Raw genomic sequence first — 144,179 nt, forward strand, 5'->3', positions numbered from 1 at the left:
TATGACTTATGCCAAAGGTCAGGAGTTAATGAAACTAAATATACAAACCACTGAAAAAGATACAATTGTTAGTGTTTTAAAATGTACATGTTAGTAATTTATATACCCATGTGGTCAAACGTTTCAGCTATTAGTCATTATATAGACATATAGATAAAGGGTTTAATGGTGCAAAGCAACGTAATATCCATTTTTGGGCTTTATGGTCATCATAATTAAAGTTATAAAGATTAAGCTTTATAGTGGAGATATGGCTGCAAATCATTTTCTTTTTAATAGTATTTTAAAACTAGGGAAAATTTTAGTAAAAATATTTTAAAATTATAGGGGAAATTCAAGAAAAAAAAATTGAAAATGACATGACGGTTAATGTGGTTTAACAGAAGCGTAGCAATATTAAATGTTATGTTTCAACTTTTAGTAATTTATAAATAGATATAGATATAGATAGGAGAAATTCAGGGAAAAAAAAATAGAAATGACATGGCGACTAATGTAGTTTAACAGAAGTGTAGCAACATTAAATGATATGCTTTAACTTTTAGTAACATATAGAATATAGATAAGTGTGCTCATTTAGCATTGGTCTGTTTTCCTCTATTAACTTAAGACCACCTACTCTTAATACTATGATAAATTACTAGTTATTTCAAAAGTTTAAACTAGTAAGAAATGTTATGTATTTAATCACTTAACCATTAATCTAATACCCTTCATGTGTGGGCTCAAACTCCCTCATAATAAGTGACCCTAACATGCGGGATTTTTTAATTTTTAAATAGGAGGTAAAAAATAGAGACATGACTTGAACTCAGGACCACCTTCTTTGGTACCATGATAAATTATCAATTATCTCAAAAGTTTAAGTTGTTAGGAAATGGTGAATTTTATAATTTAATCATTATTCTAACAATATGCACACTTAATAACTAGAGATGCATCATTTACTCAATGTTGGTTAGTCTGATAGATGGGGAGGCAGAGTTGGAATGTCAGATTTCATAGAATTTTAGTGCTTAGGAATTGGAGTCAATAAACTCCTTCTGAATTCATCTTTACCCCCTTAGAGAGAGGGTTGTGATAGAATGAATTGGAGATCAAACAGGAGTGGTAAATTTGACTCTTGCTCACATTAAGTTGCCTTATGTGGTACCAATCTTTCCCTTCAAAGAGTATTTGTTAAGGTTCAAAGGAGAATTTCATTCTTTGTAGGGATAGAAGCTTGATGGAAGATCCTTACTTGTGATAATCTTATTAAGAGAGGGTTTATTATAGTAGGATTGTGTTCTATGTGCAGATGCAGCGTGGAATCAATGATTCATTTATTTGTATAAATGCACGATTGCATATGAAATGTGGAGTTTGTCTTCAAATATTTTTGGGATTAAGTGGCTGCTATTGGAATAGGTCATTGATCTCTTATTTGGTTGGATGAATTGGTTTTGAAAACATTACTCAGATAATTGGAATCTAGTTCCTTTATGTTTGATGTGGACTTTGTGGAGAAAGCAAAATTGTCATACTTTTGAAAATGCAGAAAATTTGGTGACTCAAAATCTTTGTTTCTTTGATTGTTGTTTGATTGGTCTCACAAGTGGGGTTTTATCAATAGCAATTTCATTGTTGATTTCAGTGAGTCACTATACTTTTGTACTTTAACTTATTCTTTGTGATTTGTTAGGCTTGTTTGTGTTCGTTATATATGTACATGTTATTTTTCTTCAATAAAACATCACTACTTATCAAAAAATAAAAAGAAAGACTTTGCCTCCAATAATCTGCTATATTGGCATTTAGCAGGCCTGGTCTTTTGCTCGTATTTTTGTTGAATAGATGAGATTAAGAAAAATAGTTAATGTCTTCATCTCCCAATCTTGAATAGCTCTCATAAAAGTGATATCCTGCATATTAGTCGCATTCCAATTCAAATAATCCGCCATAAAAGAGCCTCCTTATTTTGAGCAATTTTGCACAAATATGAAAATGCATCCTTCAAAGCCCCATCACCGCACCATCAGTCTTGTCAAAACCCATTTATCATTTCCACTACCAACTTCAAAATTTATAAGCTTGGAAAATTGATCCCAACCCATTCTAATATATTTCCACAGGTATAACCATAACAGCCCCTACCTGCCTTCGAACACCGGTCATCCTATTCATTACAGATTTTCTCTCCACTGCTTTTCTCTGTGACAAAACCAGTCACTTTCCTAATAAAGATTGGTTGAAAGACATCAAACCTCTTATTCCAAAGCCCCCTGCTGGATTGGTTCACAAACCTTCTTCATCATCTTTATTAGTACTTTTTATTGTCATTATCGAACCCATAATGTTGCCTTTTTCAATTCAATAGTTGGCCCTTCAGTGCCTTCACCTTATTTATTGGACAAAATCTAATTGCCTCAAGAGTTTAGCATCGGTCACAGCATGAAAGCTGGTTCTTTTTTTAAATGTTTTCTGTTCATATCACAAATTTTCAGCTATGGCCAAGGCAAAATGACATATCAGATTAATTATTCCAGTTAGGATTTTCTGTAAATTTCAAATTAGGGAACTATTTACAGAGAAAGCATCTCAACAAACATCTGTCCTTGGACGAGAAATTCCTGGACAATGAATTGTGTGCCTTCTGTTTCCTTTCATGGTTTATTATTCCTTGGCCTTTGGTTGATTTGTTATTTACTCATTTGGCTTTGTATACTGAAATCTACAGACACTATTCATCTTACATGTTTGAGTTTTTAAGCTTAAGGAGAAAAAGAAACCCCCTCCCCTTAAAAAAAATTAAAAATAAAAACCTCCAAAAAGAGTTGTAGTTAATGAAACAAAGAAGACTCACAACTCACATATTTCAATTGGTTGATATATATACACACACACACATATATTTGAGGTTCAATATGATCTCCTGCTATTCTCTACACCCCTACCTCTAGTTTCACTAAGTGGTCATTTGTACCTCTAGTGTCACTAGGTGGTCATTTTGGAGCCTTAGCTGGTGATTTGGCTATTTCCCACTGGGAAGCACAGTTCAATATGAGTAAATATTTTATCCTTGGTAAAGCTTTGATAATAATGTTATGGCATTTGTAAATTTGAGTTGATTTTAGCCAAATAGAACAAGCTCCAACAGGTGATGTAATTTTCTAATTTTTAGTTCATAACTAGTTTATTGCCAGGCATAGGCCTATGTGGTCTTCGTCCATATTTATGTTGCACACTTTTTTTTTTTTGGGTATACTGATATGTCATTTTCTCCTCAGGAATGCAATGATGGATCCTCTTTACTTGACACATACCCAGAAAGTTTAGCCATGTATAGGCATCTGTTTTTCAGTGGAGTGGATTTTGATATGATTCGTCACTCGCATACTTACCCAGGTTAATTGTTTTTCAAATTCTTCTCTTAGAGACTTCTTTCAGTTTCAGGTAGTTTATTTTCATAACCCATATTTTGCATCTTATGGAAATATTCTTTATATTTAAAACCATATGGTCAGTATGGTATGTTGCTCATCATCATAAATTGGGTGCATTAGATTTGGATCGTGGACTCAAGCTCTCTGATGAAGATCTAGAAGATCTAGAATTGGGAACAAATCTCATTTGTAGTTCGTTGTCAAGTGCTTTGACCTTCGAAATGGACCAAAGAATGGAGATAAGAGACAAAGATGTGTGTGGCATGCAAGAGGTTTGCTCCCAATTTATTAGATTGCAATTTGGGCAAGTTGAAACTCACCTCCATATCAAGATCTATTGTGCAAGCTTTTGTTGTAAAATTTTGGGGTTGACTATTTTGTGACCCAAACAAACTCCGATATAGTGATACTAACTGATACGTTGAACAGTTTGCAAATTCTAGAGTATTTCTTAGAAGATGATTTAAATAGCTCCGAATATTTACCTTCTGTATTAAGAGTTCTCTTCTTGAATTGATTGAACCAACTCAGTTGATAACAAAATTGCGAAATGAGATTATTAAACACAGTATAGAACTTCAAAACACATTGAATGGATTTAGGGTGGTATTTTAAGACTCCTTGTTACCTCATGATCGTTATGGCTTTGCCAATAACATTTATACCATTTATAATTTTGAATAAATTGATGATCAGATTTGCAAGGCAATATCTCTCTCTTACGAAGCTTTATCAACCTTGCTTCAAGATCAGACCTTTTTCTTTGGAGAAAGGTAAATAATGTCACTACAAATGTATTTTTAAAATTCCTCTCAGTTTCCACCAGATACTGCCTTTTCTTTTCGTACTATTCTTATTATCTTTTGTTCTGCACAGGCCAACCAGCTTAGATGCTTTGTTCATTGGCCATGCCCTTTTCGTTGTGCATGTTGTGAGAGTAAGTAATTTAACCTTTTAGCTTGTATCATATACATAAATTTTTTTTTCCTTGTCAAGTCTTTGCAAGATAGCATGCAATTGATAACCTGCATATATGTTTAAATTCCTACATGGATAAAATCATTTAAAAAAAAAAGAAAAAAAAAGACATTGGCAACAAAAATCACCCAAACATATTTGATGGATACAAAAACAAATGATAAAAGATTGAAACCACACAATTGGGTTGTCCTTCACTCTTCCTTGCCATAGAGTTAACCCTAGAGCCATTCACAAGAAGCAATCAATGGAAACAATTGACATCACTATTTATTTGTTTTTGCCGTTAATTGGGAACAAAAGTTGCATGTAAGACCCACAAAAAGTTTATTATTACCTTCTTAACGTTTGCTTATTTTCTTGGTTTTTTTTCTTGGAGAAACTTTCATAAAGTGGAACCACGTGTTGCCCACTTATTTGTAGAAATATGTCAAGGCTATTTCCTTTAAGAACAGACATCTTGTGATCATTCTTTCTTGAACTTTTCAACTCAAAGGAAAGAATGTTAATATATTCTTAGACAGACATGTATGATGTAAAAGAGCTCTCAATTAGCATACACATTTTGTGTCTTGAACTTGTACTTTGATTGGTCATACCCTGAAAATCCCAAATACATGGAAGCGTAGGTGGATGATACCTCTAGGCTCTTAACTTCCATTAGAATACCACCCAGTTGAATCCTTGTTGCTAATTACAAAATTTTGAACGAAACAACTACTGCAGCTAACTTTACATCAGAGAGATACATGGGTGTATAAACCCAACTGAAACAGAATTGTGTACTTGTGGCTGTCACCTTCAACTGCATATACTATTTGAATTCATTGTTCCAATCAAGTTTCAGTAATAATTTTCTATTAAAAGATGATACTCTACTTATCCTAAAGCTTGATCCATAATAGTGTTTGTTTGGTCAAGATGCTTTTAGTAATGTGATGCAATGCTATGCATTAAATTCCCCATGCTATAGACATTACAATTTTCACAATTAATTTCAAAACTGCTAGGTTTTTATTTTTAATCCAATAGTTACAATGGGAGAGGGGGATTTGAATCTTGGATGTTATGGAAACACCATGAGGTGCCAAATAGTTTTGTTTTAAGGCACAAATATGCAGGCTATAAAGATGCTATTTTCTTCTATTCCATCTATTTGTCACTTGTGCATTAAGTTCAAAGAAGATCTCTGTCACAACTACTAAGTTGGTAGGTTATTATTGAGTCTTATATGAGCCCACCATTGATACTATTTTATTATACACCATTAATAACTTGCCACCTCAAATGGTTGTAAAATTTTATGGGAACTTATTGTTCTACTTCCATCCATACTTGTGTGCTATATGCACCACAATCATTCTAAAAAGTTGTAAAATTTTGATTCACTCACCATTGTAAACTTCGTTTGTTTGACAGGAAGAATCAGTTCTTAAAAGTTGTAAAATTTTGATTCACTCACCATTGTAAACTTTGTTTGTCTGACAGGAAGAATCAGTTCTACATGAGAAGCTATTTGAATATCCCAATCTTGTCAACCATGCCACAGTTCACGGTCATGAGGTCATGGCTGTAAGACCACAATCTATGTCAGAGATTTTATCCCGGAGTAAGTATTTATATTTCAAAAACAATAATAAACATCAAATCTATGATTTATCTTAAAATTTAATTAGGAAATGAAAAAAAAAATCAGCAGCACTAAGAATTTAAAAACATAGCATTAAACAAAACACAGAGGTCAGACCTTTAGAGAGATGGCATGTGCCCTCTGACCAAAAAATGTGTTGTAGGTTTAAGTATTTGTCAGCATCTCCAAAATTTGGGAATAAAGCTGCCTATAACTACCAATCCTGGATTCTGCAAATGCCTTGTGCATAGTGTATGATAGTTTAGTATCAAACAAAATACTTGTTTATACATACAAAAACTATGCAAAAAACACTCGATGAACAACAGCTTCCGATATATTCCTTTGAGAGAAATGTTGTGGTAACAGCTCATACTATATATTGACGAAATGTAGTGGTAACAGTTCACACTATATAATGAGAGATTGCAGATCTTTAATGACAAAACTTCTGCACATTCAACTTTTTTTTTTTTTTAAGATAATATGACTTTTATTGAAAAAATTGAAAATCAAGTTCACGATGGTGAACACTCTGAGCAAGAACAGACGTGAACACTCTGAGCAAGAACAGATACAATATAATCAAATACTAAAGGAAATAGAGACTAAAAAATCAGATAAAGAAATACAATTCGGAAATCCCCAAATACCAGCCCAAAGAAACATAGTACCAAAGATGAGAGATTTTAGATGATCTAATGTTCTCTGTCTTCAAAAGTGCAGGTATTGCATTCATGCCAAACTAACCACATTAAACATGCCAGGACCATATTCCAAATGGTTGAAAGATACTTTCCAAACCAGTTTCTCCACACAAAGAAAAAAGAGTTGACTAACCTTGGCATTACCCATTGGATCTCAAACACTGCAAAAGCTTCGCACCATAAGGCGTGAGAAAACTTACAGTGAAGAAAAAGGTGATTTACTGATTCCCCATCATAGTAGCATAAACAACACCTGTTAACCAGAAACCAACATCTCTTGACAAAATTGTCAATGGTGATATCACATCATTAGCTGATGTCCATAAGAAGAAAAACACCCATTTAGGCACCTTTGCACACCAAATGCCCTCCCAAGGAAATTCATCGGTGTTAGGACTAGATAACAACTTATAAAAAGAGCGCACATCAAATACCCCAATCGTAGTCAATCTCCAAACTAGGTGATCATCCCCCTCACCCCTCGGCATAGAGGAATAAATAAGCTCAAAAAAGGAATAAACAGTGTTTGCCTCCCAATCCTAAGGACCATGACAGAAAAGTAAATTTCAACTCCTACCTCCTTCAGAAGTAGATATTACCAAGTCAGAGACCCATGCTTCTTTAGATAGAGAGCAAGCAAACATAGCAGGAAAAAGTTCCTTCAAAGGAATAGGCCCACACCAAGGATCATGCCAAAAACTAACACGACAACCCTACCCCAAATTATACAAAATTTAACTAAAGAACTTCTTTGTTCCTTCCTAGATACTCCTCCACATCCCACACCCATGAGAACCTCTTACCCCACTAGTGCACCAGCCTCCTCTCCCCTCACTATATTTGGCTGCTATAACCTGACGCCATAATTTGTTACTTTCTTTCCCAAAACGCCACAACTACTTCCCAAGTAAAGGCCTTGTTAAAAAACCCAATCCTCCGGATTCCCAAACCACCGCTCTTAACAAGCAAACAAACCTTATTCCAAGCAACTAAAGGATATTTAAAAACATCCTCTGATCCCCCCCAAAGGAAATTCCTTTGAATCCTTTCTATTCTAGTTGCCACAGCCTGAGTGATAGTAAACAAAGATAAAAAATAGATGGGAAGGCTTGAAAGAGTACTTTTTAACAAAGTAAGCCCGCCACCTTTCAACAAATAAAGCCTTTTCCAACCAGATAGCCTTTTCTCCATCTTTTCTATAATAGGATTCCATATCAATGCATTCTTATAATGGGCCCCGAGAGGCCTGCCCAGATATCTCATAGGCAATGTGCCCACCTTGCAACATAGGGTACGCACGGGCCAAAGCATTCAAATTCCCAACATCACCAACAGGAACAATCTCACTCTTACCTTCATTAACTTTCAGGCCCGTAATAGCTTCAAAGAAGATCAACACCATCTGAATGTATAATAACTGTTCCCTAGAAGCATCACAAAACAAAATAGTGCCTTCAGCAAAAAGAAGATGAGAGATATGCACACACCCTTGTCTATGGGACCCCGCTTGAAAACCACAAAGAAAACCACCATTTTCCGTTCTCTTTAGCAATCTACTCAGAACTTCCATAACTAATAGGAATAATAGAGGAGACAAAGGATCCCCTTGGCAAAGGCCACAAGAACTACCAAAAAAACCAACAGGAGCCCCATTGACCAAAACTGAGAATTTAACTGTAGAAATACACGCCTTAATCAATCCACTCCACCTCGCCCCAAATCCCATCATTTCCATAAGGTAAAATATGGCATTCCAATTCACATGATCATAAGTCTTCTCAATGTCCAATTTAACTATAACACCTGGATTGCCACTCTTCAACCTACTATCTAAACATTCATTAGCAATTAGATCGGATCAAGAATCTGTCTTCCTCCCACAAAAGAATTCTGAGAATCGGATATCAGTTTATCCAAAACCCCTCAGAGTCTATGAGTCCTTAGCAAAAAGCTTGTAAAGACTACCCACAAGACTAATAGGGTGAAAGTCTTTAATATTGACTGCATTAGTCTTCTTAGGGATCAAACATAGAAAAGTGGCATTAAGAGATTTCTCAAAAACACACTGACTATGAAAATCCTTGAAAAATGCCATGACATCCCCTTCTAAAACACTTCAGCACTTATGAAAGAAAGCCATAGAAAACCCATCTAGTCCAGGGGCCTTATCACCTTCCGCCTCCATGAGAGCCTCAATAATCTCCTCCTCAAACTTCCTCTCCAACATAGACCTCTCAATTTCGTCTAAACAAGTGAACTCTAACCTGTCAATAGTAGGCCTCCAAAGCTTCTGGTTCCTGATATAATTTTTTATAAAAATCCACCACCTGATCCGTAACATCTGACTCATCCTCATAATGAACGCCATCCACCTCCACTTCCCTGATTTGATTGGTTCACCTATGAGAATTGGCAATTCTATGAAAGAATCGCGTGTTGTTATCACCTTCTTTAATAAAAAGGGCCTTGGACATCTGCCTCCAAGAAATCTCTTCCAAAGAAGCCAAATAATCTATATCAGATTTAACCACCAATCTTCTAGCCCTATCCTTTTGAGTCAACACCTGCATCTCATCTCTCATGTCAATGTCTAAAAGCTTAGTTAGTAGACTCTTTTTTATAAAAGCTACTTCTCCAAAAACATACTTGTTCCAATGTTTCAAATCCCCTTTCAAGGCCTTCAACTTACAAGCTAGAACATAACTAAGAGGCCCCACAAAGTGACAACCATTCCACCAAAGCCGAACCTTATCCACAAAACTCTCCACCTTTAGCCACATATTTTCAAATCTAAAAGGACTTTTTCCCCTTGACATGCCACCCGCCTCCACTAGTAAAGGACAATGATCCGACACCACCCTAGGGAGAGTCCTTTGAGTCACATCTAAGAAATGCTCCTCTCAATCAACTGATATCAAAACTTATCAATTCTGGACATTGAAGGAGTGTCAAAATCTCGAAACCAAGCATATTCACCTCCCACCAAAGGCAAATCCACTAGCAAATGCTTTGCAATAAAATCTGAAAATTTAAACATAGCTGAACTAAAAGAATTACAGCCAAGTCTCTCATCCGAGTATCTGAAAACATTGAAATCACCAAATAAACACCAAGCCCTAGCCCACCGTGACCTCACAAAGTCCAGTTTTGCCCACATTGCATCCCTAAGGCTTTCGTCAGTCGGTCCGTACACCCCTGAACAGATCCATTCAAAGCCATCTGACACTCCCTTTAATAAAATTGAAACTGAAAAACTTCCAACCACCAAATCAACTTTCTCAAAAACCCTTCTATCCCACATCAAAATTACACCCCCAGCTGTATGCAAGGCATCTAAGGCCCCCCAGTCTACAAAAGGGCTACCCCAGAGGTTTTTTACCAAGATAGAGCTAGTGCTGTCCAATTTAGATTCTTGAAGACATACAATATCACACTTCCACTCCCTTAAGAGATTCTTCACAACCTCTCTCTTATGAGGATTATTCAATCCCCTCACATTCCAAGATAGAAGATTCAAATTCATTGACCAACAAACGAACCCAAACCAAAGGATGTCAAACTGCCTCTTGTACTTTCTACCAGAATGCCCATCGTAATTAATAGAAGAAAACAAATTCCTTAATTCCCTCATACCTTTTTGGGTAGAGTTGCTTGTCCAGCGAGTAGTAGCAACAGTCGCTTATTGCTCCAAACCCTCTCAAGTTTCTAGAAAAAATCAATACAGTGTCTCTCGCAACAAGCAATGGGGAATCCCACAAAAGTACCAAACCCTTTGATCATCGTTCTCACCCATTCTGAAGGCTCCAATTCCTCCTCCATAGAAGGCCCATCTGAATCATCTTCCAAAGTGACGAGATCACGAACACCATTTGGGTCCCACAAAGCCAAAGGAGTGACGTCCGTAGAATCTGCCTCACCCTTATCCGAAGACAGAGGGTCATCCCAAACCAGTCTAGGAATCTTAGACTCATTCAAACCATAACCCACCTCACTTACAGGAAAGGACAAGTCAAAACTCACCAAAAATTGCCTCTGAACCAAATCTAGACACCCAAAATCTGCAACATTCATCGAACGGATACCAACAGGTGGGTCGGCGTTCAAAAACCCAACCCCTTGGTCAATGGTTTGTTCGGCAGCATTAGGAGAGTGGACCAGTTCACTGTCAGTGCTCAAACCCACCTCCACGATTGTACCGTGAGCACCCGGTTCTGCATCAATGGAATCAGCCACTGAAACATGGTCATCGGGCTTTGTGGCAGCGACAGGAGGGCAGCCCAGTCCCTCATTGGAGCTCAAGATCTCTCCTTCCTCTTCCTCGTGTGTCCCCGACCCTTCTCTAGTCTCCCAAATTGAAGATTGCATGTTATCTTCCACGTCACCGACACATATCTGTCTTGGAAGGACAATCATGGGCTAGCCAGACCCTTTCTCACGGGTGGTTGTGTGTTGGGCTTGAGCTTGAGAAGGCCCACTTACATTGGGCTGTGTTTTACCCCAAGAAACAACCTACTTACCCTCACCCACCAAATCAATCGAGATTTTTAAATTAAAATGGGCCTAGATCCATTTCAAGTGACTTACACGTACAAGTCTACCAGCTGTTGACACACTAGCTTTACTTGACTTTTTGGTAAAATCAAATCCCCCCAAAGACTCCAGACTTATTTTCTGATCAGTTATATTTGGAAACTGCTTCACAAAACATAAATCACTCCCTTTATTTTTGTGGACCTTTAATTTTTTCCAAACTAGAGACTTTTGCATGTCAACTATTTTTTTGAACTCACCACCTCCGGCCACCACCTTTTTCTCCAACCCATAGGTGGTCTTTCCCAAAAAATGGTCACGTAATCTCGTTCCAAACAAAGCCCAACTGCCTATCTTGGTCCCTTCTGGAACCCGTAGGCAGCCCATTCTTGCACCATTGTGGTAAGATTTCCACAAATACGCCACCTTTGTTAGATCTATTGGTGATCTCCAAAAGACGTAAACGTTTGAAAAAGTGTTGTTTTCAAAAATTCCCATGATAAAGATTTGCAAAACAAGCAATAATCTAATCCAAACCCAAACGGCCCACCATAATTGAGCCATGGAATTGACCCCGATGTTCCATGAATAGCATAAGAATCTATTCTACCACCATCAAAAGCTAAAGAAAAAGCCTTTGAATCAATTCAAAAGAATGCTGAAGACCTCTCTAACTCCCCTGATTGTGATTTAGGCTTGGGCAGTGAGGATAGAGGTTTAGGTGGCTGTGTGAGATTAACATGTGGGGTAGGTTTAGGCTAAAGGGTTGAGGGGTGTGAAAGGTGTTGAGGATAGGAAGCTGTAGGTACAGGTGTTGCAAGGAGTGGTGGTTGAGGTACCTGACCAAATGTCAGCCAAAAGAATTGTGATGGTGTAAAAGGTAGAAAGGAGCCAAAAGATAGAGGAAGATGATATGGATGGAACGTTGGTGGCAGTGGTCGTATTGGTTGTGTATATGGAGGGTGAAGTTGGACAGGTTGTGATGAAGGGGGTGTATGTGGTGGTGGTGGTGGTGAGGTAGGGCGAGGAGGCAGAGAAGTCATTTTTTTAATTTGATCTATAAGAAACTGAGATCTCAACAATTATGAAAATATTGTGATAAAAAGTAGTGTTATAACATTTTCACAAAACATTTATTTTCAGTTGTGGTCGATTACAATCTCTTTTTTTTTTCTTTTATAAGTAACAAAAAAAATTTATTAAAAAACACACAGCCTAGTACATAGGAAATGTACAAAAAGGAAAAAACATCAACAAACCAAATTACAATGATCTAGCAACACAAGAAGGGAAGTACAAGAAAAAGATGGTAAAACAAGACACCATTCAAGAAGAGTAAAAAAGAAGAAAGACTTAAACTCAATCATGGACCGTTCACGACCCTCAAAACTTCTAGAATTCCGTTCCCGCCAGATACACCACATCAAACAGTGCAGCACAAGCCTCCAAATAACTATATTACGATGACGCCTAAATTTGCATGTCCAACAATCCAACAAATCCACTACCCTTAAGAGGCATCACCCAACAAATACCAAACAAGCAAAAGATCATACTCCACATGTCAAAGGCTATAGGACAGTAAAGGAGGAGATGATCTACAGGTTCCCTACACCTTTTGCACATAAAACAACATTCAAGGAGAACAAAATGCCTCTTTCAAAGGTTGTCTATAGTCAGAATCTTGCCTAAAGCCGTAGTCCAAGAGAAAAAAGCTACCCAAGGAGGAACCTTCGATTGCCACACCATTTTCCAAGGGAAAGAAATGCCAGTAGAAGGGGAAATAGAATGATAATACCCACTCACCTTGAAACCTCAACTGTTGGCTAGCTTCCAACAAAGATTGTTAAAACCAACACATCGCACCTTTGTGGAATAGATCAAGACCATAAATGAATCCAAAGATTGTGACTCTTGATCATTCACTAAACGACGAAACTGAATGTCCCAAGAAACTCTCCCATTTACAAAGCACATAACCTCAAAGACCGAAGCACCCTTTGTTGTTCTACTAATATTATATAAATCTGGAAACGCCTCCTTAAAAGGACGATCCCTACACCACACATCATCCTAAAACTTCACACGAGTTCCATCACCCACTTCATACCGAATGAACTTGGAAAAATTCCCCTAGCCACTCCAAATGAACTTCCACAAACAAACACCATATGCCCCAGACAGATTTTGTGCACCAACCACCCCCACTCATTCCCATACTTCGCCCCAATGACCCTTCTCCAAAGGGCATCATTCTCCAAACCATAGCGCCACAACCATTAGGCTAATAACGCAGAGTTAAACCTTCTCAAACACCTAATGCCTAACCCTCCATTCTTCACTGGCCTACATATCTTAGACCAATTTACTAAGTGAATTTTATGCTCATCCCCCATACTAGTCCAAAGGAAATCCCTTTGTAATTTCTCCATCCTCTTAGCCACCTTGCCTGGGATAGGGAAAAGAGAAAGGAAATACATAGGTAGGCTAGAGAGAGTACTCTTAATAAGAGTAACCTTAACCCCCCTTAGATAAATACAACCTCTTCCAACCAACTAGCCTTCGCTCCATCTTCTCCAAAATAGGATTCCAAATCGTCTTATCTTTAAAAGAAGCACCCAAAGAAAGACCTAAATATTTCAACGGAAGAGCCAACTCCCTACAGCCCAAAATCTCCACTAGCTCATGAAGATTAGGCACATCCCCAACTGGAACCAATTCAGACTTTCCTAAATTAATTTTTAGCCCTGACATCTCCTCAAATCTAGAGAGAATCCCACGCAAGGCTGTTATATGATTGCTATCAGCATCATAGAAAACAAATGTATCATCCGCAAAGAAAAGGTGAGAAACTGTCATTAAGGAACCAGTCATATTCCCCACTGTGAAGCCCGAAAACTGCCCTACTGCAGTAGCTGCAACCAACACACGGCTCAATGCCTCCATGACAATATCAAAGAGAAAAGGGGATAAAAGGTCACCTTGCCAAAGTCCTCTAGAACTCCCAAAAAGTAAGAAGGGCTACCATTGATCAAAATGAAGAATTTAACAATTGATATACAACACCTAGCCCACCTTCTCCAATTTTTAGAAAAGCCACACTGCTGTAACAGAAACATGAGAAACTCCCAATTCACATGATCATGTGCTTTCTCAATATCCAATTTGCACAGCACCGCCAAAACCCCTGCCTTCAATCGACTGTCTAAACATTCAGAAGCAATAAGGACAGAATCTAAAATCTATCTACCTTTCACATAGGCATTCTGAGATTCAGAAATAAGGCCGTGAACCACCCTACGCATTCAATTGGCTAACACCTTAGCAATAATCTTGTACAACCCTCCCACCAAACTAATAGGCCGAAAGTCTTTGACATCCACATCAATTTTCTTAGGAATGAAAGCAAGAAAAGTAGCATTGAAGCTCTTTTCAAACACAGCGTGGGCATGAAAACTGTGAAACACATTCATAATATCTAATTTCACCAAGCTCCAATAGGACTGGAAAAATGCCATTGTAAAACCATCCGAACTTGGCACTTTATCACCATTGAAATCATGGACCACTCCAAATACTTCTTCCTCATCAAAAGGCCTATCCAACCAAGTGACATCTTCCTTAGAAATTCTAGAAAAAACAACCTCATCCAAAATAGGTCTATGGACCTCATTCTCCATGTACAACTGCCTATAGAAATGAGTAATGCACCCCTCAATGCTCCCCTTATCCGTAACTAACTCTCCATCCACCATAAGCCTATCGATAGTATTGAACCTTTTATGCGAATTTGCAATATGATGAAAAAATTGTGTTCCTATCTCCCTCTCTAAGATAAAGAGCCCTAGATTTCTGCCTCCAGCAAATTTCTTCCAACAAAGTTGTTTTTTCTAGCTCTCCACGAATTCGATCCTTATCCTTACTTTCCTCCGCTAAAAGAACCCAGTCATCTTCGATAACTTCCAACGCATTAAACTCCTTCCATAAATTCTGCACCCTCAGACCTATATTGCCAAACTCCTCCACATTCCATCTTTTTAAATCCAATTTCAACCTCTTCAATTTGTTAGCCAAAGCAAAACTAGGAGTTCTTTGGAAATGATAGGACTCCCACCATGAACTCACCCTTTCCAAGAATCCCTCATCCTTTAACCACATGTTCTCAAACCTAAAAGGTTTTTTGCCTCCATGTAAACCCTACCCTCAAGAAGGATAGGAAAATGATCCGAAAGCAACCTAGATAAACGGCGTCGACAAAGAGATGGAAATTTCTCCTCCCAATCTACTGACACTAGAAACCTATCCAATCTAGATCTTGAAGCAACCTCTTTAGAATTAGACCAAGTGAGACTCCCCCCAACCAAAGGCAGGTCAATAAGGCTTTGCTCAAAGATAAAAGCTGAAAACCAATGCATAGCTGAAGTGAAATTTGCAAAACTGAACGTTCAAAAGGAAACCGCACCACATTAAAATCACCTCACACACACCAAGGCACATCCCACCAACTACGTAAGCCAGCTAACTCCTCCCATAAGAAACTTCTATCTCTATCACTATTGGATCCATAAACACTAGTGAAAGCCCAAACAAAATGATCCACCACATTTTTGAATTTACAAGAGACAGAGAAACAGCCCACTGTATCCTCCACCCTATCCACAACCTTGTTGTCCCACGTCAATAAAACCCCACCTAAAGCACCCACAAAGCCTAAATAGAGCCAATCTACATGTTGATCTCCCCACAAACTACAAATGACACCTCTATTAATTAACTCCATCTTAGTTTCTTGCAGACAAACAAAATCTGCTTTCCACTTTCGGATCAAATTTCTAACCCGAAGCCACTTATCTTGCTCATTCAACCCTCTCACATTCCATGAAACAATTCTCAAATTCATTGATGCACTACAACAGCCCGATTCCTACTAGCACTCCTATTCCTTTCTGACTCATTCTCATCACCCCACGAACTCATTAAACTCTTTAACTCACGATGCCCTTTATGCCCAGCCTTACCCATCTTCCTCTTAGAAGCTACATCAAGCATCTGCTTATTTCTTCGAGCTTCTAAAGCTAAGAGCAAGCCTGTAACTTGTTCTTCGAAACCCTCAAGCGAAGTCCCAACAGATTTCTGAAAAGGTTTAATTCTATTAGTTACCCATTGTGATAACTTGGTGTTACCTACATTCCTCTTACACCCTATCTCCTCAACTTTAGTAATCTCCGTAACCACTGAATTATCCATCGCTAGAGGTGCCACTTCTAATGGTTCACCTAAATGTTCCCAAGCCAACAGCCCCTCATCAGAGTCCCAAGCCTCACCCTCTGACCCAAAATCAAAGACAATTGAGCCCCCAACACCATCACACTCAGGAGCCCAACTAATAATTTGTCCCTCCTTAAAAAGAGAAGCCAAACCTGGTTTAACAACACCCTCCGAAGCAGTCTGATCCGACACGACTTCAAGAGAACAATATGTGGAAAGCGGAATAACTAATTTCCTCCCGTCCCGAAGTTCGAGCATCCAATCTTTAGAATTACCCCATGTTTTGCTCAAATCACCAACAAAATCACTAATTGTAGGACCAAAATTGTGTGGTGCTATGGTGAAGATCGGTTCAGATTTCTTTGATCCCTCTGCATGCTGAGATGACACTATCGGAAAAGTCTCACTACTCCCCTCTTTTGACCCCATTCCTAATATTTATATGCCCGCTCATATAAATATTTTTTTAAAACGAGCACAAACCGATGACAGGAAGGGGAAAAAAAGGGCTAATGAAGTGATGAATAGTACATATTGAATAAATCAAAAGGTACTATAGCTACTATAGTAGTTTTTACATATTCACACAACAAGTGTTACAAAATTTTCACAAAACATTTATTTTCAATTATGGTTAGTTAGTCTTATATTTTATTATTTTATTTCGACTTATAAGAAATTGACACCCCAATAATTGTGAAATTTGTTATGTCAATATAACAATACTTTTATTTTTAATTGTAGTTATTTCTAGTATGATATTTTATTTTGACCTATAAGGAATTAATATCTCAACAATTGTGAAAATATTATCACAATTTGTTGTGTTAACTAAAAGCTATATATAAAAATATAAAAATATAAAAAAAGAGTTGACCGGGTGATATTGCCAAAAAAAAGGCCAATAAACAATGCAAATTGAACAGACAACCAAAAAAAAAAAAAATGTAGCTACTACTACAGCTTTACGCATTCACACTTTTGTTATAAAAGTGTTGTGAAAAATGTTGCAGATGTAACACTTCTAATTTCACAATACCTTTATTTTTAGTTTTTTTTTTTATAAATAAAAAAAAAAAACTAAAAATAAAGGTATTGTAGTTGTGGTTGGTTCTAGTATGATATTTTATTTTAACCTATAGGGAATTAACAACTCAACAATTGTGAAAATATTGTAACAATTTATTATGTTAACTAACAACTTTATATAATAAAAAAATAGAAAAAAATTTAAAAAAAAAGGGAGTGGACCAGACGATATTGCCCAAAGAAAAAAAAAAGCTGCAAAATAGTGCTAAGTATTGAATAAACCAAAATAATGTAGTTTTTTTACTGTTGCTTTAGCGCATTCGCGCTTTTTATATATAGATTTTGGAATAGAGAAATTATCTATAAAAAGTAAAGGGAAAAGTTCCATGGATTTTTGAAAAGAAAAAATTTTCTTATCAAAGGGTAAGAAAAATTCCATGGATTTTGTAGAAAAAACTTTATTTTTCAAAGGGATGAAAATTTAAGGGATTTTGGAGAACTATGTTCAAAGTGATGAGAAGTTTAAAAGGAAAAAAGTTGTCAAGAGTGAAAACTCTATGGAATCTGAAAAGGTGTTTCTAGGGGGAAAAATTCCATGGTTCTGAAAATATACTTTTCAAAGGCAAATTCCTTAGGGGTTGTTTGGTAATGTTGGTCTAGTAACGTTGTTTTTATCTTTTGGAAATACGTATATGAAGAAGTATGTGAAAATACGTATAATGTTGTTTAAAAACTGAGAAGTGTTGCTTAAAATCACATACCAAACGACCCCTTAGTTTTTAGAAAAATGTTTTCTAGAATTGATAATCACATAGTTTTTGAAAAAGTTTTAGGACAACCAAATCCTTGTTGATTAGTCCTACTTGAATCTAGAAAAATGTTAAGGTTTTAACATTGATTCCTCATTGATTATAAAACTGATGGATCCAAATCCTTGTTGATTAAACCTAATTCAATCTAGAAAAATGTGAAGGTTTAGAGATTAATTCCTCATTGATTAGCAAATTGAGGGGTAGATTTCAATTTAGGACAACCAAATCCTTGTTAATTAGACCTAATTAAATCTATAAAAAAAAATATGAAGGTTTCAAGATCAATTCCTCATTGATTTAAATACTGAGGGTAGATTTCAATTTAGGACAATCAAATCCTTGTTGATTAGACCTAATTAAATCTTGAAAATTTTTGTTTTGAATGAGATAATTTTTGCATGCACATAAATTGGGGTATTATACTTGATTACTGACGACTTTTTCTACATAGCTTTTGGTGCAGATTTAGTCATGGCTCTAGGAAATGGAAGTAGCACTCAAGCTTCACGCTTAGATAAGGGGAAAGACCCAATGGTTAAGCCTGGGCCTGAGCCCACTAGAGGTGAGGAGTATGGTAGTGAGGTGCCCCTCTCCCAGGTGGAGGAGAAATCAGAAGAGATTGGCCACTTCTTTTAGGACAAATCAGGGTGAGGATCCGAATGTTGATGGGAGAGAAGAAGGAGCTCTATAGACTACAAGAGCCCACTGGATCTTTGCTCGATGAGGAGGGTATTGTTGGTGGATAGGTCTATGGAAGCATGTCCCACGATTGACAGCACTAAGGGTCCGTTTGGATTGAATTTATTGTTGCTGAAACTGAAAACTGAAAACACTGTAACAAAATAATTTTTTAAATGTGTGAATAGTGTCGTGGGACATATTTTTAATATTTTTTAATGCATGAACAGTGTTGCTACGGTGATGAACAGTGTGTGAACAGTGATTTTTGTACCCTGCACAGTGAACCCATATGTGTTACTGTTTACGCGCAGGGAAAAAAAATAAAAACACCCCTAACACTCTTAACATGGTGTCCTTTCCTATATCTGGAACAGCCCATTTTCTGTATTTTGGGGCAACATCTGATCTAGGTGGCAGCTTGCTGTTTGTTGTAGCTGTTGCTTGGCTTTGTTATACATGTCTTGTGTTAAAATTGTTTTTGGTTTTGTGGTAGGAGGTGAGTTAGTCTTGGTATAATGTGGTTGGTTGTTTGCAGCTGTGCTAGTAGCCCATTTATCCCTGCTTTTCTGGTTTAGATAAAAGTTCTTACTCATGTAAAAAAAAAAAATTTAAAATAATTAAAATAAAAAAAAAACAAAACAAAACAAACAAACAAACAAACCACATTACATATATACATTTTTTAGGGGAGTATGAAAGAAGGGGGTGGGGGGGAGGAAGAGAGCTTGTGATCTTCTTCTTTCTTTCTTTTTTTTGTTTTAATCAAAAACCTAAAATTCCTATCCTACAGCAGTATCAACCTACAACCAGGTTATAAAAAAAAATACAACCAAAAACTGTATTTAAAAAGTAGCAAATAACTTGCAGCGAAAGCAAGGATAGTTGGGGGGGAGGGGGGAGGGGACTTGGGTTTTAAAAATCCTCTCTCACCCATTCTCCAATATTTTTTATTAAAAAAATAATTATATATAAATTTTATCTAAATGACTGCATCATCATTTTTTCCCTCTTATTTCACTTACACAAAAACATATTAAAGATATATGCTCCCGAAAATAGATACGTTTAAGTATACTACTAATGCATCATCATACATTAACCAAAGCATGTTCAAGATATATGTTCCTAAAAATACATAGTTAAATCTCTTTAATAAGACCTTCTTTATTTTAAATCTCTTTTTTTTTTTTAGAAGTTAAAATTGTGTATTTTGTGGTTAATGGTTTGAGATCTTCTTAATAACAGTTAGAGATCCTTATTGCATTTGTCAAGTTTTTATCTTACATTGACTTGGATATGTTTAGGCACGGAAAGTAACGTTTATTATTTACAATTTGATTAAATTTTCTTAATTTTAAAAACTATTGGTATAATTTAACTGTATAATGTTTAATCATTTGACTAAAAAATCTTACTTAAAATGATTAAAGAATGTTAATTCTGATTTAAAAGGATAGTTCACAGTTTAGGAATTGAAAATAATAATAATAATAATAATAATAATAATAAATGACCAGTATAGAGACTAAGAGCATCAGCAGTGGGGCTTGTATATGCCAAATGTTAGGAACATTTGACATTTAAGCCCCAAAACTACTCAACAATGGAAAGGCTATATGCAATATGCCAATGCCAATGCCAAATTTGGGATTTAGCTACAGTACCATCTCAAATGTAAGATGGTACTATAGCTGAATGGTATAAAAAATAATAATTTTTTAATACTCTCAAACCGTTTTAAAACCCGGCAATTTCTCTCTCCTCTCTCATTTTTTCTCTTTCTTTTCTCTCTCTTCCTTCTCTGTTTCTCATCCCCTCTCTCTCTCGCCATTTTGAAGCTTCTCTCTTGGAGCTCACGCCGAATCACCAAGCCAGATCGGAGCTCACGCCTGATCGGATTTATAGATCGACGTGGTGGCGCGGCTGCGATGGGCATGGTGGTTGGAAGTCAGCGCGGTGGAGATCGGCGTGGAGACCGATGTGGAGCTCGGCATAGAGATTAGAGACCGATGTGGAGCTCGGCATAGAGACCGGCGTTTGGTGGTGTTGACATGGTGGCTGGTTTCTGGGTTTGGTGGCCGGCGTTTGGTTGGTTGAGTTGCTATGGGTTTGCTGGGTTTGGGTGGGATTTGGGTGGCGTTTGGGTGGTGTTTGGGTTGGCGTTGGGTGGTTGTGATTTTTTCCGATGGGTTGGGGGATTTGTTCCGATGGGTTTAAGGGTGGGTTTCGGTGTTTGCTGGGTTTGTTTGGGCAGAGGGTGGGTCTCCACCTTTTTCCTTCTCCGGCAACTCTTTCTCTCTTTCATTTTTCCTTCTCCGCGTGAGTCAACAAAATCAACTTCCTTCAAGCTTCCCAGCGGTGAATCCGCTTCCTTCGAGCTTCGGCGGTGGTGGGTCTGGTTTTTGACCATGGGTTGCTGTTTTTTTTTTTTTTTTTTTTTTTTTTTGTGGTGTTGATGGGCGGAGAGGGTGGTGGTGGTGCTGTTGACTGTTTTTTGACCGTGGTTGCAAGGTTTGCTTTTGACTGTTTGGTGTGTGAGACAAAAATATTGTGGGTTTTTTTGTTTCTGTTTTGGTTTGGGTGTTAGGGGAAATTCTTGATATAAACGAAAATTTGTGTGAATTAATGTGAAAGTTGATTGATTTAGATTTGAGGGAATGAACCCAATTTTTGTGAATCGTTTGTGTGTGTGTGTTGGCTCGATTGATTTGGAAATGGAGTCCGATTTTTTTGAATCAGTGTGGATTGTGGCGGGTCGTGGTGGGTTGTGGTGGCTCTGGGGCTGAGGATCGGCGGGTTTGGAGTTTTGGGTTAATCTATGGGTTTGATTTTGATTTTGATTTTGTTAATCTATGGGTTTCTGGGTTTGGATGGCCATGAGTTTGTGCCTGGTGTTTCTGGGGTTTCAAGAAAACGAATAGTTTGGGTATGTTCTTCGTGGTGGTGGTAGCAGCAGTTGGTTGCAGAGGTTATTTGGGTATTGGGTTTTTGTTTTTATTTGAGTTTTAGGATATATTATTTTATTGTGTAAAAATATTATTTTAATGAGTAAGATAGGAAAATAAAAGTTGGGATGTTGGGTATATTGAAAAATGGTATGGTATAAGTAATAAAATAGCTTTTTGGGATGGTAAAATAAGATAGGGTTTGAGATCCGGATGTGGATGCTCTAAGGGCTCGTTTGGTTTGGCCGACTCATTTTTCATTTCCCAATACTCATAACCCAAACCTCACTTTATCTCAAAAAATCCAAAATTATTGTTTGGTCACATAACTCACTTTTTGCCCCCCCCTAACTCATATTTCAGAAATTGAAAACACTAAAATTCTGTTTTCAGTTTCTATCATCCGTCACTCAAATTTTTGAGTTTTAAGTGATGGAAACATCGCCCAAAAACCAAGCCAAACAAGATTTTTTGGGTGAGACCCATGCGTTTTGGAAACTCAGTGATAAAAACTGATTGATATCATTCAAAATCATGGTGATCCAAAAAAGCCCTAATTGATTAAATATGGTATTCAGAGAGACTCAATGATAAAATATCATTGCAGATCTACACTGAAAAACCAAAACAGATCTAGAGAAACAACAAATAACCACAGGCGTTTCACATGATTCAGTCTATTTCACAAGAATAATACATGAAATTAAAAAAAAAAAATCAAATTTTTAAGAATTTGAAAGACTTACACGGAAAGAAGGGCGACCAAATCGACCATCCCACTGGTTTTTCACAAGCCAATCTTCAAGTGTCGTGTCCCCCAGATCATCAAAGTGGGTTCCAAATCTGAGTAAGGCGATGGGTTGGGTTAGATTAACTCAAAGTTCTTGTTTTTTTTTTTTTTTTTTTTAATAAGAAAAGAAAAAAGAATAAGAAAAATAAAAAGCAGAACACTCGAGAATGGAGGCGGTTGGGATAGATTATAATTCAAAATCTGACAAAATGACCCAAAAAAAGGACAAAACGGGCCTCTTCTGTCTATACTTATTTTATTTTTATCACTTTTTTACTTTGGTCGGGTGTGGAGCACTCCACTAGTATCCCGTGCAGCCTCCGATCGCAGTGTGGTTGTTCAACAAGTGTCTGTCTTCCTACGACTCAATGATCAATACACCCTGTCATCATTTTTTGTACTAGGTAAATTACCATTTTGACCCATGAATTTCATTGGCATTTTTTTTTTTTTGAGAATCAATTTTATTGGCAATTTGATTTATAAGATTTCAAATATATTGGTTTAGTAGCAAATCTTTTGGTATTTTATATGTCAAAATATAAGTGATTGATGGAAAATATTAAAGTGGATAATGACCAAAATAATTTTTTTTTTTTATTCCACATCAAATAATACATCCACTATCTTGTGAAATAAAATATATTTAAAAAATTTATGTTAAAATTAAAAACAAAATTTCGAATTAAGCATATTGTTTCTATAAGGGCGGATCAAAGGCTCAGACCCAATTGATTGGATAATTCCTAGCTCTTCAAGTTCAATACATTAAATTTGTAAGAGAGTAGGCTTATGAGTCAATTGTGACGCTAAGGTGGTTACAAGCTATAGAAAAACAGTACTGACAGGATTAACGTAAACGAAAGAGATAAAGATTCAATATAACTCTATCCTTGGGCAAATCCGAGGAGGGATTCTTTAACAATAGTGAAGAATGATATTGTTACAATCTAATACAATTTCTCTCTATCTCTTTTTCTTGTAGAATGTTCATCCCTTTTTTAGAGGGATTCCCTTCCTTATATAGTCATTTACATTGCATTTTAGCCCTCTATCTATACGTCTCAAGGAAGCCATTTGGATGCTTGTCCCATCAAGACCCTTCTAAAGGTGGTTAAGAGAGAGCTGTGAGTTGTGTAGCTACTGTTCAAGTGTTTTTTCCTCATAAATGCAGTCAGTTCAATTCGTGCAGAGCATTAAATGTAGAGGCACCTTCCTAGATGAGTCCCTATTTCGTTGCTTACATGACTCTGTTGTCTACCTTAGAACTTTACTTTCCAGTGTAGGGAATCAGATATAGTACTCACGAGGTGCTTCTGCCTCTCGTGATCCTCTGTCGACGAGTTAGTTAACCTTTTCTCCTTAAACATCTTACTCTCAGTTTCTGTCCGATCCTGAATGGCCCTAATATCTTCCTTCCTCGGTCTTGGCGCACGTGTCAAACCTTAGCTTACACATGTGTGGGCCTTTGATCGTCCTCGAACAGGGCCTATAGCCTTAAAATATCCTCAGACCATTTGCTCCCACAGTTTCTCATTCAAAATCTCCTCAAATTTTAACCAAACAATATAAAAATATTTATTTTATTTTAAAAAAGAAAGGCTTATTTTATCTTAGTTCTTGGATATAAGGTAATGCATCATTAAGTAAAGTTGTAACCTAATTTTTAATTTTATATTTTGTTGTTAAGAGAAAAAAAAAAAAAAATATATATATATATATATATATATATTGTTTGGTGTGTGACTTTATAGGAGATTATATTATTAATGTTGGCAATCTATCATTTAGGATATCAATTTTCAAAAATTAAAATCTTAAACTATTAAGAGATATTAATCATCATCGATTATCTAACACATTTGCAATATATTTTTTTTTGGGGGAATAGTTTAGGGTTTCAATTGGGTTGGGCTTATATTGGTCTTATATTTTGGAGGCATTGTTAGAAAAGAAAAAGAAAAGTGCTAAAACTACTATAAAATGTTTACAATATGATGTAACAATTATTGTGATTGATGAACTTTAACAACCTAATTAATGAATGTTCCAATTTTTTTTTCTATGATTAGTAACATGTCAATTTGTAAAACCATAATAAATTTTGTATTATTCTTAGCATCACTCTTGAAAAAAAAAAAAAAGTGAACAACCATTTAATAGAATGTATTTTTTTATAAAATTTTGGATATTTTACAATGGAGTGTAGAAACATATTTTCATAGTTGTTGTGGGGCCAGAGAACTTAGCGACCCCGGCCCACTTTGTGCTGGGCCCAAGGCCTGCGCCGAGAATAGAAATGTCCGAGGACATACGATGAAAGTCCAAATGACCTAGAGATGTTGCCGAGGATGATTCTGTCCTCAGCATTCCAGACTCCCGTAGGAAAGAACGACACGCCATCAAAGGTAGACTCCCAAAGTGTTCCCTAAAGAAAGGACGAGTACAATAGGATGCACAAGGGAGTATAATGTAGGAGCAGTTCCAGAAAAAGCTGTCACCTCCGCATTTAATGCGCCCAACTAACGTCCTGGCCGTATTAATGATGAAAGGACCCCTGAATAGTGTGGCCTTGGTTGCCGCAACTCACAGAGGGTTTGGAAAGGTGGCTGATGGAACGAGCACTTGAGTAATGGCCTGCACAATCAACATATGGAGGGTCAAGATCGACTGGAAGGAAATATATAATGGGAGAGACCCCCTAAGAATGGGGGATCGCATAAAAGGGACAAGAAGAAAGAAAAAGGAGGAAGCGACAGCAGTCTGTATGGCCTTGAAAAACCACGGGAACCTAATACTGAAAGAAGAAGAAGAAGAACATCAAGCTCCTCAAACGAAACACCCGGAGACAATATTTTAGGCTTAAACCCATTTCCTCATTGGTCCATCCACACCCAACCATGTATAGTGATTGTGGTTCAGACCAACACCTAGTTCTTAGGTCGACTCTATAAAAATTAATTGTATTGGGCCAGTTTGGCTTGAGACCGTTCGTCAATAGAAAGAGCGCTCAAAACTGACACCCTACAATTAGCGCCATCTGTGGGAAGAACTTATGTGTTAGCAAGGACAACGATCTAGCATGGTAGGGTCACACCCTTATCAGGTAGGCTCTCATCAACTCAAACCAGCCAAATCCCCACAACAGGGTAACTTCCCCAACCCCAAGCGCGATCGAAACGAAGAGAACGGAAGGTTTCAAGAGGGAAGCGTAAACACTACTCAAACCAGCAAGAGCCACTCTTGCGCGGGCAGCCACGTGCTTCAGAGACTAAATAACAACCGGGCCCCGTAACGGGAGGAAGCTAGGAGTCATATGTCTCAGAAACAGAACGATAGGCAGTCCATGTAGCGAGAGATAGACGATTTGAAAAGAAAGTTGTACCATGCACAGCAAAGGCAATCTCGTTCCAGACTTGACGCGCCCTCCGATGATGAAAACGACGACAACTATAGACGAAGATCGAGGACTCCCCCAAGCGAGACCTTCTCCTGCAAAGAAGAAGACTACCGGAGGTGTAGGTGCAGAAGCCTATCTCCTAGGGGCTTGGGAAACGACACCATGAGCAAGGCATTGGATCAACTCTCCAAGTCGCCTTTCACACACCACATAAAAGGGGCCATACTCCCTCGACGGTTCCAGCAGCCAACCTTCGCCATTTACAACGGTAGAACAGACCCGGTGAAGTATGTAAGCTAGTTCAACCAAAGGATGGCTGTCCATTCTAGGAACGAGACGCTGATGTGCAAGGTCTTCCCGTCCAGCTTGGGACTAGTGGCAATGAGGTGGTTTAATGGTCTGAAGACGAACTCCATCGACTCATATAGGCAGCTGACCCAAGCTTTTGGCTCCTGCTTCATTACGAACCGCAGAGCCCTTCGGCTTTTGAGCGCTTTGTTGTCGCTATCCATGCATGGCGAAGAAACCTTAAAAGCATACTTGGACAGATATTGGGAGACGTACAATGAAATAGAAGACAACTTTGACGACGTCACCATTATCACTTTCAAAAACAATCTCCCAGTTGATCACGGCCTACGGAAGTCTTTGACTGGCAAGCCCGCCACTAGCACGTGTCAACTGATGGATCGGATCGAAAAGTATAAGCGAGTGGAGGAAGACCAGTTACAGGGAAGAGGAAAAGAAAAGGTTATCCCTCAGGAGATGAGGGATTTCAGGTCGGACAGGTATGGCGGCAACCGCCCGAAGAGGGACTTTGTAGGGCAACCCGGATCAACTAATGCACAGACTGTCAACGCCGTATTCCGAGAACCAGTACATTGGGTCTTGGAGAAAATCAAGAACGAGCCATACTTTAGGTGGCCGAATAAGATGGCGGGAGAACCCTCGAAGCGCGATCAAAACCTTTATTGCCAATACCACCAAGACCATGGCCACACTACGGAGAACTGCAAGAACCTCTAGAACCACCTAGACCAGCTAATCCGAAAAGGGAGGCTATAGCACCTTCTATATCATTCTAGTGGTCATCAAGGCCATCAAGAGGCCAGGAAGGACACTGCCCTGAGGCCACCCGTAGGAACGATCAGCGTAATCGTAGCCGTGCTAGGGAGAACAGGCACGTGCCCTGCACGAGCGTTATCGGTGGCTCAACTGCTTGCCAAGGAGTTCCAACCAGGGCCGAAGAGGGCCAAGATGAGCTTTCGTCATGTTTTGAGCTTTTTAGAGGAAGATAAGATTGGGACCATCCAACCTCACGATGATGCACTATTGATCACCCTCCGAATCGGGGACTACGGTGTGAAAAGAGTAATGGTGGATGGCGGCAGCGCGATTAAGGTTATGTACCCCGCCCTATACAAGGGGCTGGGGTTAAAACCGAAGGACTTAATGCCCTAAAACTCCCCTCTGATGAGCTTCAACGGGAAGCTCGTCATTCCAATGGGCATGATTAGGCTGCCCATCCAGACCAGCCCGAAAATTGTGGAGGTGAACTTAATCGTGGTGGACACCTACTCTCCCTATACAGCCATTGTCGGTAGGCCTTGGCTCCATACCCTAGGGGCTGTTGCTTCCTCATTACACCAGAAGATGAAATTCCCGTCAGGAGACCAAGTCCTTGAAATCCGTGGTTGCCAACCCACAGCGAGGTAATGCGTGGTAGCGGCTGTCTCACATCAGCTTGATGCGGAGTCCTCGACCTCCGCTGAAGAGAATTTATAGCAACTAAAGACCTCAGTTTTATCCCTTAACACAGCTGCTGGGGAGGCGAAATGCAAAGACCTGGAAGAAGTGGTTATTGACAACGACCTGGAGAAGTTCTTCCGAGTAGGGGCTCAGCTGCCTCTCTAGGAGAAGGAGAAACTGATTGAGTTCCTTAAAAGGAATATTGACGTATTTGCATGGGATGCTTGCGATGCTCCCAAGATCAACCTAGCCTTCATCTGCGATAACCTCAATGTCAACCTGGCCATCATTCCCAAGAAGCAACCACCTCGATGCCCGTTAAAAAAGCATGTCGACGCGATTAGAGACAAGGTGGCGAAGCTTAAACGCGCTGGGACTATTAAGGAAGTCTTTTACCCCGAATGGCTGGCCACCACGGTGGTGGTCAAGAAGAAAAGTGGGACATGGCAGGTCTGCGTGGACTTCATAGACCTAAATAAGGCGTGTCCTAAGGACCCATTCCCAATGCCTCGGATAGATCAGCTAGTGGACGTGACAGCAGGCCATCCTCGGATAAGCTTCTTAGACACCTTTTAGGGCTACCACCAAATACCACTGGCACTGGGGGATCAGGAGAAAACGGCCTTCGTAACACCAATCGGAAATTACCATTACAAGGTAATGCCATTTGGCCTGAAGAATGCGGGATCAACTTATCAAAGGATGATGACAAGAATGTTTGAGTCATAGCTGGGCAAGAACATCGAAATCTACGTCGATAACATGGTGGTGAAGATTAAAGTGGTGTCCGAGCATTTAAGGGACCTCGGCAGCACCTTTGGCATCTTGAGGAAACATAAGTTGCACCTAAATGCTTCCAAGTGCTCATTTAGCGTGGGGTCAGGCAAGTTTTTGGGCTACATGGTTATCCATAGGGGAATCGAGGTTAACCCTAATGAGATCAAGGCTATAAATGACCTGAAACAGCCGCAAAACGCAAAGGAGGTCCAAAAGCTCGCTGGGATGATCGCAACCCTTTACCGATTCATTTCCAGATCGACGGATAGATGTAGGCCATTCTATCTCTTAATCAACAAGTGGAAGGGGTTTGAGTGGTCTGAGGACTGTGTGGTGGCTTTCCAGCAACTCAAAGATTACCTATCCCAAAGGCCAATTATCATGTCCAGTCTAGAGGTCGATGAAGTTTTGTACGCATACATTGCTGTCGCCTCCCATGCTGTGAGCTTGGTGCTAATACGGGACGACAATAGCATCCAAAAGCCAGTCTATTACGTGAGTAAGTCGCTACATGAAGCCGAGGTCAAATACCTACCCTTGGAAAAAGCCATACTGGCTGTGGTCCACACCACGCGAAAGCTTCCCCACTATTTCCAAGCCCACACAGTGGTTGTTCTAACCCAATTACCCTTGAAGTTTGTACTGCAAACCGCTGACTACACAGGAAGGATTGCCATATAAAGCACAATTCTGGGAACTTTTGACATCAAATACATGCCTCGGACCTCTATCAAGGGCTAAGTCCTAGCTGACTTAGTAGCCGAATTTGCTAAACCCCCAGTAGAAATAGTGGCAGAGGAGCAGAACATGGATGGAAAATTGGTTGGAGTGATCTCTACACCAAGACCCCATGTTGGAAGGTGTACGTTGATGGCACAATAAACCAAAGGGGATCTGGAGTAGGGCTAGTCCTAATATCTCCCGAGGAAGCCATCACAGAGAAATCCCTGAGACTTGGGTTCTCAGCCACGAACAACGAAGCCGAGTATGAGGCCCTGCTACAAGAGATTGCCATGGTACAGAAAATGGGAGGAAAGATAGTGGAGATGTTCTCAGACTCGAGGCTGGTAGTAGGCCAGGTAAAAGGAGAATTAGAGGTCAGAGATGCAAGGATGCAAGAGTACTTAAGCCGGGTTAAACGCTTACAGCCAGGCTTCAACTTTTTCAACTTGACGCACGTCCCCAAAAGTGGAAACACTCATGCAGATTTGCTGGCCACACTTGCCACCTCCTCGGCAGGGGATCTACCTCGAATTATCCTCGTCAAGCACCTGGACAGAGCGAATGAAGTAATCAAAGGCATAGTTCATGTTCATGAGGTCAGAATGGGCCCTAGCTGGATAGACCCTATTGTGAAGTTCCTCAAAGATGACATCTTGCTCGAGGAAAAGTCGAAGGCGGAGAAAATACAGAGAAAAGCTCCCTAGTTCTAGTTCTCCGAGGACCAGAAATTATATAAACGCTCATATTCCGGACCATACTTACTGTGCATACACCCTGAGGCATCAGAACTGCTGCTTGAAGAGCTACACGAAGGGATCTGCAGGAGTCACACGGGAGGAAGATCTCTGTCACATCGAGCCATAACCCAGGGATACTGGTGGTCGGGAATGCAGAAGGAACCTCTGGAGTATGTTAAAAAGTGCGACCTGTGCCAAAGGTTTGCCCTGAATATTCATCAACCTGGCGAGGCCCTCAACCCTCTGTCCAATCCGTGGCCGTTCGCCCAGTGGGGCCTGGATATCGTAGGACCTTTCCCAAAGGCAGCAGGAAATAAGAGATACCTACTGGTCGGCACAGATTACTTCACCAAGTGAGTCGAAGCCGAGCCTCTGGCCAACATTAGAGACGTGGATGCTAAGAAATTCATCTGGAGAAACATTGTCACCCGATTCGGAGTCCCTTGCACCCTCATCTCAGATAATGCACTCTAGTTTAACAGCAAGGCCTTCAGAAGATACTGCTGCAAGTTGGGAATCACTAACAGGTACTCAACCCTAGCCTATCCTCAGGGAAACGATCAAGCCGAGGCTGTCAATAAGGTCATAGTCAACAGACTTAAGAAGAGACTGGATAACACCAAAGGAAGATGGGTGGAAGAGCTGCCGCATGTCTTATGGACCTATCGGACTACACCACGATGGTCGACAGAGGAGATGCCTTTTGCTATGACCTATAGGGCCGAGGCCGTTATACCTCTAGAGGCAAACTTCCTAATGCTAAGGACGAGTTCATTCACCTTGGAAAGTAACGCCGAACTACTGGAGAGGAGCCTAGACCTGATCAACGAGCGAAGAGAAAAGGTAATGGTCCAATTGGCCTATTACCATTAGAAGCTCAAACAGGGATACGATGCCAACGTGAAGCTTAGATCGCTAGCACTAGGGGACTTAGAGCTGAGGAAAGTGGTGGGTGCTACCAAAAACCCATCATGGGGAAAGCTTGGACCCAACTGGGAAGGGCCATATCGAATTACTTTAATCGCGGGGATAGGAGTGTACTACCTAGAAGACTTAGATGAAAAAGTTGTACCCCGTCCATGGAATGTAAATAACTTGAAAAGGTATTACTATTAATAAAAGCATTTGTCTAGTTCAGATTTTAAGTCCATCTTGATTACATGTCTCGCATTCTAGTAATAATCTAAGTGCTAGACAGAACCAAGACCTTACATGGTTCTCAGACTCAAGCCTATGGGGAAACTAGTCACTCCAAAAATAATCTAAGTGCTAGACAGAACTAAGGCATTGCATGGTCCTCAGACTCAAACCTATGGGGAAACTAGTCACTCCAAAAATAAGCTAAGTGCTAGACAAAACCAAGGTCTTGCATGGTCCTCAAACTCAAGCCTATGAGGAAACTAGTCACACCAAAATAATCTAAGTATTAGACAGAACCAAGGCCTTGCATGGTCCTCGGACTTAAGCCTATGGGGAAACTAGTCACTCCAAAAATAATCTAAGTGCTAGACAAAACCAAGGCCTTCCTTGGTCCTCAGACTCAAGCCTATGGGGAAACTAGTCACTCCAAGAAAATCTATGTACTAGACAGAACGAAGGCCTTATATGGTCCTCGGACTCAAGCCTATGGGGAAACTAGTCACTCAAAAAAAAAAAAAAATCTAAGTGTTAGACAGAACCAAGGCCTTGCATGGTCCTCGGACTCAAGCCTATGAGGAAACTAGCTACTTCAAGATTTGTAAAAGCTGTGGATGCGAACTAAGCGTACGCTTGGCACCTCAGATTATACACTTAGCCCCCTAAAAATATGGGTGGACGTAAACTAAGCGTTCCTTTGATACCAGTAAGATAGTATTGAGGGATTTAACTTCAAATATATCATGTGCACAACCATTCACACCCGTTAGGATAATTAATTCACAAGCCACAAGATTTACAGTAATAGTAATATCGGTAAAGGCAACAAACAATGATTTAAAAGGGAAAAGAGAAAAGGAATTTCATACATATAGTCGAAAAATTCAGTTACAAACAAATCCCAAAACTCTTAAAATAGAAGCAAATTAACTAAAAGCTAAACTAAAAAGAGAACCAATATAAAGGTTGGCCGGAACCCCTACTGCTTCAACTTCATTTTGGTCCCTTCCTTGGGAAGCTGAACAAGATTGGTCTCGGGACCCTGGGAAACATCCCCTTCCTTAGAAAGCTAGGCAGGATTGGGCTCGGGGCCCTGAATAACATCAGCAGAGGAAATGGACCGAAGAAGCTGAACCAAGAGAGGCGGATCCTCTGCATAAGAACCTGGAGCGCCGACTATAGGTCCGGCAGCCTTTTGGGGTGCTTCGGGGTTGAAGCTCCCACTTACATCAGTCACCTTAGGGAGTTCGCTCCCCTCGGCTGGCTCGTTAATGGTGGACACAGTCAGAGCAGCTTCAGTTTCCTCGGGAGCTCTCACCGTCTCGAGATTCGACTCGCGGATGGCCAGAGGATAGTATACCTTCTCCGCCTTCCACAGATCGGAGGAAGCCTCCACCCCAGCTTGTTTGAGGGTTTCATTCCAGACCTAGGAGTAGTAAAGCCGACACACCTTAGGGATTTAAGCCTTGAGGATGGCCTGGGTGTCAGCCACCCCCGAGTCATAGGCCTCCTCCTCGACTTTGTCCCTGGAGGTCTCGGCCTCCGTCCTAGCAAACTCAGCCTCCGTCTTGACCCTTAGAGCTTCGTCCCTAGCCCATTCCGCAACCTTTTTGGCCTGATCTGCCTCAGCTAGCCTCTTCTGGAGATCAACAATTTGCTCTTTAGCAATCCCCAACTGATCTTCAGCTTAAAGTAGGCGCTTCGTCTGTGCCTAGGCCTGCTTCTGGGCACCAGACAGGCCTGCTTCAGCGCTGTCCCTCTGCCTGGTCATCTCCCTCAGGTCCTCCCTAGCCTTAGTGAGTTCAGCCTTGAAGTTCTTAAAGGTATGGGCAGCATCCAGACGCTTATTATGTTCGGTCTCCAAGGACCTGCTCTGCTCCTTAGAGTCATCCTCCAGCCTGTAAGTGGCCTGGACGGCCTGCCAATTGGAGCAAACACACCATGAATGGGAAATTAAGGAGCAAAAATTGACAGAGTCTCAAGTATTAGAAGTTACCATGGCCAGGTACCTCTTCATGCTGAGGAAGACCTCCTGCCTTCTCATATTCTTCAACTCCTTCATGTCAGTGGGGAGGAGCAGGGACTTTTCCAAAGCGTCGGCCACATAAGCGCCTTCGCCACCTCGAAAGTCCCTCAGAGAGGCATCTTCCATCAACGGTTCCTCGTGGAGCATTGGGGCCAGAAGACAAGCCTAGGGCGCAGATTGAGCATCGACCTCCTTGCCTTGGCCTTAAGGCCCAATCTTTAGCTGCTTCTGAGCTCGTGGGGCTTCGCCCTCCTCTTGAGGCGTGCCAGACTTTCCCTCGTCCATTGGCTCCTTGCCCTTGGAACCCCTCTTCCTCTTTGAGTCAATGGACTCAAGCCGAGGAGGTAGAGCTGATTGGGGGGGAGCAGGAAGCTTCGATTGGGGAGAGGGTGTCTGCGATCGGGTGGGGGAAGACCTAGTTTGAACAGGTTGAGGCTGTGGCAGAGGAGGTGGACTTTTGGACTGCAACTTTCCTAGTGCCTCCTTTCCCGGCTGGCCCTCAATTAGGTCGAACAGGCTTATCTGGGGTTTATTTTTAAGTCCCATCTCCGCCTGAGAGGATGTCCCCACTAACAAGAAATCCGCCTCGGAAAGGTCGGGGTCGCCCAAGTCACCAATGGGATCCACGGATGAACTAGCCTGGTTAAACGCACCGAATCCTTCTTTGGACAAACCTGAATCACTCTCGGCTCCCTCAGCTTGGTGGGATGAAGAAGAGCTGGCCAATGGGATGCCTTCCGGAACAGGAGACCCCTCGGGAATCAAAAATCCATGCTCAACTACAGTGATTCTCTGGGATCGTTTGCTCTGACTACGTACTTCGGATGGGCAAATGACCTCTGGATAGGATCGTACCCCAAGATCTTGTGAGCGGCCCTAACTTGGTTGTCCGCCTTGTTTACAAAAATCGCCACCCTAAGGATAGTTTCCAAATCTTCCTTGTTGATCAGATGGAAGTGTCGCTGAAAGGCGTGCGGATATGCAAAAAGAGGGCGTGTTCATATCAGTAACCAGACCGTGCAAGACGTGATGGCAAAAAAAAAGGGGTTATCCTCTCTCACTCTAGATACCCCACCTGGCTCTCCCTCCATCGTGGGGCAAGGAAGGCCATCGTGCCACTCCCCAGACACGATGAGGAAGTCCTTGTTTAACCCTTTGCTGGACTCGAGGAGGCACTGAATAAGCCAAACCTTATCGTCCCTCGTCTTCAAGTAGTAGGACTTGCCTTTCAAGAGTTGGAGGTTGTAGCACCAGTTTACATCATGATGGGTTAGCCTTAACCCCATTTTCTCGTTTAAGGCATCCACACAACCCAAGATCCTAAACACGTTAGCAGCACACTAGGTGGGGGCTAATCAGAAGTGCCTAAGATAATCCCTCATCACTGGCCCCATGGGGATTCTCACGCCCCCCTTTATAAAGGCAAGTATGGGGATCACCACCTCACTCGTTTTTCTCCTAAAGTGCCACTCCCTTTCCTCACAGTACCTCAGACCCACATGAGGGGGTATCCTATAATCGGTGATGAATTTTTCCATCACTTCTTCAGTTTCAACCAACTTTTTTAATTTACCCATCTCTAGAAACTGCCAAAGAGACTCAGGGGGTAACAAAAGAAGGAGAGGAGTAAGAGAAAGATAAACTTAGAAGAAGGAAAGCACAAGTTGAAGAGCGAAGAAAACTTACAGGAATAAGGAAAGGCTCCTCCGACAGGCTCTTTATGCTGGAAAGAAACTTGAGTTTGGTTGGAAGTTTGATTGAACTCAGGATACACGCATAAGAATTCTTAAGTGCAAAGGTAAAGAGACAAGTCCGTTCAAAATGGAAATTTATACCTCCCATTAAACATAACTGTGCGGGTTTTCCCACCCATAAAGGTGAGGAAATCTCAACCGTTGAAATCACCATTGCATTATTGAACGTGGGGAGCACGGAGCTGCCAGCATTCATTGAAGACATGCTTTATATACCAAGGCACCAGGAACGTGCCTCGGGCATACGAAAAGACTCTAGTATTAATGAATGACAGGACTTGATAGGCCATGACAGAAGCTTGATGTTACCAAAACCCTCCTCTCCATCTGAGGATCTGGACAGCAGGATTTTGAGGGGCTATTGTGGGGCCAGAGAACTTGGCGACCCTGGCCCACTTTATACTGGGCCCAAGGCCCGCACCGAGGATAGAAATGTCTGAGGACATACGATGAACGTCCAACTGACCTAGAGATGTTGCCGATGACGATTCTATCCTCGGCATTCCAGACTCCCGCAAGAAAGGACGACATGCCATCAAAGGTAGCCTCCCAGAGCGTTCCCCGAAGAACGACGAGTACAGTAGGTCGTACAAAGGAGTATGGTGTAGGAGCAGTTCAAGGAAAAGCTATCACTTCCGCATTTAATGCACCCAACTAACGTCTTGGCCGCATTAATGATGAAAGGACCCCTGAACAATGTGGCCTTGGTTGCCTTAACTCACAGAAGGTTTGGGAAGGTGGCTGATGGGACGAGCACTCGAGTAATGACCTACACAATCAACAGATGGAGGGTCAAGATCGACTGGAAGGAAATATATAATAGGAGAGACCCCTAGGGGGGGATCGCGTAAAAGGGATAGGAAGAGAGAAAAAGGAGGAAGCGGCAGCAGTCTGCATGGCCTTGAAAAACCACGGGAACCTAATACTGAAAGAAGAAGAAGAAGAACATCAAGCTCCTCGGACGAAACACCCGGAGACAACATTTCAAGCTTGAACCCATTTCCTCATTGGTCTGTCCACACCCAACCATGTATAGTGATTGTGGTTCAGACCAACACCTAGTTCTTAGGCCCACCCTCTAAAAATTCATTGTATTGGGCCAGTTGGGCTTGAGACCGTTCATCAGTAGAAAGAGCGCTCAAAACTGACACCCTACAGTTGTTAAATCATGAATCGTATTATAAATCAATTTTTTATTTTTCTATATCGTGTATTGTAAGATATACAAAAATCTAATAAAATTATAAAATAATTGTAGATATACATATATAAAAGTTATATTCATTATAAATTTGAAATATATTCAATTAATGACCAATTTAATCATTACTTATGTAATAAAATTTAACAAAGCTAACTAAATAAATTAAATTAACTTTATGTTTATTACATGTACGTTCAAATTGATTAAACTCAGATGTGATAATACATGATATATGAACCAGCCATGAGTAAAGAATACTAAAGAAAACCTATAGACGGGAGAAAGAGGATACTTGATTTTGGATGAAAAGAACTAAGGACGGGAGGAAACTTCTAGACATGGCGCAGTGGACGACTAATGTCAAAATGGATATTATGAAAAAGTGAGAGGGTAAGAGATGTAATGGACTATTTATAGGCGACATACTTAAGCATTGAAACGACGCGATCCAACCAGAACAAGCCACGTGGCAACTCTTCTTGAAAAATGAAACAACGCAACCGGTGGACCTCTATGATTAATCCACGTGTTGTCATCCAGACATCTGATCTTGAACCACCTTAACATGCCACCTAGACAATCTTCTAGCTAATAAATAATCGCCACGTGTGAAAACAAGTAGTGGCATGGATGACACAAGGACAAGGGGGCAACTGATAGGATTTAGACCAAGTTTACTTTGTCCATCTTTGTTGTCCATGGACAAGATACGTCCATAAGTAAGAAGCCCCAATAGAAGCATCCCAACGTGATGAAGATCCATCCATAAGATATAACCTTTCAAGATATGATGGTCGTCTATGACCAACAAGGTTATGGATGACTAAGAGTAATTGTGCAGGGCTCGCAAGGGAATGGACGACTATACAACACTTGATAAATTTCAGGATAATTCTACATGAGTTCAACGCACTCAATACATGATCTGTCATATTGAAACATGGAGAGATATCCTAGAAACCCGCTCCACTTTTTCTCCATTAACTCCATACATCTCCCATGATGGTAGTGGATCCAAGCAAGTAGACCCACTTCCAACTCTCTATAAAAGGATAAAGTCACATTCACCCAAGGTAAGTTCTACAATTTAGAGTTTCTCATCCTTGTGTTCTAGAAAGAAAACTGACTTAACTGTTGGAGGGTCCTTAGTCGGGTTACACCGGTCACCCTTGACAATTCTTTCTTTTCAAATCCTGCAACCATCAACATAGCCCAAAACATTTCAACCTATCGATTTTCGTGCATCATCAATTATGTTAACCACAAATATTTTATATCTTATTATCTAAATTGGGTCATGATATAAACTATCACAAAAAGCGCAAAAAACTCATATTTTATCCAACTTTGTAATCATTATTTAGCTAAGCCCAAAACCGGCCCTACGAGCCCAATACACACATTTCATTCTATTTAAAGTCGAAAAATACTTATACTTGGCAATATTTGAAAAACCCATGATTCAAGTCCATAACAAAATAATTTTATCAATGGAATTCAAATATATGATCAAAGCTCACAATTTAAACCTATGTCGATTTCAATGAAATTCAAATCCTACAAGCAAAGCCCATGATTCAATCTCATGGCAAATTATTTATTAAAAAGTCCAATTCTCATTGGCAATATAAAAAACCCAATTCTTGCTAGTAATATCAAAAAACCCAGTTCTCACGAGCAACATCAAAAGTCTAATTCTCACTGGCAATATCAAAAACCCAATTCTCATTGACAACATCAAAAACCTAGTTCTCGCTGGTAATATCAAAAACCAAATTCTCATTGGCAATATCAAAAACCCAATTCTCGTTGGTAACATCAAAAACCCAGTTCTCACTGACAATATCAAAAATCCAATTTTCATTGGTAACATCAAAAGTCTAGTTCTCGCTGGCAATATTAAAAACCCAATTCTCATTGACAACATTAAAAGCTCAGTTCTCTCTAGCAATATCAAAAACCAAATTCTCATTGACAATATCAAAAGCCCAATTCTCGTTGGTAATATCAAAAACCCAGTTCTCACTGACACTATCAAAAATCCAATTTTCATTGGCAACATCAAAAGCCCAATTCTCACTAGCAATATCAAAAGCTCGATTCACATTGACAATATTAAAAACTCAAACTAACTACTTGACACTATTTTATCAAAAGTCTAAAGTTATTAATATTTGGCAAAATACTATATCATAAATATTTCACTTAAAAGTCCAATGATGGACAATATTTTAATTTCTTAAACATTACTATGATTAGGGGTGTTCGCGGTGCGGCGCGGTGCGGTTTAGCTAAAATAATAACTGCACCGTACCTTATTTTTGCTATCACATGTGCAGTGCGGTGCGGTGTGATGCGGTGTGATGCGGTTTGGAGTTTAACCAAAATCATAACCGCATCGCACCTCATTTTTGCGGTTACATGTGCAGTGCTATATATAAGATGAGGTTTGAAGTTGGCATATTTTTCAAATTTTGGGCATGTCCTACCCATCCCAAAACTAATTTTTCCTTTTTTTTTGCCAAGTTTTAAATTATTTAGCTAGTTTTTCTTTATTTTGGGTTGGCTTTTCTAGTCAACACTCGCTAGAGTTATCAATTTTTTTTTTTTGGAAAACTAGGGTTATTAAACTATTAATAATATATTTAATATTAAAAATAAATAAATATATTAATATATAGAGAGGGTGCAGTGCAATGCGATTTGTGCGGTTTTCTTATTATAAAACCTCAAACCGCAATGTACCATGTGGTGTGGTGCGGTGCGGTGCAGTGTATTGTTACTTACGGTGCGGGTTATGCAATTTTGCGGGCGGTTTTGATGCGGTTTTTACGGTTTATGTGGTTTGGTGAACACCCCTAACTATGATATTACAAGCCTATGGAATCCATGACAATTATTTATTCTCAAAACCCATGACAATTATCTTATAAAAGCCCATGAAAAGTTATGATTATTTATCTTAGACCCATGACATTTATTTATTTCATATCATATTTTAAACTCATGGTTACTATTTATCTTATATCACAACATTCATAATATTTATTTCCAAAACTCATGATAATTATTTATCCTACAAGCCCATTATGATTATCTATAGAAAAACTCATGACAATATTACATTATTCCATTATAGTGGTTGTTACCATATTTTATTTGAAACCCATGGATATTGCCTCTATTTAAAACCCATAGTAAATATTATTCTCAAGAAATATTGGAGGTTATTATTTAAAAGCCTCAAAGGAAATATCATTTACAAAATTATCCACGGCAAAAATTATGAGAAACTATTCAAATTGTTATTTAAATCCCATAGAAATTAATACCCAAAACCTATTATAAATATTTATTAAAGCTCATGAATACATTTCATTTTTACTAACAACTAAAGCCCATGTGGAATAAAAATCCATAGCAATATATGGTAGCTTTGTCCATTTTGTAGAGCTCACAATGAGAAAACAAAAGGATAGGCTCAAGTGGAAAGAACCACCATGTCAAAGGCTTATTGAAATACCCAGCTCTCATGACTAAGCCTTACATGAAGTCTCAGCTAAAACAGCCTATATGTACAAACTGACCCAGTTGGAGAACTCCCTTCAGTTTTCTGCCTTCCGCTGGAAATCACTCCAAGAAGAAACCAAGCTCCCAAACCAAATTAGGAGCTGGCCATCTATCCCATTAGCCTCTCTGTCACTGCCAATTTTGACGTGAACAGTATCAAAGGCAGGGCTGCCACCTAAAAGCTAATGGCAATAAATATCATTCTTCTCCAAGTTTTGGTCACAACTCAAGGAAGCCATAACCAAGACCTCCAAGCTAATGAAATCTTCAACAAAATAGTTTATTCTCTTACTAAAAATGTATGTTATTAATTCATGAACCAAGCCCATGAATCCAAAAAGGGAACAATTAGGAAAAAGTGGTTTAGAGGGCAAAATGGGGTGTCCACCAAAAGCTTCCAGCAGAGGCATCAATGGTTGACACCTGGCTTAGAGTGTTAGCCAACCCTCTTGAGCTTTGATCCTTGTGACAGCAATCAAGATCTCTAGTTCTCATACTTGCTCTAATCCGATTAGACGAAATTAATCTCCAAATCTCAGCATTTAATGCCTAGATTAAGAGTATCTCAACCTCCAACTGCATTACCCAAATAAGCAAAATGCCCAAAAAGCAAGTCTCACCATTTTTGGGCCAAATCTTAAGAGATATTTTTGGATTTTGCTGCTGTTAGATCTAGTCCTTTCTAAAATTTGCTAATTAATCCCTTAAGCTTCACTATAAAAGGAACAACCATCAACTCATCAAGAACAACAATCTTATCATAAAATTCTTTAGCCATCATGCTATTTTCAGCCCATAAGTTAGTCCCCTAGTTCAAAAACTAGCCTTTAGTCCATAAATGCTCATATACCCCTACCCATAAACATCACATTCCATCTTTTCAGAAAATCCCAGCACTTTAAACTAGCCATAAATAGCCCCTCTTTACACCATACCCAAAAATGGCTAAACACCACTTCATCTCTCTTTCATACTTCCATGTATTCACTCATACTTTCCATAAAGTCACTTCCACCATTTACTATACACATATATTCATCATTATGGGCATAATATGGCACATAGAGATCTTGTTTAAACATTTGCTGCACTAGATGGACACTCTTTCTCTCCCCTCATTCCATCCTATTTTTTCCTCTTTTACTTGTAATTATAGCTTTTAATCCTTGTTTATTGCTATTGTAAGGAAGACCATAATATCTTGGATACTATGAAAGTTTTCCCTCATGTTGACTTAATAATAATGAGGAAAATATAAGATTTTTATCATGTAAACACATTTATTGACTAATCAAACGTTACCGCTGGAGGTCTATCATATTCACTGTTAGACCATTTTTCCTCTTGTGTACTTTTTATAATGGGCCCACTTTTATATTAACCAACTATTAAAGAAATGTATAATTTTTATTATGCAAATACATTTACTAATTTTTCAAACATCTACCATTGGACGTTTATCTTGTTTACCGCTGGACTATTATTTAAGTACTTTTTGTGGTGGGTCATCATTTGTGCTAGCTTATCTTTGCAAGAGGTATTTTTGGAGCCTTATTATAATCTTTGTTGAATGCAACTCGGACCTTGAGCAAAATGGGCATTTCACATTTCGCCAATAGCCTTTGGGCCATATTCCAAGCCCAAAGTTGAGTCTCAGTCTTGACTTCCTAAATATCATATGGGCAAATTGAAAAAACAACCCCCAACAACTTCTTTTTTTTTTTTTTGTATTTTTATTCTAATAATTTTTTCTTTATTTTTTTCTTGGCATTCTAGCTTTTTAGATTCGTAATAATGATAATGAAATTAAAAAACAATTATATTTTTAGTTAATACATTTTAATAGCATAGAAAATAAATTTGCACATATGAAAGTGAGTGTTATAAGTATAGTCTAAATTTTGTAGGAGAAAGATAAGGGAGGAAAAAAAAACTCATGGACTTGCTATTTTATTAGAGTTAATTAAGTTTCCCAATAATTTTGTGTTAAAAAAGTCTTACAACTTGTTTAAATAAAATAAAACCACTAATTTTAATAAATAAAAAAACTCTTTTTAAACCCACACGTTCATGTATCATTTGATACATACGATTCACCGATACGATACGATTCATATGATATGCACCTATGTATCGGAAGATTCATAAGCATTTATGATATGCTTTTACGATACAAAACTTTTTGTACACGATACAATATGTATCGCGTATTGTACGATATTGACAACTATGCATATTGTAGTGGGGTCTTAAGCTTGCCCTAGATATTAAAATAATTTTAATATAACCTGGAATGCTAAATTAGCTACCACTAGTTTTGGAAGAACTACGACTAGATTTGGAAGTTGTATTTCAAAACGATTTTATTCTTTAATAAATTTACTTACCTTTCCCTCAAAAAAAAATAAAAAAAGAAAAAAAAGAAGAAGCTATTTAGAACTGCTTGTTTAACCTCAAAAAAGAAAAAGAAAAAGAAAAAAAAGCTATATAGAGTGGTTATAGTGTGGATGTTGGGGTAATACTGCATGAACACTACTCACTCTCTCCTTATATATGATTACAGGCACCTTTTGGGTTTGATTCCGACTTTCCAAGGGTGAAGGTTAACTATAGTTTAGTTTGCAAACAAATTAGCGAAAAATGGGGCAAATCAACGAGAAAATTTTATGATCTTTGATTGTCCATCTTCGAACATTGTTATGCTTTTTTTATATTTTGATGCCCTGGATATTAAAATAATATAATCTCTTGATTTTAAAAAATAAAAAAAGCAGCGCTATTTGGCTCCACCTTGAGGAGGGCTGCTTTGTTTGTCTCGATTGACATTCCCTAGTCTCAACATGCTTATGAGGATGAAGTCTGAATATGATTTAAGTGGGTTGGGCTTGTGTCCAATGTCCGCATCTCAACGTATCTAGTGGAATTGAACACTGGACACAAGCTCAACCCACTTAAATCATATTTAGACTTCATCCTCATGAGCATGTTGGGACTTGTTTTGGACACGTCTCCGTATCCTACCATGTCTAGTGGAATTGGCCACTAGACAGAAGCCTCTCTCGATTTAAGTTAATACTCTTTAAGCTTCGTTTGGGAGTTCATAAGGGAATGAAATAGAATGGATTAGAATGAAATGATTATAAAGGAATGAAATGGAATGAAATGTATTTAAGTAAAGGAAAAAAATAGAATTAAGTAATCTTGATTGGATGTTTTAAAATAAATGAATGAAAATGAATGGAATGTAAGTAATCTTATTTGGGAATAACATGGAGGGAATTGAATGAAATCATTTTATGACAAAATTATTATTAGACCCTTATTTTAAAATAAAGAGTTGAATATATAGGGGTATTTTGGGAGTTTTAGTAAAAAATTTATTAAATCTAATTCTATTCCCTTCTATTCCTCCCAAGTTTTTGGAGAATGAAAATTTGAGGTTTTAAGGGAATAGAGAAGAATGAGTGTTCCCTTCTACCAATTTTATTCTCTCTCATTTAAACTCCCAAACAAGGGAATGAACTTTTCATTCCCTCCATTAAAACTCTCAAATAAGGAAATGGAAGAATATTCTAAAATTATTCTTTTCATTTATTTCCATTCCATTCCCTCCTCCCAAACGAGGCCTTAGAGTTTTGTTTTGGGTTTTTTTTTTTTTTTTTTTTTTTTTTTTTTTTTGTGTGTGTGGAACTTGGTCTTTGAGAAATCTTGAATTTTTGAGATACTTCAAAACTTTGATCTGCCTGCCAGTGAGAAATGGATTTTCCCTTTGTCTTGTCACCCTCCCAAAATAGAAATAGTCCCATTTTGTTTGATATCAATGACAATGTTATCAGAAATGCAAAATTCACCAATGAACTATCAAAAGTGATTTTTTTTTCTCCTTGAAGTTCTAGTGATATGGGATAGAGCAGTAGCAGGGTATGTGATGGGGCAGTCAATTTTGATTTTGATGGGACATAAGCTCATTGTTAAATGAACTCTTAATTACTGGAGAGTAGAGAGAGATGCATTTTCTAACCAGAAGATTAAGGGGGTGTTTGGTTTACCTGTTTCCGTAACTCAATTCTCAGTTTTCATAACTCATAACTCAAAAATGGTGGGACCCATGACAAAAAGGTTGTTTGGCAAATGATAACTCTGTTTCCATCACTCAATTCTCTGATTTTTGAATTATGAGTTATGGAAACTGAAAACACATTTTAGTTGTTTTCAGTTTCCATAACTCATAACTCAATGGCAATAATGTAATTAAACACACCAAAGGGGACCCACAAACAGTACTAGCCGCAACTTTTGACTACTTTTGACCTTTTTTTTTTCCTTTCTTCTTGACTGTTCGGTTCTTTTTTTTCTTTTCTTCTCTTCTTCTTCTTTCTTTCACTTCGGTCTGTTTGGGTTTTTTTTTTTTTGGTCTGTTCTGGGTTTCTTCTCTTTTTTTTTTTTTTCTTCTTCTTCTTTCTTTCACTTGTTCTAGGGATTTTTTTTTTTTTTCACTTCGGTCTGTTCTGGGTTTTTTTTTTTTTTTTTTTTTTTTTTTTTTTTTTTTTTCACTAATTCTGTGAGTTTGGGTAAAAAAAAAAAAAATCAATGAGTGACAGGTATGGGACCCACAAATAGTGTAAAAAATATTGAGTGATGGTGCCAAACGGGTGTAGTATTTAGAGTGGTGAGTGATGAGTGATGAAAATTGAGTGATGGAAATTGAGTGATGAAAAAAAAAAAAAAACCAAACAAGGGGTAAGAGGCTGTTTGGATTGCCAATTCTCATCACTCAATTCTCAGTTTCCATAACTCAATTCTAAAAAATGGTGAGACTCATCTCAATTTTCAAAAAAAAGTTTGTTTAGCAAGCCATAACTCAGTTTCCAATTTTTTGTTTCCATCACTCAATTCTCTGATTTTTGAGTTATGAGTTATGGAAACTGAAAACTCCTTTTGGCTGTTTTCAGTTTCCATAACTCATAACTCAATGGCATTTTTGTAATTAAACACACATGAGGGACCCACTCAGCCACACCTTTTGACCAATTGACTTTTTTTTTTCTTCTTCTTTCTCACTGGTTCGGTCTTCACTGGGTTTTTTTTTTTTTTTTTTTTTTTTTCTTCTTCTTCTTTCACTGGTTCGGTCTTCACTGGGTTTTTTTTTTTTTTTTTTTTTTTTTTTTCCTTTCTTCTTCACTGGTTTTTTTTTTTTTTCCCTTTCTTCTTCACTGGGTTCGGTCTTCTTCACTGGGTTTCTTTTCTTTCTTTTTTTCCTTTCTTCTTCACTGGGTTCGGTCTTCTTCACTGGTTTTTTTTTTTTTTTTTTTCTTCACTGGGTTCGGGTTTCTGGGTACTGAAAAAAGAAAAGAAAAAAAAAAAAAAAGCTGCACCGTGACAAGCGTGGGCCCCCCAAATAGTGTGAAAAATAGTGAGTGATGGAAACTGAGTGATGAAGGCAAACAGATGTGAAAAATTGAGTGATGAGTGATGAAAATTGAGTGATCAAATTTTGTTGGCCAAACAGGCACTAAGCATCTCAGCTCCCCCCCCTCTCTCAAAAAAGAAAAAGAAAAAAGAGAGAGTAGAAGTTGAGCATACAAGCTCAGCTAACACTGCACATGGTGACCTTAAGCATACAAGCTCAGTTGAGCATAGAAGCAAAACATCTAAACCTCTCCTCAATAATTAAAAGCAAAACCAGCTTCTAGCTATTTTTGCAGTGTATCCAACCAAGAACATTCAAGTACTTGGATCCAAACACTTCCCTTTCCTGGGCATAGCAGTGCATTATGATGGCAGTTGATGAGCTGAAAAGCACCACATCAGTCTCTAAAAATTCTTCGATTGTGGTAGATATCAATCTTCAGCAATACATGAGAAGAAGCTCTGAATAGCCCGTGCAAAGCAGTAGAATGATATCTCCATTCGCCTGCTTTTCTTCTCAATGGCCAACGCCAGGCCAGTTGGGAACTCTACTTAATGCAAAAGCATGCGTTTGCCACTGGAATGTTACATCTCTTGAAAATCCTGAAGAGCAAGCATGTCCACATCCTGATGAACAATAAAAATGGGATTTCTGAATATCACAGATAATTTTCTCCATGGTTAAACTTTTTTCTTTGCTATTAAGAATTATAAAAAATAAGAATACACCTGCTTAATTATCAATCATGAAATATATTGAAGTAAAATATTATACACTTAAAACTACTTTCATTCAAGTTTACTTCTTGCCATTCAATTAGGGTGGGGATCCCCATAAGATAGCCATATAAGGTTTATAAAACCTTGGCACCAAATAACTTCTCGAGCTAGCAAGAAACAACATAAAAATAAAATTTAAATCAGGTTACAAATGACAATTTGCGTAATTTAGATAAATTTTTCTAGACCAAGCATTATCTATGTAATTCAAATCTTCATAGAATTTCACTACGAACCGAAACGTTGTAATTTCTTAGATAGTAACTAAGAGGGAAAATATCATCTGTCGCACCACTGTTTTTGAGAAATGTTAATACATGGCTAAACCCATCCATACCCGGTATCTCAAGGTTGCAGTTTCTCACATATGTCAAACTCAACATTTAAGAAAAAGATAATAAGGAATTTGTAGAACACAATAATTAAAGCACAATAATTTTGTTATGCCAGCATAGTCACTATTCCTTTTCAGCCAACATCTTTTGGATTTAAAAATGTCCATAAGTAACTTTCACCCTTCTATTTGTTGTCTGAAGCATTGAACCCAAATCCAATCAAATGCATCCCAACATTAAGCTCATGAGAACAAAAATGTGACAACTTTTTCTTGACAAATGCTTCCCATATAATGTGCATCACACTGGCAGACTTGACGCTAGACTAGAACTAGAACCTTTACATATTCAGGAATCAACTTCGTAACTGTGCTTGATACAGAACAAGCAAACCATAAAAAAGGTAATGAAATAAACAAAGAAAGATGGGAATTCTTCAAAATTCAGTTTTCAAAAGAAACATTTTCCTTTCATGGTGTATACATAATCTCAGCCCAGTTTATATCTGTTAAAGCATAGTAAAATCCCAAATTTACACTTTGATTACAGGACAAGTATCCTTTACCTTGGTAGAGGACAAGTATACTCTAACCCAAAGCCTAGCCTCAACTTACAAGCAAGTCGATCTCCCCCACATTTCACATTCCAACTACATTGCCATAAAGTTGAACAGCTTGTAAACCCTCTAGACACTTGACAACATCCTTCATGAAAGGACGCTTATCAAGTTCCATTTGAATGCAGCACATGGCAAGCTCAGTTATCATTATTCCATCAGAAGCATAAAAGCCAGGGCCTTCAACAAGGCTTTCATGCACAAGATAACGATTAGGCCTATACTGCTTCCAGGCCCAAGGGTAAACCAAAGTCTTCAGAGTATCTTCCTTGTCCACAATTCTTTTAGTTATTAGCCCCAGGAAAACAACGCCATAAGAGAAGACATCGTGGTAGGTTACCTCAAATCCACCTTCCTCTGGTCCACCTGACAAGCACAATAATCAATTTGCAGTGAGTAAGAAATACTCCAAAACACAGTTTTTCTAGGTAAATCCATTAGTGTAACCGTTAGAGGCTCTTATCATAATGCCGTTATAGCTCGTCAAAACATGATGAATGCTTTACATTGCATACAGCCTGGTCCATAATGAATTTGTCCAACTTCTACGGCATAAAATTAAGAGAGAAGAGAAGAAAGAAAATAGAATACTAATACTAGATGAACAAATCTAAAAGCATGCATTGAATTGAAAACATAAAAGTAACTTCAAGCCTCAATACCTAAGGGAAAGGATTCTACTTGATTATCATAGCCAACACTCAACAATTTCTCTTTGAGGCGAGTCAGCTTACCAAGAATACCTCCACTCATGGTCGAAAAGTCAAATATCTTTGGGTTGCAATCCTAAACATCACATTAAAAAGTCAAGTAAAAAGCAAAAATAAAGAGTAAAAAGAGGGAAAAAGATGGATTTACTGATAGCTATCAAGAGTCAATTACTGAACTTGATCAAGAATCATATGAGCTGCGTTAATGTTGGCGCACTAAATAAGGCTTTTTTGGATCATGAAGAAATTCAAGTACACGAGAAAATCCAAGAGCTACTTTAATCCTCTGAAGCCAAATAAGACTACCTAAACACAACCATAAGGAATTCAATGACACAGTAATAACAAATTATGTACAAAAGTACTGATTCATAATTATAACTTCACTACCAAATTTTGACATATCTAGATAAATGACAACCAATTCACAATGTTTCAACAAAAGTCCAATGTTTTCACCAATTACAACTGAATCACCTATGACCTCAAAATAAGAATAGTTTTTTTCTTGAAAGAACAAACCCCCACCCCAGAAGGAAAGAAAAAAAAAAAACACTTTCACCACCAGGTGGACCGTCCATATTTTCCAAGATGCTTCATCCATAATATAAATCCACATTCAAGCTTGAAAAAGATGACAATTAATAGATTTTAAAGTAAAGTGGGAACAAAAAGAGAAGTTAAAATATAAAATTAGAGTGGATTTGTGGTACATATCAAATGCCAATTTTTTTTAATTGATAAGTTACTCACACACCCAATAGGTCATGAACCCACGACTTCACCCTCCACCTAGCCGTTGTAAAGGGAAGAGGTGGATAAGATATGCTATTTTCAATATGGATTTTACTAATGCCTAGAGTACACATTAATTTCCATTTTTGGAAAAAATTTTCTCGAGAATCGAAAAAGTAATGACAGCTTTTTTAATTTCCGAGAAAATGTTTTCAAAAATAGAAAACCTAAGGCACACATTAACCGGACCCTTTCAATAATTTGGAGTCTTTTCTTCTATTATTTCAAAATTCGAGATATGGTAAAAATCTAGTGCACCACCAAAATTATATTTAGTTTTATACCATTTTTTTTTTATAGGTAGTTTTATACCAATTGATTTGAATTGAAATGGCACTTCTCCTATAACAATGGATTGGGTACAAATGACACATTTAGATGGAGCCAATCTTATAGCAAAATAGAACAACAATAGCAATACCTATGGTAGCCAAGTTATGAACAGTATCCAAAGGATTGAGGTCATAAACAACAGCTTCAAGGTAGCGTCTATTACAATAGCCTAACAAATCTACCACGTTTAGATGTTGTTTTGCACTTTGTTGTGTTAAAAACATTACTTCTTCCTGTCACAAATCATGTAAAGAATGATCACTTTCAAATGCGAAAACAGGAAACACAAAAAATAATTGCAAGAACTTAATTAAGTAAAAAACATATATACATTAACACTTTCATTTACGTTGAGATAACACGATGTTGGTAGAGTATAATGTTAGTGTGGCTTGAATTTTGCCATAAGCCCATAAGGCCCAACCAAGCCCAATCCGGTCATAGAAATTGACCTAATATAAGTTGTATTAGGAATCCCAGCAGCCGACATTATAAAGTAATATATATATATATATATATATATATATGTGCTTTATTATATGCGGCCAAGAAGAAGAGAATTGATTTAAGAGAAATTCCAATTAACCTAGTGAGCAGCCGCATGAGAGAAAATAGAGAAAAGAGAGGCAGCTAGCTTCTATTCTTATTTTTTTTGTGAAAGAGTGCTAGGGTGTAATTGGGATTTGGGTTTCTTGAGAGTGTTCCTGTGCACTATTGTATTTTCTCTGATAATAGTGAAATCCCTGCAACTCCGTGGACGTAGGCAAATTGCCGAACCACGTAAATATTGTCTTGTGCGTGTAATTGTTTTTCTTTGGCGTGTGTTTTCTCTATTTGTTTTGTTTCTCACAGATTGAGATTTAGGTGTAATTCCCTACAACTGGTATCAGAGCCTAGGGTTAGGTTTGAGTGGGAGCAATGGCAGAGGAAGCAGGAAAGGCGTCTAGAATAGAAAAGTTTGATGGCACAGACTTCACGTATTGGAGGATGCAGATTGAAGATTATCTTTATGGGAGGAAATTGCATCTACCGCTTCTAGGAGAAAAACCTGAGGCTATGAAAGCTGAGGAATGGGCTCTTCTTGACAGACAGGTATTGGGAGTTATTAGGTTAACTCTGTCTAGGTTTATTGCACACAATGTTGTAAAGGATAAGACCACAGCAGATCTGATGAAGGCTTTGCCTGGTATGTATGAAAAGCTGTCAGCAAACAATAAGGTGCACTTGATGAAGAAACTGTTCAATCTGAAAATGGCAGAGAATGCATCAGTAGCACAACATCTGAACGAATTTAACACTATCACAAATCAATTGTCGTCTGTAGAAATTGATTTTGATGATAAGCTCCGTGCACTGATCGTTTTGGCTTCTTTGCCAAACAGTTGGGAGGCAATGAGGATGGCAGTAAGTAATTCTACAGGAAAGAAAAAACTCAAGTACAATGATATACGAGATTTAATTCTGGCTGAGGAAATTCGCAGAAGAGATGCAGGTAAAACCTCAGGATCTGGTTCTGCCCTAAACCTTGAGCAAGAGGCAGAGGTAATAACAGAAATTCAAATCGGGGCAGATCAAAATCCAGAAATTCTAATCGAAACAAAAGTAAATCTAGATCAGGCTAACAAGTACAATGCTGGAATTGTTGGAAAATAGGTCACTTTAGGAATCAATGCAAAAGTCCTAAGAAGAAGAATGAGGATGATTCTGCTAATGCTGTAACAGAAGAAGTACAAGATGCATTACTTCTTGCAGTAGATAGTCTACTTGATGATTGGGTTTTGGCTTCAGGAGATTCGTTTCATACCACTCCACACCGAGAAATCATACAGAATTATGTTGCAGGTGATTTTAGTAAGGTGTATTTGGCTGATGGTTTAGCCTTGGATGTTATTGGTATGGGAGATGTCCGAATATTGTTGCCCAATGAGTCTGTTTGGTTATTGGAGAAGGTTCAACATATTCCTAACCTAAGGAGAAATCTGATTTCTATTGGACAACTTGATAATGAAGGGCATGCAATACTATTTGTTGGTGGTACTTGGAAGGTTACAAAGGGAGCTAGGGTATTGGCTCGTGGAAAGAAAACTGGTACTTTGTACATGACCTCAAGTCCAAGAGACACAATTGTAGTTGCTGATACAAGTACTGATACAAGCCTATGGCACCGTAGACTTGGTCACATGAATGAGAAAGGAATGAACATGCTGCTGTCAAAAGGAAAACTACCAGAATTGAAGTTCATTGATTTTGACATGTGTGAAAGTTGCATCTTAGGAAAGCAGAAAAATGTGAGCTTTTTGAAAACTGGCAAGACACCAAAGGCTGGAAAATTGGAGTTAGTACACACTGATTTGTGGGGGCCTTCTCCGGTTGCATTCCTTGGAAGTTCAAGGTACTACATCACTTTCATTGATGACTCAAGCAGAAAGGTATGAGTTTATTTTCTGAAAAATAAATCAGATGTATTTGAAACTTTTAAAAAGTGGAAGGCCATGGTTGAGACAGAAACATGTTTGAAAGTAAAATGTTTGAGGTCAGATAATGGAGGAGAGTACATAGATGGAGGGTTCAGTGAGTATTGTGCTGCACAGAGAATTAGGATGGAGAAGACCATTCCTGGGACACCACAGCAGAATGATGTGGCTGAACGCATGAACAGAACTCTCAATGAGCGTGCTAGGAGTATGAGGTTGCATGCTGGACTATCAAAAAACTTTTTGGGCTGATGCAGTTAGCACTACAACTTACCTGATAAACCGAGGACCTTCAGTTCCCATGGAGTTCAGACTTCCTGAGGAGGTTTGGAGCGATAAAGAGGTAAAGTTTTCACACTTAAAAGTTTTTGGTTGTGTTTCTTATGTTCATATTGATTCTGATGCTCGTAGTAAACTTGATGTAAAGTCTAAAATATGTTTTTTCATTGACGATGGTGATGAGAAATTTGGCTATAAGTTTTGAGATGAACAAAACAAGAAAATCATCAGAAGTAGAAATGTGATATTTAATGAACATGTTATGTATAAGGATAGGTCAACTGTAGTGTCAGATGTTACAGAGATAGATCAGAAGAAATCTAAGTTTGTCAACTTAGATGAATTGACTGAAGGTACTGTCCAGAAAAGGGGTGAAGAAGATAAGGAGAATGTAAATTCACAGGTAGATCTGAGTACACCTGTAGCTGAAGTCCGCAGATCTTCCAGAAACATTAGACCTCCACAGCGTTATTCACCCACTGTAAATTATCTCCTGTTGACTGATGGTGGTGAGCCAGAGTGTTATGAAGAAGCCTTGCAAGATGAGAATTCAAGTAAGTGGGAGTTAGCCATGAAAGATGAGATGGATCCTTATTGGGGAATCAGACATGGGAACTGACTAAATTGCCAGTAGGAAAGAAGGCTTTGCACAACAAGTGGGTATACAGAATAAAGAATGAGCATGATGGTAGCAAACGTTACAAGGCCAGATTAGTTGTTAAAGGGTTCCAGCAGAAGGAAGACATTGACTACACAGATATTTTCTCCAGTTGTGAAGATGTCAACAATCAGACTGGTATTGGGAATGGTGGCTGCAGAAAATTTACATCTTGAGCAGTTAGATGAGAAGACAGCATTCCTTCATGGTGACTTGGAGGAAGACCTTTACATGATTCAACCAAAAGGGTTCATTGCTCAAGGACAAGAGAATTTAGTCTGCAAACTGAGAAATAGCTTGTATGGCCTAAAACAAGCTCCTAGACAATGGTACAAGAAATTTGACAGTTTTATGCATAGAATTGGGTTCAAGAGATGTGAAGCTGATCACTGTTGCTATGTTAAGTCTTTTGACAATTCTTACATCATATTACTGTTGTATGTGGATAATATGCTTATTGTAGGGTCTAGCATTGAGGAGATTAATAATCTGAAGAAGCAATTGTCCAAACAGTTTGCAATGAAGGATTTGGGAGTTGCAAAGCAAATCCTTGGTATGAGAATCATTAGAGACAAGGCTAATGGTACATTGAAGTTTTCACAGTCAGAGTATGTGAAGAAAGTTCTCAGCAGGTTCAACATGAATGAAGCTAACCAGTGAGCACACCCTTGGGTAGTCATTTCAAACTAAGCAAAGAACAGTCATCGAAGACAGAAGAAGAAAGGGACCACATGAACAAGGTGCCCTATGCCTCAGCTATTGGCAGCTTAATGTATGTTATGGTGTGTAGAAGGCCAGACATTGCACATGCAGTGGGAGTTGTGAGCAGATTCATGAGTAGGCCTGGAAAGTAGCATTGGGAGGCAGTCAAGTGGATTCTGAGATATCTGAAGGGTTCATCAGATACATGTCTTTGCTTCACAGGTGCAAGTTTGAAACTGCAGGGTTATGTAGATGCTGATTTTGCTGGTGATATTGATAGTAGAAAGAGTACTACTGGGTTTGTTTTTACTCTGGGTGGTACAGCAATATCATGGGCTTCAAATCTGCAAAAGATTGTCACTTTGTCTAGTACAGAAGCTGAGTATGTTGCAGCAACTGAAGCTGGAAAAGAGATGATTTGGCTACATGGTTTCTTAGATGAATTGGGTAAGAAACAGGAGATGGGCATTCTACACAGTGACAGTCAGAGTGCAATCTTTCTTGCCAAAAACTCGGCTTTTCATTCAAAGTCAAAGCACATACAAACAAAATACCACTTCATCCGTTACCTTGTTGAAGATAAGCTGGTAATGCTTGAGAAGATTTGTGGATCTAAGAACCCGGCAGACATGTTGACTAAAGGTGTCACTATTGAGAAGTTGAAGCTGTGCGCAGCTTCAATTGGTCTTCTAGCTTGAGGACAGGAGGATGAGTTGCAGGGATGAGGGATTGTGTTATGGAGGGTTGTGGCTGATGTTTGCAGCTTGTGAGCCCTTAAGGGCTAAGGTGGAGCTGATGGAGGAGTATGCTAGTGTAGCTTGATCAATTCAAGCCAAGGTGGAGATTTGTTAGTGTGGCTTGAATTTTGCCACAAGCCCATAAGGCCCAACCAAGCCCAATCCGGTCATAGAAATTGACCTAATACAAGTTGTATTAGGAATCCCAGCAGTCGACATTATAAAGTAATATATATATATATATATATATATATATGTGCATTATTATATGCGGCCAAGAAGAAGAGAATTGATTTAAGAGAAATTCCAATTAACCTAGTGAGCAGCTGCATGAGAGAAAATAGAGAAAAGAGAGGCAGCCAGCTTCTATTCTTATTTTTTTTGTGAGAGAGTGCTAGGGTGTAATTAGGATTTGGGTTTCTTGAGAGTGTTCTTATGCATTATTGTATTTTTCCTGATAATAGTGAAATCCCTGCAACTCCGTGGACGTAGGCAAATTGCCGAACCACGTAAATATTGTCTTGTGCGTGTGATTGTTTTTCTTTGGCGTGTGTTTTCTCTATTTGTTTTGTTTCTCATAGGTTGGGATTTAGGTGTAATTCCCTACATATAATCCCAAATCTTCACAGTGACAACCCAATGATCAAAAGGAAGCCAGCCATGTCGGATTGTCCCATGGTACAGTTTGGTAAATAAGGTTTCTCCAATCAAATTTTTTTCATTAAAATTTTCAGTCATATCTGCCAATTCTTCCATTGAATATAAGAACGGCTTGCAAGATCCTACCCACCACAAATAGAGTTCCTTCAATTAGCATGACAACATTTGTGCAATGAATAAAAACAGAAAGAGAGAAAGAAAGAAAGAATGTAGATACCGATGAAAGGAAGAGATTTTTGGACAGGCAAAACGCAGGGTGGAGCGAGACGTTGACGTTGTAAAATTTGCTCTCTATGTTCAAGTAAAGCCTTACTAAAGAAAAAGGGTTTCCTGCTTTTCACTTCCATTCTTCTCAGAAACACAAAACATAGTTCTTCAAATTTCTCTTCCCTCGCTCCTTCCTATCACTCAATATTTCCCTTCCTTTGCTCGAAATATTTTTATGATAAAAACAAGTTGAAGGAGAGAGTGTCATCTCTTATAGCCCCGTATGCACACACAAGGGTATTTTTAAGCCCAGGCCCATCTCATTAATTGGCGAGACTCAAACCCAAGTGTATTTAGAGGCTGCAAAAATGTGAATGTTACCCTCTAAATTTGACTGAAATTTATTTTTGTACTTCATCTTTTCGTTCAATTAAGTTCTTTGAGTTTCAAATTTATTCAATTGTGGTCTTTTGTCCAATTTCGTTAAAAAATTTCTATTAAGTGTGTAATTAACGATTCTCCCCCCCCCCCCAAAAAAGTGTGTAATTAACAAATGAAAATTGATTTTTTGAAAAAATATTCTCACATTAAAATCTATTAAAATATTTTTATAAGTTCCTATCATTGCTCCCTCTCTCCCTCCCAACCCAGTTTCACTTTTCTTCATCATTTTTCTTTGATGATGAAGATGAAACTTCTGGCTGCTTCTTTGGAGAATAGTTTTCAATGCAAATTTTGTGTACTAATCTCTTTGACTAAAAATTAGCTAAGATACCAAACTTAAATTGCATTCCTATTTAAATGATTTTATATATATATATATATATATATATATATATATAAGAAGATGGTAACCTTTATTAAGACAAAGATAACAACATTACATCATGAGTCACAACATACTCAACCATATAAGGAGTTTCCTCTATCCAAGTTACATAACCAACAACATGCCTAGCATATTATGCCAATAAATGAGTAGGGTGATTACCGTATCAAAGAATATGTGATACCATTGCCCTCCAAAAGTCTTTCAGTTTCAGTCTAATCCCTCAATTTTTTTTTTTTTTGAGAAAATAATCCCCTCAATTAGAGTGCTTAAATGATTATCAAAATTTCACAATACGCGATTGATAGAAAGTACGTACCAATGTAAATTCAACTATAGAAGCGCACGATGAAACAAAACGTTCAAGAATTCTAGCCTCATTTTATATTTTGTAAATTGCACCTCCATTCTCATTTCTCAACAATAAAGAATACCCTAATTCTTCAAATATCTATTCCCTTGCTTCTATTAACCCAGACCATTTTTTTTTTCTTTGTTGGTAAAAAGGAGAATTCATTGAAAACTAGAAAGCAGCCCCAGGTTCAAAACAGGACCTGTTGCAATACAAACCACGACTATCAGCCTCTAAACAAGAAAATAAGTCCACAGGCGAACTGGAAAATAGAGTAAAATTAGAATTTAAATTTAGTCCTAATTTGGCTAGCCGGTCAGCACTTCTGTTGGCTTCCTTGAAGACATGCCTTATGGTTGTTTGGGGAATCAGAGTAATCAAGTGTCTACAATCCTCCATAATAGAAGACACAACTGTATTTGCCTTACCTTGAAGAATAAGGGCATCAACAATAGATTTTGCATCTAGCTCCATAATGATTGCCTGAACACTCAGCCGTTGACACAACAGAAGCCCATCTCGGAGAGCCCATAATTCAGCAGTGAAACTATTGGCTATGCCTATTCTTCTAGCAAATCCCCCAAACCAATTTCCATTCTCATCTCTTAAGAGACCGCCACCTCCAACCTGACCTGGGTTCCCCATGGACGCTCCATCTACATTCAATTTCCTCTAGCCATTACTCAGTTTTTCCCACCTAATTTGCTTTGTGATCATGTGCTTGGACATCAACAGCTTGCCAGCAGAGTGAGTGTACTCCGCTGCTTTATAGGCAATATCACCATCAATTTTCGAATTTAGCCTTTGTTCTCAAAAACTAGTTGATTCCTACCTTTCCAAATCAGCCATACTGCAAACATAAAGACTTGGTTCCATGGGGCTTAACCTGCTACACGATTGATTTTGGAGGAGCAATTACCAGATAACCATTCTTGAAGGTCAGAAGAGAAAAACGAATTATCTAAATGGTGCACACCCAAATGATGCCAGATTTTCCTAACCACATGGCAATCTCGAAGTGCATGCAATATGGATTCAAGTCTGTAACTACAGTGAGGGCATGCTGTGCCTACTAACATCCCCCTCGCTTGAAGACACTCCTTGAAACCTATGCTCTGATGCATGCATTTCCATAAGAACATTTGAATCCTAGGCAAGGTGTCTAGCTTCCATATCCACCTACCTTGGAATCCTGGGTTCGGCAAAGGATCAATGGCAAGCAAGTAGGCACTTTTGAGCTCGAAGGAGCCTCTCGTGAAGGCTTCCAAGCCAATCTATCTTCATTCCTCCTAACAAAAGATATGGGGGTGGCTTGTAAATCCTTTTTGACTTCCTCAGGGAGATCCATCTGAAGCCGTTCCTAGTTCCAATCTCCCAAATTTGCAACATCCTTAATTCTAAGGTTGGAGGATTCAACAGTAAAAGAGCCTTGGATGATGTTTCTAAGAATACCCATGCTTGACCAGCTATCATTCCAAAAACTAAGGCTGCTTTCATACCCAGGAATCCATTTGATTCCTTTCTTGAAAATTTCTTCTCCTTTCTTCATGCTCTTCCAAGTACGAGAACAAGGGAGATTGGCTTCATTTCTGGAATTTAGCCTTCGATGTGTGCAATACTTCAATCTTAGTACTTTGGCCCATTGGGACTCACCCTTTGTATGGAATCTCCAATTCAGCTTAGCAAGAAGTGCCATGTTCCTTCCCTTGGCAGTTTGTAAACCCAAGCCCCCTACATCCTTAGGGGTAGTGACCTTTCTCCACCCTCCCCAATGCATACTTTGCTTGGTACTAGTGGAATTCCAAAGAAAATTTCTATTCACCCGATCAATACCATCCAATGTCCTTCCTGGCAGCATTTTATTTTGCATCACATACGCTGGTATAGCCGAAGTAGAAGCTTCTATTAAAACTGATTGTCTAGCCATAGATAGAAGATTTGCTTTCCACCCAGCAGGTTTTTTCTTGACCTTTTCAAGCACAAAATTAAAATCTTGGTTGGAAGCTGTGCGGTGTTTCATGGGGAATCCAAGGTACCTACCCAAGTTGGGCGTTGACTGAAATCCGAGAATGTCACCTAAGGCATCCCTATGGTCTTTATCTAAATTGGGAGAGAAAAAGACCCTAGATTTGGCCTCACTTTTGGTCTGCCCCGATTGGCCACAAAAATCATCCAATACTCCTCTCATTGTTACACAATTTTCAAGATTTGCTTTCGCAAACAGAACCAGGTCGTCTGCAAAGAAAAGGTGAGAAAAAGCCGATCCACTTCTAGAGGCCTTAACAAGATTCCAAGAGTTCGCAGCATATTTTTCTTGAATTAATTGCCCCAAGTAGTCCATGCACATGATGAATATGTAAAGGGATAGAGGATCACCTTGCCTTATACCTCTAGTGGGCATGAAAGTGTCTAAAGCCCCTCCATTGAAGAGAATAGAGGTCGAAACAGACGAGACGCAGCTCATGATTAGCTCAATTAAATTCTTTGGTAGATTGAATCGGATCAATGTATCTCTAATAAAACTCCATTCTAGCTTATCATAAGTTTTTTCCATATCAATCTTTAAAGCCATGTATCCCCCTCTCCCTTTAGTCTTCTCCATAGAGTGAATTATCTCTTGGAAAATTATCGCATTGTCCACTCCTCTTCTTCCAGGAACAATTGCTGCTTGGCAAGGGGCTATAAGCTTGTCTAAATACAGCCGCAACCGTCCAACTATGATTTTGGTGATAACTTTATAGACCGAGTTACATAGACTTATTGGCCGGTAACTACCAATAACTTTCGGACTTTGGATCTTTGGAATAAGGACAATACATGTGTTGTTTAAGTATTTAGGTACTTTCCTTTGTAAAAAAAGCTTGATTAACCTCTTCCTTGACTAAATTCCCCACAGTGAGCCAGAATCTCTAGAAGAAGCCGGCGTGAAGCCCATCGGGTCCTAAGGCCTTGAAGGCCTTTAAAGACCATAAGGTAGTGGTAATCTCTTCATTAGATACCGGGCTGTCTACAGTATTTTTTTTCTTCCTCCGTGAGCCTAATCTGCCAACAAGTACAAAAATCATTGTTCCACTTAGCCTTCACTTGGGAGGTGGAATATAACTTAATAAAACCCTCTCTGAAGTGGTTCATAACCTCCCTTTCCTCCATGATCCAATCCCCAACCTCATTTTTTACTGCATTAATCATATTTATTTTTCTTCTAGCAAGAGTGGAAACATGGAAGAAAGAGGTATTTCGATCTCCCAATACCATCCAGTTAACTCTAGACTTTAATGCCCACAATTTTGCTTCTTGGTCAAGAACTATCTCTAGATCCTTATGCAACTGGTTCTTCAATTTAATTAGAGGGGCGCTTGGATTAGATGCTATAACCCTTTGTATTCCATTAAGTCATGCCATTAGTCTCCTCTTTTTCTCAAAAATGTTTCCAAACTGATTCTTGTTCCACTGCATCGCCTTACTTGTAAATTTTTCTATTAAAGCCGAAAGATTCCTACTGTGACTCCATGCCCTCGTCACAACCCCAGGAAAAGAATGATCAGATAACTAGAAGCTCTGGAACTTGAAAGGTCTAATAAGGTGAGTGATTCTTCTAGGGACTACCTCCAAGAGGACCGAACAATGATCAGAATGGCATCGAGTTAAATGTGTTACTCTAGCCTCTGGATACAAAAGGCACCAACTCGGGTTTTTGAAAAATCAGTCAATTCTCTCTTGAATGAGATTGTTCAGGTCCCTCCTATTTGTCCACGTATATCTGGGTTCAGAGAATCCCAGGTCAACCATATTACATTTGTCCAAACAGTCTTTGAATCGAAGGGATCTCGAGATACTAACTAGTCTACCTCCAAATTTATCCTTACCCAACAGGGTTCATTGAAATCCCCGGCTATCACCTACGGCTTATTATGAAGACCTACAACCTTTATTAAATTCTCCCATAGAATATACATTTTTGCACTCCTAGGACTAGCATACACAACAAAGAGTATCCAAGAAAGGTTAGAAGCAAGTACCTTCACTTTCACATGGATTTCCTGCTTCGTATTAGCTAACTGCACCACCTCCACGAGGTAAGAATTCCAAAGCAGCCATAAGCCTCCAGCATATCTGATTGTTTCACTGTGAATGGCGCCATCAAACAGAAGTCTATTTATAATTCCCTTGGCTCTTTCTCCACCCAATCTAGTCTCCATAATCACTAAGATCAAGATGGCTAGATTGTGATTTGTAGCCAACTCTCTGACATACTCCTGAAAATTGGGCTTCAGTACGCCCCTACTATTTCAAATTATAATATTCATTATTAAGGAGTGGATAGTTGTAAAGCACTTATCATGGAAAGGCAGTAGCTCCACCTTCCTTTTCAAATTCCATTCTTTCTTCTTAGGGCTCTCTGCCGCAATAATCTGTCACTTTCCCCTCACCGTGGTGAAGCTGGGTTGAAGCTCCTGCATCTTCATCCCCCATATCGAGTTAGAGACTAATAGACAACTCACCACCAGTATCGGCCTCACTGTGACGATCAGCTTCTCCATACTCCCCGTGGTGAACAGTTCCCAGGTTATCATCAGCCATTGATCAGACCACCCCATCACTAGCGTCGGCCTCTTCCTCATTTCTGCTTTCACCTCTACTAACATTCCCACTACTTTTGCATTGATGATGATTGCCCATCTCGGCATTAGTGATGGTCGAGAATAAGAAAGGTGTGCTTGGGTCATCTCTACTGAGTATCTTAGGTGCTCGAGAAGTAAAGTTGAAAGGGGGCTTACTGTTTCTAGCAGCTTCCGTGTTTCTTTTGTTCATTGTCCTACTCCTCGCAATTACTTTCTTGCCCTTAACTGATGGGCTTCTTTGGGCTTCTGCATTGAACCTCTTCTTTTCTGTTTCGCCTTCAAAACTAACATTTGGGCCCAACTTAGTAACCCCGGGTCCAGCTTCATTCAATATGGCATCACCCATGGGCCCTTGACTATCAACATTCCTCCAGACCATATTAACATGGCTCAAAATATTCCTAGGATGGGAATTACGCTCTCCCGTCGTAGTTGATTTTGTGGGGTCCGTTATTGGTGTCTCCTTTCTGGTCCCCCTTTGTCTTATTTTTCTACGTGCCACTACCATCCATGGCCCGTACAAATCATCATCAGGTAATGCTCCACTACTCCCTGCTGTACAACTTCCTGCTCCATTCTAGGCTGTCTCATGCAAGCTACGTGAACTTGTACCATTTTCTTTTGGGCTGGATACCTCCTTCTCCGGCGATGACTCAGCTCGCCGGATTATGTAAGGGCAATTTTCCTTCTTGTGACCGATTCTACCACATGAAAAACAGAGCTTATTGATGCCCTCATAAGCTACCGCTTGTTCAAATATACCGATGAGGATTGTGTTGATGAGCGGCTTTCCAACATCAACCTGGATACACATCCTAGCATACTTCCCCCGCGACTCCAAGGCAGTGTGTGTGTCAATTCTCAGCACCTTTCCAATGGCTTCCCCTATTTGTTTCAGCTCTTCTGCCTCATAAAGCTCTATGGGTAGTTTATACAACCTTACCCAAACAGCGATAGCTGAGACGTTTGCCACTTTCGAGTTGAAAAATGGCTCCCATGGTCTTATGGATAGGAAATGCTCTCCTATAAACCATGGGCCTCTTCTCAGCACCGCCTCGATGTCTTCTTTTGCTGAAAACCTGGTTAGGAAGAAATCATTTCCTAAATCCACACAGTCTAACCTCCCATTGGGTTTCCACAGTTGCAAGAGCTTGTTTTGTATGAAGTTGAATCCTATTTTCCTCCCATATAGCTTGACAATAAGTGCCTTCGACCATGGACCCCTAATGCGAATCTTCTTTTCCTTCGATAGTTTAACTGCTGTCAGACCCTCACATAGACCAGTAACTTGGTCGTCTGAGTTGGCGTCATCTTCCATTTGATCGGAGAAGTCAAAGGCTTGAGCATAGGCTCCTAGGATTTCTCCTACCAACTTGTCCTTAAAGGATTTGTTGGGCATAACCCCGTCCTTATAGCTTTGTAGAGAATGACCATTCTCACTTGAAATTTCATTAAAATCTGCGTGGTGTATATTCTTCACCTTTTTTGTGCTTCTTGAAAGTTCGGCTTCCTCCTCCCTAGAGAGAGTGCGTAGCTTGGAGCGAGCGAGAGAGTCCATGACCTTATTGTGATATTTTCAATGTTCAAAGCATGTGACTAACCCAGACCGTTTAATGTATACAAAACTCCATTGAAATCTCAAAAAAGAAAACTCCACTGCCTCTTGTTATTAAACATAGTTTAATTTGAGAGCAAAATTATACTTTCTCATTCCAAAACTATTGAAATGCATGATCAATCCCAATTTTAAAAAAACCTTTATGCTAAATTTTGGGAGAAATTATACTTTACCACCCTAAACTATACACTAAGTTACACTTTGCATCCTAAACCATTCAAATGCACACTTTGCACCCCGGTGTTACCTTTGTTGTTATGTTTAACGGAATGCTACTGCACATGACAAGCACATGCATCTTGCTTAGATGGAATAAACTTAAAAGACTGAAACACCCTTCTTCAAAATCAATTAAAACAAAAGCCAATTTATTTCACATCTCTCTCCCTATCTCTCATGCTTGCAACCTCTTCCACAAATCTAGATTTTTAGTACTACACGAAAAATTCTAGATTATGTCCGTGCCCAAAACGACCAGCTTCCACATAATAAGATGTAGGTTATAACTCCAATGCTCCATGTATCTTCTTGCTTCAGGTGCAATAGAGTATGCACTTCCAACAATATGATTAAGTCCTTCATCTGCACATAACACCCATATATTGGACAAATAAATTAAAACAAAAACAATAAGCACTTTCAGCCTTCTTCAAAAAGTACCCTCTTTTGTCGTGGTCATTGAAGATTGCTGAGACTACAACTACTCCATTACAATTTGTCATCTCAACTTGATCTGAATTTTGAACACAATTCAAACAGACTTGTATAAGTTATATCAAGAAAAAATAGAATTTTTTCTATGAATTGTGTTCCATGAATTCTGTTACACTAAGACCAAAACATACAATAAAGACAAAGGAAACATTGAAATAGAATTACAATTTTGGGGGTCATGTGTGTTTCGATAGTTCATGGGGTGAAATGTAATCAAGGTGATAGTTTTGGGTGAAAAAGTGTGTTGAGGTCTAAAAAAGATCATAGTGCCCAAGCCCAAAGAAGTGAGCCAAGCCCAAAAGAAAATAAGCCAAACCCAAGGAAGCAGGTGCAAGGGGATCACAAAAGAGAAGAAATGGCAGGCCCAAGTGGCTTGAAGCCCAAAGAAAAAAAGAAGAAGCATCAAGAAGGAAAAGAAACCCACGGCAAGAGATTAAAGAAAAAATAGCCAGGACCCTCAGCAACCACTAAGAGGCGCGAATCCTTCCAGGCGCGTAAGCACAGTCAAAGGAAGATTAAGACAGTTCGAAAGAAAAAGACAAAAAAGAAGATAAGAAACAGAGTAGAAGCCACAAACTCCAAAAGACCCAGCAAAAAAAGAGGAAATAACCAGCGACCTCTCATGGTGCAAGTGGGAAGCGCCTCGGGGAACCAGAATGGAGAAGTACGAAAAGGGGAATGGCAACGGACGACTTTCAAACCGGTAGAACAGGATTCCGCCCAAATGGGAAAAAAGGGAAAAAAGGAGAACTACCAAACGGTGAGATCGAGAAAGGCATAACCTCAGCACATCCCGAAATAGGTAACCAGCCAGGGACTTTCAAAGGAATCAAAGCTAAAAAGAAGGGAAGAGTGAAAAAACAGGGAATAGAACTTGCTGAGTGATGAGGACGGTACATGCTCTGTTAACCATGCTCTGTTAACTATAAGACAAAACAGGGGAACCAATGGTTCCCTTGGGATTCCAGAATATCACTATAAAAAGAGGGAGAGGTTACGAAGAAAAGGGGAGGATTTTTGGAGAGGTGAAAAACTGTCGATAAAGTTCTATAAAAGAAGAGAAAACTGAGGGAAATATAATAACATTGCTTCCCGGTATCCTGTGAAAGCCACTATTGCACATACTCGGATTCAAAAAAATGCAAGTTTTGAAGGTTAAAATAACCATTTAAGACTGTCATTTTTGAGCTTGCTTGAATCTTGTATCACATCTTAGTGAGCATACTGTAACCATAACAAAGAAAATCTTAATGAAATATGTCTCACTGATTTAAGGATCCTTATAGCATTATTTTGTGCTCTTTTGTTGATCCCGTTCTCTGCATTTACCTTGCTGTTTTGATATGTCTTTCAATACGAATATCCTTGCTTGTCATTTTACGTGTATTGTAGGAAGTATGCCCTGTGCATTACTTGATTCTTAAATAGCCTGTTAGCTGCGGTGAATTAAAGCCCGGTCCATCAAACCACAACTTATTAAGCCCGGGATCCTTGGGCCTGAGTGTCACAAAAAAAAAGGCACTCTCACAAAGTGTAATCTTACCTTAATTTTATGAATTTTTTTCAATAAAAGCAATTAAAAAAAAATCAAATACTAGGTTGTTTTGTTTGAGTACTTAATGAGAGTACTTAATTAAATATAGTTAAAAATTAGAAGATAGAATTGAACAAACTTAAAGATACAAAAGTGAATTGGATTTTAAAAAAAGAAAAGAAAAGTAAAGCTTTTCTTTTTAAATTTTGTAATTTAGCATGCTAGTTTTAACATGCCTCTCTCTCTCTCTCTACTGCTGTCAACATTTTTAATGCTTTGCTCAACTTCTACTTCCATGATTTTGCCTATATCGAGGATTGGATTGGACATCAAATTTTTTTTTAGATCTAGTCATTGGTCTCTTTGCCGATCCTTAATCTAGAAGCAAATTTAGTATATATAGCCAATAATGGTTCAGACCAAAAATAAAAAATGAAATATGAGAAAGAATGAAAAGGTGATTTTGATAATCAAAAGTTAGAATGGAGTCATTTGAATTTTGGAATCAAGCTTCAATTGATAAATTGAAAATGGTACAAACAACGTGCTCAGTTCTCCTCAATGATTAAATACAACACAGGGAAATTTAATAAAAGAAAAAGAAAAAGATGATGAATGTTCAAGAAGAAATAACCAACCACTGAATAGTTACAGTCTAGCTCTCTCTCTTTTTTTTTTTTTTTCTTTTTTTTTTTTGAATAAGTAAAAAAGAATTGATGCAAGAGCATAACCAAAAGTTATTTTAATATTTCATTTTAGATTTTCAGTGGATAATTTCAATATGCATAATTTCATATTGTAACGCAGTTATTTGTTTAGTTTGGATTAGTATCTGAGTTTGATTAGGATTAGTTGTTAATCTAGGTGGGAAGCCTAGGCTGTCCTGCATCAAGAATTCTATTAAAGAAAATGAAAGCTCAAACCAGAGCTTACTACCGAATTACAATTGTAGATTTAAAAGTGATCCATGAAATCTAGTAATAGTTACAATGATATGACAACTCTGGAGTAGGCAATTTTCGAACATTACTACCAACGGGAGAAGACCAAGCAGTAGAGATCATTTGTAATACTAATAGTCCTCCTCCGTAGGTCTTGGATTTAAAACTAAACCTAGAATTTCCCTCTTATGTAGTGAAGTGCAGGATCATTGCTAGTTGATGATATTCCCAGAAGGCCGATATTAGCTATCGACTTCGTATGTGCTTGAACGTGTGAATTAAAGATTCGCTAAATGCCTGGACATTAAAGGCAATCATGAAACAAGCTGCATATTACGTGGAATCAATTTAAATGGAAGAAAAGAGTTGATAAAGAGTTATTTAACTAATATCCACCTTACCTTTTTATTATTATTTTTTTTTTGATAAACAGCAATGTCATTAAACTAAAAAGGATTACAAGGGGAATAATCTACCTTACAAACAGACTCAACTATGAAGAGTTATTTATTGCTACTCTATACTGTAGAAAAACATAAGCCATTCTCAAACTGTTGACATTGGAAGTTCACAATCAAAGTCTCAAGCTTCTCTTTTTGATAACTTAATTTTAAACCACTATAATTACATCTGTGACTTCTTTTGCGGGTAATCAATGGGCCATTAGCTATAATCTGGTTCACCATAATTTAGTCTAGTGCATCTTAAATCACTTGTTCAGATTAAGCATTTGTAGCCTAATCTAAAATGATATCTTGGATGTCCAATGGCTACACATTGCTTCTGCCCGCTAAACAATTGGAATCCTTGTTGTCATGATTACCCTGCATTTTTTTTAATGAACGAAAAATTCTATTAAAAAAAATCTAGATATAGAACTATAGTTCAATGAATCCATAAGAATCACAAGTGAAAGCTAACATCCTAAACAACAAATTTAACTCCATATACAAATTGTTGGAGGAAGAGACGTAAGCCTGCATGCCCTTTTGTTTTATCCACTAATGGCTTATCTAAAGAGTAGTTTGCTCAAAGCTCAATTGACATAGTTTACTTGTGGCAATAAACCTATTAGTATTTCTAGTTCTTTTGGATACAGAATATGGACACTCATTTCAACCGAGAATTCCGTATGATTGTTATATACTCTTACTAAAAACAATAATGCTATCCAAGGGAGGAGGAAGAAGGAAAAAAAAAAAAAAAAACCCTTCTTTTAAGATTTTGCTCATTGGGATGAGATAACTCAGTACGTCGGAGTTGCTAACTTTGGCGTGTGGGGGGTAAAAGCTACTTATAAAACAAAAACCTTCTTTTAAGATTTCACTCATTTGCGAAAATATGTATCACAACACACATAAGGTATCAAAAATGGTGAGTAAATTGAGTGAAGTTATCTAGAGAAACACATGTAACTTTAAAATCAACATAACGTATCACAACACACATAAGGTATCTAGCTCGTCCCACAGAATTTTCAAAGCAAACAATTATCCAAAGATTTCTTATCATATCCATAGCAAGTATTTAAGGAGTAAAGGGATGACATGTATATGTATGTATAAATGATTCTCCCTTTTTTTAATTAAAAAAAATTATCCCCCATTATAAACACAAAAGTTTGCTAAACAAAACCATTTTGGGAAAAATTCCCATATTAGCAAATACTATTTACCTTAATGTCTCACTAGGTAGCCAACACCAGTGCTTTCCAAAACCCACTAATTAGAACCTATAATGATGGGTTCAATGATACATCAATAAGCACATCAACACATCACACTATTAGACACTATCTCGGGATACTATAATAATAACAAAAACACCCTTACCGCTAAATTTTCTGTCATAAGGCCGTGACCAAGATCAGGCCATATTTCTCAAAGGTTTAGATATGGTAGTAAGATGGTTCCTACTAACCTCTTATGATTTCAATTCCTTTGGCAATCCTAACAATATGGAATAGGCACATCAACTTAAGCTACCACTAAGCTTTAATTTCTTTTTTCCCTTTTCTGATAAGTAATAGAATCTTATTGAAAATGAAAAGGACTACTCTATGTTCACATTGATGAGCATAAAGTACCTTGAAAAAAATACAGACAAATTAATCAAGAGACTTGAGAGAAAGTTGGAAATCAAAAATCAAAGTACAACAGGTAAAATGCCATGTCCAAGCCCAATCAATTGATCAATAGGTCTCACAGTCTCCTAAAATGTACAGTTGTTTCACTCCTTCCTCACTAACCACATCACACACGCCGGCACCAAATTCTACACATTTGAGGAATGCTTTTCAAATCAATTGCACCATCCAAAAAGAAGGGAAGGGATGCTACCTTGTCCGGCAAAACCCAATGAATCCCAAAAATCATAAACAGTTCACTCCATAAAGCATAAGCAATCTCACAATGGATAAAGAGATGATCTATCATTTCCTCACTGCAGTGACACATACAACACCAATTGACTAGACGTAAACCCCTCATATTTCATTCTCTAATTTACTCAACATCGTGCAATCTAAACCAAAATGTGCTAATTTTAACCCAATGACAACTCATATCCACACTCAAGGCAAAAATTCTTAAACTATCCCCAAAATCCTCAAAAGTCAGCCCCTCTCTTTGCCCAATGTTTCCCAACACCCATAGTAGAACTCTAAATCACCTAAAACATACCCATTCTAACCAAACATCAAATTCCTTTTCTAATATTCATATTTAACATTCTCCAAACACATTTAGTCAATTAAAGTGACTGCGCATAAGGAAAGTACAGACTTTTTTTATTTTAAAGATTTTCTTCGAGTTTATGGTTTGGCCCTACACCCAATATCAAAAATTCAACAACTCTCACCCTATGCATAATTTTTATAGTTTGAAACACATCAATTTCATTTCTTGACAAAATGGAGAAAATCATCAAAATTCCCTATTCCCCTTCGCCCATAGAGTTCTCACATTAAGGATTTTTATATATAAAAAATAAAAAATAAAAAATAAAATTCATGACAATCAGGTTTTATAATTTAGACCTACAAATTATCAGTCCAAAACATGAATTTGCTACCTATAATTTCAATTAAACTGAAGAGGGAGAAAGACTGACTGACTTTTACTCCACAGACTACAGTCCTTGCTTGGCAGAAAGTGAGAATCTCTATTCTCCCAAAATAGTCACCACTTGGAGGTTGGAACCAAAGGAACTGATGTTAATGTTCTGTTGGGGAGAAGGGCATCATTGAGGGGTTGCATGTGTTTAGCTTAAAGTAACAAATTTTTTTTTTTGGGCTAAATTATATTTTAAGCCTTCAAAATTTTTGGTCTTTTTTTTTTTTTGGGTAATAAAGATTTTTTTTTATTTTTTATAATAATAATTTGATGGTTTGGGAAGAGGGTTTAACCCTAAATTATATTTTTATTGAAAAAATCCCACTGTTGCTGTGTTGCATATCAAGTGTCTTCTTATTTATCTTTTCCTAATCTCATCATTTCATCTAAAAAGAATGAAGAAAATAATATACATATTTTCTTGATAGGAATGAAGAAAATAATATTGGAAGTAAAGTTGGTTCAACTTATATTTTGTGTAACTTTAAACTATGTTACATCACTGTTTTTATCATTTTCTGAATAAAAGTTCTTGGATTCCCATTAAAAAAAAACTATGTTACATCAGTTAATATTTTTTTTCATGGATGAAAATTTTAAGTTTTAACAAATCTACCATTTGATTAATTTTTTTTTCTTACACTCTACATGCTTGCAAAATTTCAAGGTAATTTGAAATCAATAACTATATTGTGGAGGAATGAAAGCACGATGGGTGGAAGGCGTCTCTCCTTGATGTAGGATTGAGCAAATCCGTGCGGGCGGCATCGGCCTCCTCGACCCATTCCTAAAGTGGACAATACCTTCTAAGGGAGAGATTTGTTCCTCCACATAATCATTTAATTATAATTCTAATTAAATAAATTGTCAATTATTTCAAAAGTTTAAATTATTAAAAAATGGCAAATTTAATCATTTAACAATAATTCTAAATTTTTAATTGTATTTAAGGCCATCTAATGATGCACACCAAGACCCTTTGTCGTTTTCTAGTGGCCCAATTACAAGACTTAGAACCAAACGTTTCAAAGAAGCACTAAATGGGCTAGTCCAAGAGAATTAGGCTGATTCTAAAAAGACCAAGATGGGCTCAAATAATAATCAAGGCTTAGTCCATGTCATCAAAGCAATTGAAGAGGCTAATGCATGCAAATTTGCAACCAGCATGGTTTGACCATAAAAGGGTGTGAATTTATTAAGTTCGAAGGATATTAAATGGGAAGATGTCTTGGTATTGGCTGGGCATGTTAATTCTAGTCATTTAGCTATTTTTGACTGCCTTTAGAAGTCCTAGAAAACTAAAAAAAACGTGGGAACTTGATTAGATTAATTTTTGTGTTGTTTTTGAAGTTGTAATTATGATTTTAACCTATTCTTGGAGGATTGTTCCAAGTATATATCTGGTAGTATGAATTTTAAAAAAGACAGATTGGTATTCAAAAAATTATTCTCTTTGTGAATCTTGTGATCCTCTTGGTTCTTAAAAGAACTCTTGAACTTATCAAGTTAATCTTGTGGCGTTCAAACAACCAAACTTATCACCTTTGATTCTTGAGAGATTCTTAGGAATTCTTTGTGTGGCATTTCAATTCTATCATAGTCTTGGTTTTCATCTGGTTAGGTGACGGGTCAAGGCTTAGCAAATCTTGTCTACACGATCTTGGGGTTCCAAACCATCATTGTTATCGGGTTTCATCACAAATGTTGGTGAAGTTCATATCATTTTGGTATCAGAGCTTTGGTTCTAAGGTAAGTTTGACTATCTTTTATTTTCATTCTATTTCCTGTTCCTTGCTTTAAAAAAAAAAAAAAAAAGATTTCTTAGTACACAAAGAGGAAAATTTTTCAGTCATATCATTTCCAGTAAGAAAATTTCTTCATTTCAATCTTGTTTCTCACCTTATTCAAGTTCTTGACCTTGTTGATGAGTTTTGGTTGTTTCTCATTTTGAATTGCTGCTAGTTTATTTTGAATTAGTTTCTTGAAGTTCGATTAAGAACTAAAGAAGACACAAAAGAGTGGAAAAAGGCAAGAGTGTGTGAGACTATAAGAGGATAAAAGCTGTTTAGAGTGAAAACACGAGTGCGAGAGTATCAATTCTTGAGTGAAACACGTAAGGGAGGACTTGTGAGGATTCTAACTTTGTTTTGCAGATTTTAAACATGTCCAATAATCAAGAAGAAGACACAACCGAAGGACTTCGACCACCAACGAATCAGACCCTCCAAATGCAAGCAATGCTAGGGGAGATGAGGCGTATGTTGAGGGCTGAATTAGAACCTATTCATGAGAGGTTGGATAGGGTAGAAGCGGGAACTCCTAGGGGCTAGCAACATGACAACCCCAATAGGCAGCAAGGTGGGCGTGTTCCATAGCGGAATGTTGAGGAAGAGGCGGAGTCGGAGGAGGTTGATGGGCCATATGTAAACCGAGGCAGGTTTGAGCGTGGGTATGGGAATAGAGAAGCAAGGATGGGTAGGCCTAGGAGGGATAATGATTTAGGAAACATAAAGATTAAAATCCCATCTTTTCAAGGTAAAAATGATCCTAAAGTTTATTTGGAGTGGGAAACTAAAATGAAGATGGTGTTTGATTGTCACAACTATTTGGAGATAAAGAAGGTTAAGTTGGTTGCAATTGAATTTACTGATTATGCCATTGTTTGGTGGGATCAATTATTGATTAATAGGAGGAGGAATAAAGAACCACCTATGGACACTTGGGAGGAGATGAAAATGCTTATGAGGAGGCATTTTGTACCCAATCACTATTATGGGGATTGTATCAAAAGTTGCAGAGGTTAACTCAAGGTTCCAAGAGTGTGGATGAGTATTACAAGGAGATGGAGGTAGCTATGATCTGGGCTAATGTAGAAGAGGATCGGGAAGCCACCATGGCTAGGTTCTTGCACTGTTTAAATCGTGAGATTGCGAATATCGTTGAGATACAGCACTATGTTGAATTGACGGATATGGTGCATCAAGCCATAAAGGTGGAGGAACAATTCAAACGAAAGGGATTGGATAGGAGGGGACAACCTATGGCTACCACCAGTCTATGGAAGATAGCTCCAAAAAGGGACGAGCAGCTACAAAATAAGCCAAAATTTGAACCATCTAAGAGTGCCAACTCAAAGACCACTTTTGGTAACACCGAGGCTTCGAGTTCTAAAACACGTGATATTTAGTGTTTTAAATGTCAAGGGCGGGGACACATAGCCAACCAGTGTGTAAACAAAAGGGTGATGGTGATAAATGCTCAAGGAGAGCTTGAGTCGGAGAGTGAGGAAGAAGTAGATGATGGTGACATGCCATCTTTGGAGGATGCCGATGCTGAGCAAAATGCTGTGGTTGGAGATTTATTGGTAGCAAGGTGAGTTCTCAATGTGCAGGTTAAGGAGGAAGAAAGTAATCAAAGGGAGAACTTGTTTCATACTCGGTGCTTTGTAAATAACAAAATTTGCAATGTCATTATCGATGGAGGGAGTTGCACAAACGTAGCTAGCACTTATTTGGTGGAAAAATTGGCCTCAACTACCTTGAAACATCCTCAACCTTACAAGCTTCAGTGGCTGAATGAATGTGGTGAAATCAAGGTGACAAGACAAGTGTTGGTGGCATTATCCATTGGCAAATATGAGGATGGGGTGCTATGTGATGTGGTTCCCATGCATGCGTGCCATTTATTGTTAGGAAGACCATGGCAGTATGATCGAAAGGTTACGCATGATGAATTCACAAATAAGTATTCTTTCACTCTTAAAGGGCAACCTATTACTCTTGTGCCATTAACTCCAAAACAGGTTAGGGAGGACCAATTGAAGTTACAAAAATCAAATGAAAAAAAAAAAAAAAAGGAAAAAGAAAGGAAGGCCGAAATTGAAAAAAAAAGAGTTAAAAAAAAAAAAAAAGGAGAGAAAAACAATGATCAGAGTGAAAAAGAAAGAGAGAGGGATTCGGCCATAATAAGTGCAAGAGAGGAAAAATTCAATTACATTGTAAAGAAAAGTGAGATCAAGAGAGCATTATTTTCACACCAGCCCCTTATTGTACTCATGTACAAGGAGGCTCTTTTATGTACTAATGATCTCGCCGGTGCATTACCGAGCAATATTGTTTCTCTTTTGCAGGAGTTTGAAGATGTCCTTCCCGAAAAGGTACCTCATGGTTTACCTCCAATTCGAGGGATTGAACATCAAACTGATTTCATACCTGGTGCATCAATTCCAAACCGACCTGCTTATAGGAGTAATCCCGAGGAGACCAAGGAACTTCAGAGGCAAGTAGGTGAATTATTGGAAAATGGGTATGTGTGAGAAAGCATGAGTCCTTGTGCGGTTCCGGTGTTATTAGTTCCTAAGAAGGATGGAACATGGAGGATGTGTGTCGATTGCCGAGCCATCAACAACATAACGGTAAAATATCGTCATCCCATTCCTAGATTAGATGAAATACTGGATGAATTACATGGTTTTTGTGTCTTTACAAAAATTGATCTTAAGAGTGGATATCACTAGATTAGGATGAAGGAAGGTGATGAATGGAAAACTGCTTTTAAGACTAAATATGATTTGTATGAGTGGTTAGTAATGCCTTTCAGTTTAACTAATGCTCCGAGCACATTTATGCGTTTGATGAACCATGTTTTGTGTGCATTTATTGGCAAATTTGTAGTTGTGTATTTTGATGATATCCTAATTTATAGCAAAAATTTGGAAGAACATGTAATGCATTTGAAATCTGTTTTGGAAATTCTAAGGAAAGAAAGGTTGTTTGCTAACCTCAAAAAGTGCACCTTTTGTACGGATAAGCTTGTGTTTCTTGGTTTTGTTGTTAGTAAAGGAGGAATTGAGGTGGACGAGGATAAGGTGAAGGCAATCCAAGAATGGCCAACGCCTGCAACAATCAGCCAAGTGAGGAGTTTCCATGGCTTAGCTAGCTTCTATAGATGGTTTGTGCATGATTTTAGTAGCTTAGCCGCCCCTCTCACTGAAGTCATCAAGAAAAATGTGTCGTTTAAGTGGGGAAAAGAACAAGAAAAGGCATTTAATCAGCTCAAAGAAAAGTTAATTAATGCACCTTTGCTTGTTTTACCTAACTTTGCTAAAACTTTTGAAATTGAGTGTGATTCTTCAAGAATAGGTATTAGAGCTGTTTTGATGCAAGAAGGCCATCTAGTTGCTTATTTCAGTGAAAAGTTGGGTGGGGCAGCCCTAAATTACCCTACTTATGATAAGGAGATGTATGCCTTGGTAAGGGCTTTGGAAAATTGGCAACACTATCTATGGCCAAAGGAATTTGTGATTCACACAAATCATGAATCTTTGAAGCATTTGAAAGGACAACAAAGGTTGAACAAACACCATGCCAAGTGGGTGGAATTCATTGAAACATTTCCTTATGTGATCAGATGCAAGCAAGGTAAGGAAAATGTGGTGGCTGATGCATTGTCTTGAAGGTATGCTTTGCTTTCCATTTTAGATACCAAAATGCTTGGCTTTGAATACATTAAGGATTTGTATGCACAAGATTTTGATTTTTGTGATGTGTTCAATGCATGTGAAAATGTAGCATTTGGTAAGTTTTATAGGCATGATGGATTTTTATTTCGGGAAAATAAACTGTGTGTGCCTATGTGTTCTTTGCGTGAATTGCTTGTGAGAGAAGCTCATGGTGGTGGTTTGATGGGTCACTTTGGTGTAGCTAAGACTTTAGGAATTTTGCATGATCATTTTTTTTGGCCTCATATGAAACGTGAAGTGGAAAGAATTTGTGAGACGTGTATCACGTGTAAACAGGCTAAGTCTAAGTTGAAACCCCATGGTTTGTACACCCCTTTGCCAATACCTAGTGAACCTTGGACTGATATTTCTATGTATTTTGTTTTAGGTTTACCTAGGACTAAGAGGGGGAGAGATTCAGTTTTTGTGGTGGTAGATAGATTTTCCAAGATGGCACACTTCATTGCATGTCACAAAACTAATGATGCATCACATATAGCTGATTTATTCTTCAAAGAAATTGTTAGGCTACATGGTATGCCTAGGACCATTGTTTCTAATAGGGATGCAAAGTTTTTGAGTTACTTAAAGACTTTATAGGGAAAGTTGGGAACCAAGTTGTTGTTTTCTACTACTTGTCATCCACAAACGGATGGTCAAACTGAAGTAGTAAATAGAACTTTGTCTTCCTTGTTGTGTGCTATCATTAAAAAGAACTTGAAAACCTGGGAAGATTGTTTGCCACATGTTGAATTTGCTTACAATAGAAGTATACATTCTGCATCTAAGTTTTCACCATTTGAAATTGTTTATGGTTCTAACCCATTGTTACCTTTGGATTTAACTTCTTTACCTTTGAGTGAACGTGTGAACTTAGATGGCAAAAAGAAAACAGAATTTGTAAAGATGATTCATGAAAAGGCACGGCTGAACATTGAAAGGAGGACTCAACAATATGTCCATCAAGCCAACAAGGGACGCAAGAAGGTAGTGTTTGAACCAGGAGATTGGGTTTGGTTGCACTTAAGGAAGGAGTGTTTTCTAGAGAAACAGCGTTCAAAACTCCTACCTCGGGGTGATGGACCATTTCAAGTAGTGGAGCGCATCAATGATAATGCCTACAAGCTAGACTTACCCGGTGAGTATGGTGTCAGTGCAAGCTTTAATGTTGCTGATTTGTCTCCTTTTGATGTAGGTGATGATTTGAGGACAAATCCTTCTCAAGAAGGGGAGAATGATGCACACCAAGACCCTTTGTCATTTTCTAGTGGCCTAATTACAAGATTTAGAGCCAAACGTTTCAAGGAAGCACTAAATGGGATAGTCCAAGAGAATTGGGCTGATTCTAAAAAGACCAAGATGGGCTCAAATAATAATCAAGGCTTAGTCCATGTCATCAAAGCAATTGAAGAGGCTAATGCATGCAAATTCGTAACCAGCATGGTTTGACCATAAAAGGGTGTGAATTTGTTAGGTTCGAAGGATATTAAATGGGAAGATGTCTTGGTATTGGCTGGGCATGTTAATTCTAGTCATTTAGCTATTTTTGACTACCTTTAGAAGTCCTAGAAAACTAAAAAAACGTGGGAACTTGATTAGATTAATTTTTGTGTTGTTTTTGAAGTTGTAATTATGATTTTTACCTATTCTTGGAGGGTTGTTCCAAGTATATATCTGGTAGTATGAATTTTAAAAAAGACAGATTGGTATTCAAAAAATAATTCTCCTTGTGAGTCTTGTGATCCTCTTGGTTCTTAAAAGAAGTCTTGAACTTATCAAGTTAATCTTGTGGAGTTCAGACAACCAAACTTATCACCTTTGATTCTTGAGAGATTCTTAGGAATTCTTGGTGTGGCGTTTCAATTCTATCGTAGTCTTGGTTTTCATCTAGTTAGGTGACGGGTCAAGGCTCAGCAAATCTTGTCTATATGATCTTGGGGTTCCAAACCATCATTGTTATTGGGTTTCATCACAATTGTTGGTGAAGTTCATATCATCTAATTACTTTGCTTTTCCTTTCTTTAGAATTTCATAATTTTTGTGGTTCCTAATATATTCCAATTATTATGGTTTTTGCTTACTAACTGTTCAGCATATAATGTCTCTCAAAAAGTTTATTTGGAATAGATTTTGTTATTTACGAGTATTTATATTGTTTGCGGTTCTTTTACTTGAATGGTATAGCCAAATTACATTAGAGGTTGCAAGTTTCAAGCCCAATAGGCCTCCGCCCAACAATCCCACCCCAAAAGATGGCAACCCAATGCTAACAGGTCGATTGAGACTCGACCCAACCTAACATCTGCCTCTAGCAAGATGCAAGACTCGGCCCACTAAGCCTCCGCCCAACAACTTCCTACAAAATGCTGGGCATTTTTCTTAAAATTGAAAATGTCTATCAAGCCTCATAAAAAATTATTGCATTTTTGATGGTCATAGTTTAAATTTGGATATAAATTCTACACGTCGTTTGGTATGAGAAATTAAAAAAAAGAAAATAGTCGTTCAGTATTCAAGTCTCTAGAAGGGAAATTCACATAAATATACACTTAAATTAAGTTAAAATAGAATTTCTATCTTATATAAAAAATAAAAAATAGTAAATGTCCATATATTGTATCTCGATTAAGAAGTCATACAGAATTTAAAATTGTTTCATCATACTAAACCTTAACTTTTTCTCTATTTTATTGATTCTGATCCAATGTTTGATGTTTCCTGATTTCAGAGATTATTCTTTTATCCATAAGCATGTTCCTTTTTGCTGCACAATTTTTTCATATATCTTCTTAGTCCTCCAGGGCCTAAGGTTATATTTTTGAAGTATATTTTAAAATTATAACGATATATATATATTTCACTCAGTTCAAACTTTAAAGAGTTATATATTGGTTTTTTTTTTTTTTTTTTGACATTTTTAATCTTAAAGGGAGTGTAGCTTAAATGGTAAAATATTCTTTATGCTTTAAAAGGGAACAAGGATCAATACCTGTGTCTCTAATCTCTATGTTTTTTTTATCAATTACTTACAAGCTTTGTTATCCACTATCAATGCCTTTTTTTTTTTTTACTCCAAAGGGTATATATACATTCTATTCTGTAAATTAGTATCTACGATAGTGATATAATGCTTAAATAGGAATAGCAATCAAACAACTTTCTATAGTTATTACTATATGAAATTTACAAATTGAAGTGACAATGAATGTGATTGATGGGTGTGGTGGACCTTTTTGTGTTTTGGACTAGATTGCTCCTGCTATATTACGGCCTTGTGATTCTGAGGTAGGAGAGTTGGGACTGGTATAACTGAAACACACCCTAGGCTAGCTTGTGCGCAAGTTGGGCCCTTCTTGTGCTGATGCGTCCTGGCAGGAATCTTGAGCATATCACATATTCACGGCAGGAAAGACTATTACAAGAGTTATAACAGGAAACACAATGCAACGGGATAACTAAAACATTTTAGCTAAAACGTCTTTTAATAATAACGATAATACATGAATAGCTCCACAAAGAAGATATCACAATGTGATTACGACAAAGAAAGATTAATAGCAAGATGACAAGTTAGTCATTAATCAACTAAGAAAAGAGAGGAGAAGATTAGTCTACTAAAAGAATGGGCTTGGCTCCTTAGCGGATTTAAGTCCAAAAGGGAACCAATCTCTATTGTGGGTAACCTTAGAGGAGATTCCTGCCGTAGAAGTTACGCACTTTGGAAAAAGGACCTAGATGGCTTAATCTCGGATCCTTGATTTCATTAGAGAATGGGCTATTGAGAGGGAGAGAAGTGAGTAGCCTATTGATGCATGCTTTTACTCCTATCCCTCATGTTTTCCCATTACTTTTGGTTTTCTGCATTCTTTCTTTTCTTTCTTCGTTTTGCTTTGTTTCTTTCTTTCTCTTTGTTTTTCTATATCTCTTTTTTACTGTTTTTCTTCTCTTTTTCCTTCCCCCCCCCCCCCTTCCTCTGTGCATGTCTATGACCTTTTATACTACCTGCCGTGACAGAATTTACCATTTTTACCCCTTAACTGCTTTTGACCTGTTGTGGGTGTCCTTCCAGGACTACCCATTGGTTTGCCGGCTGCCCAACCACCACCACTACACTATGTTGGTTGTGCCACGCCTCATCCCCGGACAAAAGTGGTTTTGTTTTGTCTCTTACTCCCTTTGACACTCCCATCCAAATAAGGGTTAAACCTCTCCCTTGCTAACCTCTATAGTATGCATCTAATGACTCTAACTCATGTTTATCTCTTTTGGATGAGATGTCATCCCAGCAAGACATTTTCCCCAAAAAAGCATGAGCGAGAACCCCAAAATAGGCTCCCTCTTCTCCCCACCACTAGACCACACCCTCTCCTACCTCTGACCCGTGGCCCACCTTCCTTGTATTGTCTGGGTATAGGTAGGTAGTGCTTGAGCCTTATGTGCATGCTCCTCTTCCATCTGAATTCATTAACTTTCTAGCTCTCACATGTTTGCCATTGCCTCTAGGTTTGACTGATTCTGTTGCATGCCCTGGTGTTTATTTAACTCTTGTGACGTGAATGAGTCTTTGGGCTTTCGATCTCTGCATGCCATTTCTTCTTTGGGCTGGGTATTGCTTGGGTATGGGCTTTCTCTTCTTTAGCTCAACCTATGTCCCTTTTTAATCCTACGTCTGTAAGCTGGCTGATGCCCTTGCCACTCCACTACACTGCTCCTACTATGATACCACTTACCCTTTTTACCTTGTTGTTAACTCTAGGCTTACAGGCTGAAGCGTCTGCCATGTCAATTTCTTACATTATTTCTTCTTTTGGTCTTTACTACCCAGCATTCCTACTGGGCCAATCCGTTCAGTACCTCGGGCTTCCTTAGCCCATTTCGTTCCTCGGGCGTCCTTAGCCCATTTCATTCTTTGGGCTTCCTTGGACTATTTCATCATTTTCTATCTCTTTCATCCCCATGGGCTTTTGCTAAATCTTTTGGGCTTCCCTGGTTCAATAACCACATCCTTACCTTTGGGTTTATTAGCCTTCAAACCAACACCATTTACTAATTCCTTTCTTTGGGCTTCCTCGGCCCATTTTTACTTTCTTTCCATCTCTTACAATTCACATGGGCTTATTACTTCATTCTTTGGGGTTTTCTCGACCTGTTTGCTTTCTCTCAAACCACTTATTATTTTGTGGGCTTGTTGACCATTATTCCTGCCATTCTAGCCTCATAGTCTTTATTTTACTACTTTCTTTTTCTATCTTTTTTATATTGTCGGGCTTCTTCTGCCATTGAGCCATTATGTCAAAAATAGGCATCAACAATGGGTTTCAACTATCTTATAACTTAATTTTGAATTGCCTTTATCTAATTGTTGACACATTAACTTGTGAGATCAATGTAATAAAACTTGTAATACATGTAACCCTACTTAATCACTAAATGGACTAATATTAAAATACATGCCTTTATGTGGCATTCCAAAACCACAATTTCTATCTTTTTACTTTTTATTAAATGATGTTGGAAATATTATAAATTTTACTATTATATAGTGATTATAAATTGATGTTAACTGTTAAATACAAAATTTAGAAAGTATTATTATGTTTTGAAATGGTATCAATCACATTTATTGTTATGCCGATTTGTAAACTTTTTTTGGGTTACTCTATGATGCATACTTTTTTATTAATCATGATCTCTCCTAAACCTGGTAAAAGTGGGAGATTTGTGTATTGAGTACAACCTTTATACACACACACACACATGCCTCTGAGCACGTGTGTGTGAGGCTTTTTTATTTTTTTGGGTAAAAGTTAATAACTTGTATTCATTATAATTTAGGATTATTACATTTTCTAATCATAAAATACCTAGGGGTGTGATGAAAAAAATATTTCTTCCACAAACACATAACACTAATCACACGCCTATGTATTTTTTTTAATCACACCCCTAGGTATTTTATGATTCAAAAATGTAGTAATCCTAAATTATAATGAATACAAATTATTAACCCTTACCCAAAAAAATAAAAGAGCACGCACGTGCTCGGAGGCTAGTAATCCTTATATATATATATATATATATATATATATATATATACAAGATAGAAATTCTACTTTAGCCTAATCTAAGTATATATGTGTATGAAACTCCCTCCTGAAGACTTAAACCCCGGGCCTTACCCCCCACACCCCACAAGCACTTATACCTGTGAAGTGACCATCGCACCAAGGGTATGCAGTGGTAGAGACTAGTAATCTTAAAAGATAGTCATTTAGTAAAAAAAATCCATAACAATAACTTAAAAAATAAATAATTAAATTTGTATTAAATTTTTTAAAATACCTTGAATATGGAAAGGTTATTAGCTTTTGAATACATATGTGTAGTACCTTGGTTTTGAATATATACATTTGTGTATTTTTCGTTGTGCATATAGTTTTTTGTTTGATTTAATTTGTATAGCAATTTAGTTAATTGTTAGGTTGGATTAAAATTAATTGGTAGCTAATTTTGAGTTTTAGTCACACCCTCAAATTTAATTTTAACAAAGCTGGAAATAGGATTAAGGCTCAATTGAAGTAAAAGATAATTTAAATAGTATTAATTTCTTAAAATACCAAGAATACCATTTGAAAAGTCCACCTATTCTCTAAGTTTAATATCAAGCGATGTAATTTTTTTGGTGCATCTATTATTTTTTTGAACCCAATGCCAAAATTTTAATGAATGAAATTATTCCTTTTGGATTATGAACTTTGTAATGATAGAAGAAGATATACTAGTTATAAAGGGTCACAGTTATTACACATCCATAACCATAGCAAAAATTTCAAATGCTAAAGACTCTCACGTTGTAAAAGATAGGCACTTAAAAAAGCTTAAAAAATAAAAAACTAAGAAGGGCTGCCAACGTTACCATTCCTTAAATTTTAAAAAAGAAATGTATTCTCTTTTTCTAAATAAATGTGCAATGAAAATTATTCCTTTTGAATTGTGAACTTTGTAATGATAGAAGAAGATATACAGGTCATAAAGTGTCACAATTATCATTTGTAAGGACGCAATTTGAAACCTAAGCCCAAAAGTTAAAAGGATCTAGGTCGAAAGAGCTCAATACAATGAATTTGTAGAGAGTGGGTTGGAAAACTAGGCTCTAATGAGTTGGGTAACGATTATAGTGGATCCAAATAACAATAAGGTAAAAATAGGCTGATTTTATCTAAGAAAATCGTCCTTGACACAGTTCGAGGAGATCAGTTCTTGTATATAATTCTTGAAATTGATTACAAGTACAGTTCTTATTGCTACAGTATTTCTCTCTTAATTCTTTGATCCCCTTCTCTCAGGGCCTCCCTTCTATTTTATACTATCTTTCTCCCTTCATCTCTGCCCTCCACGTGTAAATTAGATTGCTAGTGTTGATCTTTGTCCCATCAGCACCTTTTTGAAGTCTTTGGGAGCAGCTGTAAGGTTAAAAACTACTGTTTAGGTATCACTTCTACATTAATGCGGCCAGAAAGTTAGTTGCAGAGTATTCAATGTGGTGGTAGCGGCTTTCTCTTAGATATTATATGGCTTCTCTCTATCCTGTGCCTTCCTGATACTTATCCTCATCAGTGGAATTATCCAGAATGTTGCTCTTGATGGCAAGCCGCACCTTCTGACCTCGGCTTTGTTTAGCTGAGGAAGCATTCCTCCTCGGATCACTTTCTTGGACTTTCATGACCATACCTCACCTCTTCATTCATTAACACGAACTCCTCTGACAGTGTTTTCTCGTCCTCAGACTATTTATTGTCCTCAAATTGGGCTCCCGGCCTAATATATACATATATACGTACTGCTGGGCCTACCACCCTTACAATATCCCCTCGAAATTCTCTTCTCTGGCTCTTCGGGAAGAAAAAAGGATTTATATATTACCACAATTGCCCTGTGCTTATCATACATCACTTCTATCTGCACAGGTGCTTTTTTAACTGCCCAACGCACGCTTCTGATGCTTCGGCATCCGAGATGTGCCTTCATTAAATTTCTGCAGCTCCATGTTCCCCATGTTTGCACGATGCGGATCTAATAGCTGAGGACTTTGTTGGAAGTCGGGCGGGAATTTTCCCACTTGTTACCCTCTCTGATATAAATATAGCCCAAACACTTCATTCACTTCACTTTAGCACTCATACACTGAACCTACGCACTTATTCAATTTACTTGTGCCCTTACAAATACCAAGAGTCAGTCCGAGGAGAGTTTTCTTCTTCGTGTAAGTCTTTATAAATCTTTCCATTTAATTTTCCATCTACTTTTCTTTTCTCCGTGTCTTTTTCTCCTCAGCCCTCCTACCTTTTCTTCATCTTCTTAGTATCTTCAACCCTCTCTTAGGAATGGGTAGATTCACTCACTTGGTAGACTTCGCGGAGAATATAGAGAGCTTTAAAGCTCAATATAGGATCCTGCTAGGAGTCTCCATTAGGTACTGTAAGGAAGGGGATTGGCACACTAGTAGGCAAGAAGGAGAAGTAGTAATCCTGATGATTGCCTTTATAGAGGGAGGGATGAGAGTCCCAATAGGTACGGTCACTAGGAATTACCTCAGGGCTCACCAATTAGCTCCCACCCAATGTGCCCCAAACATGTTTAGAATTTTAGGTAGTATAGATGTCTTTAATGAGAAAATGGGCTTAAACCTTACCCACCATGACGTTAACTGGGTTTACAACCTTTACCACCTAAAGGGGTAGGGGCATTACTTAAAAACTAGGTACCCCGAGGTCAGACTCATCTCATGCCTTCCTGATTCCAACAAAGGCATGAATAAGGATTTCCTGATTGTTTTAGGGGAGTGGCATGATAGCCTCCCTTGCCCGAAGAGAGAGGGGTAACCAGGTGGGGTTTTAGGTCTAGGTTTACTTCTCCAAAGTTACCCTTTCTTCGCTTTGACATACTCTGTAACTAGTTTTCTCCTTTTGTGTCAGTATTTGAAATTTCCTTTGATTTGTGTTGTTCCCTTTTTTGATTTTTTTTCTTAATGGTTTTGCAAATCATCGCGCTGCCATTCTGAACTTCAACCTTGTCAACTAGCCAAGCTTAGACAAGATACTCCAATCCGAGGTGTTTGTTCACAAAGATGGTCAACTACGAGTGGCCCACTTGATCCACGGATACACCCTGCTCTTCTCAAGTTTCGGGTGTCGAAGTGTGTTATAGAAGCAAAGGACCTGCGCTTGCACCAGATAAGCGTTGCCATTTTAGGTTTTCTCATCACCGATCTTATCCTAGAAGGCAAACCAAAAGTAACATTGCCATCTCAATGCATTGCCAAGGAAGAGGCAACTTCATCCCTACCTACGACTAAGGAAGAGGAAGAGGTAGTTGAAGTTTCTGACTCGGAAGACAATTTCGAGGTCTTCAATCGGTCTTTATCCCCTGAAACCCTAATTGGTGACCCTAGCCACCTTCCCCCTACACCAGCAAGTCATGCCCATGAAGATTCTTCTATCCCAGAAGACATGGGAATACAACAAAAGCTCAAGGCCAGCCTTATGGAGGTAATGGAGTCTCAGGTTGGAGGCAAGGCACCCGAGGCGGCTAGCCAAGCTAAACCCCCCTCCCTCCTTACCCCTTATGACTCTCATCCCGATCTAGTAGACAAAAAGAGGAAATGGGAGCAGAAGGGGAAGGGTGTGGTAGAGAAGGGCCGAAGTATCCTTTCAAAGGAAAATGAGCTCCAAAAAAGGGCTAAGGTAGCCAAGACCACTCAAACAAGGTCCATGAATGATGAAGCACCAGGAGATAAGGGACATGATCTTCGCACCAAGGTCCCAAACTAGAATCCCCTCTGGTGTTAGACGGTTTCCCTCTCCCTACAAACTCCTCAATCTGGGACTTCCAATAAGGGAAGGCCAGGTACGTAGCAAACGCTGTAGAGCAAGCCCTGCTGCTACCCAATGACATGGCCGCTCTGAGAACCATGAGGAAACACGAGGTGTTTCTAAGTCCGAAGAGAGACCTCGCTATGGTGATTTTTTCAAGCTAAGTCTATCATTCATTAATAAGTAATTTATTTATTTATTTATTTTTTACTCTTGTCTTTGCTCACTTATTAAGTTTCTTTTGCAAGCCACTTTTAGAGCTGAGGAGTTGGTGGATATTTCTCACTGACAGATGAAGGATAAGAAGGGCAGAAGGATTGCTGCTATTAAGGCTTTCAATGTGGGCAAGAAGATAGTGAAAGAGCTGAACGCCAAACTCCTTGAGGCCGAGAGGGAGTGGAAAAGTGCCGAGGCAGCGTTGGAGGGGGCGGAGAGGCAAGCCGAGACCCAGCGCAAGCAACTCCGCCAAGCTGAGGACGAGCTCGCTGCTGCTAGGGAGCAAATCAAACTGTTAAATAAAAAGCTGGAGGATGCTAAGAAAGCCAAGGACCAGGTTGAACAAGATGACTATGACGTGGGGGTAGTCGAGATCGAGGAGGCCCTTAGGGCCGAGGTCTCGTGTAACACCCGAACCTAATTTCATAATTAATTTTATGGGTTTTGATAGTGATTAAGGAATCAGTTAGTTGAACAGCACGGATCACGATGATGTTGAGGGGCCTGAAAGATAAGAAATAGAAGGTCAGAGGAGACCGGGGTTGGCCGGTCAAAACTCCTCCGATGATGAAGTTAGTAACTCTCCTCTTAATGGAAAAATATTGTTTGTAAAGAAGAAATACTCTGCCTTTTTTTGTCGGAGACTCATCTCTTTTTATAGGTTTAGGGAGCGGTTATCCGTTGGATAACCTCCCCCAATTTTACGGAGTCCGGAGCGTACAATTTGATAACCGTTATAGCGGTTATCTTTGTCGAAACTGCCTTGCCCTCGTCCTAAGTGCTTTCTGGACGAGGGATTGTACACCAGTTAGTACATGTCGTCCAGAGGTCTCTCTGGACGACAGTAATGTGGCTTGTGTAAAACTCTCATGGACGACGTTTATGGACGAGCAAGGAGTTGGCTTTTTTTAGACACCATCAGTTGCCCCCTCGTCCATATGTGTCGTTTTAAGGATAATTTGGGGGATTTTCAAAAATGTGTACTGTATGCCACGTGTCAAAATCTGACTAATGAATTGATGCACTTGGTTCAATTTTCGAGATCTATGCCACGTGGTGTACTTTGGTTGGCTGCGTCGTTTCGCATCCCAAAGTTTTCAGCTTATAAATAGTTGAATTCCTTCAGTGCCCTTCACATTTCTGAGATTTCCCTCCCTGAGCATCCTCGTCTTAGATCCTCGTCTAGAAGCATCATCTCGTCCTTAGTTCCCTCGTCTAGAAGCATCATCTCGTCCTTAGTTCCCTCGTCTAGATTTCAGGTATTTCTTTACTCCTCGTTCTCAGATTTTAAGTTTTCTACAATGTCTGAGACCGTTCTTTCCTCGTCTAGCAATAGTTTAGGCAAAGCCATAGACGAGTATCATGACCAAAGTAGTTTTAGTGGCTCTAGTGATAACAGTAATAGTACTAGTAGTGAAGGGAACACCACGGACGAGTATGTGTCCGGCGTCCCTGGGGTACCCTTAGAAGTTCTCCAAGGACTTAAGACGAGGAGTGAGTCTGGATCCCAGGCAGGCACAAGTGCCCCCTCGTCCATAGTTCAGGACGAGGTTGAGGTAGTGTATAGCTGTGCCATAGGAGTAGAGTCCAAGACGGACGATAGGAAGTTAGTTTTGCTTAAGAAGTGGTACCAAATCCCAGACGACCTTAATCCTAGGTTAGCAGTTCGTGGGGAGTGGTGTTGTCAACCTCGTTTTGGGATAGGTATTTATGAAGCCTATCTTTTAGGTGGACTTAGGTTACCTTTAAATGCTTTTGCCAGAGAGTTACTCGCTAGGTTAGGTATAGGTGTTTGTCAGCTTAACCCCAATGCGTGGAGGTTAGTAGTCTCCATGCAAGTTTTGTGGAGGGAGGTCTTTGAGGGGAACCGTCCTCTGACTGTGGACGAGTTCCTCTACTGTTACAAGCCTTCTGAGATCAATCAATCCCTTGGCTTTTATCAATTCAAAGCCAGAGGGAAAGATTATAGATTGATTAAGTCCGTAGTTTCCTCGGATAGGTACTGGAAGACGGAGTTCTTCTTCGTCTCAGGTTTCTGGGCTGGACGCCCACACGAGGTTTCTCAAGACCCATTTCCTCCCTACACAGGAGAGTTAGGGAACCTTCGTCCTGAAGGTATGCTTGTGTTTGTCATTTTACTGTGTTGTATTTATCTTTGTAGACGGCTAAAATTTTTTTTTTCTTTTTTTAGGTGCTGGACGACCTCATCTGGACAGGTTTCATATAGAAAGAATCCAAAAGGTTCGTCTATACACGGATAGGGCTTTCCATTCTTTGGTAACCCTCCATCGTCTTGCCACTTGGGGTTTAGGTCCCAACCTGTCCAGTGAAGCCCTTGCACACGAGCTCACCATTCGTAGACGTAAGTTAGCATAATGGTTTCCCTTTTTTCCTCCTCCCTTTTTTTACTTGTTATTTTTAACACCCCTTCTTTTTTCAGGAATAGCTACAATGAAGGAAAATAAGGGTAAAGAAGTTGTGAACGAGGCTGCTGCCACTGGGCAGGACGCACCTCAGTCTCACCCGTCCGTAGGTGAGAAAAGAAAAAACTTATCACTGGGAGTTGACCTGGGCAATCTTCCCAGCAGGCGCAGGGAGAAAAAGGTCAAACATAAGTCGTCCAAGCCCAAAGACGTTCAACCTGCGCCTACTGTTCATGAGCTTGAAGACGTCCAAATCCTAGATTCTGAGCCCAAAGATTCACTCATGCAAGTCCCGTCCATAGTCAAGACGCCGTCCACGTCTCAGCCTTCTCCCCAAGCACCTCAATACCTCATTGGGAACGAGGATCTGGCTTGGGAAAGATTTAAGATGGCTGTGACTGATGAGGACGTGTCTGCCTGTTACAACATGTCTTTGAAGGACTTCGAGCATTCTGGGGTTCATGATCTTTTCAAGGTATTTATGTTATATATTTTTTATTTATTTATTATTTATTTATTTATTATTTTTTTTCTTTTCTCGTCCTCTTTGATAAGCTTCCTAACTCAACCATTATTCAGGCCATGTCCAAGTTCATTGCTGCGTCCAGGCAAGCAACTGATCTTGACAAGACGAGGATCTTGTTAGAGAGGAGAATCAAGGAAGTAAAGGACGAGAGCAAGCGCTGGGCTGAGGCAGCTGCTAAAGCCAACGAAGGGGCAAAGGAGCTGCGAAATCAAATTCAAGAGATGAAGACTGATGTTGTGGAGAAGGAAACTCGTCTTGATCACTTGCAAAAGAAGAACGACGAGCTGAGTGATCTTCTCAAGAAGGCCAAGGAAGACGCAGTTGCAGAGTTCAAGGCGTCCAAGCAGTTCACTGATCTGCTGGATACTAACTATGCGGCTAGGTTTGAGGACTTCAGGATGGACGCCGTCGAGAACTTCCCCAACATTGACTTCAGCTCTATTAAGCTCAATCTCAGTGGTGCTCCTACCAGCTCCCTCCTCCAGACGAGCTCAGAAGACGTTAATGTGGAGGATGATGCTACAACCTAGCCACTTCAGGACGAGCAGAACAAAGATGCCCCACTAGCCTGATGCCTCTTTATAATTTTAAGACGATGTAACTTTTTATTTATCTCGTCCTTAGTTTATAGACGAGTTATCATGTAACTTAAGGGTGTTTGGATGTTGGTCGTCCTCCCTTTAAACACTTGTATTTTTCTGTTTTTGTTATATCAAGGACGAAAATTATGCTTGCTTTATAATTTCTTCTCGTCTATGAAGGTGATCTTATGAAATGCTTGTAACTTTATACTCGTCTTGGAGAAATCCCAGATGTCAACATCACCCGTCTTGAGACTTCGCCTCTTTTTTGATTTTTTTTCGACTTTGGATTTGTCCTTGAGCTTAATTGCTCTGGAACGTTCTTGGTTAATTACCAGAACATCGTCCTTGCATGTATTCGTCCATGTGTGGACGTGCAAATCTCACGTTTCAGTTGAGCTTTATGGACGTATTATTGTTCGTCCGTGTTGTGGACGTACTATCTTTCATCCCGTCTACTTCAGAGACGGATGTTCTGTGGACGTACCATTTCAGGGAAAATTTTCTCGTCTACACTTGGGCATGCATACATTTTCCTTGTTTGTCGAAGTTAAATCCCCGTGTCCGGAGATTTTACTCGTCTTGGGCTTTTCAGCCTTGTGGTGAGTTAATTGGAACGAAAATAACTTGGAGACTTAGAAATTTGCACATAACATAAACATTGTTTCTAGGTAAGGCATATACATATATTTATGCCTTTTTTATTAAGTACAAGCTCCATAAGTTCGTCCATAAACACAACATAAATAGTAAAGCCTTAACTTCGTCCACAACACACTAAATATAAATAGTGAAATAGTAGTTAATAACACAACATTAAATATTAGAATAAGTCTTCAGACAAGGTCCAGCCTCGTCTGTGGCCATACTTCCGTCTAGGCTGACTTTTACTGATAGTACCTCCTCAAGTGCTCCACGTTCCAAGGGTGCTCCAGTTTCCTCCCGTCCAGGGCCTCCAAGTAGTAGGATCCTTGCCTTTTACAGTTGATAACTCTGTAGGGTCCTTCCCAATTCGGGCCCAATTTCTCATGTGCTGGGTTCTTGGTTGCCAAAGAGACCTTTCTTAGGACGAGATCTCCTATGTTGAAACGCCTAGGCTTCACCATTGCGTCATATTGCCTAGCCATGAGGTTCTTGTACTTTGCTGTTCTGTATTCTGCGTCTGCCCTTACCTCATCTACCAGATCAAGGTTCAAACGGAGCTGCTCCTCATTGTCCTCATCTTTATACATCATCACCCTGTGATTGGCCATATGTACTTCCGCCGGTATGACTGCTTCGCTTCCATAAGTTAGCTTGAAAGGAGTTTCCCCCGTAGGGGTTCTCACCGTCGTCCTGTAGGCCCATAGAACACCAGGTAACTCCTTTGGCCATACCCCCTTTGCCCCCTCAAGCCGGGTCTTGATGATTTTCAACAAGGATCGGTTTGCCACTTCAACTTGACCATTTGCTTGGGGATGAGCGGGTGAGGAATAGTGATTCTGTATTCCAAAGTGTGCGCAGAAGTCCCTAAAGAGTGCGTTGTCAAACTGTCGTCCATTATTAGATACCAATACCTTGGGCACTCCGAATCTGCATACAATGTTCTTCCACACGAAATGCTTAACATTTTGTTGTGTGATCGTCGCCAACGGTTCAGCTTCCACCCATTTTGTGAAGTAATCGATGCCCACAACTAGAAATTTCATCTGCCTTATGCCCTGAGGAAAAGGACCCAAAATGTCTAGTCCCCATTGTGCAAAGGGCCACGGTGCCATCATCGGGGTGAGGTACTCTGATGGTTGTCTGGGGACGTTGCTAAATCGTTGACATTGGTCGCAGACCTTGACATATGCTTTGGCATCAGCTTGCATATTTGGCCAATAATACCCTGCACGGACGACCTTGGAGACAAGGGACCTGGCTCCGGAGTGATTGCCACATGCTCCTTCATGAACTTCCCTTAGTACGTAGTTTGCTTCGTCCGGAGCCAAGCACCTAAGGTAAGGTTGAGAAAAGCCCCTCTTGTATAACACTTCGTTCAGAAGTAGATATCTAGCCGATCTCACCCTCAGCTTCCTTGCTTCGTCTTTTTCTTCTGGTAGCTGTCCGTCTTTCAGGTATGATATAATCGGGGTCATCCAGTTTCCTCTATTTTCCACCTGTTGTACTTCTGGAATATCTATGCTTGGCATGTACTGAATTTGGTCACAGTCGTCCATAAATTCACTTGCCGAGGCTTCTTTCGCTATAGTATCAGCTTCCATGTTTTCCTCCCTTGGGATTTGGACGAATTCAGCTTTTTCAAATTTCTTCATTAGGCGCATCACTCGACTAAGGTATTTCCTCATCCGTTCCTCTTTTGCTTCATACATTCCATTCACTTGCCCCATGACCAACTGAGAATCACCCAGGACGAGTATAGACTTGGCTTCCACAGACTTAGCCAATTCTAGCCCTTTGAGAAGGGCTTCATACTCGACTTCATTGTTAGTCGCTTGGTACTGTAGACGAACCTTGTGCCTCAGTTTGTCTCTTTCTGGGGACTATAAAACCACACCAATCCCACCTGCATACTTTGTGGATGATCCATCCACATGGACAACCCATCTATCATTGTCTTCTATCTCTTCATGACTTGGGGTAAATTCTGCAATGAAATCTGTTAATGCTTGAGCTTTTATAGCATGCCTTGGTTGATATCTGATGTCAAATTCGCTGAGCTCGACGGCCCACTGAACCAATCGTCCAGCTGCCTCCAGTCTGTTCATCGCATTCTTGAGTGGATGATCCGTCATGACATTAATGACATGTGCCTGGAAATAGTGCCTTAGCTTCCTGGAAGCAGTGATCAATGCGAAGGCTAACTTCTCCATCTGTGGATATCGTCCTTCCGCTCCCCTCAATGCCTTACTCGTATAGTACACGGGTCTTTGCACTTTACCTTCTTCCCTTATCAGTGCTGAACTTACGGCATACGGGGTTACCGCCAAATACAAGTATAATTCCTCTCCCACTACTGACGGACTCAACAATGGAGACTTAGTCAAGTATGCCTTCAGATCCTCAAAAGCTTTCTGACACTCGTCGGTCCATTCGAATGCTTTTCTAAGAACTTTAAAAAATGGCAAACATTTGTCAGTGGCTTTAAAGACAAACCTGTTTAATGCAGCGACTCGTCTAGTAAGAGATTGGAACTCCTTTGTATTCTGCGGAGGCTTCATGTCTAGTATTGCTTTAATTTTATCAGGATTCGCTTCAATCCCCCTATGAGAGACCATAAAGCCGAGGAATTTCCCTGATGATACTTCGAAAGCACATTTACTAGGATTCAGCTTCATGTGATACTGTCTCAGCGTGTCAAATGTCTCTTGCAGGTCGTCCAGATGCCTTCCTTCGTCCTGGCTCTTTACCAGCATGTCGTCCACATAGACTTCCACATTCCGCCCAATCTGCTGTCGAAACATGTGGTTGACCAATCTCTGATATGTGGCTCCTGCATTCTTTAAGCCGAACGGCATCACCTTATAACAGAACAAGCCTTGACTTGTGACAAAGGATGTTTTCTCCTGATCCGCCTCATCCATCCTTATTTGATTGTATCCTGAAAAAGCGTCCATGAAACTAAGCAACTTGTGGCCCGCAGTTGAATCCACCAATTGATCAATGCGTGGTAGCGAATAACTATCCTTTGGGCAAGCCTTGTTCAAGTCGGTAAAATCCACGCACATTCTCCACTTACCATTTGCCTTCTTGACCATTACAACATTTGCCAACCAATCTGGGTAGTACACTTCCTGGATAAACCTCGCCCCCATCAGTTTTTGAACTTCGTCTTTGATAGCATCATTTCTCTCAAGGGCAAACACCCTCTTCTTTTGCCGCACTGGCTTGGAGGAAGGGCATACATTCAGACGGTGGGTAATGACACTAGGGTCTATACCCGGCATGTCCTCATGACTCCATGCGAACACATCAATATTTTTCTTCAAAAAGTGGACGAGGCCCTCCTTAATCTTCTCTTCTAGATCTGCCCCAACCCTGGTACACTTCTCAGGGTTCTTTTCGTCCAGGGAAATGTCTTCTAATGCTTCGGTAGGCTCAGCTACCATCCTCCTTTCCTCAATATTCATGGTTTGAATTTGCTCGTCCATGGCCAGCATGGCCAAGTAACATTCTCTTGCTGCCAGTTGATCCCCTTGCACCTGCCCTACTCCGTGTTCTGTTGGGAACTTAACTGATAAGTGGTAAGTGGAGGTAACGGCCTTCCAACTATTCAAAGTTGGTCGTCCAATTATGGCGTTATAGGAGGACGGACAGTCTACCACAAGGAAGTTCACATCCTTGGTGACTTGTCATGGGTATGCCCCCACTACCACTGACAAGGAAATGGTACCCACGGGTTGTACCTTCATGCCACCAAAACCTACTAGGGGGGAGTTCACTGGACGGAGCCGGTCTCGTCCTAGCCTCATTTGTTGAAAAGCTGGATAATACAAAATGTCCGCCGAGCTTCCGGTGTCTACAAGCACCCTTCTAGTTGTATAGTCAGCAATCATTAAGGTGATGACGAGAGCATCATCATGTGGGTGATGAATTCTCTCAGCGTCTTCGTCCGTGAAAGTGATCGCTGCTTCGTCCGTGGTCCTTGCTCTCGGTGATCGTCCAGAAAGCTGGACACTCTGCACTACCTTCAAATATGCTTTCTTGGACTTGGATGACTGGCCCGTCGAACTTCCCCCTATAATGACTCTTATTTCCCCGAGTGGCGGCCGTGATGATTCTTCCATTTTTCCTTTCATTTTTTCGTCCCTGTTATCTCGTCCAAGGAAATTCTTCAGCTTCCCTTGCCTTATGAGATTTTCGATTTGTTGCTTTAAATCGAAACACTCGTCCGTATCGTGACCATGATCCCTATGGAAGCGACAATACTTGTTCCGATTGCGTTTATTGGGGTCTCCCCTCATTTTCTCCGGCCACTTCAAGGAAGGATCATCCTTGATCTGCATTAGGACTTGCTCAAGTGGGACGTTCAAAGAGGTATACTGCTAGTTCCGTACTGAAGAGCCCGACTTCTTAATGTCTCGGTCTTTCCTGTCTTCCGTGCGTCCCTTCTTTGGACGAGGGCCCTGCTCTAAGTGGCGACTGGGATTTGCGTCTACTCTCTCAGACCTCTTCCTCTTCTTAGCAATGATTGCGTCTTCCGCATTCATAAAATTTTATGCCGAATGGACAAGTTCTGCCATAGACTGGGGCTCTTTTTCATAGAGTTTGTGAATGAACAGATCCGAATTCACCCCATTATGGAAAGCTGCCAACAAGAGCTTGTCATCTGCTTCGTCCACACTCAGGGCCTCTCTGTTGAAACGGGTGATGAACGACCGTAAACTCTCATTCTCTCCCTGCTCTATGGTTAATAGGCTGGACGAGGAACGCTTATGTCTTTGTCCTCCTATGAAGTTGTTAACAAACAGTTTGCTTAACTCTTCAAAAGAACTCACCGAATTCGGGGGTATTTTACTGAACCAAACCCGTGCTGGGCCCTTGAGGGTAGTAGGGAATGCTCTGCACATTATTTCGTCAGGAACCCCTTGAAGATGCATGGTGGTCTTGAAGGTAGCAATGTGATCGAACGGGTCTCGTGTTCCGTCGTACGAATCCAGAGAAGGCATCTTAAACTTCGATGGTAGAGGATGATCGTTGATAGAAGCCGTAAAGGGGGAATCAGTTCGGTGGACCAGGTCTTCTATAGGATCTGTCCTTCTCATATTTTCTTTCATTTCCTCCATGACCCTTCTCATCTGGTCCATCTCTTCCTTCAAATGTGGCACCGCTCGTGAAGTGGTACCTCTTAACTGACTTCCAATCTCAGTGTTCTCTCTATCATCATGACTCTGCGTTTTTCCTCCACCCTCACGTTCTTCACACGTTTGCCTCCTTAGATTAATTTCCATTCTTAATTCTTGGTTTTGGCGAGTCAACTCCGCCACTGCGGCCGCCATGGATTGTACGTTTTGAACAGATGAATTCTGCATGACCGGTGCAGATTGGCGGTCGCGGTGAGGGTTACTGGAAGCATCTCTACTTCCTGACGGCCTGGGCTGGTAGCCCTTGATCTAGTCCATACCATCAACTTTTTGTCAAAGAGAAGTATAATTTTTCCTTCCCACAGACGGCGCCAAACTGATAGTGATCAAGGAATCAGTTAGTTGAACAGCACGGATCACGATGATGTTGAGGGCCTGAATGATAAGAAATAGAAGGTCAAAGGAGACCGGGGTTGGCCGGTCAAAACTCCTCCGATGATGAAGTTAGTAACTCTCCTTTTAATGGAAAAATATTGTTTGTAAAGAAGAAATACTCTGCCTTTTTTTGTCGGAGACTCATCTCTTTTTATAGGTTTAGGGAGCGGTTATCCGTTGGATAACCTCCCCCAATTTTACGGAGTCCGGAGCGTACAATTTGATAACCGTTATAGCGGTTATCTTTGTCGAAACTGCCTTGCCCTCGTCCTAAGTGCTTCCTGGACGAGGGATTGTACACCAGTTAGTACATGTCGTCCAGAGGTCTCTCTGGACGACAGTAATGTGGCTTGTGTAAAACTCTCATGGACGACGTTTATGGACGAGCAAGGAGTTGGCTTTTTTTAGACACCATCAGGTTTATATGCATGTCATTATCTTAATTACTTTTAAGTGCATGAAGCTTTGATATTGTGATATTATAGAACATATATGCTCTTTTAATGTGATGGATATAACTTTATAAAGGTAAGGATATATATATATATATATATATATATATATGTATGTATGTATATGCAAAGTGATCTTATTTTTGTAGAAAAGTGTGAGTGTGAATGCAAGAAATTATTTTTGTAGAAAGGTGTGAGTGTGAATGCAAGAAAATTGGAAAAATGGGTGGTGAGATTTTTCCTAAGCTCCACACGTATTCCACCCAAAGTACCCATCTTTTATCCCCTTTTTGCTGCCCCAAAAGTCTTCCCCTTATCTCATTTTCTTTGCTGCACCAGACAGAAAATCCAGCCCTCTTTCCCTACTCTTTTCCTTGTTCTTGGTTTCTTTCTTCTCCGCTTCTTACATGGCAGCCCTCCCTCTCTCACCAAAACAAAATATCCCTCTCTAAAGAAGAAATTAAAGGGTTAACACTAAAATTTCAGCTTCAAATTGTTGGGGGTAAGTAATCAAAACTTCATTTGTTTATTTCTACTTCTTTAACCTCTATCCTGATTTTATAGGCTAAATTATGATTCTGTTTTAGTGATTTGAAGGTTTGATGATATTATGGTTTATTTAATGTTTAATAACATATTTTAGTATGTTTATTATAGGTATAAAAATAACCCAATGAAATTAAGGCCTATTGCTATTTGTTGATGATTTTGTAAGAATATGCACTGAAGCTGTCTCTGTGACAGATTTGATGTTTACAACAAGAAAAATATGTATTAAATCATATTCTGTGAATTAGGATGCTAGGAGTAGTTTTTATGAATTATAAGACACACATGGTTGTTATGAAAGTGGTCTCACAGAATTTGGATGAACACAAAAATAATGGTTTAATTTTTAAGTTGCAAGAAATTCTTTCAGGACAGATTTGAGTATGTTGTTTTGTGTGATTTTTCGTAAATCATGGGTTTATTCTTTGACTCCGAAATTTTTATGGTTTATACTGGACATATAGGGGAGTTGTTATGTAAAATTTCGTGACAATTGGATGTGTGTGGATAGCCCGTTTGTATTTTACAAATGGAGCATATGCTGCTGAAATGAGTAGTGAATAATATATGCTATACCTGACTTTGTGGATTTAATTCTCAAGTTAGGGTGAATATTTTGAGTTATAATTTAATATGCTCATCCTTTGGTATGTTAGAATCATATATAAATTTTATGAATTGGTTTCTCTATGATTTAGTACATCATGTTGTCTGATGAATGTATTTTGTATTTGTAGGAACCTCTTTGAGGTGGGATTAGGACTTCCTTGATTTTAAGAGATAGACTTTGAGATGAATGTGTAAGTTTATGATAAAGAATAATTGATAGTAAGCAATAAGTTTTGATATTTGGTTTAAGTGTTACCAGTTCCCCAGGTTTAAGCTCCGTCGACTGTAGACTCTCGGTTCCTCTGCTTTCAAGTAAGGGATAAGTTATATGAGTATTTGGTAAGTCATGAGATTATTTTAAAGTATATTATGCATTAAAAAGTTTTTGATTAGAGATATGACATGTAATCATGTTTTAGACAAAGATATGTTCGTGAACTTTTGAAACCTTATGTATATGATTTAAGCATATTGATGCTATTATTGATTCCACAAACATGATGTTTAAAGAAAAGAATGGAAATGCTATTATTATGAAATGTTATGCAAAATAAGAAATTTCAGTATGATGTAAAGTATGAAATGTTTTCGGGTTATGTCCTTTGGTAATCTAAACTCGGCTAGTAGGGGTTAATTACTAGCTTTCCATGGAAAAATGTTATCTGTTTGGCCATTTAAAGTAGAGGAAATGGGGCTGCCCGTAACTCTAGGCAATTTAAAGTAGAGGAAATGGGATTGCCCGTAACTCTAATCTGAATAAGGCCTTCTCCCCAATGTGTACGGACAGTGGGGAGGAATAAAACCTTGAAGGGATGTGCCATCAGGCCTCTCAAAGAGGACAATATCATGCACACGAGGTCACCCAAATGTGATGAGGCCTTCTCTGTACAACTTATCAGATATGGACTAACCAATATGTTATGAACAGCTATATTATGTTATTAATCATGAGAAAATTATTTTGTGTAAATGCATTGTGAAAAGTAAAAGCTCTCATGGCAAGAAGAAGTTTTTGATGAAAAGAAAAGTTGTTCATTAAAGATAAAAGTTTCTGAAGTTCTATTGTGCTATAAAGATAAAACTTTTGATGAAAGTACAAGTTATGTTTAAAAGTTATCAGATACTTGTTCTTTATGAAATGTTAAGTTTTATGACTATGAAAGTTATAATATTTTTTGGGAAAATGTTTATAAAGAAAGATTTTCTTATTGGGTCAAGATGTTTCTAGTTTAATACAAAGTTGTCGATTATCTGATTTAAGTTAAAATGATTATTTTGTAATGAGAATATACATATGATGACTTTGTAGGAAATGAAATAAGCTTAATCCGAAAGGTTTTGGTAATATTAACCTGATAAGAAAAAGGAGAACAATTATTTTCTATGAAGAGTGTATAAGCTATTATTATGAATAGTATAAAATACTATGCATGAAAAGATGTTCTCCTGTTCGAATATTTATAGAATGAAATGATTTGATTTACATGCATCCTTATTGAATTTTCATATATCTTACCTTTACTAAGCTGTGTAGCTCACCCCTTCCACTCTTTCAGTTAGTAGGTTTTATTTTGGAGCAGAGGGAGCCTTAGTCGAGTTTGGAAGGAGTTGGTTTTAGTTTTATATGTATAGATCCTAAATTAACAATTTGATGTTTAGCAATTTGATGTTTAGCTTTGTAGTATTGTGTATTTTAGGATCTAATGAAAGTTGTGTACCTTAAAGTAGTAAGAGATGTATTATGTGAAAGTGTGAAAATTAAATGATTGATGGATTATGTTATATTTTGAGTACAGTGTAGATGCTCTAACTATCAAGTGAAAAATTATATTAAAAAGTAAAGAAACAAGAATGAAAAAAAAAAAGGAAAGCTTTTGTAAAAGTTAAGTTGGTTCTTGTTAATATCAGGTTTAAGCTTGATATTAGCATGCCGGTCATGGTCACAAATCCGGGTATCGGGTTTGGGGCATGACATCTCGGGGGTGTGTAAAGCATACTGCCTTCAGGTGTGGATTGTGGCCCTCAACCTGGCAGTGGTTAAGACCTTTATAGCACTTAGAAGAGCAGAAAATGAATACTACCCCCCTGCAATCCGAGCACCAGGCTCCACAGCCCCCAAGGATGATGCAGCTCCCAACGTCACAAGCCCTATTAAGGAGGTTCTGACTAAGGAAAAACTTGTAATAAAGATGAAACCATGAGTTCTTGTTTTTTTTTTAACTGTTGTTTTTGTTCCTTGAACTTGTAATTTGGTTGGATCTTTTGTAAGCAACTTGCCTTTTTCTAAGGCACAGATCAATGACAATATAAGTTTTTCCTTCATAGTTGTGATATTTGTATTGATCCTAATATAGTTTCTATTTCACTTAATATTTAACCAACGTAACAATGAGATATAGTTCCATCTGGTTATCTGCATAAGTGGTAGCACAGAACAAGTTAAACCTGGTAAGTCCATGATCTTAACACTACATATCCTTAACCTCAAAAACATACATAATGGTAGAGCATCCATTCATGCCAGACTCTACCCAATTCTCCATTTATCAGTAGGTATAAGGAATTGGAGATGAAAATTAATTCTTGAACAGACCTTAGATATACTTTCAAATGCTTTAAATGGTGCTCATGAATGTCCATTTGCTTAAGTAACTGTCATGAAAGCCCCTGCCATTCAACACAGCTGTTTCTATTTGATACTTAAACGAATAATAGAAAGTAACACGTGGTCTGAAGAGCCAAGCATGACTAAGGTTCTATTTAACACTTAGGAAAATAATAGGAAGTATTAATTTACCCAAAGTATGTGATTCGAGAAGCCCCACATGACTAAGGTTCTGTTTAATACTTAGAAAAACAGTAAGAAGTATTAATTTACCCAAAGTATATAGTCTGAGGAGCCCTACATGACTTAGGTTTTATTTAACATTTAGAAAAATATTATGAAGTATTAATTTACCCAAAGTATGTGGTTCAAGGAATCCCACATAACTAAGGTTTCGTTTAACACTTAGAAAATGTTATGAAGTATTAATTTACCCAAAATATATGGTCCGAGGAGTCCCACATAACTAAGATTCTGTTTAACACTTAGAAAAATGATTGGAAAATATCAATTTATCCAAGGTATATGGTCTAAGGAGCCATGTATGACAAAGGTTCTGTTTGATATTCAAATAAATAATAGGACGCATAACGTATAATGTAATAAACCAAAATATGGTAGAGAAAACTTTCATTAATAATAATACCTTCTCAGGTTGTTTACATTCCAGGGGCGTGGTACAACATTTTCATCTAGATCTTCAAGATAATATGCACCTATTCCAGCCACTAAGGTGGCGCGGTATGGCTCTTCCAGGTTAGGCCCTAATTTTCCCCATGCTAGGTCCTTTGCAATACCCAAAATCTTTCTTAATACCAAGTCTCTAGGCATCAATGGCCTTAGTTTCACGTTGGCATCATACCCTTGCTTGAGCCTGTGTTGATAATACGCCATTTAGACCGTGGCATTCTTTTTTCACTCTTCAATTAAGTCTAAGCTCTTCCCTAATAGCCCATCGTTGTTGCTTGGAGTGAAAGAACTTGTTCTCAGTGTTGAAAATCCAGTCTCCAGAGGAATAACAGCCTCGGCCTCATAAGTCATTGAAAAGGGTGTCTCCCTTGTTGACCTACGAGGTGTGGTCTGCTTTGTCCAAAGGACGTGTGATAGCTCTTTCACCCATTTTCCCTTGGCATCATCCAATCTCTTCTTGAGTCCATTCACTATGACCTTATTGATAGCCTCGGCCTGTCCATTCCCCTGTGGATAAGCCGGTGTAGAATACCTATTCATAATTCTCAAGTCACAACAGTACCTCCTGAAGGTTTTGCTATCAAATTGAAAACCATTGTCAGAGATAAGGGTATGGGGGATTCCAAACCGAGTGACAATATTTTTCTAAACAAATCTCTTGGCATTCACGTCCCTGATATTTGCCAATGGTTTAGGTTCAACCCATTTGGTGAAATAATCCGTGCTGACCAGCAACCATCTCTTATTCCCTGCTGCCTTAGGGAAAGGTCCTACAATATCCAAGCCCCATTGAGCAAATGGCCAAGGGCTGGATAGAGGATTAAGGACTCCCTCTGGTTGGTGAATGTTTTGTGCAAATCTTTGGCATTGGTCACACTTCTTCACATATTCTTGTGCGTCCTTCTGCATGTTTAGCCATCGGTATCCTTGAGTAAGAGCTCTGTGAGACAAAGACTTGCCTCCTGTATGGCTTCCACAAATCATTTCATGTAACTCTTCAAGGAGTAGCTCTGATGCCTCAGGGTGTATGCATAACAATTATGGCCCAGAAAAAGAGTGCTTGTACAACTTTTGGCCCTTGGATAGCCAAAACCGAGGAGCTTTTCTTTGCACCTTGTCAGCCTCTAACTTCTCCTTGGGCAAGATATCTTCCTTAAGGAATAGCATTATAAGATCCATCTAGGTAGGTCCCACCCTAATTTGATGAATTTGAGCCATCTTTTTCTTCATCTCAGTTGGCTTGCACAAGTTTTCAACAAGGATAACCCAAGGCAAGCCCTGTGTCGAGGAGATTGCAAGAGTGGCCAAGGAATTAGCATGTGTGTTTCCATTTCTCGGGATTTGCAGTAATCTGAAAAATTCAAACCCTGATCACAAGTGCTTAACCTTACTTAAATATCCTTGCATTCTCACATCCCTGGCCTCTAACTATCCTTTTACTTGGCCTACCACTAACCTTGAATCCGAGAATATCTCCACTGCTCTTCCTCCCATTTTTTGAACCATGGTCATCTCTACCAATAGAGCCTCATATTCAGCCTCATTGTTTGTGGCCGAGAAGCCCAATCTTAAGGATTTCCCAATAGTGATCTTCTCAGGAGATATTAAAACCAGCCCCACTCCGGATCCTTTTTGATTCACTGCACCATCAACGTATACCTTCTCGGATAAAGGTTCTTGCAAGGTGACCATGCCAATTGATTTTCTATCCATGTCTTGCTTCTCTATCTCCTCTTCTAATGGGGATTTAGCAAATTCAGTCACCAAATCTACGAGGACCTGGCCCTTGATAGAGGTGCGAGGCATATACTTGATATCAAAAGCTTCTAAGATCGTACCCCACTTAGAAATCCTTCTAGTGTAATCAGCACTCCGAAGTAGTGATCGAAGCGAAAGTTGGGTTAAAACAACAATTGTGTGGGATTGGAAGTAGTGAGGGAGTTTACGTGTAGCATGTACTACTGCTAAAATGGCATTCTCCAGTGGTAAGTAACGAACTTCTGCTTTATGTAAAGACTTGCTCACATGGTAGACTGGCCTTTGCACATTGTCAACCTGTATCAGCACCAAGCTCACGGCATGAGAAGCCACAACAATGTATGCAAACAAGACCTCATCCACCTCGGTCCTGAATATAATAGGTGGTCGAGAAAAGTATTCCTTAAACTGCTGGAAGGTTGAGGCTTACTTTTGGGTCCATTCAAATCCCTGCCATTTATTCAACAATTGGAAGAAGGATCTGCACCTATCCGCTGATCGAGAGATAAACCAGTTTAGGGCAGCAGTCATTCCAGTTAGCTTCTGGACTTCTTCAGGATTACGAGGTGGTTGCAGACTGTTAATTGCCTTAACCTGATCAGGGTTCACCTTAATTCCATGATGAATGACCATATAGCGCAGAAATTTGCCTAATCCTACACCAAAGGAGCACTTGGAAGAATTAAGGCACAGTTTGTGTTTCCTCAGTATTTAAAAATATCCCTGAGGTCTTCCACATGCCCAGACACCACCTTACTCTTCTCCACCATATCATCTATATAAACCTTAATATTCTTACCCAATTGTGGCTCAAACATGCTAGTCATCATCCTTTGATAGGTAGACCCTGCATTCTTCAATTCAAAAGGCATTACCTTGTAGTGGTAATTTCCAGTAGGAGTGACAAAAGTTGTCTTCTCCTAGTCACCAAGAGCCAATGGTATTTGGTGGTATCCCTGGAAGGCATCCAAAAAACTCATTCAAGGATAGCTTACAGTGGCATCCACTAGCTAGTCTATCCGGGGCATAGGGAAAAGGTCTTTTGGATAGGCCTTGTTCAAATCTGTGAAGTCCACACATACTCGCCACTTTTCACTCTTCTTTTTTACCACTACAGTATTGGCTAGCCACTCAGGGTAAAACACCTCTTTAATAGCCCCGACCTACTTAAGCTTGGTCACCTCATCTTTGACAGTATTAGAATGGTCCTTAGATGAGCACCAAGGTGGTTGCTTTTTGGGGATGGCGGACGGACTGGCATTCAAATGATGGGAGATGAAACTTGGATCCACCCCAAGTGCTTCATAAGCATTCCATGCAAACACATCAATATTCCTTTTAAGAAACACTATCAGCTCTTCCATCTCTAGAGGAGGCAGCTAAGCTTCAACCTAAAAGAATTTCTCCATATCATCATCAATAGTAATTTTCTCCAACTCCTCGCCCGTTGCCCCTTCTGACACCATACCCATAGACAACACTGAAGTCCTTGATTGTTATAAACTCCTCTCAGTAGAAGCCGAGGACTCCACTATTGGCTGATGCATTATTGCAACGACCAAGAACTACCTAGCCATGGACTGGCTCCCAATCAACTCCTCAATCCGATCCCCAGATGGATATTTTACCTTCAAATGCAGAGTGGAGGAAATGGCTTTTAGGGCATGAAGTCAAGGTCTTGCTACAATGGTTGTGTATGGAGAATAAGCATCCACTATAATGAAATCCACCTCTACCACTTCTGACCCTGCTTGCACAGGTAGTTGAATCTGGCCCCTTGGAATAACAACTTTGCCGTTGAAACTTACCAGAGGCGAATCATAAGCTATCAAGTCCTCAGGTTTCAAGCCCAGTCTGTTGTACAAATCAAGGTACATAATCTCTGTCCCACTGCCTTGATCCACCATCACCCTCTTAACATCATATCCCCCTATCCTGAGGGTGACCACCAAGGCATCATCATGTGGTTGTATGGTTTCAACCTTATCCTCCTCAGAAAAACTCATCGCTGGCTTGTTCTCGCCTTTAGCCCTCTTCGACTCAGGTCTAGAGTCCTCGACAGATGGCCGAGCTACAAACATCCTAAGAACCAGTTCTCCCCGGGGCTGCGAAGATGACATTGATGGTGCCCAAAGGGGCTTTGGAAAAAGCATTCCTTTTGAAATCCTGATCTTGTCTGGCCTCCTGGTCCATTGGGCTGATGTAAAAATTGTTTCAGCCTCCCTTCTCTGACTAGTTGCTCCAGATAACTCCTCAAAGTTCTACAATATTATGTGGTGTGCCCTCGGTCTTGGTGGTATTGGCAATGAAGGCTTTGATTACGCTTCATGAGGTCACCTCCCATCTTATTTGGCCATTCAAAGAATGGTTTGTTCTTGATTTTCTCCAAGACTTGGTGTACTAGTTCTCTGAACACCGTGTTAACCATTTAACTAGTGGTAGACCCCGATTACCCAGCAAAGTCTCTCCAGGGCTGGTTATTGTTGTAGCAGTCCGACCTGACATCCCTCCTCTCTTGAGGGATAACCTTAGCCTTCCCTTTCCCTTGTTGTTGGTCCTTCTTAACCCGTTTATACTTATCAATTTGGTCCATGAGTTAATGTACACTGTTAGTGGGTTTCTTGATCAAAGATTTCCTCAAGCCATACTCGGCAGGTAGGCCGACCTTAAAGGTTCTTATGGCCACATCATCAAAGTCCCCATCTATTTCGTTGAACATCTCCCAATACCTATCCGAGTACGCTTTCAAGGTCTCCCCTTCTCGCATGGTCATAAATAGGGAGTCTAAAGACTGAGAGACTTTGTTGTATGTTATAAAGCAAGATCCAAACACCAGGGTGAGTTCTTTAAAAGAATCAATAGAACCTGCTCCCAAGCCATCAAACCACCTCATGGCTACAGGCCCTAAACTAGATGGGAATACCTTGCATATTAGGGCCTCATTCTTGGCGTGTACAACCATTCTCTGGTTGAAGTGGCTCACGTGCTCCACAGGATTTATTCGATCATTGTACATGGTGAACGTTGGCTAAGTGAACTACCGAGGAAGTCTCCCTCCCTTGATTCTGCGCATGAAAGGTGATCTAGAAATTTGATTTAATGCCTTGCTCATAGCATCATTTCCTAGGTCTTTGCAAGATGGGCTCTTATTCCTATACTCACGGTGGTAGTCCTCATCATACGAAAAAGATTCACTGGGGGGGTCCTTGACCTGGGTCTATAGCTACCATCCCCCTCATCACCAGAAGAAAAATCAGAGTTGGAGGGAGTTTGTCTTTGCCGTTCGTGGCGCAACTTCCTCTTCAAATGATCAATTTCCAACTACATGGCTCTTGTTTTCTTTATGAGAGATATGACTCCCACCTCGAGAGTGTCTCCTACTAGTAGGGGTGGTATGCACACTAACTTCTTGGTCCTTTCTTTGCTTAAGATTGAGGAAATGATCATGACGTTGGGACCCCCATGGATTTCGCCAGGTTTGGACCTGAACCTACCATATTTAGATGTTAAGCCCACTAGTGCACAAGAAATTCCCACAAAGGTGCCAATTGTAAGGACGCAATTTAAGTCCTAAGCCCAAAAGTTAAAAGGATCTAGGCCCAAAGAGTCCAATACAATGAATTTGTAGAAAGTGGGTTGGGAAATTAGGCTCTAATGAGTTGGGTAACGATTATAGTGGATCCAAATGACAATAAAGTAAAAATAGACTGATTTTATCTAAGAAAATTGTCTTTGGCACAGTCTGAGGAGATCAGTTCTTGTATATAATTCTTGAAGTTGATTACAAGTATAGTTCTTATTGCTACATTATTTCTCTTTTAATTCTCCAATCCCCTACTCTCAGGGCCTCATTTCTATTTTATACTATCTTCCTCCCTTCATCTCTACCCTCCACGTGTAGATTAGATTGCTAGTGTTGATCCTTTTCCCATCAGTATCTTCCTGAAGTCTTTGGGAGCAGCTATAAGGTTGAAAACTACTATTTAGGTATCACTTCTACATTAATGCAGTCAGAGAGTTAGTTGCAGAGCATTTAATATGGTGGTAGCAGCTTTCTCTTAAATATTATATGGCTTCTCTCTGTCCTGTGCCTTCCTGATACTTATCCTCTATAGTGGAATTATCCGGAACGTTGCTTTTGATGGCAGACTGCACCTTTTGACCTTGGCTTTACTCAGTCGAGGAAGCATTCCTCCTCGGATCACTTTCCTCCTCGGATCACTTTCCTCCTCGGATCACTTTCTTGGACTCTCATAACCATACCTCACCTCTTCATTCATTAACATGGACTCCTCTAACAGTGTTTTCTCGTCCTTGGACTACTTCATGTCCTCGTATTGGGCCCTCAGCCCAATATATACATATATACGTATTACTGGGCCTACCACCCCTACATCACTTTTTTTAAAATGAGAGTTATCATTTTTTTTTAATCATAAAAGGCAGTCACTTAGTCCTAAAAGGTAGCTAGTAATTACACATCCATAACCATAACAAAATTTTCAAATGCTAAAGACTCTCACATTGTAAAAGATAGGCACTTAAAAAAGCTTTTAAAAAAAAATAAATAACTAAGAAGGGTTGTTAACGTTACCATTCCTTCAATTTCAAAAAGAAATGTATTCTCTTTTTCTAAATAAATGTGCAACGAAAAGCACAACAAAGGACAATATTAAATTTCATATAGAAGAGATGTGATTGAGAAAAATGAAGCTAAGTGTAACAGTTTCAATTAATTGAAAACGTAGTGTTACACAAATTAATAAATATAGGCATATATAGGTAGGATATTTACAAAAAATGGTCTTTAACAACTACTTGATAAATTGACTACCACTTCGCTCACCCAAATTCATCCAATGTGTCTGCTTTGCAATCTAACAAAATTGTTGATATGTCACCCTAAAAAAAATACAAACAAATAGAGAGTAATGCTTAAATATAAGAAAAACAACGAACAAAAATAATAGGAGGAAGAGAGAGCACCACTTAGAACACATACACTAAAATAATGAGTCAAACCTGATAATCACAAAAAAAAAAAAAAAAAAAGACAAATCAATATATATCATTCTCACTCTTTTAAAAATACTCATTAATTAGAGAAAATATTAAACACCCATCAAACTAACCAAATGAAAGAAAAGAAAAGATTAAAAAAGATAAGATAAGATAATGATATGGAAATGATAATAATAACAAAGTGAGGTCCTATTTTGTAGGCAGTATTTTAGATGGGAGTTAAAAGATTTTTTTTTTTTTTTTTTTTTTTTTGTAAACTCTAAATTAGCATTCAACTAAATTTAAAAAATATATATATCAATTTGAGTTTTAAAAAACTAATTTGAGTTCAAATAGAACTCATATATGAAAACGTGAATATAAGAAAACCATGTGCATTAATGATTTACAAAATAGAACTCATAATTTTAAAGTATTAATGATTCATAGCAAGCAAAATAAGTTTCAGATCTACAAACAATGCTACAAATATCTATTTGAGTTGTAAAAAACTAATTTGAGTTCAAATAGAACTCATATATGAAAACGTGAATATAAGAAAACCACGTGCATGTGATGAGATCTCATATTTGAAAACGTGAAAATATAAGTTCACAAAATAGAACTAAAAATTTTAAACCATTAATGGTTCACAGCAATCAAAATAAGTTCTTGATAAGTTCTAGATCCACAAACAATGCTAAAAATATGAAATTAGAGAACACTAACCCACTATTTCATACCCCAATACTTGTATATTAGAGAACTCATATTTGAAAAAAACACAGGAATATAAGAAACGTGGTCATAAAAAAAAAAGGAATATAAGAAATGTGAGAATATAACATGAATATAAGAAAACGTGAGAGTTTTTTTTATAAAAAAATAAGATAATGATATAGAAAGGATAATAATAACATACTACAAAAACCAAATATAAACCTAATAGAGGAAAGAAAATACTAAATGGGAACTCATAGAAGCAAAGGTAATACAAATAACCCAACACGCATGAGACATTCTAAATAGTAGTCATGAAAGATACATTTTTGTCGTTGACTAACTTCAAGTTTTAAGTCCAAATAGTTTGTTGGAGATGGAGGACAGAGCACACAAAAATCTTGAAGCTCAACACCCCAGTGCATGTTCCTTGAAGTTTAGATACTAAAATCTTGAAGATAGACATCCTAGTGCACGTTTCTTGAAGAAATATGTGAAAGAAATTAAAAGTGAGGTTGAAATATAAGTGCTATTTTACACATTGAACTATAATTCCAAAAGAATATCAATGACGACTAAACTATAACTCCATAGAATTCAATGATGACTAAACTATAACTCAAAAGGCTTTAAAAAGCCATATATTTAAGAGATCTATGCACCATCAATCTCAGATTTGAAATTCAGATTCACAACATATACAAAAAAAACACAGAATGAATCAATTGATACTAATTCAATCACTAACAATTTATTTATTTATTTTTAAATGGAGTCTTAGATCTGAGTTTGACGAAATCTCACTCTAACCGAGCTTCTATTTATGACTGACTTGGTTAATGAACCTAAATCAAACTAAATGAAAAAATATAATAACAAAGGAGAGTCACACAATACTACGTAGGAACCCAAAGACCAATTGAAATTGAGATCCCAACACCTTTCTTATACAAACATTGTTATTGTTTAACTGACATCGTGTGAATATATAATTTTGTAAAAATTAAATACATTTAAAAAAATTAAAATTAAATACATAATAGTACTAACCTCAAAGCCTACACATCCATCAAGAGTCATAAAAAATGAAACATCTTTTAATGGAGTTTTATTGTGAAGGTCTGTAAAACAATAGACCGGAAAATATCTAGTAAGTCTCGAAATAACAATAAGCAAAACATGGCCAAACAGAGAGAGAAATTGAAGTGAGAAATGTAGAAATAAAAAAGAGAGACCAGAGAGAGAGAGAGAGAGAGAGGGGGTTGAGATTTGATTTACGAAAGAGCTTACCTCAAATCTATTTGTTGTTGTTGTTGATGTTTGTAGTAAAATTTGAAGCAAAGAGGTGCGTGAGAGTGAGAGTTTCTTAACAATGATGATAATGGTGAAAAGAAGAATAACACAGAATTGAGAGAATTGGAGAACTGAAGAAGAAACAATTTGAATTTGAAACCAACATGAGTGTACTAGGAGTGTGGTCCTATTTTGTAGATAGAGTTTTACGTGGAAGTTAAAGAAGCATTTTTACCAAATTTTGCCCCTACTTAAACATAGGTTGTAGGGGTATTTTGGATTAAAAAAAAAAATCGGTCCAAATAGGAGAAACCCCTTAAATAATAGTATATAATATATATATATATATATATATATATATATATATATATATATATATATGAGATTAAATTCTATAAGGATGTGGTATAAAACTCAAGTTTTACTCCTCCAATCTTAATATGCTTATATATATATATATTATATTATATTAAATTCTATAAGGATGTGGTATAAAACTCAAGTTTTACTCCCCCAATCTTAATATGCCACATCATCATATTACATATTAAAGAATAGGCACAATCACACTCAATCAATTTTAATATCTATTTGAAAATCCAACTTAACTTTGAGTTTATTGAAATGTTATTATGTGTGGTAGGATCTATTGAGTTTTATGTAAAAAGCTAATGTGTTAATCTCTTATTGAATTGTGGACCATCTTGTTTGTCTAAATTCCTTCTTTCATATTTATAGACCAGCTGCCTTAAGAAATTGATACTGTTCCTTTTCATGCTCTTTTGGGTCTTCAATAAACGCCACTTGGTAGGAAAATTAGAGTAAATTTAAGAAACAACAAGGAATTAGATGCTGGTGTTTAGGCTTTTTAGCTAAAAAGGTTAAGGTGTTATCTAGTTCTCACAGGAACACCATGACAATGTATATATGGAACCTTGGAACACCTTTTTAATTTTGGGTTATGGGAGGAAGAGCTTCTATTTGGGACTGTGAGTTATGGGAGTCCATTGATGGAGTTCATGGAGGTCTGGGCATATGAGAGAGAGAGAGAGAGTTTAATGACTTTTTGTTTATTTATGAGAGTCTGGCTTATCTCCGGTACTTTTTTAACTGGAATCTCCTTTTATTTTAACGAGAGACTAACACGTCACCCACTAACTAAATAAAATGTAAAAATTAAAACTCACTACCACTTACCATTATATATTTACAATAAAAGGACATGTTCAGTTAAAAAAATACTAGAGGTAAGCCAAATCCTATTTTTAGAAGAGAATTTAATGACTTTTTTTTATATTTAGAAAACAATTTAATGACTTAATGACATGGCCCTAGTCTTTTTTTAAACATTAGATCTAGGCCTCATCAATGGGCCGGGCCGGGCTGGCCCGACCCGTTTTTACTTGGCCCATGGGTCTAATGGGCTGGACTTAACGGGTTGTTGACTAGTCAATGGGCTGGGTCGGGCTGGGCTGGATGGAAAAACCCTAGCCCATGGCCCTACCCATGGGCAATGCCCATTTGGGCTTCAGCGGGCTGGGCTAGTAGGGTGGGTTTAATGAGCTACCCATGGGCATTTTTAACAGGTCTTCAATGGGGTTATAAAAATTTAACCAAAAAAATTATAATTATATATTATTACAAACTATCAAATTGAACAATTAAATCTACTAAAAAGATTATATTAAAAAAAATACTAAGACATACCTCTTAAAAAGGTACTAAATAAGATTAATTAACTTTTATTGATAAGAATAAATAAGTACATTAAATTAAATATCAACTCTTAAAGGAAATATTTGAAGAATAAAATATCAATTCTTAAAGGAAATATATGAAGAATCAAATATCAACTCATTAAGGAAAGAATTTCTTCCAACCAACGGTAATCTTTTTTTTTTTTTTTTTTTTTTTAAGGAATTTCTTCTATAATTGTAACTTGTAAGGAAAAAATTGGAATTTATCAAAGGAAAGAATGACTTTCTTTCTAGAGGCACAAAGGTAGGGCAACAGTCATCTTAGTAACTTTGTTTTAAAAATCAAAGCTACTAGACTAATACCAAAATATATATTTATTATACATATTGTATCACAATCATTCCAAGTATTTAGTGGTTAGGTGTGTGGTCTCAAAGTTTTTATAACGTCTAAAGTTCAATCCCTCACCCACCCAACCCCCAAATTATTTTGTTATAAATTTTGGGCAATGAGTCAGGCTAACGGGTCAGGCTACTGGGCTGGACTAATGGGCTGGCCCACCGAGCGCCCATGGGTAAAGAAACCAACCCATAGCCTGTCCCATTGGGCTACTGGGCTACCCACGAGCTTCAATATTACCGGGCTGGGCTGCCCATTAGCCTGGTGGGCTAGCGGGCTACTGGGCCAGCCCATGGGTCATGGGCTATTTGATGACCCTTATTTAGATCTAATGAAAATCAATGGTTTAAAAAAAGTGTAACTCTTATGGAGTCACACCAAGTGTAATTTAACCCATCTTTTATATATATATATATATATATATATATATATATATGTTGAGTTAAAGTTACACCTAGTGTAACTTTAAGCAATATTACACCACCCATAAACTCATCTTTTATGCATTATTTTAGACTACAAAAACTTGAATTTAAACAATTGATTGATGACATAGCTATTAATTTTTTATCACCTTAAAATTCTATACATGGCCCTAGTCTTTTTCTAACCATTATGTCTAATGAAAATCAATGGTTTAAAAAAAAGTTAACTCTTATAGAGTTACACCAAGTGTAACTTATATATATATATATAGTTAACTTTTATAGATATATATATATATATATATATGTAGGTTGAGTTCAAGTTACACCTAGTGTAACTTTAAATAATATTACACCACCCATAAACTCATCTTTTTTCTATTATTTTAGACTGCAAAAACTTGAATTTAAACAATTAGTTTATGACATAACTATTAATTTTTTATCACCTTGAAATTTTGCACATGGCCCTAGTCTTTTTTTAATCATTAGATTTAATGAAAATCAATGGTTTAAAAAAAAAGTAACTCTTATGGAGTTACACCAAGTGTAACTTTTATATATATATATATATATATATATATATATATGGATTGGGTTCAAGTTACACCTAATGTAACTCTAAGCAATGTTACACCACCTAATAAGTTGTTATAGAATTTATATTTTGAAAATCTTACTGTTGAATTACAGGTGTTATATGTTATTAACATTCATGCCAATTTTCATGTTAATTGAATTTTATTTACTATTTAATCCATAAACTAATATTTTATGCATTATTTTAAATTACAAAAATTTGAATTTAAATAATTGATTGATGACATGACTATTAATCTTTGATCACCTTGAAATTTTGCAAGTATGGAGAATATACAAAGATAATATAAACGGTAGACTTATCAAAATTCGTATCTAATTAAAAAATATTGACTGTTAAAAAATAAGCAATGTTACACCAGATGTAACTTGAACCCAACCCTCTAAATATATATATATATATATATATATATATATATATATTTATTTATAGGTTGAGTACATGTTACACTTAGTATAACCTTAAGTAATATTATACCACCTAATAACTTGTTATAGTTTATTAAAAAAAAAAAAAACTTGTTATAGAATTCATACTTTGAAAATCTCACCACTGAATTACATGTTTTATATATTCTTAACATTCATGTCAATTTTTATGTCAATTAGATGTTATTTATCATTCAATCCATAAGCTCATCTTATATGCATTATTTTAAACGACAAAATTTTGAATTTAAACAATTAATTGATGACATAACTATTAATTTTTTTTATCATCTAAAAATTTTGCAAGCATGAAAAATATACGAAGATAATGTAATTTAAATGTGGATTTTTCAAAATTCACATTTAATTAAAAAATATTGAGTGATGTAACATTACTTAAAATTACATTAGGTGTAACTTGAACCCAACTATATATATACACACACACACACATACATACACACAAATATATAGTAAAATTCTTCTAAATTTTTGTGCAATATGGTCAAAAAGTTTTTTACAATTTGAAAGCTCAAAAATGTGTGAAAACACAAGAGCTATTTAGACCCCTAAATTAAAATTACGGCTCGATTGATTTTACTCTAACTTATACTAAGTGTGGAATAGAGTAAATGCGAGCGGATAAACAAATAAACTACTCTAACCCATAATCATTATAACATAGCAGTAAAATGAAGGCTAAAAGAGTAAGGAAGAAAAATGCAAATACAAGATAACACGCTGATGTGTTATCGAAGAACTAGTCGAAAAACCTCTTCGCCGCCTTCCAAGTGGTAATCGATTCACTAGACAATCAGTTGGGATACATGGGTTAGCAAGAGACCCTCCAAGCCTAATCTACCCAATGCATCTAAGCCCTCCAAGCTCCTACTCCAACAAGGCTTCTTGGAATCGTGTCTTGTCTAGTTCTCTGGATCCTGCAATACGCCCGATTGCATTAGCCAAAGCCTGGCTTTTTTCAATGTTTCCCAACAGCACCAAAACCTCACTGGACACTCTGAAAGGGTGTGGTAAGTGTTTGGGCTATCAACCTCTCAATGGTATGGAAATGGAGAGGTAGGAATTAAGGAAAATCCACAAGAAATTGTGTAGAGAATTGTGTGTATAACAATCTCTAACTCTCAAGGTTTGTGGCTAGGGTTTTCTTTTAAAAGCACCCCTCAACATCTATGGGTAATGTGGGTATATATAGTGTAGGTACAGAAAGTGTGTATTAAAAATGACAGTCTGGCAAAACAAAATGTTTCGTGGGTATTATGCGGGAAGGCCTTACCCGCGAGATACTCGCGAAACACCGCTGTCTCCATCTTATCTTGTCTCTTCGCATTCCAGTCATATGCAGGGCACATGTATCACTTCGTGGGATGCTTACTCGCGAGCTACCCGCGAAAACACTTCAGTCTTCAATTTGCCTTGAGTCTTCACACACTCTCTCTCTCTCACACACATCCCTTACAAATAAATCCCATATGAAATACAGGGTACAAAAGATTGAATAGAATTACAATAAAATTTGGAACGAAATTAAAGCCAACAAAACACATAGTTGTAAATTACAACTTAATAATATGATCCATAATTCGAAGATGAGGACTTTAGCTTATGTGATGATCCACAATCTGTATTCGGTTACCAACCTGACGACATTGTCCACTCCAAGAACAATCTTCTTGTATGATCTCTTTACTCATAAGGAGATTGATATTTGTGGACACATCTTCCACCCCTTGACCAAGAGCATTGAGAAGCAGAACTCCAAAACAGTCATGCAATTCCCCTTTCTCATTATGGGCCTCATTACAAAGGCGAGGCTCAAACTTCTGAGTGGTCTCACCGTGATACGTAGAGATTACCCTATTGGAGCACACATGGTGACTTGTAGCACAACCCACAATAAAGGATCCAAAACCAGTGTGTCTTAAATACCGAGGGATCGTGTTGAGGAAGTGGGAGGAGATACAAAGGAGGAGATTAAGAGAGGCACCACTGCTTTAGAGAGTTTTGCTCAGCCATCATCTTCAGCACCAACATGGGGACCCGATAGCCTTAATCGCCTTCTTGCTAGAGTAGAGCAGATGTATACTATGCTAGACTCCCATGTGCAACACATCGCGAACCAGTTTGTATACATCTAGGTTAAATCACTGCATTATCTTCACAGATCGATGATTTGTCCATAGAGTAGGGATCAGATTCAGAGTCCGACCAATTCTAGTCTCTTTGGCCATTCCGATCAAAAAGGGGGAGAAACTTTTGAGGGGGAGCTTACACAGTTCTGGGGGAGCATAGCTTAGACCATAGATATTGGTTCATTTCAAACGGTTTAGCATTGTTTTTGTTTTGGTTTAAACTGTTTTAGTTTTTATAACTGTTGGTTTATAGTTGCTTTATTGCTTTTCTTTAAAGTTTAAGTACACTGTTCTTAATTTCAGTTTTGTATTCAGTACTTGTGTTTACTTCATTGCTTTGTAGCACTTTTAAGATATTGCTAATATGTCTTAAATACCTCATGATAATATTTAGGAGATCAGTAGACTGAATAGCACGGATCGCAATGATGTTGAGGGCCTGAAAAAGAAGAAACGAAAGATCAGAGGAGACCGAGGTTGACTGGTCACAAATCCTCCGATGAAAAAGTTAGTCTTTTCTTCCGAAACAGAGAATTCCAAACTTGTGGGGATTGTGTCTGGAAAATACCTACTTTTTTTGTCGGAGATTCATGTCCTTTGATAGGTTCAGGAAACGGTTATTCATTGAATAACTTCCCCTACTTTTACGGAGTCCGGAAAGTTTAGAGTACACATTCATAACTGCCATGGTGGTTATCTTTTACGTTCCTTCATTCTACAATCGTTGTTGAGCTCGTCCTAAGCAATGTTGGATGGAAGGTTGTCCTAAAGCGGGATAATAGACCTGACGAACTCGTCCAGAGACCTCTATGGACGAAGGACAAGTTGCTCGTTTCCTATCATTCCTTCTCTGGACAACCTCTATAGACGAACTTGGAGTTGGTTTATTTTTAGACACCATCACCTCACACTTGTACCCTTGTAGGATTTTGTATCCTAGATGCATATACTTCGTGTATTTTGCATTGGTTGTGTGTTGGACATGCAATTGATCATTGTGATTGGTCTTTATTGCATTGCATGTCCGGATGAGCATTTACTAGCTAAATGTTCATTGTAGTCATTCTTTAATGACTGACCTTGTTTGACCAAGATATGCCTATATGTTATATAGTGTTTACAAACTTGATCGCACTTTACTTGCTCATGGACGTACCATGTATTCGACTTGTCATAAGCTTAATGAAAGTTTTGTTTGTGTGCGAGTGTTTCAAGTTACAGGTATATACGTATAAGTGCTTCACAGCTTCTAGATTAGGTGTGAGTGAGTTTTGCCATTGTTCTCAAACTCACGTTTAAGTCTAGAGTCTGTTTTAGGGGTTTTGTCACGGAATAGCCAAAGGGAGAGATTGTAAAATTGTAATTTACAACTATGTATTTTGTGGGCTTTAATTCCATACCAAATTTGATTGTAATTTTGTTCAATCTTTTGTACCCTGTATTTTATGTGAGATTTATTTGTAAGGGTTGTGTGTGAGAAAGAGAGTGTATGTGAAGACTCAAGGCAAATTGAAGACTAAAGTGTTTTTGCGGGTAACTCACGAGTAAGCATCCCATGAAGTGATGCATGTGCCTTGTACATGACTGGAATGCGAAGAGTTAGGATAAGATGGAGATAGCTGTGTTTCGCAAGTGTTTTGCAAGTAAGGTATTCCCACGAGATACCCATTAAACATTCTATTTTGCCAGATTGTCATTTCTGATACACTTTCTGTACCTACACTATATATGCCTACATTACCCACAAATGTTAAGGGGTGCTTCTGAAAGAAAACCCTAGCCACAAATCTTGAGAGTTAGAGATTATTATACCCACAATTCTCTACACAAATACTTATGGATTTTCCTCAACTCCTACCTCTTTATTTCCCTACCATTAAGAGGTTGATAGCCAAACACTTGCCACACCCTTTCAGAGTGTCCAGTGAGGTTTTGGCGTTGCTGGGAAGCATTGGAAGAAGCCAGGTTTTGGTGGATGCAATCGGGCATATTGTGGGATCCGGAGAGCTAGACAAGACACGGTTCCGAGAAGCCATGTTGGAGTAGGAGCTTGGAGGGCTTAGGTGCATCGAGTAGATTAGGCTTGGAGGGTTTCTTGCTAACCCATGTATCCCAATTGATTGTCTAGTGGATCAATTACTGCTTGAAGGGTGGCGGAGAGGTTTTTCGCCAAGTTCTTTGATTTTCTCTTCAATAATACATCCGCGTGTTATCTTGTGTTTGCATTCTTCTTCCCTACTCTTTTACCTTTCATTTTACTGCTGTGTTATAATGATTATGGGTTAGAGTAATTTATTTATTTATCCGCTTGCATTTACTCTATTCCACACTTAGTATAACTTAGAATAAAATCAATCAAGCCATAACTTTAATTTGGGGGTCTAAATAGCTCTTGTGTTTTCACACATTTTCGAGCTTTCACAATTATTATCTATATATTCAAGGAACAAAATGTGTGGTTTGCCTAGGATGATGAGATGATTAAAGATTTATGGAGATATCATATGAACATAAGGGCCAAAGTAATAATTAACAAATTTATTTTTATTTTTTTAAAATTATAAATATAATAGACTTGAACTAATAGTGTCTACTCTATAATGATTGTATTTTATCATCAAGCCAAAACACTAATTAAACTTTGGTGTAGACAGGGTTCAAACTCGAGTTCTTTTCAATGATAAGAAATTTTTGTAGTTAAGTTAATTGGAATATTTTTTTTTTTAATCTCTATTTTCATATATTATTTTGAAAACAACCTTGTTGCATGCACAAAATTTTTCTCTAAAAACACTCCCACGCTCATTCGTATGGCACCTCACTTAGGCCAAAACAACACAAAAGGAGAAGGTGGGTATGAATTTTTTGGTGAAAATTGTGTGACTATAATTTTATTTTTATTTTTTAAATGTGTGGGCCTAATATTAGTATCACCACTATCTTATAGCCCAAAGGCCCCAAACATCTATCAGGGTAGAAGAGGGATTGTGTTGCCATTTAGCATCATTTTAGCAACAATTTCATTAGTTGGCATGTTTTTAAAACATTTTAGCAAACTAACATCTTGAGTTTGTTAGAGTCGACTTCGTCAAACGAAATCAAGTCTCACACACTCAAGTTTGATGCTTTGGAAGGCTGAAGTGGAAATTTTAATACACATAGAACTCAAGTCTTACGCACTCGATTTAGTTTTACTGATATGAGAAATGAAGAAGAAGAACGAAGAAGAAAGAAGGAGAAGAAGAGGAAGAAGAAGAAGAGACCCACGGTAAAACCAAACCCACTCCATGAAGTCACTTGCAAAAATCAAACCCACCCACGACAAAACCAAACCCACCTGCAAAAAACTCTTTCTTTCTTCTTCTCTATGTTCTCCAGATGTGTAATATTTGATATTTCTTCTCCAAAGCATAAATCAAGTGTATTAGACTCAAGTTCCACGTGGACAAGAGATCCACATCAACCTCTACTACAACATAATTCAAGTGTATTAGACTTGATTTCCTTCATTGAAATTGAATCTAACAAACTCAAGATGTTAGTTTGCTAAAATATTTCAAAAACATACCAACTAATGAAATTGTTGCTAAAATGATACTAAATGTAAACAAAATCCGGTAGAAAAGTATAGCCCTATACACCTGAACAAAATCTAGAACATAACCCATATGTGAGTGTGATCATGATAAAAAAACTAAAATTAGAATCTTTGTGAAGGAGAATACAATAAGTAGGAATATATTGGGTACATTGACCTAAGACTCTCTTCACGTGAATGGTGGATTCTATCATAAATTTTATTAGTGGAGCCAACTATTATGTGAGAAGAAGAATCTCATGTCATCATACTCCCATATTATTGAATAATTACTCCAATAAGCTTGGGCAACTGTTGACTAACGTAAATGGGTTAATAAAAGTGATTCATGTTGTAATACAAGTAGACATGCCAAAACAACTAGATAAAACTTAATCAGTCTAAACATTTTATCGTGGTTGCGTGGATGTTGGAAGATTTGAAGATGATAGATTTCTTGCCCCAAAATTTTTTCTTATCTTTCCTATAGTAGACTGTGGATTATGAAAATCATTAGATGAGCAAGGAATAGACAAATATCATTATTTATAATTTCTTTTTCCATTTTTTATAATTTGATGGTTAAAGGAGGAGGATTTGAATCCTATATGTTTTCGTTGAAAATATCATAAAGTATCAGTTGAGTTATAAGTCTCTTGACTCAATAATTCTAAAATTGTTCCAGCGCTTTAATAATTGGATATTAGTGTAGGTTCCAGTTAGTTTAACTGATAAAGTCTATGATGATTGAATAAGAGATTTGGGGTTTAATTCCCAACTACACCAAAAAACTGATTAGTGTTTTGGTCTAATGATAAATAGCTATTATTAGGAGCAGACGCTATAGGTTGAAACTCTTTAAAAAAAAAATTGGATATTAGTAAAGTTGGCACCAAAAGTTAGTGCAAACTTATTATTGAGAAATTGTGGCCTTCAGTGTTGGGTAGTAATAATTTCAAAAGGTTTAGAAGCTAGATGATTAACATTTTTTTCCCAATAAGTAGGTGATTAAAAATTGATTTTTAATAATGATTCTCACTAGGAGAAATAAAATGACAAACTATGCTATGGGAAGTATGAACATAGAAAGATGGATAAGAAAGCTTATATGTTTAGGATTATCTAAAGTACCCATCCCCATTATTTTTGTGAAGTCAATTTAGCTCATATGAGTATCTTTTGAGTTTATTAAACAAATCCTACAATGACACTCTAATAAAACTAAGTGATACATTAAATTGTCTAGTCATATAAATGCGATACAACTTCAATATTTTGACTTTTTAAGGAAAAAAAAATTAAAATTTTATTGTAGAATTTTTGTTGGAGCAAACAAGAAAAATGTTTTTTTTTTTTTTAAATAAAAATACTTATTATTCACTAACTATTTTCATATAGCAGTGGCATAATAAAATTCTTCCATTTTTCTTGTTGAGGTTTTATGATGAACAATTTATTTTTAAGTTTAAAATTTTTATTACCTCTTAAAATTGAGAGATGCTAAGGAAGAAATTAATTTCTAAAGTTAGCCTTCAATAGTTAAAAATGTAATTTGCATCTTGAGTAGATGCAATAGGAAGCATTCTTATTTCATTGAACTATCACTAAGAGCTGGAAGATAATTTTCCAAGCATGATTGAAAAATGGATCTAATCTTTAAAAATTGGTTGAATTGAGGAAATCACCCATGTTCTTGGTAAGGGTGGGGAATTAAACATTTGTATAAGTATAGGCTATTGATTAAAGATCTAAAAATACAACTTTTGAGACTCATTTCTTTTAGTGGTATACTTTCATTATTCTCGACAACCTTTAGATAAAGTTATAAGAACAAATTTCAAATTTCAACTTTTAGGATGAGAGCAATATAAAAATGCTTTTCTCATCATTTAGTGAGTAGAACAAGAATTTCTATGCTCTATTGAAAGTGTTTGTTATGAATAATTAATTTATAAATAAATGTGATTCATTCTATTTGAATGAATCGATTTGAGATAGTTGATCTAACTAGACATCTCTAATAGATGAACATTAGTAAAATGAGCTTGATAAAAAGCATGAATATGTTTCAAGACATAACCTAAGTGGATGCCATATATTTATATGGTGAATGAAAGTTGAAACTTCTCTAAAAAAGAATATTGGATATATATACGATTCTCCTAGGAGAATGAATGATAAGATTTGTTCCCGTTTAATATTTATGGCCCAAAACACGACAATGTAGAGAATGCCAATTCCTTAAATTGCATATAGACTAAAAAAACTACCATACAATACATTCAATTATATCTGGTCGTTATCATAAACAAGCTTACCTTGGAGAATGAGTTCTTTATATATCATTAACTATGCTTGGAAAGTATCCTTAGTCATTAACAAGTGGTTAATAATTTGATTAATTGGAGATAATTGTTAACTAAGGAATGATAATCCCTAAATTGTGAGATAAGGACATGGGTTTGATATGTTCAACTTAAATGACATTTTGATTAATATTTCAAGTACCAATATTTGTCCAAATTTCATGATTCTTGAACCAATTGACTCCTTCACAACCCTTCAATCATATACAATTGAAAAACCACAATTTAACACCAAGCATTGCCTCAAAATTCATCCAAACCTAAACAAACTCTTCAAAAACCCTAGTTTTGACCAATTCACCTTCAAATCCAAAATTCTCCCAATTGTCCAGACCAAAAGACCCAAATAAACACTCATTACAAAGCCTACGTCCTCCTCTAAAAAACCATCGAAACCTCAATAAAATCCATGACCCACAACCCAAATTACACCCCTCACAAATCAAGTGAAAAACACACCCAAAACTCATCTCAACCCCCAAAACTTTTATTCCCCAAAATCCTCAATCCAAACCCCACCCAAACTTCCACCCCAAGCCGTAGATAACCCACTAATCCAATGGCCCACATTCAAACTTTCAAATTTGCCTCAATCCGCGTTCACTACTTTCCACCAATCACCGCTCACCATTTCTTTCACATTCTCACTATATTAATCTCTCTCCTTAACCGTTTCATCTCACATCCAAATTTCTCTCTCCAAAAACCAAAACACTCTCTTCGATTCCAATACCTCTCTGCTCTGCTTCCGAATCAAATCTCCATTCAACTCGTCTGAGTTAACTCACCATGGCCGCTACTACTGAGACTAGAAAATCGTCCGGCCCTAAAAAGCCTAAATCCGCACCCTCTCACCCTCCTTTCCTCGATGTATGGTTTTTCTTTCTCTCTCTAGAAACCCTAACTTTCTCTCTCTAAATAGCTGTTTCTTTTTCAAAATTTTCAAATCTGAAACTGATTTTTGTGTGTTTGATTTTGGTTTTTTGCAGATGATTACGGAGGCGATTGTGACTCTGAAGGAGAAGACAGGTTCAAGCCAGTACGCGATCACGAAGTACTCCGAGGAGAAGCACAAGCACTTGCCGACGAGTTTCCGCAAGCTCTTGCTCTTCCATTTGAAGAAACTCGTCGCTTCCGGAAAGCTCGTGAAGGTGAAAAACTCGTTCAAGCTCGCTCCTGCCGCTCCGGTGAAGAAGTCCTCAACCGTTTCTGCTCCGGCGAAGCCTAAGTCCGTTGCAAAGCCGAAGGCAACCAAAGTTGCTCCCAAGGCAAAGAAAGTTTCAACCAAGCCAAAGCCAAAGGCAAAGGCAAAGGCAAAAGCCGCAGGGGCTGTGAAGCCTAAGGCGAAGTCTGTGGCTGCGAAGCCAAAGCCAAAGACGAAGGTTGCAGCGAAGGCAAAACCAGTTGCGAAGCCAAAGGCGAAGGTGGCGAGGACTTCAACAAGAACAACTCCGTCGAAGAAGGCGGCGCCGGCAAAGAAAGCACCGAAGCCGAAGAGCGTGAAGTCTCCGGCGGCAAAGAAGAAAGCTCCGGCGAGGAAGGCAAAGAAGTAGAAGCTTTTTTTTTTTCCCTGTTTGTGTTAGGTTGTGTTTTTCAGAGTGATGGCAGTGATTGTAAATACCTTACTTTAGTAAGGGTAGTAGTTTCTGATTTAGGCAAGAAAAGAAGAAGATAGTTGTATGACACAGCTAATGTTTTTTTTTATTTTTATAAAATGTTTTTAGGGATTGTCTGTTTTTATTTTATTTTGTTTAATTAAATAATATTTAGTTATAAATCTTAATTGGACTATCACGTTGTTTTGTTTTTATTATTAATTAATTTTAAAACTTTACGAATGGCTTTTCGTATTTTTCTCGTCGCCTTTTATTTTCAATAGCTAAACATTCCACGTGTGCTCGCTGCGTAAGTTAGCAATATTCTCTTGGATTCACTGGCTACCGTACGGGATTCCGTGCATGTTAGAATTGACGGTGCATGTTAGTATCAGTGATACGTGGGAATGGGGGGATCTACGCACGTTAGTGGGGATAGGATCGTCGCCACGTTGTACTTCGCTTAAGGGATAATATAATTTGACCGACTGTGATTAAAGAAAAAAAAAAAAAAAAAATCTTATAAGGGGTGGGGCTGTGATGTTAACACGTGGGTTTACTTAGTCGGTGACTCGGTGTTAGCGAGTTGTGAAAGCGAGAGGGGTAGTTGTTGCTTGTGAGTATTGAGTGAAAAGCTTCCAAATGAGATGTGTTTGGTACTCACCCTGTCGTGCTTTTTGATTGGTTTTTGGGGTATTCTTATATTGCTGTTTGGATACTAAGAAAATGGAGAGAATTATTAGGATTAAACATTTAGGTTACTTTTTTTTTTTTTTTTTTTTTTTTTTTGCAGTGGTGAAATTTCAAAAAGTGGGAGTGGCTCCAAATTTTCAAAACAGGGCCGGTATGACTTATGACTCATGAGTCTGTGTATAAAGCAGGCAGTTTATCTATTAATTTAAATTTAAAAGTAGGCACTTGAGTGAAAAGCAGTCAATGTGTCTTTATTTATATATACTTGTTCTTCTCCTTCCCTTCATGGTTCCTGGGACTAGCAACAGTATAAAGCATAAATTGTTTGTTTAAGAATCTTAAGTTAATCAGAGTAGTAGCACATGGAAGTAACTTTAGGTGTGTTCTTTTGTTTTACTTCATGATGTGTTTTTGAAAAAAACTTCTTTGTTACATACAGCTGTAGCCTGTGGCTTTGTTCTGTTTCAGAAGTGACCTAAGTCAAGTTTACTTGAAAGTTGAATTTATGAAAATTTAAATCTGTCATGAGTAAATTATCAGTGTTTAGGAATCTAGATGACAAAAATGTTTCATTGTCTGATTGTTCTATCGTCATTGTTGGAATGCTTCTCACTTCGCTGATTGAATGAGCAATTTTTTGGACTTGAAGTTGGATTTACTAGTTTTCTTAGCAGCATGTCCTCCCTAAATTTAATAGTTGTAGAGGCTACTACATGTATGGATTCTAAACACGGGCAAAGAAAGCTAGAGATGTCAGGAAAATTGTAGATCTCTTGAAATTAAGTTGTTTGGACTATTGAAATTGTTAGATCTTTCATAACTTTTTTACAAATGCTCATTTTAAATTTTTACAAATGCTCATTTTAAATCAAAACACTGTTTTTTATTAGCTTATACAAACACACCCAAAGTATTTCTGCTAATGAGTCTAGTGACAACTTAATAACAATGATGACATTATGAGGTGTCAATCCCTAAAAAACACCATATTCATATTTAGTTCAGTAATTCAATTAATTATACCTGAAATAATTTTTCTTAAAGCTTTCTATGTCAAACTAACGTTTGAGGTCTAGTTAATGTATACACGTGTGCATGCACGCAATCACAAACTACCTGCATCCATACCTGCGGTGATATTTAAGAAATATCTTCTAAAGACAATTCTTACACTATTCTTTGTATGAATTTGTCAATTTTTTTAATAATATGATAGCGATTGATTTTCTAGTCATAATAAAACCTTTCGGTTATCTGGAGAAGCTACAATAGTCTTTTATTTATGATTCTAAATAAGCTGGGAATACTGTGTATGAATAAATTAGCTTGCAATTTGGTTGGTAATTACTACGGCAAAGTTTTTAGCTTGCAAGAGGGTAATTCTGTTGTAGACTAATTGAACACAGTATTTGGCTCTTGGTGGTACTTTTGAAGGACGATCTGGTTATGAATGTTTCTGTAATTGACCAATTGGTGTCAACGTGTAAACCGACTTCTTTAATAAATAATGTATACTTTCGGTAAATTAATTGCTTGTTTCCCCCGACACTCCAAACAAAAGGTAGAAACTTTTTGAATAGTCCCTTTAAAGAGATTTGCATTGACTCTTTGTGAAGAGATACTTGCCACAAGGACTTAGTCCCTTAAAATTTGTGTCAAGAGGATGGGATTTCATAATTCTGTATGCCCTTTACTCTTGCATGGTTCGTGTGAAATCTTGTTATTTCTTTTTTTGGGCACTAGTGTTAATCTTAGTTTCTAATAATTGGCATCAAGGAGATATCAGTCAGTGGCGGAGCTAGGAATCTTGAGTTGGGGGGGCGAACTATATATTCTGTCAAGATAAACTCAAATAAAAAATAGACACTTCCCTAAAAAATCCACACAATATATGTGTAAATATAAAATATATAAATTGTTTGCAAAACTTCATCCATGTTTGACAAATCAATATCATAATGTTATAATTGAAGTATCATATAAGCTTTTTTATTTCTTGATAAAATCTTGAGAATAGGAAATTTCAACCAAATTGCATATATTATCAATGTTTAATGATTTGAAAGTATTAATTGAAATTGAAATTGAGCTAAAAATTAGGGGTTCTACACTTCCACTATTTACTCACAAAACTTACTACCTAACTATTTCATTCTATTACAATTGTATATCAACTCTAAACCCTCTTTTTTAGGAAAAATTACTAAATTATTTGATCAATACTTTCTTTTGGGGGGCAACTCCTAATTTTTTTTCATATAACCTTTATATATTTATAAAATATACTTAAATTGTAAAAATAAAATAAAAAATTTTGGAGGGGCCAAGCCCCCCCCCCCCCAAGGATACATGTGGCTCCGCCATCAGTGTTCTAAATTATTAGTTACATTGTCGGTCAAATTGATTATGAATTCGTTAAATAGCATTTATGATTATATTTTTGATGCACTGAATGGGAAGAGATTGTACTATGATCTCGACGATAGTATTTATAACGTTAACTATATTGCATGGACACTAAAAAATGAGTAAAGTACTTGTCTGAACACCTAGTCAGGACACATGGGAAATAGGTTTTACGTCACCACTCCCTAAATTCTTTTATTGCATAACATGTCAATATTTAGCATAAATAGAATTTTTTTTTTTTTCCTTTATATGTGATACATTGAATGTAGAGGTTACATAATCTTCTACATTAATAAATAGATTACCAGCATCTCTAAAGGTACTGTTGTTTTGAACTTAATTATCACTGATAGAGATGTCTTCACCAAGCCAATGAAGATGGGTATCACTTCATCTTCAATTCTTAAGTAATTATGTTGTTATGTAGTACCAAATCTCACTTTGTTATCTCTCCACTTTGTAAGCTTCCTACCTAATTTATTGAGCAGATATAAAATGAACAAATGTTAGTTCTAACAAGGATTGCCTTTTTTCAGGGGCTAAAAAACAGGATGTCATTTCTCTATTAGGTATTATTCTAACCGCTACTAAAACATTTCATGTTTGATAAAATAGTAATGTCAATGTCCTTAAAAGATAGTTTTCTTTTGGCAGGGAAGGGTGGGGTAAGTCTCAAAAAAATTGTTGGAAGTAATAATGAGAATATGATAATTGTTAAAATTTGTGCCGTTACATCAAGGAGAGGTGAGTGACATGAATGAAATGATGGTACAACACAAGGTTTCCCACATTAACAGTTAGAATCCTTAAATTTCTTCTTCTCCCCATTGCAAAGAAAGCCCTTGTAGGGGTTTAAATCAGGCAATCTCCATGGAGAGACACTTGAAACCCATGAGTCATTGGCAATGAAATTGGTGTTAGAAGACATAAAATCAAATGCTTGGATTGAACTTGGTTTTGGCTGTCAATAATAGTAGAACATTTGCTTACTGGTTTACTGCTGCTTGCAAATGGTAAGAAATTTTGAGTTGATATGACAAAACAAATGTCCTGGGTTCAAAACCACCAATTAGTCTCTTGGGCCATTCCCAAGGGATTTGCCCTTTTTTTTGGATAGGTAATTATAATTTTTTTTTAATAGGTCATTCGTCCTTGTAATTACGTGGTGTGTGTGGAACAGTGAGAATACTCACTTCCGGGAAAATGTTTGGTGCTCAAAGAGCTTTGGACGCTCTTGTTAGCAAAAAAAAAAAAAAAAAGGGAGGGTGGGGGAGGGACTTTAGTGTAGTAGTTTGCATATAACTTTTTTATTTGACCTCTTACTCTTTTGGTTATTGATTCTTTTTTAATCTACATAAATTTCCGTATTTTCAGCAAGATCCTCAAGCTAATTGAAGCATCAATTACCTATCCTAATGGATTTTATATGTAGTGGCCATATCTTTGTATATGTTAGGGCCTATCTTTTATTCAGTAGAATGTGTAGAATTCTTTTCATATATTATATTTTGAGGAATGTACTGTGTAAAACAGGAAAATTAGAACAAGTGAATTTACTTCAATATATTTTCTTTAATCCCTAGAACAAAAATTCCTATATTGGTAACTGAAATCAATCGTAAGTTACTGTAACCCTCCCTTCTATTGGATTTACAGCTATTATGATTGTCATTGTTGGAAAATTGACCAATTCTGCTTTTAAATAAGTGTTTTATAAGATAATAGTCGAGAGTTGACTCTTGATCTGCATATGGATGATTGATTGTGGAAACCTAATGACAGTGGCCAACAGGAATCTAATCAATAGAAAGGACAAGCGTATGAGAAGGTGATGCAGAGGATTTGGCCGAGTGCAAACTTGTAACTAAAGATTTAGTCATGTCCTTGACTACATAACTCAAACTTGGGTCTTCTTCTAGCACTCTCCATGTGTGATATGGTGTGGTGGAGGTGAGTAGATTTATTTGTTTTAACTTCCATATATGCATCGCTCTCAAATCTTCATGTATAATTGATGCCAATGAGATTGACCAAAATGGAACTTCCACCCCCCATTACAACAATGTGGAGGGCGAGGTTGTACTTTGCTTAAGGGGATAATAATTTGACTGATTGTGATTGTGATAAAAAAAATGAGTAATATTTTTGAAAATATGTGAAAATGACATTTGTTTTTCTAATGTGTGGTGGAGAAGGATTTGTGATGAATGGGCTGTGATGTTAACACGTGGTTTTACTGAGTTGATGACTTGGTGAGTTTTCCTTGTTAGCGAGTTGTGAAAGCGAGAGGGGTTATTGCTTGTGAATATTGAGTGAAAAGCTTCCAGATATGTTTGATAGTCATCACTCATTTCTGAGGAAGGTAAGTGTGCTGGCAAAGAAAACCCCATTCTGCTTTTGATTGGTTGGGAATTCTAATATTGCTGTTTGGATGTTACGAAAATGGAGAATTATTAGGAATAAACATTTGGGTTAATATTGCTGTTTGGATGTTAAAAAAATGGAGAATTATTAGCAACAAACATTTGGGTTACTTTTACAGTGATTAGTACATTGGTGAAATCTCAAGAAGTGGGAGAGGCTCCAAATTTTCAAAAGAATCAAAACAAGGCGGGTATGACTCATAAATAGTTTGTGTATAAAGTAGGCAGTTTATCTATTAAATTTTAAGTAAGAACTTGACTGAAAAGCAGTCAAAGTGTCTATATTTTTTCATTTTTTTTCTTGTTCTTCTCCTTCCCTTCATAGCTCCATTTTTAAAAATCTAGCAACAGTAAAAGTATAAATTGTTTGTTTAAGAATCTTAACCAGTGTAGCACATGCAAGTAACTTTAGGTATGTTCTTTTGTTTTACTTCATGACGTGTTTGAAAAACTTCTTTGTTACTGCTGTAGCTTTGTTTTGTTTCAGAAGTGGCCCAACTTTACTTCTGAAAATTTAAATCTATTATGAGTAATTTATCAGTATTTAGAATCTAGATGACAAAATGTTCATGCTCTGATTGTTCAATCATCATTCTTGGAAAGATTCTCACTTAATTGATTGAATGAGCAATTTTTGGACTCTTAAGTTGTACAAAATATGGAATTGGATTTACTAAGCACAGCCAGAGTGTGAATTACCAGTTTTCTTAGCAGCATGTCCTTTTCCCTCAATTTATTAATTTTAAAGGCTACTACATGCATGGATGATTGATATAATAATGACTAGTATGGCTCAAAAAGGAAATGCCATGAAAATAGTACGTCTCTTGAAATGAAATTGTTAGACCTATTGAAATTGTTAGATCTTTTGAATTGCTTGGAAAAGAAAATTTAGAAGTCGCATGCATTGAAAGATGGAGCAGGACTATGTTGCTGATTTTCAACAGTTTTCTTAATCCTAATTCCTGATCCCCAACAATGCATTTCTGCTAATGAGTGTAATGACAACTTAATAACAATGATGACATTATGAGATGTCAATCTCGAATAAACACTACGTTCATATTCAGTTCAATAGAGGAAGATGTCAACTTCATTCAGTTAACTATACCTGAAATATTTTTTCTTTAACTTTCTATGTCAAACTAATTTTTGAGGCCTAGTTAATGTATGCATGTGCATATGCATGCAAACAAACTAATTACATCCATACCTGCGGTGACATTTAAAAGATATCATCCAAGGACAATTCTTACACTAATTAAATTTGTTAATTATGATAGTTATTAAATTCAATGATTTTCTACATTCATAACAAAACTTGTAGAATATCTGGAGAAACTACAATAGTCTTTTATTTATGATTCTACTGAATATAAATAAAGCTGTAAATAATATGTAAATAAATTAGCTTGCAATTTGGTTGCTAATTACTGTGGCAAAGAGTTTATTAGCTTACAAGAGGGTATTCAGTTGTAGACCATTCGTAGCTTCACTGTCTTGCCATGAATATGAACAAGTTATTTGGTTCTTGGTATTAATAGTAACAGAAATACCAAGTAGATGATGATCAGCAGGAATGTGGTACTTCTGCAAGATGATCTGATTATTTATGGTATATTACTATTAGAGAGTTGGGTTTCTGTAATTGACTAAATTGTGTTGACATGTAAACAAACATCTTTAATAAATAATGTATACTTTTGGAAAAATAGTTGTTTGTTACCCAAAAATCCAAAAAAAAATGCTGAAACTTTTTGAATATTCCCTTTAAAGAGATATTTATTGACTCTTTTTGAAGACATACTTGCAACAAGGACACTTAGTCCAGTAAAATTTGAGTCAAGAGGAAGGAATTTCATAATTCTGTATGCCCTTTTACCTTGCATTGTTCATGTGAAATCATTTTTTTTCTTTTTTTTGGGAACTAGTGTTAAATCTTAGTTTCTAAAAACTGGCATCAAGGAGCTATCAGTGTTCTGAATTGTTAGTCACATTATCTGTCAAATTTAATTTGTGCCTAGTTCACGGCTGCAGTTACCCTAATAATGAATTAGTTCAATTGCATTTATGATTATATTTTTGATGCACTCAGTGGGAAGAGATTGTACCATGAACTTGACTATGGTATTTATAACGTTCACTATATTGCATGGACACTAAAATATAAGTAAAAGTGTAAAACACTTATCTGAACATCTAGTCAGGACACATGAAGTTGTTTTACATCTCCACTCCCTAAATTCTTTTATTGTGTAACATGTCAATATTTAGAAGTTTCCCCATATATGTGATACAATTTACATAATCTTCTACACTAATAAATAGATTACCAGCATCTCTGAAGGTCCTATTGTTTTGAACTTAATTATCACTGATTCAGATGTCTGCACCAAGCCAACGAAGATGGGTATCACTTCATCTCCAGTTCTTAAGTTGTTGTTTAGTACCAAATCTCACTATGTTATCTCTCCATTTTAGTGAGCTTCCTACCTAATTTATTGAGTAGATAAAATGAACAACTGTCAGTTCTAACAAGGATTGCTTTTTTTTTTTTTTTTTTTTTTTTTTTTTTTTTTTGTTTTTGTGGGGGCTAAAAAGTAGCATGTCATTCTCTCTTAGGTATTATTCTAACTGCTACTAAAACATTTATGTTTGATTAAATATTGACTTCAATGTCCTTAAAAGATAGTTCTCTTTTGGCAGGGAGGGATGGGGTAAATCTCAAAAGAGTTGTTGGAAGTAATAATGAGAATAAGATAATTGTTAAAAATTGTGTCACCACATTAAGGAGAGCTGAGTGAAGTGAATGAAATGATGTTTTTAATTTTTGGTACAACACAGGGTTTCCCAACCTAACGGTTAGAATCATTAAATTCCTTATCCCCATTACAAAGAAAGCCCTTGTTGGGGTTTAAATCTGACCATCTCCATGGAGGGACACTTGAAAGTTGAAACCCATGAGTCATTGGCGATGAAATTGGTTTTGGGAGGCTTGAAATCAAGTGCTAGGATTGAACTTGGTTTCGGCTGTCAATAATAGTAGAACATTTGCTTACTGGCTTACTACTGCTTGCAAATGGTAAGAAATTTTGAATTGATATGACAAAACAAATGACCTGCTTTGAAACCTCTAGCTAGTATCTTGGGGCCACTCCCAAGGGATTCAATCTTGTTTACCTAGTGTGTGTGTGGGACAGGGAGAATACACACTTTCATGGAAAATGTTTAGTACTCAAAGAGCTTTGGACACCCTTGTTAGCAAAAAGCAAAGAAAATAGGAAAGGGGGACTTTGGTGTAGTAGTTTGCATATAACTTTATTTTGCCTCTTACTCTTTTGGTAATTGGTTCTCAATTAATCTACGTAAATTTCTGTATTATCAACAAGATCTTTTTTCTTTCCTCAAGCTAAATTAAGCAACAATTACCTATTCTAATGGATTTTATAAGTGGTGGCCATACCTTTATATATTTTAGGACCTATCTTTTATTCAGTACAATAAATAGAATTCTTTTTATAGATTATATTTTGAGGAATGTCCTGTGTAAAATAGGAAAATTAGAACAAGTGAATTTACTTCGCTATCATTTATTTATTGCCATGAAAATAAAGTTATGTTGGTAACTGAAATCAATCGTAAGTTACTGTAACCCTCCCTTCTGTTGGATTTACAGTTATTATGATGGTCATTGTCCAAAAATTGATCAATTCTGCTTTTACTTAAGTGTTGTACAAGGTAATAGTAGAGAGTTGACTCTTGATCTGCATATGGATGATTGGTTGTGGAAATCTAATTACAGTGGCCGACAGGAATCTAATCAATAGGAAGGACAAGCATATGAGATGGTGATGTAGAGGATTTGGCCAAGTGCAAAATGCAAAATATCTAAAAATTTAGTCATGTCCTTGACTACATAGCTCGAAATTGGTCTTCTTCTAGCACTCTTCATGTATGATATGGAGTGGTGGAGGTGAGTAAATTTATTTGTTTTAACTTCCAGTTATGTGTTGCTCTCAAATCTTCATGTATAATTGATGCCAATGAGCTCTAACAAAATGGAACTTCCTCCCCCCATAAGAACAATGTGGAGGGACAGGTTGTGGGTCCAAGCCTCATTAAATACATGTATAAATTACCAATAATAGAAAGAAAAGAATATTCATCATGCAAGCTTGATTTTTATTATCTGGGCTACCAAGTAGCTTTCAAACAAGAAATTTCTTATTTTACCATTTGATTATAAACAATTTATATTTCTCCTTAATAGATATTTTTCCATAATGCTGATTAAAATTACTGCATCTCTCTATGCAGGAGCATGCTATTACTAATATTACAGTACCTGATGGACAGGACTTGCTTTGCGGTCCATTTTGCATTTTTCGTTATCGTAATAATACTGAATGCTGACTCCACCAATTTCAGTGCTTAGTGTCATATATTTTGCTCACAACGAGTTCCAAGCCCAAAAAAGGGGGGAAATTGATGTAGGACAATCAAGATAAAATAAAAGAACAATAAAATTAAAAGATAAACCCTAAGAATCAACACCTAGGGGTTGCTTGGAATCAGCACCAAGCAAACAAACTTAGACATCAGCACCTAATGCATTAGGAATCACTTGGAATCAGCACCAAGCAAACAAATAAAGGCATCAACACCTAAGACATTAGGAATCACCTGGAATCAGCACCAAGCAAACAAACTTAGGCATCAGCACCTAAGGCGTTAAGAATCAGCACCCAACAATTGGAAAATCTTTGATCTGAATTTCATTAATCAATCATCTAATCTCTAAAATACAAATAAACAAGGCTCTTATATAGAGCTAGAGCTTCCAAAAAATAAAGAGATAAAAGTAAAAAGATAACAACTAATGAAAACTAATCCTAATTGAACCCAAATACTAATCCCTATCTAGTCTCAAATCTAATCCCTATCCAAATAAAAGTCTACAATTATCCAATTTCCTATGAGATAAATACAAAAATCTGAAAATGTTAATTCTAAAGTGACTTTATTTTGCTCCCTTATCAGAAATTGTGGTTGGTTGACAGCCAACACAAAGGTTAGCCATTTTATTATTAATGGAACCTTTATAAACACAAGTTTGGGTGTCCCCATGTGGCCAACCCTGATTAGTCTGTATGATTCATAGTTGACCAAAAGATTTTGGGACTAAGGATTTTGTTATTGTTCTAGTTGACTAAGAGCATTGCAATGGGAGAGCATGCTCTCTGTTAGTATTTTGGCCTGCTACTGATTGAAATGAAACTTCAGATAAGTCTTAGGAAGTTGCTAATCTAGTGCTTTCATTGATTGTTTTCTATGTCTGATTTCGTTATCTTGATTGAGATTATAATATTAATCATAACAACTATCTTAGCCCAGCCAAAAAGGGAAAATAGCTATATTATATTGATGATGGAAGAGTTCCCACTTTCTGCTGGGACCTTTCTCCTAATGTTCAATTACATCTTGGTAAACATTCGATGGATTATGAAATGGTGGTTTTAAATTTCTGTGCATTTTTGGGGAAATTATTATTGTAACCTAGTTTATAGCATGCTTTATGTTTGTACCATGGTTCCTAAGCAAATAGCACTTATTCGATTAAACTTTATTTCTATTCGATTAAACTTTATTTCTATGTATCATTAGTTCAATCTTTAAAATGTACTGCTTTATCTACATCACTTTTTAATCTTAATTTTTTGTGCTTCTGCAAATTCATTGAAGTACTGAACAATTTAAAAATTTGACTCCCTCACCTGTATTTCCATAGTTCCTTGTCTGGTGCAATTAAGATTATTTGCTCTGACCCATTTGTGCTGCTCTATTTGTGAAAATATTAAGATTTGTAGGAGGTAGAAACAGAAGGGGAAAAAAAACCTTTTGGTAATCCAAGATGTAGAAATTGCCTGCTAGGCTGTTCAAGGATCTAAAGTATGTTGTTTGTATTATAGTAGAAATTGGAAAAGCTTGTCATAATTAAGTTATAGTTACTAGAAAAATTCAATGGAGGTGTTCTATCTCATTATGATACAAAGAGTTTGTTTAGGATGTAATGAAAAGTTCAGCTTATTTAAGTTTTTAGCTTCTTTTTGGTACTATTTATGAGTCCCATTACATTTTTTAGTACTATTCATAGGTCCCATTGTATTATTCAGCCAGCTTTTAAATTTTTTTTTTCTACATTTTTAGCAAAAAGTTTTTAGTTTCAGCTAAATAAGTTGTTCCCAAACGGACCAAAAGAGGCTTCCTTTGATTATTATTTTCTTTGTTTGTTTCAATAGTTTGGCTGGACTGATTCACCAGGAATTTATTCACTTAAGTTTGTTTTTTTTAATCTTTGTTTACTTTTTTTTCACATTTTGTTGATTACATGCTTGCACGGTTTGGGCTGGTTCTTAACTTCTGAATTTTCAGTGATTAGTGTGAGGGCTGTATGGCCCTTGATGGTTGCAAAGTTTTGTTGGAGGTCAGGTTCGCTTTGCAAATTGCTAGTATTGTGAACAATCAGAATTTGTTTTGTTTTGTTTTTCTTTTGTCATAATTTATAGTCATTACTCATTACTACAAGACTAAGATATTGATATTGATCCCAGAGGGATAAATCATTAACTGGTACCCGTCCAACAAGATCCCCACCCCATGCGTATTGTCTAAACCAAGGCTTGATGTTTTGGTATTTTGGTTCAACCCCAAAAGCTTTTTTCAATTTGTTCATATATGTTTAGTTCAAGTTGATGTTAAAGGTTATTAGATTCTATTATGGTGGCATGGAATCGCCTGAGTGATAACCAGAGGAAGTGAAGAGGGAAAATCACTATCAATCGTCCATCATACTAGCATTTTATTTCAAGAACTTGATTCTAGTGGGGAATTTCTAATTGCATATGTTGAGAAAAAAGCCAGCTTAAATTGAAATTTTAATATAAGGCTACGATATTATATCATTGGCGCAAGGGGTAAGTTATACCATTATGGGGTTGAAGAGTGGATATTTATTATTGAAGTGTGTTTTTTTGAATAATGGTTCCATGCTACAACTGATGATGCTCCCATGTCTGTCTAGGTGCCAGATTTATCTAAATCCTAAATCTCTGTATGCATCATGCTTGGAACAGCTGAGCTATCATATTTTTCACTTTGCTTCCTATGTACACTAGGGAAAAAGGAAACGTGTGTGTGTGTATATATACACATGGGAATGTCATGAGCCTAAATTGCCTAATAGACTATGTGCTAGAAGGGGCAAGAATGAATCTTGAAAGGGTTGTTAAGGTTGTTATGACTTAGTTGGGCAAGGGGTTAGTTAGCCAATTAGTTGTATGTGTGCAAGTGATCAGACATCAAGTCATGCTTTCTCTTTTCTTGGAGGGTGACTACCTTGAATCAGTCAAGCTTTCTCTAATTCTTAAAGAACCCAAGTTACCTGTTTGAATCATTACAATTGCGATCAAAACCCTTAACTTGGAGATGGTGGAAGGAACCAGAGCATCTCAATTGACTGAATCGATGATAAGCAATTAAGCATGAATTAGCAGCAAGAGCACCAACAAAGGTCTTTGGACATTTGGCATAACAGATGAACCAAATTTTAGATACTCTCAAGACCCTTATTGGAGCACAACAATGGGAGGCATTATCAATCTTCAAAGGACAATGGAACTAGACTTTCGAAAGTTTGGGGGAGAGAATCTTTCGAGCTGGATATACAAGGCTAATCAATACTTCAACTATTACAGCAACCTTGCTCACCAAAAGATTCTAATGGCTTCCTCCTACATGGGGATAAAGCCTTGGTTTGGTCCAATATGCTGAAGAGTCAGGAGTGTTTAGAAGTTGGGGGGCCTTCAAGAGGGCATTGCAGACTAGCTTTGTCCCCACGTCTTATGATGACCCAATATAAAGCCTCTCAAGGCTCAAAGAGTCATCAAGTATGGCTGCATACAAGGCTCAGTGAGAAGTCTTGTCAAATAGATGGAAGGGATTATCTGAGAAACACAAGTTAACTTTTTTCTTGAGTAGTCTAAGAGATGAGATCAGACTTCCAGTTAGGATGTTAAACCCCACCTCCTTGAACACTGCTTTTGGGTTGGCCAAGATTCTAGATGAATATGTCTTTGGCAGCAGGAGGAGTCGAGGACCATGAAGCCGATGCTTGATCAAGGGAAGCGCTCCCGAGACAGATCAAAAGCCAAAGATCCCAACTCAAAATATTTCTCCTGCTCAAATGGAAGAAAGGAGAAAGAAAGGATTGTTACTACTTACTACCATGATGGAAAGTGGCATGTAGGCATGAATGCAATACCTTGAAAAACTATACTAGATGGAGGGGCGAGAACTCCATGATGTAAAGAAATAAGTGCAGTTAGAAGAATAGGAGGCTAAAAGAATGCCATATTTGCAAGAAGACTAGAAACCTCCAGGGAACTACCAGAGATTTCATTATGCATTAACAGGAAACCATAAGGCTTTTGGGTCAAATCAAAGGGCATCTGAGTGATACTCTTGGTGGATACTGGCAACACTCATAACTTCTTGAACCCTTCCATCATGTCCAAAGTCAAACTGCCTATGTCCAGCGCAAGAAAGCTAGGACTCAAGATAGCAAATGGTTCCTTGATCAAGAGTGAAGGAGCCATGCATATCAGTATGAATTGCAATTTAGTTTTTTCATGTATGCTATTTAGTTTGGCATTGTATATAGTTTTGTTAAAATAACAGTATCAATGCATTGTTAAGTCGATCTATTTAACCTTCCTATCATTCATTTTTTTAAGTGGTGAATCTTCACATAGGATTATTGCATCAACCATAAAAGTCAAGTCTGTTACAAACACCATAAAACCATGTCCTGTGTTAATTAGGATTTCTTTTTTCTTTTTTTTCTTTTTTTATTGGCAAGAATTGGCTTTACACATTGGCATACTTACCTTGACCCATTTTTCACCCAAAGTTGGCTGCCATATCCCCTTGCTGATGTTTGTTGTTGCAACCTGCTATAGAGGGAAAACAGCATTGAGAAAGTTATTTTGGCGTCCAATTCCAGTAACGCCAATGCCATTTAAAATCTCTTGGAGGGTGAGAAAATGATAAGAAAAATTCACAAACATGATTTGGATTCACAATTTTTTGTATTATGCTGCATGTGTGTGTGTGCGTGTTGAAACTATAAAGGTACTGGTCCTTTGCTTCTGTTTCTAGGCCCTAATACCTTATCTGGCCAGTAATCTGATGGTTAAAGAAGCTTAAGATTTTGAGTGTATAAATTGAAAATACTATGCAATGAAATATCGACATTTCATCAGAGAGAGAGATTAACATCGTTTATCATGAAAATTCATTGTTGAAATTTTGAATAACAGAAAAAAGAAAAGTACATATTAATGAATATAATCTCCAGAGGCATGACCTTCAAAACAACTATAAGATTGATCATGAGCAGCACTTGCGTAAAATGCTATGGATGTCATATTACTCATAAATAGATTGTCACCTAAGTTTTATTGTGAAAAATGCTAATATTACTCGTATTTATTAGAAAGTGCTAAAGTTAAACTCTTTTTCATCAGGATAGTTAGAGTAGGAAATAGGAATGCGTAAAAAAAAAAAAAAAATCAAAAGAAAAGATGGGATAATTTTTATACTGAAAATTTGGGACATAGCTATTTACTCCAGCACACCTTACTCTCTCACTTTGCTTCACTTAATTAACTATTGAACTATGGGTTATGTTAACGGATATCCTTAGACCAATTGTTAATAAATCATATTAAAAAAATTTTGATACTACTTTCATAGGAAATATAAAAAACTGTCAAAAAAATTAATTACTTTATCGTTTTCCCATAAAATGTTTCTAAAAATAGCTCCTAAACCAATACCCTTAAGGTATTCGTTAATATTTCCTATAAATATTTGAAAATGAAGGGCATTAATTTTCATGTGGAATTTGCATATTGAGTGTGATTCTGCCTTTGGGCTTGTGAGGTGAGGGTCTCTTGAAGTGCATTCATTATTTCACATGGACTCAATACTACTACAAACAATTTTATACTTAATTTCACAAATATTTAACGTGGCTGACTTTGAGTGATGAAATAAAAATAATAAGTTCATATGAAAGTGACATGTAGTTAATCACAATATGCCAAGAGAGTTGTAAAAATAAATGTGAAATTGGTTGTGATTCTAGACTAACTTATATACTATCAGTGTCATGGTGTGTGTGAAGAGTATGTTGACTTGACCATCTCTATATATGCTTCTTTTTTGTGATCACAATTCACAAACTTTGTGAGTGCCTTGGTATTGGTTGGTGTCCTTGTTTGGAGGTTGCTCTTATCAAGGACTTTGGTCTTTTTGAGTGTGTTTTTGTTTGTTACTATAAAGTTTTTCTATTCATTAAAAGAGAGAGAGAGAGAGAGAGAGGTGATACAAAAAATGGAAATAACAAATGAAAGAGGAGATGATATTGTTAATCTTTACAATGCATCAACAAATGGTTATACAGCCACATTGAAAAGCTTAATAGATAAAGACTCACACATCCTCTATAGAATTTCTTTGTCCCCTTTCAGTGAAACCCCATTACACAAATCAGCTGAGCTTGGCCACCTTCATTTCACTAAAACTTTTTTAACTTAGTTGATATGTGTAATGGGTTTTCACAGAGATAGGACAAAGAAATTCTACATAGGATGTGTAAGTCTTTATCAATTAAGCTTTTCAATGTGGTTGTACAACCATTCGCTGATGCGTTGTAAAGATCAACAATATCATCTCTTCTTTCATTTGTTATTTCCATTTTTTGCATCACTTCTCTCTCTCTCTCTCTCTTGTTTGTGATTTTTTTTTTAATGAATAGAAAATTTTGATAGCAATTGTTAAAGTGTAATGTGTTGTGGGCTTTAGGCCCACCTTGTTTACTTGTAGAGCATATATACTTATACTACACACTTACTTATACCACACACTTTGTCTCCTATATAAAGGCACTCATGTATAATTTATTACCTGTGAAATACAATATTATTCATTTAGTATTTCTGACATGGTATTAGAGCCACTACTCTGACCTTTCTTTTAACAGTTTTGTCTTTCTTGGTGTTACTCCACTCTCATCACTTCCGCCATCACAACAGCCACTGCAGCCACTCACTATTGAACTTCTGACGTCTTTCAGTCGTCGTCCTTGGGTTCCAAACCTACAGCCACTGTTGTTGAGGAATCCTATACCACAAAGACCACTGCCCTTACTGACTTCGCCATGAATCTTGCTCTGATTCATCTTTTGTAGGTACCACTATGATCATCTTGCCTCGATCTACTCACTTGTGGAACTCTCGCAGTCATTGGAGCTCACACATGCCGTCCAAAGAAGTAGTGCCTCAGTCGCGTGCCAACTTCTGGTCCACGTCAACATCATTCGTGATGTTAGCATTGCCATGTCAGCCCTAACTGACGTCATCATCCAGTTAGTTGCTTACGTCAATGCCATGTCATCACCGTTGATCGTCGACTTCCTCCCATTGATCGTTGACCACTGCTAATTGACTTTGACTATGAGTTTGACTATTGACTTTTTTGCTATCCAAGAGCTCCTTACCCAGTTTTTCGCGTAGATTTCATTTTTACAATCTATTTGTATATTTTGCCTCTAGATGAATAAAAATGATATTTTTCTTTCTTGTCCTATCAATACTATATTGGAGGGGAATAAGAATTACTTATCTTGGTCTTAAGTTATGTGCAGTTTTCTTAAAGGTCGCATGTTCTAGCAATATTATGCTGGTACAATCATTATTCTTGTCAAGGGGGCAGTTGAAGAAGATACATCATTCATCAGTCACATGATTGAATGGGATAGTCACAACCACATGATCCTCACTTGGATCCGGAATACCTCCATCTCCAATCTGTTGGGTAGCTTTGATGATGCAAAATCTACATGGGATATGTTGGCCAAAAGATACTCCACCTCTCATGGATCCATGAAATATCAGTTAGTGGTTGAGTTGCATCAGCTCAGGCAAGAACTAGGACAATCTATCAATGACTACTATGATTAGCTTCACTTCATTTAGGATCAAATTGACCTTTCTAGTCCAAATTGGGCATGCTTGAAGGATGCTCAGCAATATGTTACTGTTCAAGATGAATTTCGTCTCTATGAAATCCCTGATGTCACTTCACAAGGACTATGAGCCCATCCGAGGTCAGCTTCTTAATCGCAATCCTCCTCCTTCTCTTAATACTGCTGTAAATGAGTTGGTTGGAGAAAAGCTCATCTTGCAACCCTTCAAGCCTAGAATAAGCTTAATATTCTGGTTATTGCTCCTTCTACTCCACCCATAGAGCAACCTCCACAATCAAGGTTTGATACCTCTAGCTCTGGCAATCGTCGCAAGCAGACCAATAAAAAGTTCTACAGCTATTGCTTCTGGCCACACTATTGAAACTTGTTACCGTCGCAACAAATCTATTGCTACTGTTGCTAATATGAATCTACTCCGCCAATGTCTTCCATCTTAGCTAAGTTCCAGTTTTTTGGATCCACTATCAACCTTTCCTTTATTGAACTACAGGACATCATAGCTCAGGCTATTTGTATGGCTGGTAATGCATCTCTTTCCACTACTCTCTCAGTTTTTCCTAGTAAGTATCACTCTTGGCTTTTTGATTTTGCCTGTTGCAATCACATGACACTTCACTCGTCCTTATTCTCCAAACTTGAACCTACACCACATCCTCTTAATATTCATATAGTCGATGGTTCCACCATGCATGGCAATAGTCTAGGTTTTGTTTCGACCTCCAACCTTTCAGTTCCTGAGGTCTTCCATGTACCTGATCTATCCTATAATTTATGCTCTGTGGGATAATTAGCTAAACTATGATATCACCTTATTTTTTGTTATTCTGGGTGTATTGTGCAGGATCCGAGGACAAGGCAGGAGCTTGGGACCAGTTGTAGAGTTTAGCGTATGTTTCCCATGGACAATCTTCATCTTCCACCAGTTGCTCCTGTTTCTATTGCTGTTGTAGCTGCTACAGTTTCTTCCTTACCTTCTCTCGCACTTTGGCATTCTCGTCTTAGTCATGCACTCTTTTCTCGGGTACAACAATTAGCTTCTAGGGATCTGTTAGGTTCTGTGTCCAAAGACAATTTTAATTGTATTTCATGCCAATCAGGAAAACAGTCAGCTTTGCCTTTCAGTAATAGTGAATCTATCTCTAATAGTATTTTTGAGTTAATTCATTCTGATATTTGGGGACCTTCTCCTTTTACTAGTATTAGTGGATCTCGATATTTTGTTATTTTTATTGATGATTATTCTTGTTATAGTTGGATTTTTCCTATGAAATCTTGCTCTGAATTATTACCAATCTACAGTAACTTTGCAAAAATGGTTGAAACACAATTTTCCAAACGTATCAAAATTTTTCAATTTCATAATGCTCTTGAATATACTCAATATACTTTTCAAGCTCTGTTGCATTCTTATGGCACTATACAGCAACTAACTTGTCCAGGTACCTCTCAGCAAAATGGTCGAGCCGAATGAAAATTTCGTCATATTCTTGACACTGTTCATACTTTTCTTCTTTCTGCCGAAGTTCTTGCTCCGTTTTGGGGTGAAGCTGCTCTTCATGTTGTTCATACTATTAATCGAATTCCAAGCACTTTTATCCATAATCAAACTCCATATGAGCACCTTTTTGGGTCACCCCTAACTATCATCACCTAAGCTCCTTCGGTTTTGCTTGTTTCATTCTCCTTCAACCTCATGAGCACAACAAACTTGAGCCTCGATCTAGACTTTGTTGTTTCCTTGGCTATGGCGAAACTCAAAAGGGGTATCGGTGTTATGATCATATCTCTCATCGCCTTTGTGTTTCCTATCATGTTGTCTCTCACTTCCGTTCTTCCCTAACTACCTCCTCTATTTTAGAAATCTTTCCAAACGAGTCACATGTTCCTTCTACAAATACTCTTGATCCTCCTTTAGATTTCTCTATCCAACCACCAGATATTTTTTATGCTTCTCTTGGATCACCCTCTAATGAATAGGTGGAAGATGAACAAGTCGATGACAAGCTACCCCACCTTGATCTTGGGTCCCCTACTCCTGCTCTGCTTGAAGATCTTCCACAAGATTGTCACTCAACTCGGGTAAGATCCATTCCTGCATATTTACTTGACTATCATTGTTACACTGCCCTTACTATACTACACGAGCCTCACACCTATCATGAGGCTTTCACTGACCCTTTATGGCAGATTGCAATGAAAGAGAAACTTAATGCATTATCCAAAAACTATACTTGGTATTTGGTTACTCTCCCTCCTGGACAGTCTGTGGCTGGTTGTAAGTGGATCTACAAGATCAAGACTCGCTTTGATGAGTCTTTTGAGTGCTATAAGGCTCCTCTTGTTACAAAAGATTTTACACAGGAGTATGAGATTGATTATGAAGAGACCTTTATTCCGGTTGCTCGTATTTCATTTATTCATGCCCTCTTAGCTATTGCCGCTACTAGTAAATGAGACCTTTTTCAAATGGGTGTCAAAAATGCCTTCCTCAATGGGGATTTAAATGAAGAAGTTTATATGCAACCTCCTCCTGGTCTCTCTGTTGAATCGAACAAGGTTTGTCACCTTCAATGTGCACTTTATGGCCTTAAACAAGCTCCAAGAGCTTGGTTTGCCAAGTTCAGCTCCACCATTTTTCGCTTGGGTTACACTGCTAGTCTTTATGATTCTGCCTTATTTCTTCATCGCCTTGACAAAGGCACCAATTTGCTTTTCCTATATGAGGATGATATGATCATAACTAGTGATGACCTTAATGGCATTTAAAAACTTAAGGACTTTCTTAGTCAGCAGCTTGAGATGAAAGATCTTGAACATCTCAGCTACTTCTTGGGTGTTGAAATCACTCATTCCATAGATGGTCTTTATATTACTCAAACCAAGTATGCTTCTGAACTTTTATCTCGAGCTAGACTCATTGATAGCAAGACTGTTGACACTCCAGTTGAACTTAATGCGCATCTAACTCCCTCGGGGAGGAAACCGTTGTCTAATCCCTTTCTTTACAGACGATTAGCTGGCAGCCTAGTTTATCTCACTATCACTCGTCTAGACATTTCCTATGATGTTCACCAGGTGAGCTAGTATTTGTCTACTCCACGATCAACTCACTATGATATTGTTCTACGGATTCTTTGATACATGAAGGGCACTCTCTTCCATGGTCTTTTCTACTTTGTTCAATCTCCTCTTGTTCTCCATGCATTCTCTGATGTTGGTTGGGCAGGAGATTCCACTGATCACAGGTCTATCACTGGTTATTGCTTTCTCCTTGGTTCTTCTCTAATTTCTTAGCAAAGCAAGAAACAAACCCTTGTGGCCCATTCTAGTACTGAAGTGGAATATCGTGCCTTTGTTGATACCACATCTGAGCTCATTTGGCTATGATGGCTTCTAAAGGACTTAGGTGTGTTCACATCTTATACTACTCCTCTTTATTGTGACAACCAGAATGTCATTCATATTCACTCCCCTCGCGTCCCTTTCATTGAAGGACATGTCCCAGTCTGTTCATTGTTGCTCGAAAGGAGGTATCGTGTGGACACTATTCACCTGCCTCTAGTATGCTTTCTTAAGGGATTTAAATGACTCTCCTGAGAAGGGCCCTCCTGTAATCGTCTTTATCTCCCTGATCACATCCTGTGGAGATTGGGATGGGCGATCGTCACTCCTGGAAGGGGACTCATGCTGGCTCTTATTGCTGTCTCTAAACTTACTATATTCCCCCTTCTTCACATATCTCTATAATTTTCCTTTCTGTATCAATTCCTTTATTTGCTCCTTTAGGTCTTTACAATCTTCTGTGTTGTGGCCGTGATCCTTTTGGAATCAGCAGTACTTGTTTTTATCACAAACATTAGGGGATGAGTGTAATGGTCTTGGCCATTTGAGATAGTGCTCGTCCTTAATTTGCATTAAAATTTTGTCAACAGGTATAACTAGAGGAGTAAATCTTATCGTCCAAGGACCTTGATCATCTTTTCTTCTGTTCACATCATTGTTCGGACGATCTGGGCATTCCCTCTTTTGACCCCTACGCTCGTCTTCTTTCTTCACCTTTTCTCCTGGCTTTTCTACATCCTTTATGGCTGCTAAAGCATCTTCAGCATTCATGTACTTCTGTGCTTTCAGGAGCATTTCTGCCATTATCTTTAGAGGATTCTCTGCAAGGGAAGCCACGAGATCTCTGGATCTCAGTCCCGCTTTAAAGGTCGTCAGCTGTACCTTGTCATCAGCGTCGTCCACCTCCAGAGTCTCCCGAGTAAATCGTTTCACGTACGATCTCAGAGTTTCCTTCTCTCCCTGTCTAATGGTGAGTAAGTAGTCCGCCGGCCTCTTTGGACGCTGCCCCCCTATGAAGTGACGCAAGAAGGCATTGGTCAACTGCTCGAAGTTGTCAACGGACAAAGTCGGCAACTTTGTGAACCATTCACTTGCAGCTCCTTTGAGAGTGGTGGGAAAGGAATGACACAGTATCTCGTCGGGTGGCTGTTGAAGACCTAGCGTTGTCTTAAAGGTATTAAGGTGATCCTGAGGGTCTTTGAGTCCATTGAACGACTTAAGTTGAGGTAAGCGAAACTTTGACGGTACAGGGCATTCAAGTACCGCCGCGATGAAAGGTGAATCTGTGGCCCTTACCATTTTGTCTACGCTTCGATCCGTCTTCTCCTTAATGGCGTTCCTCAGTTCGTCCATCTCCTTCTTCATTTCTCGAAAAAGATCTGAATTCTGCTCGTTCGGAGTAGTTGGTCTTTGATGAATACTCCTCCTATGGCTATCCCCTTCTCCCTTCATGTTATCCTTGGATCGGTTCTCCTCCTGTTGAGCTTGTTGGTCCTGTTGAAGCCGTAGCTTCATTTCCTGATTTTGCTTAGTGAGTTCTTCAATGGTGGCTGCAAGAGCTTGAACTTGCTGGGCCAAGGCTGCGGAATCTGGATTGGGTTCCATTTGAGTGTAGAAATTGATGGAAACTACGCTCTCAAATATGAATTTGAAAATGTTGTTTCCCACAGACTGCACCAAACTGATGAAGCGCAACTTCGTTATTTGAATCGAATGTGCCCAGATGGACCCAAATCCTCACCTGAATACCTGTGAAGTTGATGAAACTGCTTCCGTCACGATGGTTACCGGTGTGGTGCCTACTACAGCGCCTCCGATGCCAAAGTTAGAATGGGAGAATATATTGTAAAATGAAATAAAACAGTAAAATGGCAATTGATCTTGTTTTAGAGTATCTATGTGTTTTTTATGTACCTTCTGATGGCAATGTAGGGAGCTTTATATATGTTGCTCTGGATTCTAGCCATTGTGCTTGGCATTGTGATGTTAATGTCTTCCTTTGGTAACGCTTCTTGCCTTGTAATGGAGCTTTTAATGTGCTCTCAACGGTCTGTACAGTTGGTCCTATAACCGTCTGAGGCATTATTGGTGGCATTGAATGATCTGGATGTCTTCGTCAGTGACATGAGTATGGGTTAGGCTCTTCATTGGGGAATGGTCTCATCAGTAAGGCTTATCTCGTCTATAGACAATTTCGTCAACCCTATCAGCGGGGAAACGGTGAAGTTGCAGACTTCTTTTTTTTTGGTCAAATGGCACCGTTTTGTACGTGCCAGGTCATCACTTCATTGCCAAACTGTTTCGTTTTAGGGCCTATTTGGCCAAAAAAAAAAAAACACGTCAGCAAGATGACATGGCAGTTAACAGGAAAAAAACTAACCGAGGGGTGATTTGTTAACAAAACCAAACATTAGGGTATAAAATCAAAGTTCTGAAAAGTTGGGGTGTACTTTGCAATTTACTCAAAAAAATATAATTACTTGTTAGAAACAAAATCTTGAAAGTTTCTTTTGCAGCATTGCAGCTGTGGCCACGATTTCATATGGAAATGATGAATTTGTTGGGAATTTAGTGTGCATTTGGATATAGTTTATTTTGCTGAAAACAATAAATTTTTTTTTTTTTTTTTTTTTTTTTTATTGTTTATTACAGTACAACAAT

General features: G+C 37.8%; 6 protein-coding genes and 2 long non-coding RNA genes across 9 annotated transcripts; 2 read left to right on the forward strand and 6 right to left on the reverse strand.

The window, feature by feature from the left end:
- Positions 1–5,829: 5,829 nt before the first annotated feature.
- Positions 5,830–6,349, reverse strand: LOC126717473 (uncharacterized). The gene is made up of 2 exons (XR_007652615.1): positions 6,148–6,349; positions 5,830–5,970 (listed from the first exon to the last, which is right to left on the reverse strand). It is a non-coding gene; the product is annotated as an uncharacterized LOC126717473 (long non-coding RNA).
- A 1,613-nt stretch (positions 6,350–7,962) lies between these two features.
- Positions 7,963–9,517, reverse strand: LOC126719389 (uncharacterized). Its single transcript, XM_050421948.1, has 3 exons — positions 9,138–9,517; positions 8,910–9,034; positions 7,963–8,567 (listed from the first exon to the last, which is right to left on the reverse strand). The coding sequence occupies exons 1-3, from the start codon at positions 9,515–9,517 to the stop codon at positions 7,963–7,965; spliced, it is 1,110 nt and encodes a 369-aa protein (XP_050277905.1).
- Positions 9,518–46,819: 37,302 nt separating this feature from the next.
- Positions 46,820–60,508, reverse strand: LOC126717474 (uncharacterized). 2 transcript variants are annotated; one of them, XM_050419216.1, is made up of 3 exons: positions 59,765–60,508; positions 47,672–47,795; positions 46,820–47,375 (listed from the first exon to the last, which is right to left on the reverse strand). In XM_050419216.1, exons 1-3 carry the CDS (start codon positions 59,942–59,944, stop codon positions 47,032–47,034), a joined length of 648 nt encoding a protein of 215 aa, XP_050275173.1. In that variant the 5' UTR covers positions 59,945–60,508; the 3' UTR covers positions 46,820–47,031. The 2 variants fall into 2 exon arrangements, 1 of the variants encoding a protein (XP_050275173.1); XR_007652616.1 differs by lacking the exon at positions 47,672–47,795.
- A 436-nt stretch (positions 60,509–60,944) lies between these two features.
- LOC126719390 (uncharacterized) lies at positions 60,945–61,925 on the reverse strand. The gene has a single exon (XM_050421949.1). It carries the CDS (start codon positions 61,923–61,925, stop codon positions 60,945–60,947), a length of 981 nt encoding a protein of 326 aa, XP_050277906.1.
- Positions 61,926–91,739: 29,814 nt separating this feature from the next.
- Positions 91,740–92,393, reverse strand: LOC126719391 (uncharacterized). Its single transcript, XM_050421950.1, has one exon. The coding sequence runs from the start codon at positions 92,391–92,393 to the stop codon at positions 91,740–91,742; it is 654 nt and encodes a 217-aa protein (XP_050277907.1).
- A 2,010-nt stretch (positions 92,394–94,403) lies between these two features.
- LOC126717476 (uncharacterized) lies at positions 94,404–97,029 on the forward strand. Its single transcript, XR_007652617.1, has 2 exons — positions 94,404–94,580; positions 95,487–97,029. It is a non-coding gene; the product is annotated as an uncharacterized LOC126717476 (long non-coding RNA).
- Positions 97,030–119,613: 22,584 nt separating this feature from the next.
- Positions 119,614–120,738, forward strand: LOC126717475 (histone H1-like). The gene is made up of 2 exons (XM_050419217.1): positions 119,614–119,817; positions 119,937–120,738. Exons 1-2 carry the CDS (start codon positions 119,737–119,739, stop codon positions 120,498–120,500), a joined length of 645 nt encoding a protein of 214 aa, XP_050275174.1. The 5' UTR covers positions 119,614–119,736; the 3' UTR covers positions 120,501–120,738.
- A 21,266-nt stretch (positions 120,739–142,004) lies between these two features.
- Positions 142,005–143,033, reverse strand: LOC126719392 (uncharacterized). The gene has a single exon (XM_050421951.1). It carries the CDS (start codon positions 143,031–143,033, stop codon positions 142,005–142,007), a length of 1,029 nt encoding a protein of 342 aa, XP_050277908.1.
- Between the last annotated feature and the right edge of the window lie 1,146 nt (positions 143,034–144,179).

Source organism: Quercus robur, chromosome 3 (assembly GCF_932294415.1).
Source record: "Quercus robur chromosome 3, dhQueRobu3.1, whole genome shotgun sequence".
In the NCBI taxonomy this organism is placed as follows: Eukaryota; Viridiplantae; Streptophyta; class Magnoliopsida; order Fagales; family Fagaceae; genus Quercus; species Quercus robur.

Bases quoted from the DNA above. Each gene is read 5' to 3' on its own strand.
- LOC126719389 (XM_050421948.1), bottom strand. From the start codon at position 9,517: ATGTGGCTAAAGGTGGAGAGTTTTGTGGATAAGGTTCGGCTTTGGTGG. The intron at 9,035-9,137 runs GTGAACCAATCA...AAATTATATCAG, and splicing joins AGAATTGCCAATTCTCATAG to GAACCAGAAGCTTTGGAGGC. The intron at 8,568-8,909 runs GTGATAAGGCCC...ATGAATGTTTAG, and splicing joins GGCTCTCATGGAGGCGGAAG to ATAGTAGGTTGAAGAGTGGC.
- LOC126717474 (XM_050419216.1), bottom strand. From the start codon at position 59,944: ATGGAGACTAGATTGGGTGGAGAAAGAGCCAAGGGAATTATAAATAGA. The intron at 47,796-59,764 runs GTACTTGCTTCT...TGTGATGTTTAG, and splicing joins AAATCCATGTGAAAGTGAAG to GATTGCAACCCAAAGATATT. The intron at 47,376-47,671 runs GTATTGAGGCTT...TGTGCTTGTCAG, and splicing joins AGTAGAATCCTTTCCCTTAG to GTGGACCAGAGGAAGGTGGA.
- LOC126719390 (XM_050421949.1), bottom strand. From the start codon at position 61,925: ATGGACTCTCTCGCTCGCTCCAAGCTACGCACTCTCTCTAGGGAGGAG.
- LOC126719391 (XM_050421950.1), bottom strand. From the start codon at position 92,393: ATGCAGATCAAGGATGATCCTTCCTTGAAGTGGCCGGAGAAAATGAGG.
- LOC126717475 (XM_050419217.1), top strand. From the start codon at position 119,737: ATGGCCGCTACTACTGAGACTAGAAAATCGTCCGGCCCTAAAAAGCCT. The intron at 119,818-119,936 runs GTATGGTTTTTC...GGTTTTTTGCAG, and splicing joins CTCACCCTCCTTTCCTCGAT to ATGATTACGGAGGCGATTGT.
- LOC126719392 (XM_050421951.1), bottom strand. From the start codon at position 143,033: ATGAAGCTACGGCTTCAACAGGACCAACAAGCTCAACAGGAGGAGAAC.